The sequence below is a fragment of the Macaca nemestrina genome, chromosome 8, assembly GCF_043159975.1.
Source record: "Macaca nemestrina isolate mMacNem1 chromosome 8, mMacNem.hap1, whole genome shotgun sequence".
In the NCBI taxonomy this organism is placed as follows: Eukaryota; Metazoa; Chordata; class Mammalia; order Primates; family Cercopithecidae; genus Macaca; species Macaca nemestrina.
Genome location: NC_092132.1, coordinates 21904459 through 22048637, shown reverse-complemented (window position 1 = coordinate 22048637; position 144179 = coordinate 21904459). Strand labels below are relative to the sequence as shown.

Genomic DNA, 144179 nt, shown 5'->3' with positions numbered 1-144179 from the left:
CAAAGGTATCCTTGGAATTCTTATTATAAAGTCATAAGTTTGGAGGAAACAAGGATCTTAGTGCAACTGCCCCATTTTTATGGAAGAAGAATCCCAGGCCCAGAGTAATTAATTCATAAAGGCATTGTGGATAGGGTAAAACCACAGGTTTTGCAGTCATCTTTGTCAATTAGTAGTTAGGTGCCTGGAAAAGCTATTCAATTCAACCTCAATTTTCTCACGTATAAAACCAAGATTCTTCAATTCAACAAATTCTATTCAACAACTATTTGTTGTATGTCAACCATGTGAAAGGTACTGTGTTAGGCAGTAATGATGCAATGGTGACCAAGACAGGCAGTCTCTGGTTTTTCAGGTACTAGCAGTGAAGCAAGGAAAGCAAGCAGTAAACAATTACTTAGAATAACTATGATTAGTGCAGTAAGACAGGAAGTATCGGGAACTATATGAGCACACTGCAGGAGGCTTCCAGAAAAGAAGCAGAGAAGGCTTCCCTGGGGGAAACAGAAATAGTAGTATCCACATCAGAGGAAGTAAAAATGCTTCCTTCACTTACTTTGACACAAAGTAGGTGCCTAATTGTTGCTATTTTCAGTCCCTGAAAAATTATTTCCGGAAAAAAAAGAAACACCATTTATTTAATATTATAAGTTCTCTCACTTTTTTTTTAAGCAACTTAATCAGCTGAAAATGCACAAAAATTGGATGAAAAAGTAGGAGTAAAAATACAGAATAAGAATTTCTAGGATGTTGTTCCTATTCATCTCCCTTTATCATTAAAGTGCAATGGGACTGGGACAGGAAAATTGCTGTATAGAAATCACTATTAGCTGAAGGCATCACATCCTCTATTTGAAGGTCAACTAAAAACAGGGCTCAAAATCAATTTGGGGAAGCTTGCACTATTTACCTATAAAAAGAGGTTAGAGGTCAGTTGCACAACTCAGTAGCTAGGTGACTCTGCAATTAAAACACAATTAAAATTAAGTCTGCCAATAAAAAAAGTATGCTGTAAATGCATCCAGCACTGTGAATGTAATTACTTTACAAAACTGCTTTCAGTTAACTTTTCAGTAGGGGAAGTGTTTTTAGAAAATTGATCAAATTAATTAATTGCTATACTGCCATTAAAATTGATAATCTTAAGAGTAATTAAGGAATATGGAAAAATTACCCATTTACTGTTAAATTTTTTAAAACTCAGAAAATTTGCATATTAATTATAATAACTGTGAGGAAATATGTATGCATGTGAACAAAGATGAGACGAGAATATGTAAAAAATGAAAATTTCACTTTTTTGTGATTATGGGTGACATTTTTATGTGTGATATTCACAAGTTTTCTTTTTCTTTTGTGTTTTTTTCCTTTTTGTGGAGAACAGAGTCCCATTATGTTGCCCAGGCTGGTCTTGAACTCTTGGGCTCAAGTAATCCTCCCACCTCTGCCTCCCTGTGTTGGGATTACAGGCATGAGCTACCCTGCCTAGCCTACAAATTTTCTTTAATATTGTTATCACATTGCTTTATTATAAAGTACCACAAACAATACTTTCAAGACCCTAAAATTGCAAATAGACTAAAATATTTCTATGGCCAATGTATGACCAATATTTCTATGGTCAAGCTGGAAACAAAGTTTCTTTTCTATTATTAAGGCAAAAAACATGGCTACATAAAGGATTTTCCAGTGCTGGCTTCCACAGCACAAATACTAAAATTGGAACCATGCAGAGAAGATTAGCATGGCCCTTGGGCAAGGATGACATGCAAATTTGTTTAAAAAAAAAAAAAAAAGAAAAGGAAGGGAGGGAGGGAGGAAGAGAGGAAAGAAGGCAGGAAGAAAGAAAGGAAGAAAGAAAGACAAGAAAGAGAAGGAAGAGAAGGGAAGGACAGGGGAGGGGAGGGGAGAGGAGGGGAGGGGAGGGGAAGAGAGGGGAAGGGAGGGGAAGAGAGGGGAAGGGAGGGGAAGAGAGGGGAAGGGAGGGGAGGAAGGAAGGAAGGAAATAACAACAACAAAAAAGGATTTTCCAGGGAAGCAGGAATCCCTCAGTATGTAGCATTCATTCATATAGTTTTTGGAGCTCTGAGAAGTCAGACTGGCTCTAAGAGCCCTCAAGACCACCCAAACACAATCTCCAGGGTGTAGATCTAGACTAGCCAGTTACCATATATCTATCTGTATACTGGATCTTCTCCTGAGGGTAGGATACCCTTCAATCAACTTATGATTCTGAACTCATCAAAACAATTGATTTTTACAATTTTACAATTAATATTTCTCTACAGAAAAGCATTTTAGTAAAGCAAAATGTGTTTCATCACAATCTAAAAAGTTTAAGAGTTCTTTTTTTTTTTTTTTTTTTTTTTTTTTTGAGACGGAGTCTCGCTCTGTCGCCCAGGCTGGAGTGCAGTGGCCGGATCTCAGCTCACTGCAAGCTCTGCCTCCCGGGTTTACGCCATTCTCCTGCCTCAGCCTCCCGAGTAGCTGGGACTACAGGCGCCCGCCACCTCGCCCGGCTAGTTTTTTGTATTTTTTTTAGTAGAGATGGGGTTTCACCGGGTTAGCCAGGATGGTCTCGATCTCCTGACCTTGTGATCCGCCCATCTCGGCCTCCCAAAGTGCTGGGATTACAGGCTTGAGCCACCGCGCCCGGCCAAGAGTTCTTATCCAAGTTCTTCTTTTAGATCAGAAAGAATATCTATTTAGCTATCCACTATATTCCCAGGGCCCAACAAAATACTTACTAGGACCCCAATAATGTTTGCTAAAAAATATCTTTAGGCCGGGCGTGGTGGCTCACATCTGTAATCCCAGCACTTGGGGAGGCTGAAGTGGGCAGATCAATTGAGGTCAGGAGTTCGAGACCAACTTGGTCAACATGGTGAAACCCCGTCTCTACTAAAAAAAAAATACAAAAATTAGCAGAGTGTGGTGACGGGTGCCTGTAATCCCAGCTACTTGGGAGGCTGAGGCAGGAGAATCACTTGAACCCAGGAGGCAGAGGTTGCAGTGAGCCGAGATAGCTCCACTGCACTCCAGTCTGGGTGACAGAGCGAGACTCCATCTCAAAAAAAAAAAAAAAATTAAATATAGCTATACTATGTATTATTACATACATTTTACTTCATTAAACACTCATTTATAGAAGAGCTATAAAAACAATTGTGCTTGATTTACCATAGATTACTTTGGATGGTAAAATTCTTAATAAAAATTACCTTAGTCAAGAATATTAAAACATCCTTGAATCTAAAACATTCTATTAAAGTATAGCAATGAACATTCAATAAACATTTACTAACATCTAAAATGTTATTGTAATACATCAGTTTTATATATGAATTGAGTATATTTAAATTTGTGGATTACTTAAGAGTAAAACAAGGAAGAGCAAACATTCAAAGAATGATTTTGGCAGTGAAATTCAGGAGAAAAGGGTATAGTTACTATAAAGACAGCAAATGCAAATTTGTACTTAGAATCATTACTTCTCTGTTTTATGAGAAAACTATACTTTAATAGTGTTCTACTACATTTTTTAAAAAATTAAAAAGTCCTCGATGTAATACACTAAGAAGTTAGTGGACTGTTTCAAATTCTATGCTTACTACTACTAAAAAAAGTCTAAAATATTTTATCATTAAGCAGAGCCACAACTGCACTGAATTTGCAAGCTTCTGGTTTTTCTGGCTGTCTTGGACTTCAAATTAAATGATTAACAGATAACAATATGTTGGCCTAGTTAGCCACAAAAGCATGTTATTTGGTAAGATTTTATGCGAATAAAAACGAACTTTTTTTTTTTTTCTTGAGACGGAGTCTCACTCTGTTGCCCAGGCTGGAGTGCAGTGTTGCGATCTTGGCTCACTGCAACCTCTGCCTCCCAGGTTCAAGCAATTCTCTGCCTCAGCCTCCCAAGTAGTTGGGATTACAGGTGCCTGCCACCACGCCTGGCTAATTTTTGTATTTTTTTAGTAGAGATGGGGTTTCACCATCTTGGCCAGGCTGGTCTTGAACTCCTGACATCGTAATCCGCCTGCCTTGGCCTCCCAAAGTGCTGGAATTGCAGGCGTGAGCCACTGTGCCTGGCCACTAACTTTGTTTTTTATACCAATTCTGGGTCAAATAAGAGCATTTAGAGCTGGGCGAGGTGGCTCACGCATGTAATCCCAGCACTTTGGGAGGCCGAGGCGGGTGGATCACCTGAGGTCAGGAGTTCGAGTCCAGCCTGGCCAACATGGTGAAACCCCGTCTCTACTAAAAATACAAAAATTAGCTGGCATCGTGGCATGCACTTGTAATCCCAGCTACTCGGGAGGTTGAGGCAGGAGAATCACTTGAACCTGGGAGAAGAAGGTTGCAGTGAGCCGAGATCATGCCATTGTACTCCATCCTGGGCGACAAGAGCAAAACTGTCTCAAAAAAAAAAAAAAAAAAGAGCATTTAGAAGATACCATAGTTTTTAGGGATCATGTTAATTTTGATGTAGCATCAAAACTAAAACTGTTCTTAGGTAGCAAAAACATGCACATGGAGAATCCCTCGGAATCTGCATTTGTATATATACCGAGAATGTTTAGGATTCTGTATTCTATTTAGTGTCACTTCTCTCTCTCTGAATCAAGAGTTCTGTTTAGCCAGTTGAAAATACTTTAACACGTTTGTATTAAACTAAAAGTTACAATTACACAAAAATCACGGAATGCCTAAACAGTACGAACAAAGAATGAGGTCAGATTAAAACAAAAGGTACCCACTGTGTTAAAAAAAAATAAAGGTTACTTTTACACAATTAAGGTATTTTCAAAGTTAAAATGTAAAAATAAAAATAAAATGTTAAAATATTTAGAAACATCAAGTTCTTAAAAAATTAAATTAGGAATTTGACAACACAAATTTATATCCACAGCAGATGTTCTTAACGATTGCTGGTAACCTAGAATCACTACCTGAGAGATAAATCTCAAGAAAACTGCCAAAAAATAGTTTCAAGACAACAGAAAATCAAGTATTAAAGTGAATATACAAACAGGAATAAAAATAGTAAAAGTGAAAGCATCTAAGAAATTGTGGTCAAAGATAACCAAATGTCAGAGGATACCTTTGCTAATGCTAATTAAGGCTGAAAGGTAAGAAACCCTATCCTGTCTACCTGTTTTTTTTCCATCTGAAAAAGCAGACCTTAATGACACTAAAGATTAAAAGAAGAATCCAAACTGGACAGATTTTTTCTGGCAAGCTCCAACCACAGATTGGAGGAGTGAAATCTCTTTTTGAAAGGTCTCTCCCGAGGACACTAACATCCTAGTTTTCTCCGCACAGCTGGCAGGTAGGTAGGTAGGTACGTAATACATTGAAAGTGATATATAAACTAGCAGTATCATGAAGTATCTTATCTTGTGAAGAGTTTGTGAACGTGATCAAAAAGTAATTTTCTGCCGAAAACAATTTTTCCCTACTTCTCTCAAGAAGGTGTGTTAAGTCTTTTACAGACAGTCTAACACAAGAATGCTATTCTCAGTTCCAAGTGAGATTATCTCTGAAGACTGAAAAACCATTCATCTGGTCATTATCTTCTCTATTTATAAAGGTAAGGTAACTGTTACCCACTTCACTGAGGATATAATAATTTGATTTTTCAAAATACTTTGAAAGATAATAGTAATCAGTATTGGCAGTATCAACTTAAAAGAACTCTGTTATCAATTTTTTAAAAATGAAAACTACCACATTAATGTTTATCAAATCTTTCCTAGTATTTTCTGGAATCATCTAAAATAACAATTGGATAAATGCTTCTTATAAAAGCCAATTAATTAATCAGATAAAATATAAAAGCAATTATGTACAAATATATTCAAATATATATATACATTTTTAACGTCACACAGGTAATGTGCCAGTGTCATAACAAGGTTTGAGAAAGGCACATTTCACACGTGAGCATGAAACCCAACCATCACACTTATGAACTACAAAAAGATCAATATTCAAATATTTAGGTTTTGGTATGGTTAATATAAGTAAGAGTATTTAATATTCTGACTCTTATAATTAACTATTATCAGTAGCGTATGTTTTGAAAATATAGTTTCAGGATTTGTTCTTGAACATCCTGAAGCATTTTTCTGGATATAGGTAAAAGAATAGCAAAATTTCTAGATCAATTTCCCCACACCAAAGGTACATTTTGTCTTGTTTACCTCTGTTATCACAGCACTTGGTATAGTGCCTGACACAGCAGATTTCATCAAATACTAAGTTTAAAATCAATTATAAATATACCATATAAGCTTTATTATGAAGTGTGATGCTGTCTCTTTTGAAATTAAAGCAGTCCTATAGTTATAGCTCTTAAAATTTGAAAGTATATTAAAAAAAAGTGTTAACATATGTCTGCTGCTTTTTAAGGAAAGCTTTTAAAAACTTCAGCCAAATATAGTATCATGGAATCTAAAGTGAGTACATTCAGTATCTGAGTTTTACCATACCAAAACAATGAAACACATACTTGCCACAGCTTCCTTAGCATTCTGTTCTTGAAATGGAAGGGTATCCCTTCTAGTTAGATGTTTAGCTCAGGCCATCATCACCAACAGGTCCAAAGCAGCTGTCTGTCTTCTCCTACAAAAAATTCACATTTTATTATTCTAGATATAATTTAGCCTTAGGAAATTTCTACAATTTATGGCTTAGTTTTTAATAAATAAATGTAATTTTGGAAAAAAAAAAGTTTATTCCCTCATCAAAACTTTAAAAGAACCATTTAAATACCAATCCTAATATTGGCAGGAAACACAAAAACTACACATTAAAAAATTCTATTTGTATTATACAGAACAACCAAATAACTACTACACCATTTTCAATAAAATTTCAAAATGTGAATATATGCCGTCTGTAAAGTGAAAATTGAGATGTAGAAATTGGGAGTTCTTTAAAATGAGTATATAGGCCAGCGCAGTGGCTCATGCCTGTAATCCCAGCACTTTGGGAGGCCAAGGCGGGCAGATCACCTGAGGTTGGGAGTTCGAGACCAGCTTGACCAACAAGGAGAAACCCTGTCTCTACTAAAAATACAAAATTGGGCAGGCATGGTGGCGCATGCCTGTAATCCCAGCTACTCAGGAGGCTGAGGCAGGAGAATCGCTTGAACTGGGGAGGCAGAGGTTGCAGTGAGCCGAGATCGCACCATTGCACCCCAGTCTGGGCAACAAGAGCGAAACTCTGACTCAAAATAAATAAATAAGTATACAAAGGTTATGAAGACAATTTAGTTAAACTAAGAAATGGAAGTAGTTGTATATGTTTATGTGTTTGTACATAAACCTAGTGACATTTGTATCCTAATTTATTACGTTAATCAGAATGGAGAGGATTATTAATGCTGACAACACAAGCCAAAACAAGTTAAACAAACTAGTAGTACTTGATCTGTAAACATGGGATTATCTAACAGAATGACTGGTGTTTAGCCATGTCGTTTTTGCCTGAAAGCTACTACCAAATGGCTTTACAATCAGTGCACTGTGAAGCATTAATACCATGCAATCAAATAAATAGAAAATAATTGTCTGAAAATTCAATTACTGTCCAAATATGTTGTAGTATATAACCTAGAGCAGTTAAACCAATCAGAAAAGTTTAATAAAGCTACAACTGCTTCTCTTACTAGAACAGTCATAAATAACACTTTTGAAGGGTTAAAGCATTTTGGTTGTATTCTTTTTTTTTTTTTTTTTTTTGAGACAGAGTCTCGCTGTGTCGCCAGGCTGGAGTGCAGTGGCGTAATCTCGGCTCACTGCAACCTCTGACTCCCTGGTTCAAGCGATTCTCCTGCCTCAGCCTCCCGAGTAGCTGGGATTACAGGCATGCACCACCACGCCCAACTAATTTTTGTATTTTTAGTAGAGACAGGGTTTCACCATGTTGGCCAGGCTGGTCTCAAACTCCTGAGCTCAAGTGATCTACCCGCCTTGGCCTCCCAAAGGGCTAGGATTACAGGCGTGATCCCTAACTGGCCTTTTGTTGTATTCTTTAAGCACTATTCTCTGTAAACTATAATGAATAAATATTAAGGAAGATTATTTTCCCAATTAACCTTATTTTTTTATTCCTGCTACTATTACAGGTTTATGAAGAAACTTCTCACATCAAGAAATAATGTAAATACACCAGTCCTCTAGTAAAATACCTCTAGATTAAGTTAAAACTTAGGCTGAATAAGTACACTATTTTTATGAAAAGCAAAAGAGCATTTTCCTGGTAGGCCCAGTGAAGCATCTTGTTATCTCTGTAGCCTGGGACTCTACAATTTCATTTCCTGGTATCTCCTTGTTCTGCCACTCGTTAGCCATCAATCTACAGGATGTGGACTAGAAGAGAAGATAGGAAACAGCTGCCAAAGAGGGAAGGTTATTTTCCAAAATGAATTATTAATACTGTAGGAAACTGGTAACCTATTTCAATCCATTCTTAAAATCACACAGTAATTGTAAGATATTTTACCGAATGAGTCTCTTAAGAAGAGCTGCCAAGACATGTAAAGACACAAGGATACCAGAGGAGCAAAAATGAGCTCATCAGTGCTTTTGAATGAAAATCCTAGTTGCCTGATGTTAAGTTCCTGATACTGGGATTACTTCAGAACATTTCTATCTAATTCAAAGTATTTTTCTTAATTTAGTATGAGTGAATTCCAAAAATTAAAGAGCTCATCTCAGCTATATACATTATATAATAAAACAGAACAAGCTGTTCTGGTAGTAGATGGATTACAAAAAAAGACCAAGAGCCTGAAAAATTTGGAACAGACTGGGTTCAAATCCAGCACTGCCACTTACTAGCTGTGTGACTTTAGACAAATGGCTTAGCCTATTTGTGCCTCAGCCCTGTCATCTACAAATGGGGCTAGTAATATTAATAGGATACTACTTACTTAATAGGGTGGTTGTGAGGATTGAAATAGGTAACACATGTAAAGTTTCTGGAATACTTCTTGGTACTTAGAACACAATGAATGTTAGCAAAGAAATCTTTGTTTAAAATTTGCTAACTGTTGACAAGTGATAAAATACTTTAAGAATCTGGGTAACAACCAACCAGCAAAATGTATTTGCCATTTCGTACCTTTGAGCATATTAAATCATGCTGGAACAAGTTGGCTTCAATAGGCAGGTATTAATCAATCAAATTTAACCTCTCCCCCACAAACATTTTCTGACCTTAGCTTCAAAATGAATCATTACTGTATGACATATTTAAGGGGTATTTCATAGAACTAGCAAACATCTGATGTAAGTAATTTTATCATAGTAACGAGCAGAAATTGTTTTCATGATCCTCCCCACTCCCAAGTACAGCCCATGTCTAGCAAAGTTTTAACAAACTTCTTTTTAAGAATATTGGATTGTAAAAGAGAATAAACTTAGGATAGAAGAAAAACATAATTATGAGTTAAGTGCTTAGAAATATCAGAACCTCCTATCTTCTTTCATTTCTCACTAAAAAACAAAAAAGGAAAAGAAAGACTTTTAAGAAGGGGAAAAAGGATTAGAAATCTTGAGAAATAGGAAATCGCCAAAATTTAATGAAAGAGTTACTTTATTTACAATAATATATGATATGGCTATGACTTCAATATTTTAATTTTGTTAAGATAAATTCTGATTTTTTTTTAAATCTAAAACTAAGAACTGAAAATTAAAATCTTGCATTAAAAATTATTTATTTAGCGAATGCAGTGGCTCACGCCTGTACTCCCAGTATTTTGGGAGGCCAAGGCGGAGGACTGCTTGAGGCCAGGAGTTTGAGACCAGCTGGGGCAACACAGCAAGACGTTATCTCTACCAAAAAAAAATTAAAAATTAGCCGGGTGTGGGTGACACATGACTGTAGTCCTAGCTACTCGAGAGGCTGAGGAGAGAGGATTGCTTGAGCATAGGAGATTGAGGGTGCAGTGAGCCATGATTATGCCACTGCATTCCAGCCTGGGCCACAGAATGAGACCCTGTCTCAAAAAAAAAAAAAGTATTCAGTTGGCTCCCTTGACTAAACATCATTCTTAAACTGCTCATGTATACTTATTTTCCAAAGTATGTCATCATATTTGTTTAGACCAAAGGTATACAGTCTTACCTCTTAAATTGGAAACCAATTGTATAAAATGCCAAGATTAAGTATCTTTTAAGATCAAAACGTGGCAACTACCTAAAAATTTACATATTACTATTTACTTTAAGAATATCCTGTATAAAATGCAGATCTCCAGAATGTAAACTCAATGTATATTCTGATTAATAATCTAAGTCAGCAACTTCAGTCATGCAAATCTGGTTATTCATGACTACAAATATATCAGAGCAACAAGGATACAATAAAATTTATCAGTAGTAGTATAGAAACATTGACTCTTATTCTAAAGACAGTAGCAGTTTCAAAAACAGAAATATAACTTACTTTTGAAAATACGTATGATTATTTAAAAGGATTTTAAGTTCAAAAAATTTAGTCTTAACAGTAAATGTGCTTATCACAACATAAATAAATACTTACAATGGTTTAAAAAATGTGTATTACTGGCTAGCACCATAAACAGTACAACAGATGATTCTAAAAATCTCTCTGAATAATTGCATTGACTATGATATTAGATTAAAAACTAGATGCTGAACTTTCAACACTGTTAATTTAAGTAAAGTCTTTTGGGCCCAAATCCACAATGCTGCAACACAAATAAAAGGGTTATTTCCCAAGCAACATTTGTGATCATTTTAATAATTTTAAAAGCATTTTCATTTAAATATTAAGTTATAATTTACAGCAAACTAAGTCTCAAATATCACATTTTATGCTTAATTAGCATAAGAAATATAATACATCATAATGTAACCTTTCCACCTTAATATAAAATAATACAAAAGGGAGAAAAATCTTCAAAATTAACCACCTCTCCTATGCTATTAATTTCGCTAATAACTGTAAAACTTTGTCCCCATTTATTAAAAAAAAAAGAACTTACGATTATCATTAAAGGTGAAATAATTGCTACATCATGCATGAACTACCTCCCAAATCCAGTGAAATAATAAGCTTAGCTATAAAGGAAAGAAATGTACTAATGAGTGTTCACTAGCACAGACACATTTATGTTTTCGGCTTTAGCATATTTTCAAACCATCTGGCATTAATGCCTCTCTGGTTCACCCAGCCTAATCTGTTCAGAATTGAATATAACTAGAGCTACATGCACACTGAGGAAACCAAAGAACAGCACACATGCATACAATGTTCCAAATGTGAAGTTCTAAACTAGTTTATACTTGAACTCTATCTTTAAAACATTTCCACTGAAGACGTTAAAGTTCTTTTGAAATTACAAGAATGGTTCAAGAAATCTCTATGAATCATCACTATCATCAGTTACCCAAGTATTACTCTTTCTCATTTTAATCCTGATTGTTAAATAAGGAATCTGAAGAGGTACTTCAACAAAAAAGATTCATTGGTAACTGAAATGCTATCATTTTGTATCGAAAAGCTCCACGATTATACATTTTACTTTGTATAAAATTAGTCTGCTTAGCCCTCAAATGCTTTGGGAAAGGAGAGAAAAACTAAAAGGAAAAAAATATTCATGAAAGCCCTTTTTCTTTTATGTCCTGTTCCCGCATTATTGTCAATGGCAGCACTCACATTTCTTTTGCTTAAAAATCAGGAGTCAGAATTGCTACTTTAGAAATTAAAATAATCGATGGGTATACTAGGGTCAATTTCCCTGTTAAAACCAACTCCTGCTCACCTTCACTCCCAACAAAAAAACGAATGACTTTTTCAGAATAATTTTTCATACACAAAGATAATTAATGTAGCACCATACAACACAAATTAAAGCTTTCAGACAAAGACTGAGAAACAATGACCAATACCAACAAATCTAAAGTGCTCTTATATATGTATACACACAACACACACCCCAAACCAAATATTAACTGTTCCTGGGGGAAAACTGCTTCTTCCTCCCTAACCGTGAACCGCTGTATATTTTCCAATTTTGTTATTTTCCTTTTTCTGCTATCACATTAACCTCCAAAAGAATTGCTTAAGTTACATGGAATCCCAGCCTAATCACATCACAACTTCTCTCTCAGCCTTTTCTTACGTTTTTCTCTCAAAGATTATCTCTTCGCATTTTTTTTTTTTTTTCTAATAGCTGGGTTGAGTTGACAGAAAGGGCTGTGGAATTCCTGCTGTCCGATGTCTTCCCTGTATTTCTCTTTTCTCATCCCTAGTCCCTGTTCTAATTCCCCTGCCTGCTGTTTCTCATTGACGCCTTCCCAGCTGCTGGATCCTTCACTAACCTAAGCTAAGGATATCAAATTGGAATTTTTTCCTTCTCAGGGGCTATGCTCTTTCCTCACAGTTACCCACGGAGGAGAGAGGACAGGAAAGGTACTAAAACAAAGAATTGCCAAGTCCCTTTACCTCCAACTTTGGTGTAAATATATAAGGAAAGGGCATCTGCCAGGGCTCTTCTTTCCTGCCCTTAGACTTTGTTCCTCTCAAACCTCTCCTTCCCAGCCTTTTATTCCCCTTGAGGAATTAGCAGATTGTTCACTGTGGGCCCTAAGGCTTGGAGGATTCCCATGGGTCAGCCCCCACACCCCCCCGCCCCTACCATCCTCTTTAATTAACTTCTCCCTAAATCCCAGGGCTTCCTCACAATCGTAATATGGTTCTTAAGGACTCAACTCCCAGTCTTCCCCAAAGTTGGGACATGGCCTGGCCCCGAAACGGGTGCGCACAGCCTTCCTTGAACTGGAGGTAAGGACTTCTCCCGAAGGGTTTGCTCGGGCTCCAACCTCAGTCGGTGCGCTCAGCTCCAGCAAGAGAATCTCTCCTTACCCTCAGGGAGACTGAGTCCCCACGAAGTAGCCACACGCCCCCGGAGGACGGCGCTCCCGACCTCTCTAGGACTCCCAACATCACTGGGGTGCTCCCACCGGCGGCGCCCTCCGCTGGGAATACGCAGTCTTCACTCCCCTCAACAATCCTAAGTTGCTCAGTCCTCACCAAGGCAGGGGGCTGAGATTTTCCCTCCAGAGAGCCCCCCGCCCCCAAGCTCTTTCGGTGGCAGAGACACCCAAAAAGAGCGAGGGAGGCTGTGGGTCTATCTGTCCCTCTGCGGCGACTGCCCAGCCGCGAGACAGGCCCAGTCCGTCCCCTTGGACGCCCCGCGCCGGGTCCACCACGCCACCGGCCGCCGCGAGCGGGCTCAGCCCCAGGGGTCTCTGCTGTGAGGTCACCCTCCTCCCGCCGGGCCCCGCGCCACTCGCCTTTCCCGTGCCGGCCGCGGACTCTGCGCTCCGGTTCCCACCCGCAGCCCAGAGTCTCCAGGCCCGCTGGTCGCGGGGCCGGCTCACACCACTACCTGCAGGGGCCGCCGCGCCTCTCAGCGCCACGCCGCCGCCATCTTGCATTTCAAACCGGCTGCACTTTTCAGGGAGTCAACTCTGACCTGTGAACCCTAAACCCGGAACCGCTCGGCGGGCCCGCAAAGGGGCCTCAGTAGCTCGGTGGCCCCGCAGAGCGTGGGGACGCAGGGTGGGGGTGCGAGGAGAGGCGCGCGCCCCAGCGGCCGTCGGGGGCGGAGGGGGAGGGGAGAGAGCCGGTCAAGGAGAGGCCCTCCCGCGCGCGCGTCCTCCGCGCGCCCCCACCCCGTACGGCGCCGGGCTCTCCACGCCCAGACCCTGCTACTCCACTGCGGTCCGACCCCAGCCCCTAGTCCGGGGATTGGCGCACCGCGGGAGGTAGGGAGCCGCCCCGCCCCCCTGTCAACAGAAGCCCCGCCCCAGGCGGCGGAAGCTCCGCCCCCTGTCAGGAGAAGCCCCGCCTTCCCAGGGCTCGAAATGGCCCCGCCCTTTGCCGGCGACCGCTCCGCCCACTGTCGACGGAAGCCTAGTCTTCTCTCGGGTCAGCACAGAAGGCAGACCCGCCTTCCTTGCGCTCTGCCTTCCTAATGTCACTGCTGGATCGTGAGAGGTAAGCATGCTGGCTTCTACTGAAACGCCCCTTGTCATCACACGCCTATCCCCAGGGGAGACACGACCCAGGCCCCGCCCCTTTGGGCGGAAGCCCCGCCCCTCCGAGACCGCCGCGAGTCCGGCTGGGAACCCCTTGCCCTGACAGATGTCGCCGCGCCCCTTGTCAGCGGTAGCTCCACCTCTCCTCGCTCCTCCGCAGGCCGCAGCTCCACCCGCTGACACCGAAAGTTCAGTTCAGCCGCACTTGGAACCGCCGAGTAAGGCGCAGCCGCCCTCTGTCCCTCAGCCGCCCTCCTCCCCTCGAACAGCCACTCTCTCTTCCCGAGACTTCTTTCCGAGTCGAGGGCTTCACATCTCGACGGCTTCCAGGGAACCAGCCCTGCAGCGGGGTCAGCGAGTGCCCGGGCTTTCGGGAACACCGCCCGGCGTCGCCGACCCTCTCCACTCACTTTCCCTTTCCCCAGCACCGCCGTCAGAACGAGGAGGAACAGAACCAAAGCGGAGAGCGGCAACTCACCCTCCAGCCGCTCCACACGCCGGGTCCTGGACGCTCGAGCGCTCCTGGGCCCCTTGACGTTCACTCCCCACCGCCATCCCAGTCGCGGACCCTTTGTGCAGAGCTCCGCTGAGCCACATTAATCCTAAAAGCACAGCAGAGCTCCGCTGAGCCACATTAATCCTAAAAGATGCAGTTGTTTCAAGTGGAAATATGATTTTTTTTTTTTTTTGAGACGGAGTCTCGCGCTGTCGCTCAGGCTGGAGTGCGATGGCGCGATCTCGGCTCACTGCAACCTCCGCCTCCCGGGTTCAAGCGTTTCTTCTGCCTCAGCCTCCCAAGTAGCTGGGATTACAGGCGCCCATCACCTGACGCTGGGCTAATTTTTGTATTTTTAGTAGAGACGGTTTCACCATGTTAGCCAGGCTGGTCTCGAACTCCTAACCTCAAGTGATCCGCTAGCCTCGGCCTCCCAGAGTGTTGGGATTATAGGAGTGAGACACCGCGCCTGCCCGTGGAATCTGTTGAAATCAGTGTTCTACAATGTTCTTTTTATTTATAGGTTTCATCTTAGAATCCTAAAACTTGTGTAGGATGAGGCTTAATCTTATAAGCAAAGGTATTCAACCCTGCCACATTCCACACCCTGTATTTACAACAAAAAATACAACACTGCTTTACTCCTCTGGAATTAAATTCCTAATGCATACTATCTCTACAAATAATTTCGAGAAACCAATGTAATGTTCTAATAAAGGTGAAAAAATAGAAAGTAGTTTATAATAAAATATGTACTAATATCAAGAAAAAATTTAAAATTTAACAGAGTTTTCACAATGCGAATACTCTGCCACCAATACAATGCAAAACAAAAACTTCCCCCCGCAAAACTTCAGTACGCCCCCAAGGGGCAGTACTGCCCTCACTGGGAACCTCTTTAGACCAAGGAAGGGTCTGGAAATGCTTCAAATAGAGAAATTCATTCTTTTGTCTACACATTTAATGACAAGTTTTCTTTTGTTTGTTTGTTTGTTTGAGACGGAGTCTTGCTCTGTCTCCCAGGCTGGAGTGCAATGGCGCGATTTTGGCTCACTGCAACCTCTGCGTCCCAGGTTCAAGCCATTCTTCTGCCTCAGCCTCTTGAGTAGCTGGGATTACAGGCACGCGCCACCACGCCCGGCTAATTTTTGTATTTTTAGTACAAACGGGGTTTCACCATGTTGGTCAGGCTGGTCTCGAACTCCTGACCTCATGATCTGCCCTTAGCCTCCCAAAGTGCTGGGATTACAGGCGTGAGCCACTGCACCCGGCCAATGACTAGTTTTTGTGTGTGCCAGTGTATGCCAGGCACTGTGGGAGATGTACGGCTGAGTTAGGCAACATTCCTGTCTTCCAGGAATGTACAGCCTAGTGGCCAAGCAAAAACAGTAGCATAAAGATGTCTCAAGTGAAAGGTACGAAGAGACCCCTTTAGGGACGTGGAGCCGTTGACTGCAACTTCACGTTTTACCCCCACTTCCTCCCTTGCTTGCTTCTTCCTCCTCCTCTTCTTTAGCACTAGTTTATAGAGTCACTCCTCCTCCCTATAAGCTGTCTCCCTGGTTCACTGCCCAATGCCAGCAGCCCAGAATTCTCCCAGTTTTGGGTCATGCCCACAGGGCAATTCTGTCCAAGAAAACACAGTGCTGAGAACAATATCCTTAGCTGAATTGCTGCCAATTACTTGGTATCCTTCTACAAAGCAAGACTGTTATCATCACCACTCAAAAAAAAAAAAAAAAAAACTGGTTGCAGACTTAAGCAATATGAATATATGTTTAGCATAGCAGATTGTGCCAGCCCACATAAATCTGCTTAGAGATCAGCCTCGCAGAGGAACTTGTTTTTATTAAAATAAATTCATTTATAAAAATTGTAAATATGATGGATTTTAACAGCTGCGTGGCTCCAGAAGTTTTTTTTTTTTTTTTTAAACCATGGATTGGCACAATTAGAATAGTCTAGATTTTTTTATGCATATGTTTTGCAGTTTGTCATACTCAAACTGGTATGGCAAAACTTCAGTACTCTTAGAGATAGAAGTTGTTCAGCAGGTTTTAAAAAGCACAGCACTTTTGCTATTCAGAGCCTCTTCCACCTTTGGAACAGTGAAAAAAAATATTGGTAGGAAATGAAGAGCTTTGGATAAAAAGTTCTAAGCTCTGGTGTCATCTGAAGAGGAATCGGCTTCCAACAGCACTTTTTGTAGTAGCTCCCTTCTGTTATTATTTTTCCTTTTTCTACTTTTTGTGAAAAAGTCTTTTTTAAAAACATGATACCATGAAATAGAACAGTCAAAAAAGACATCAAACTAAGACACTTTAAACTTTTGACTATAGTTAGGCGGACTTAAGAATTTAGCCCTAGTGAAGTGCTCCCACTGTTTTCTCTAATGGCTACATTAGAAGGTGAACAAAACTGTTCCTACTAAAACCAATTCAGGCTGAACAAACTTTCTAAGTCAGTTTGGGGGTCAAGCCATTTCCTGTTTCTCTTAGTGCTTGCTCTGTGAAAATAATAATATTACTGGTAATAACAACAGTAAAAACAAGTCAGTATTCTTGGTACTTGTAAAATTCCTTCCCTCCACTCTTTCCCTCTACTTCTAGCATAGGACCATATATAGGACTACAGGACTATAGATGCAAAACAAGGAAAACAGAGAGGAAAACTGATTTTCCAGTATTCATTCAAAGAGTAACACATTGATACACTTTATATTTTAATCATAGTGTCATCTGGGTTTATTCATTCATTGGTGTGTAACTCTATATCCACCAAAACTTAGTGTCTTGGCCAGGAAGGGTGCCTCATGCCTGTAATCCCGGCACTTTGGGAGGCTGAGGCAGGTGGATCACAAGGTCAGGAGATCGAGACCATCCTGGCCAACATGGTGAAACCCTGTCTCTACTAAAAATACAAAAATTAGCTGAGCATGGTGGCGTGCGCCTGTAGTCCCAGCTACTCAGAAGGCTGAGGCAGGAGAATCACTGGAACCCGGGAGGCAGAGATTGCAGTGAGCCAAGAAGATTGCACCACTGCACTCCAGCCCGGGTGACAGAGCGAGACTCCATCTCAAAACAAACAAACAATCAAAAAAACCTTGGTGGCTATATCAGCATGACTTCTAAGGAAAAAGTGGCAGTATATATTTTTTAACCTAAAAACTTAGCATACGAATAACCCTAGGGAACACCCCACCAGAAAACAACACTAGAGTGAGAAAATGCAATAATTCACTGTGTTTCAGTCTTTGCAGAGAAGTCTAAGTAGCAGCCCTTAAATTTTAAGGTTCATGAAAATTATGGAGAACTTTCTTTAAAAATAGATTCTCAGACCCCACTCCTGGGAGAGTCTAATTCAGTGGGTCTGGGATGAGGTCATGAATCTACATTTGACATGCAGCTGCAGACTTTGAGAAATACTTGTCTAAACAAATGCTTATAATTAAGGAAAAAATTCTTGTAGAAATAACTAAGGGTTACAAACTACAAAAACTCTGAGAAGAGGTACCGTTCCTAAAATTGTCAGTTACATGGACATCAACACTGGGAAGGAAATGCCTTCAGTCATTAAGAACTTTCGGACCCATTGCAGACTTTCCATATTCTAGGAAAGGTCATTAAACTCAGAGCACTTTGGATATGTTATCCCATTATATCCTCCTGGTATCTCTGTGAGATAGTGAGTATTGTTTGCAGTTAACATATGAGGAAGCTAAAGTTTGGAGACATTAAGCTACCCAGGATAAGTAAGCTGGATTTTGAATCCATCCTGACCAGTCCTAAATCCTAATAAAGATGTTACAGACACTGCTTCTAAGAAAGAAGGCATTGCATTAGCCAAGCTACAGTGTGCACTGGATTTGAGACCTTTCACTGTCATTGAAGTCAGATGGTCACTGTCAAATCCCAGATTCTCTGCCACTTGCTAACTGTATCAGGAAGTACAAACCCACCAAAATTTAGTGGCTTAAAAAATGAAGCAATTATTTACCTCAGAGGTTTGTGGGTCAGCTGGGTGAGTCTGCTCATCTAGATGGTTCTGAACTGGAGCAGGTTTGGCCGATCTCAGCTGGACTTGCTCAGGCATCTGTGGTCAGCAGGTGGGCTGTCTGGGGGCTGCCTGGTCTAGGACAGCTGCATTCGTATGTCCAGGGGCTGGCTTATGCAGGACGGCTGCAGCCACACCTTCAGTGGATGGCTGGCTGTTGATCACAGCGGGAACTGGGCCACGTGTCTCATCTTCCAGTAGAATAGCCTGGACTCATTCATAAGCAACCACAGGGCTCCAAGAAAGCCAGAAGCAGCCTTTAAGGTCTCTTGAAGCCTAGGCTCAGAGCTGACATAACTGTCGTTTCTGCCACATTTTGCTGACCAAGGCCAATCACAGAGCAAGCCCTGATTCCACCTCCTTTTTTTTTTAGAGAGAGAGAGACAGGGTCTTGCTGTCGCCCAGGCTGAAGTGCAGTGGCACAATCACAGCTCACTGCAGCCTTGAACTCCTGGGCTCTAGGCATCCTACCGCCTCAGTCTCCCGAGTAGCTAGGACTACAGGCGTGCACTGCCATTTTCGGCTTGATCCCACCTCTTGAAAGCAGCTGCAAAGTCACATCGCAAAGGATGAGGTTACAGGAACGGCAAACAATGGTGGCCATTTCTGTCATTGAGTTACCACACTATGTGACTGAGGGCAGGTTTCTTAACCTGTCTATGTTTTCACTCATCTGTAAAATGAAGATAACATTACAATTGTTGTGTCCTAGCTCAAAGGGTTAATAGTTCATGAAAAGCGCCTGGCTTACCTTAACTGCCCAGAAAATATCAGCCTGATGATGCTCTCTATGGTCTTTCCAGCCTGAAAGTCTTATGAATCTGCATGGAAGAGAGACCAGACTGATGTATGTGGCTCCTCAGGGAAGGACGTTGGCCCTGATTTTCTCACTCTTGATTTCATACTGTTCCAGTCAACACAGTTCTGGTTGTGAGGTACAGAAACTCTCGTAAGCTAGCTCAATCCAGGAACGAAAGCTACTCTTTGACCCTGCAGATCTACTCCATCCTCTCCTCTCTTGTCTCCCTTTTAAACAGATTTTTTTTTTTTTTTTTTTTTTTTGAGACAGAGTTTCGCTCCTGTTGCCCAGGCTGGAGTGCAATGGCGCAATCTCGGCTCACCGAAACCTCTGCCTCCCAGGTTCAAGTGATTCTCCTGCTTCAGCCTCCTGAGTAGCTGGGATTACAGGCATTGGCCAGCACGCCCTGCTAATTTTGTATTTTTAGTAGAGCTGGGGTTTCTCCATGTTGGTCAGGCTGGTCTCGAACTCCCGATCTCGTGTGATCTGCACGCCTCAGCCTCCCAAAGTGCTGGGATTACAGGCGTGAGCCGCCGCACCTGGCCTCTTGACTCCTTTTAAGTCTCCTCGAGAACATGGCCTGGCCAAGTAGCCTCAGCCAAGGAGTCCAGTATGACTGTTGAGCTCTGTTCATTAGAGCTAATGCACCAATTCCCAAATCTAAAGAGAGAACCTGATTGGTCCAGCACGTTTCTTCTTAAAAGGTCAGCTTAGTGCAATCTGCCGGGTTAGGAGGGGAAGCCAGTCTTGTGGGGAAAGAGCAGCTTTACTTGGGCAGCAGAGGCTGTAAGCAAGGACAGTTCCTTCAGAAGATGGCTGTGAGCCAGCAAAGACAGTGCTTTACATCTCCTGGACATATGTCGCCTTCTCTACAATTTGAATTTACCTTTCCATCAAATAGTGAAAGGACTCAACTTCAAGGACCTTATAAAATCCGTCTCCTCTCTCTACATTTCTTGATAAAGTGGATGCATGGGGCTATTTCTCCCACGCACTCACCAAATAACTACCTCGTGCTTTAGCTCTAACATAGACATATTATGCTAGGACTGCATATTATAGTCTGTCATTTTCATGCCTTAGCTCTAACATAGGCATATTATACTAGGACTGCTGTCAAAAAAAGTGCCACAGACTGGGTGGCTTAAACAACAGAAATTAATTTTTCTCGCAGTTCTGGAAACTAAGTATCTGAAATCAAGGTGTTGGCAGAGTTGGTTCCTTTTCTTTCCTTTTTTTTTTTTTTTTTCTTTTTTTAGTTTTTGTAGACACAGAGGTCTCACTCCCTTGCCCAGGTTGGTCTCCAACTCCTGGCCTCAAGGAATCCTCCCGCTTGGCCTCCCAAAATTCTGGGAATACATGCGTGAGCCACTGTGCCTAGCCAGGGCTGGGGTTTCTTCTGAGGGCTATCAGGGAAGGATCTTTTCCATGCCTATCTTACTGACTTGCAGATGGCCATCTTCTCCCTGCGTCTCCACATCATCTTCCCTCTGTATATGTTGGTGTCCAAATTTGCTCTTCTTATAAGGACACCAGTACATAGGATTAGGATCTACCCTCCTGACCTCATTTTAAATGACCTCTGCAAAGACCCTATGTCCAACCTCGGTCACGTTCTAAGGCACTGGGGGTTAGGGCTTTACCCTATGAATTCTGAGGGAGTCACAATTCAGCCCGCAGCAGGAGGAAAACAGTCATCACTATAAACTACAAAATGCAAGTAGTATCTCAGCCTGTTCTTTCCTGGGCTTATCCACAGTTCTGCATTTCGGAATGTCTTTCAGTCCCTAAGAATATTCAGTAACTACTTAACTGACTCTCTGTGGTCTGTAATTTTTTAAAGTTCCAAGTCTATGAAAAGGGTGGTCATACTGGATACTTTTTGAAAGCTTTTTATATTGTGGCGAGTTTATCTTATGTTTAATCAAATAGCATTTTGTTTACACATTGCCAAAGGCCATGGTTTAGCAGCTAACAATAGAATCACCTGGTGTTTTCTAAAAACATCTATTTTTTATTGGTCTATTCAAAGAAAGAAAAAAAATCTATGCCCCAGCTCTACCTCCGAAGATTCTGATTTATTCAGTTTATGGTGAGCTACAGGCACTGTTCTGTTTTTAAAAAGCTTCCCAAATGATTCCAAAATGCAGTCAGTTTTGAGAACCACTGGCCTCAGGCAAGGGGGAAAGGAGGTAACCAACTCTTAAGAAGAACCTCTACCTGCCAGGTTCTGAGGTCAGTACTTTTCTATATAACCTAATGTAATTTTCAGAGCAATCCTATGAGTATTAATACTACATCCCCCATTTTGTAGATAAGAAAATTGGGGCATAAGATTTATTTGCTCAAGTTCCACAAGTTGTGGAGGCAGAAGTTCAAATAACGGGTTGCAGGACCGTGGTAGGGCTGGAGATTTTTCCATCAGAAGGTCGACAGCCATCATGTGAACACATTATCTCTATTTCTCCGAACAGACTAGGCTATGCTGCTGTTACAAACCCCCAATACCCAGTCTTTTTTTTTTTTTTTTTTTTTTTGAGTCGGAGTCTAGCTCTGTCGCCCAGGCTGGAGTGCAGTGGCCAGATCTCAGCTCACTGCAAGCTCCGCCTCCCGGGTTTACGCCATTCTCCTGGCTCAGCCTCCCGAGTAGCTGGGACTACAGGCGCCTGCCACCTCGCCCGGCTAGTTTTTTGTATTTTTTAGTAGAGACGGGGTTTCACCGTGTTAACCAGGATGGTCTCGATCTGCTGACCTTGTGATCCGCCCGTCTCGGCCTCCCAAAGTGCTAGGATTACAGGCTTGAGCCACCGCGCCCGGCCCCCAATACCCAGTCTTAACATAACTTTTCAGCCATCGAGGCTTCTTTGGGCCCTCAGTGATTCTCTAGGGCAATTCGCCTCTAAGTGGTGACTCAGGGACCCAGGCTGCTTCCTCTTTTTGGCCATATACAAGGGATGTGGCTAGGTACAGGAAATGTGGTAGAGTAAATAGGTATTTTGGTGAGCAGTAAATGTTTCTTCCATGTTACCTTACCAAAAGGCATCTTTTTTGGAGAACCTGTTCCAGAAGATTGAAATGCACGTTTGACTCCACAGGCCCTCCTTTTCCACCACACCGTAAAGCTTACGGTCCATCCTTCTGTGCCTTGGATTATTAAAAAAGTCAAGGCAGGTCGGGCATGGTGGCAGACACCTGAAATTCCAGCACTTTGGGAGGCCGAAGCAGGCAGATCACCTGAGGTCAGGAGTTCGAGACCAGCCTGGCCATCATGGCAAAACCCCATCTCTACAAAAAATACAAAAATTAGCTGGGCGTGGTGACGTCAAGGCTGCAGTGAGCAGTGATCATGCCATTGCACTCAAGCCTGGGTGACAGACCAAGACCCTGTCTCAAAAAAAAAAAAAAAAAAAATTGTAATATGTTTTAGCTACTGTGATCTCATTTTAGTTATGAATGTTAAAAATTGAAAATATAGACCTAGGTGTTACTACATATGCTTTTGGGATATTTACAAAAATTTTTTTAAATATAGACTGATTAGCTTGGACTTCTCACTAAGTTAATTTCTCAATTTGTAGTCTACTCACACATTTATTTCCCTCCTGTTTCATAGCTTATGCATCCAGCTATGAAACTGCAAGTATGCAATTTACAGCCAACAAGATAATATATTGCTGTGCTTATGTTACACATATACCCAAATGTTAAACACCTTTCTGATCATACAGATAGATTTGCAGACTTTTAACAACTTACTTGAAAAATACTCGCCCAAAGCCATAATAATTTTTTAGATTTTATATTTAAATTTTATTATTTATACTTTTTATATTTAAATTTATTTTATATTTTAAAATTTTTCAGTTTACAAACACAAGGATTTTTTTTTCTGATCTTTTTCGGCCCACCTTTAAGATATTTCAGGTTTTATAACAAAAAAAGAATTTTTGCTTAAAAGTAGTTTTTAAATTTTTATGAAACATTTGTATGAACAAAGGAATATCTTCACTATAGAAACATTAAAAAATAGAGATGAGAATCCACCTATGTTTCTCCCTTCCTAGCCACTATTAGCATTTTAGTGTATTTCCAAACTGGCTATTTTTAGATGAAAGAAAATGTGTAGTTGTCTCTGACTATTCTCCTGCAAGGTTATTTGTTCTAAGAATATTTTTTAAATGTCTTTTTGGATAGACATTTTCATTTAGCTAGTATTTTAGTGATTATATTTCATGCAACAGCTGTGAGGTGAAGGTTCAGAAGAAACCAGGGAATTCGTTTGGTTGATGGTAATTTACATTTTCTCCCTAGTGGGATGGGAAAAAAGACTTAAGAAAAATTTAAGGAAGAAACAGAAAAGAGACATATGTAGTGGTCCTAAATATAAAACATGTAAACTCAATGAAAAAAAAATTACAGAACATAAAATTGGAGGTAACTTATTTTTATTCCTAAATAATTAAAGCAAAAGCTTGTGTCTTTTTTTAAGATCCTGATTTTCCTAAATATTCACCACAGTAAATAGCTATAATTAGGATTCATCACACGTAATCAGTTTCCAAATTATTTCATGAATACATTATCTCTTGCATTCAGCCCCCCTTTTTTCCTCACAAGTCAATCTTCAAGCCAGTTGAAGTTTCACAATGGTCCTTTAAATCAATACTTGTAGCTCACAATGTCTGTATGTCCCGGGTACTCATGTCTGGCTCCCTTTGATCTATTAAATGTTTTAGTTCCATATCTTTTGGGCATTTAAATCATTTTGATTCAGCATGTGCTCTGAAGGTAGAAGTATTTCAGGAGCCCTCTCGCTGCATGTTAAGTGCTGTTCTCTGACTCCCAGCCAGAGCTTGGATGTTGGCAGGGTTGATGGCTCAAATGTAGTGATTTCATTTCCAACCTTTGCACACTAAAAGTACATAGCCTAAACACAAAACCTCCAGATTTTTCCTCTTAGAAGCACAACTTAACATTGCCACGAATAAAACAATCTTTAAAATGGGAAGAAATTTGAAAATAAAATTGCAATGCTGTCTCAATAAAATACTGGGGATATTAATGCTGGTTTGTGAGGTCTGGTAGCTGAGAAACCTTTAAAAAGTTGTTGTTGGAGTATTTCATTTTTTTCTACTTTTATTTTTTAAAGAGAGTGGGTGTCTTAGGTGGGGCTGCCCCTAAAACAGACCCTGAGTAAGAGATATGAGGGTAAGTGGTTCATTTGGGAGATGAAGCCAAGAAGAATGAGTAGGGGAGTGGGGATATAAGAAAGGGAAGGGAAGGAAGCTAGCAACAGTACAGTTTCAAGCAGGTTGCTGCTGTGGGACCTAGTGCTCAACTCTAGTGGAGAACCTAGAGATAAGGTATAGAACACACCTCAGAGGTATCCCACCAAAGGGCCAAGGGAACAGGGGTATTATTCACCAACTCCCATCTATGTCTAGCCAGAAACTATTCACAGGGGTGTTAACTATTTGTCACTTCCAGACCACCTCCAGCGTGAGTCATGAGAAAACCCTCAGGTGGAGGGTTACAAACATTCGCAGGAAATTGCCATTGGCACGTACTGGAATGCTGAGTGCCAAAGCCATACAGTGTTTGTTCAAGGAAGGTGGTTAAGAACATGGGTTTCGAGTCACAGAGACCTCATTTAAGTCCTGCTTCTGCCACTTATGTGTGATAGTGAGTAAATGACTTAATTGGTCTCAGCGTCTGTTTCTTTATTTGTAAAATAAAAACAATACTAGAACCTACCTACTAGGCCTTTTATGGCATTGTAAGTATAAATGAGATACTGTCTATAATCCGCGCACAAGGTGAGTGTTCACCATATGTGTCAAATAATTGGCTCAAATGGACATGAGAGAGTAAGTCAGCAAATTTTGTCTGCTAAACTTTTGTGGCAGACAACTCCCGGGTTGCCTGCGAGGGTCACACTTTCTTATAATGTGGGTTTCCCCTAATAATGTCTAAATTATGTGATACCGGTCTCTGGAAGGAACTAGGGTGGACATCAGGACCAATCCAATTCTTTGGAGCCGAGAGGGTACTCTGAAGTCTAGAACAGAGAATCACTGAGTCTTAGTGGCTTTGTCTTTGTCGAGTCACATTAATGACAACTATTTTAGGAACTTCAGCCAAGGGCTTGGAGCAGGACTAGTTCCCTCTCATTGACGTTTGGTTGTTCTAAACATCCATGAGGTAATTTACATCCTTTCAAAAATGTGCCTTTTTGCTGAAGTTAGAAAGAGGATTTCTGTTACTTACAACCAAAGAATCTTAACCAATAGAACCCGTCTGTTTTTTTATTTGTGTTATTTTTCAGAGCTATATTTTAGGCTGAAGCGTAGTAGGGCAATCATGACTCACTGAAGTCTCAAACTCCTGGGCTCAAGTGATCCTCCTACCTCAGCCTCCCGAGTAGCTGGGACTATAGGCATGTGCCACTACACCTGGCGAATTATTATCATTGTTATTATTATCATTATTATTATTTTTGTAGAGATGGGTCTTGCTATGTTGCCCAAGCTGGTCTCAAAATCATGGCCCCAAGCGATCCTACCGCCTCAGCCTCCCAAAGAGCTAGGATTACAGGCATGAGCCACTGTGTCCAGCAAAAACCCATCTGTTTTTATTTTATTTTATCTATTTATTTGAGACAGAGTCTCACCCTGTCGCCCAGGCTGGAGTGCAGTGGTGCGATCTCGGCTCACCGAAACTTCCACCTCCCAAGTTCGAACTCCTGAGTAGCTGGAATTACAGGCATGTCCCACCATGTCTAGCTAATTTTTGTATTTTTAGTGGAGATGGGGTTTCATCACGTTGGCCAGGCTGGTCTTGAACTCCTGACCTCAGGTGATCGGCCTGCTTCAGCCTCCCAACATGCTGGGATTACAGGTGTGAGTCACTGCACCTGGCCCCATCTGTTTTTAACCTAATTAATTAACTGCTGAATGCTCTCTTATCAGTATTTATATATAAATATAATATTTCTTGGTATTTTATACTTGTTCCCAGAGCTAGTAGAAAACAAAACAAAACTCCCACAAGCTTTCAGTCCTTTCTGCAGTTATTTTGCTGACGGACTATGCAAAGCTTACAATATACAGTCATAACTAAATGGATTTCAATCTCATGAAGGTACCCAATATGTAAACAATTAACTGTGAGAAAATCAAACTGAAAATTTATTCTTTCATGGCCTTGGAATGAGATAAATCTAACAGAAGCAGCTTCTAAAAATATAATCAAGATGATCTTGTATCTTTTTAAAAATAAGCCATTATGAGCAAGATCCTTCTCTTCTTTTCTAAAGTATGGGCTTCCCTTCACTGTAGCCATATGTGCCTCCATTTCTTGTTAAACTCATATCTTTCTATTCTACTTTCTTGATCCTCTTCTTATCTATTTATCCAGCAATTAAGTCAACTGATACTTATTTAGTGCCAACTGTGAACTGATTGTGGTAGGTGCTAGATCTATAATCATAAAACAAAAGAAAACAAAACATCAGCCGGGCACGGTGGCTCAAGCCTGTAATCCCAGCACTTTGGGAGGCTGAGACGGGTGGATCACAAGGTCAGGAGATCGAGACCATCCTGGCTAACACGGTGAAACCCCGTCTCTACTAAAAAATACAAAAAACTAGCCGGGTGAGGTGGCGGGCGCCTGTGGTCCCAGCTACTCCGGAGGCTGAGGCAGGAGAATGGCGTAAACCCGGGAGGCGGAGCTTGCAGTGAGCTGAGATCCGGCCACTGCACTCCAGCCTGGGCGACAGAGCCAGACTCAGTCTCAAAAAAAAAAAAAAGAAAACAAAAAAAAAGAAAACAAAACATCATTCCTAACCTTAAAGAGCCTATGATCTCTTAGTGAAACCAATATTAAATAAATAAGCATTAAAAAATACCGGGCACAGTGGCTCACGCCTGTAATCCCAGCACGTTGGGAGGCTGAGGCAGGTGGATCACCTGAGGTCAGGAGTTCGAGACCAGCCTGGCCAACATGTAAAACGCTGTCTCTACTAAAAATACAAAAATTAGCCAGGCGTGGTGGCAGGCACCTGTAATCCCCGCTACTTGGGAGGCTGAGGCAGAAGAATCACTTGAACCCAGGAGGCAGAGGTTGTAGTGAGCCGAGAGCATGCCATTGCACTCCAGCCTGGGAGACAAGAGCGAGACTTCGTCTCAAAAAAAAAAAAAAAAAAAACCCTAGTCAAGGTATGTGTCACTGCATAGGCATGGGCACAGTCCTCCCCTACACCAGTGACCGATATCACCAGCTGTTGAAACTCAGTGGTGAGACCATGAGTCCAGCCTCATGCCCTGGCTTTTGTAGAAAAAGGAGCACTAGTTGTTGTGAATTATTTAAGAGGGAGTTGGTAAAGGCTCCTTAGTTGCTGATAAGGTTGTTGAAGAAATAATAAACAAAGGTGGAAAAGTGGTGGCCAACTATGATTCAGTGAAAACAGGAGAGAAGATTGTAAAGACAGCACTGGATGCTTTTAGAATAGATGTTGTGGTCAACAATGCTGGAATTCTGAGGGACCATTCTTTTGCTAGGATAAGTGATGAGGACTGGGATATCGTCCACAGAATTCGATTGCGGGGCTTATTCCAGGTGACCCTGGGAAGTGTGGGATCATATGAAGAAGCAGAAATATGGAAGGATCATTATCACTTCATCAGCTTCAGGAATATATGGCAGCTTTGGCCAGGCAAATTATAGTGCTGCAAAGTTGGGTCTTCTGGTCCTTGCAAATTCTATTGCAGTTGAAGGCAGGAAAAGCAACATTCACTGTAAAACTATTTCTGCTAATGCTGAATCAGGGTGGACTCAAATATGCCTGAAGGTTTTGTGGAAGCCCTAAAGCTGGATTATGTAGCATCGCTTTAGCTTTGCCGTGAGAGTTGTGAGGAGAATGGGGGTTTGTTTGAGGTTGGAGCAGGATGGATTAGAAAATTATTCTGGGACCGGACCCTTGTAGTGGTTGTAAGACAAAATCAGCCAGTGACTCCTGAAGCAGTGAAGGCTAACTGGAAGAAGACGTGTGACTTCGAGAATGCCAGCAAGCCTCAGGGTATCCAAAAATCAACTGGCAGTGTAATTGTAGTTCTAAGTAAAATAGATTCAGAAGGAGGAGTTTCAACAAATCATATCCGTCATGCAACATCTACAGGAACATCAGGATTTGCTGGAGCTATTGGCCATACACTCCCTCCATTTTCTTCTGCTTATACAGAACTGGAAGCTATTATGTATGCCCTTGGAGTGGAAGCATCAGTCAAGGATCCAAAAGATTTTAAATTTGTTCATGGAGGAAGCTCTGAGTTCTTCTGTTTGCCTGCCTTTGGAGTTATCATAAATCAGAAATCTATAATGGGTGGAGAATTAGCAGAAGTTCCTGGGCTTTCAAGGAACTTTGCAAAGGTTCTTTATGGGGAGCAATACATGCAGTTATATAAACCACTTCCTAGAGCAGGAAAATGAAAATGTGAAACAGTTGTTGCTGATGTCCTAGATAAAGGATCTGGTGTAGTAATTCTTATGGATGTCTATTCTTATTCTGAGAAGGAATTTATGTACTATAATCAGTTCTCTTTCTCATTGGCTCTGGAGGCTTTGGTGGAAATTGGACCTGAAAGTCAAGGTAACTGTAGCCATACCTGATAGACCACCTGACGCTGTACTTACAGATACCACCACTCTCAATCCAGCTGCTTTGTACTGCCTCAGCAGAGACTGGAATCTGTCACACGCTGATCCTAACTTTGCTAGCCTAGCACGTTTTGACATGTGTACATGGATTATGTACATTTAGATTTTTTGCCAGGCATGTTTTATAATGTGTCAAAGATTCAAGATGATTAAGACTTGTTTTGCAAAACCAGTATATCCAGGGCAAACTCGACAAACTGAGATGTGGAAGGAAGGAAACAGAATTCACTTTCAAACCAAGGTCCAAGGAACTAGAGACATGTCATTTCAAATGCATATGTGAATCTTATGCCAACATCTGATATTTCAGCTAAGACACCCTCTGAAGGTGAGGAACTTCAGAATACTCTTGTATTTGAGGAAAAAGTTCACGACCTTAAGGATGTTGGGTGTGAGATGGCAAAGAAAGTAAATGCTGTATTTGAGTGACGTATTAATAAAGGTGGAAATATTGCCGCTAAGTGACCTGAAAAGTGGTTCTGGAAAAGTGTATCAAGAACCTGGAAAAGGTTTTGCTGATGCAATCATCATACTTTCAGATGGAGATTTCATGGAGGTAGTTCTAGGCAAGCTTGAACCTCAGAAGGCATCTGTTACTGGCATACTGAAGGCCAGAGGGAACATTGTGCTGAGCCAGAAACTTCAGATGATTCTTAAAGACTATACCAGGTTCTGACTGGGTGCAGGTGGCTCATGCCTGTAATCCCAGCACTTTGGGAGGTCGAGGTAGGTGGATCACGAGGTCAGGAGTTTGAGACCAGCCTGACCAACATGGTGAAACCCTGTCTCCACTAAAAATACAAAAATTAGCTGGACGTGGGGGCAGATGCCTGTAATCCCAGCTACTCAGGAGGCTGAGGCAGGAGAATTGCTTGAACCCGAGAGGTGGAGGTTGCGGTGAGCCGAGATTGCACCACTGCACTCCACTCTGGGTGACAGAGTGAGACTCAGTCTCAAAAAAAGAAAAAAAAAAAAAAAGACTACACCAAGTTCTGAAGGACACACTATATTATTAATAAAAATAGAATAATTAAATACTCTCTTCACCCAAATATGCTTGATTCTTCTGCAGAAGTGATCAGAACTAAGATGCAGAGGAAGTTACTTACCATTTTCAGATGTCGATAACTTTTCAGATTTTTTTTTTTTTTTGAGACAGAGTTTCGCTCTTGTTGCCTAGGCTAGAGTGCGATGGCACAATCTCGGCTCACCACAACCTCCACCTCCTGGGTTCAAGCGATTCTCCTGCCTCAGCCTCCTGAGTAGCAGGGATTATAGGCATGCACCACCACACCCAGCTAATTTTCGTATTTTTAGTAGAGATGTGGTTTCTCCATGTTGATCAGGCTGGTCTTGAACTCCCAACCTCAGGTGATCCACCTGCCTTGGCCTTCCAAAGTGTTGGGATTACAGGCGTGAGCCACTGCGCCCAGCCCAGATTTTTATTTTCTACTATTTTTTAATGTATCATTATTTTTGCAAGGAACTATATATAAGCTAGCATATAGTTATCCTTCTGTTCTTAGATCTGCATCTTCATAATAAAAAATTTTCACTCTTTTAGATTCTTTAGAATTTGTGATAGCATTTATGAAAGTTAAAAGGAAAATTAAATGAATAAAGGCCACTTTGATACCTTTAAAAAATAAAAAATACCTAGTTAGAAATCATGAAATATGTAATGCAGGAATATTGTACATTAAATGAGAGGTTAAAATACGAAGTCTTGTTTAGATTCCAGAGGTAAGAAAAACTTCTCTAAGACAGTGACTTCTATGCTGATAAATGAAGGATAAGGAATAGAGGTTAGATAGGTATAGGAAAAGGAAAGAGCATTCTAGACAAAAGGAACAGCGTATCAAAGAGCCCAGAGGTAAGAAAAATAACTAAAAAGGCCAAGTGTAGGCCGGGCGCGGTGGCTCACGCCTGTAATCCCAGCACTTTGGGAGGCCGAGGTGGGTGGATCACCTGAGGTCAGGAGTTCGAGACCAGCCTGGCTAACATGGTGAAACCCCGTTTCTATTAAAAATACAAAAAAATTAGTTGGGCATGGTGGCAGGCACCTGTAATCCTAGCTACTCCGGAGGCTGAGGCAGGAGAATTGCTTGAACCTGAGAGGCGGAGGTTGCAGTGAGCTGAGATTGTGCCATTGCACTCCAGCTTGGGCAACAAGAGTGAAACTCCATCTCCAAAACAAACAAACAAACAAAAAAAACAAAAAGAAGGAAGAGGGAAGCTGTTTCTGGTTTCAGCATTTAGATGGATGGTAGTGGAATTTATTGATACAAGGCACTTTGGAGGAGCAGCAAGTTTCAGGGGAAGATCAGGATACATGGGCTTGTAGTTCAGAAAAATGATATGACCTAGAGATAGAAATTCGGGAGCAGTTGTATACAGATGGTATTTAAAGCCTTGCGAGTAGAAAACACCACCTTGGAAAACAGTGTTGACTGGTAAGAGAACAGAACCCCACACCAAATCTGCAGAACAACATGAAGCTAAAGGTAGAGGAGGATGCCATCAAAAAGGCAGAAAGGCTGGGCGCGGTGGCTTACGCCTGTAATCCCAGCACTTTGAGAGGCTGAGGCGGGCAGATTCCCTGAGGCCAGGAGTTCAAGACCAGCCTGGTCAACATGGTGAAACCCCGTCTCTACTAAAAATACAAAAATTAGCCGGGTGTGGTGGCAGGCACCTGTAATCCCAGCTATTCGAGAGGCTGAGGCAGGAGAATTGCTTGAATCTGGGAGGCGGAGGTTGCAGTGAGCCAAGATCGTGCCACTGCACTCCAGCCTGGGTCACAGAGGGAGACTCCACCTCAATCAAAAAAAAAAAAAAAAAAAAAAAAAAAGACAAAATGTTTAAGAACAAAAGAACAGCCATAGAATCTGGAGGAAAAATCACATGAGTGTAGAGTAGGCATAAGAAAGCAGGCAGAAGAAAAAATTTGTTTCAAGAAAGCTGTATGCTGTATTTTGTGGAATGATGCTAAATTTTGTGGAATGATGCTAAGTGGCAGAATATTAAAAAAGACTTAAAAAGTGCACATTGATCCGGCCACATGGCTGTCACTGATCCCCTTAGACTAATTTGAAGAAGTGTTTTTGCAACTTGCTATGCCCTATTCCAATCATGCTCTTCTCCCTGACCAAAAATGTTAAAAAGCAAAAACGATTCTCCTACATTTTGCTTTGAAATTTGTAGCACTCCTACTCCAAGGTGAGAAATTCTCCTTCATATAAAATCAATTCAAAACCTCTTTCATTTCCTTCCTGACCTTATTCTCACATGAAAACCTCCCCATCTTCTGAGGACGATCCACTTCAAGGGGAGGAACTTAAAATGCCTGTTCTTTCTTTCCATCATTACTTCCAGGCATTCATGACTCCACCAGTTTTCTGTGGAGTGAAACGTTGGTTCTAGCATTTGCCTCTAACATTAATTCAATTATTTAACAAGTATTTATCGTGTACTTTTATCACTGGATATACAAAGACACAGTATTTATTCTCAAGGAGCTTATAGATTCGTAGAATAAACTGAGATAGTGGTATGATATAGATATAAACAAGTATTTTACTGAGAGGAATTACTTATGGACCATAAACATGTATAAAATCATTGATGATTGGGCCAGTGGAAATGAAGGCCACAGTAAGATGCCATTTTACACCATTTAATAGATAAATGTTACAAAGTTTGACATTGTCAAATTTTGGAGGAGGAGACATGCATTCACAAAGTCTCTTGTACACTACAAGTGGAGTGGAAGTTCTGTGGCCGTTTTGAAAACCGTTTGACATCACCTCCTAACGGTGGACATTCACATGCCTTATGACTCTAGGTATATACAGCAGTGTTGGCTACTTTCTGTTTGTCCCTCCAGGTCTGCTTTCTGCCCTTCTTCATCCTGTTTTCCACTAAGGTGTCTGACTTGTATGGATTGCATCAACGGGATCCCATACACCATTGCTTCTGGTTGGGTTAGCTGCTGGGGAGCAACAGCAGGAAAAGAGTGAGAGTGAGGTTAGGGCATTTATTCCAGTTCCCTCTGTGAGGTTGCTGTGGGGTGCCCATATCCCTCATCTGATGGTTACTGCTTCCCTCAAGGTAGCAGAATCTACATGACTCTTTCTCTTTCCAGGTTGCAGTAACTATTCCCCGCCCTTGTTCCTTTGGGCTTAGGGGTAGTAACTAGCACCATGCACCTACACATTTGTAAATAAATGCTCTTCACAGGTACTACTGCATGCTAAGACACTGACTGATACAGTAATTGACACCAGACCTAGGTTAAAACAAAACAAAAAACAGAAACTTCTCAAAATAGAATTCTGGAACTGGGTTAGTCATATATTCAAACGCTTGTGCTCTGTTGTGAATGGAAAATGATATAGCTGTTATGAAAAACAGTATGGCAGTTCTTCAAAAAATTAAAAATAGCATTATTATTTGATCCATCAATTTCACTTCTAGGTATATACTCAAAAGAATTGAAAGCAGGGCCGGACACAGTGCATCACGCCTGTTAGTCCAGCACTTTGGGAGGTTCAGGAGGGTGGATTGCTTGAGTCCAGGAGTTCCAGATCAGCCTGGGCAACATGACAAAACACCATCTCTACAGAAAAATACAAAATTAGGTGTGGTAGCATGCACCTGTGGTCTCACCTCCTCTGGAGGCTGAGGTGGGAGGATCACCTGAGCCTGGGGAGGTCAAAGTTGCAGTGAGCCATAGTCACACCACTGTACTTCAGCCTGGGTGATGGAGTAAGACCCTGTCTCAAAAATTAATAATAATAAATAAAGTAAAATAAAATAAATTGAAAGCAGGATATTTTATTTTTTTATTTTTCAGATGGTGTCTTGCTCTGTCACCCAGGCTGGAGTGCAGTGGCGTGATTTCGGCTCACCGCAACCTTCGCCTCCTGGGTTCAGGAAATTCTCCCTGCCTCAGCCTCCTGAGTAGCTGAGATTACAGGTATGCGCCACCATGCCTGGCTAATTTTTGTATTTTTTAGTAGAGACGAGGGTTCACTATGTCGGCCATGCTGGTCTCAAACTTCTGAACTCAAATGATCTGCCCGCCTTGCCCTCCCAAAGTGCTGGGATTACAGGCATGAGCCACTATGCCTGGCCTGGAAGCAGGACCTTTTTTTTTTTTTTTTTTTTTTTGAGATGGAGTCTTGCTCTGTGACCCAGGCTGGAGTTCAGTGGTGCAATCTCAGCTCACTGCAACCTCCGCTTCCTGGGTTCAAGCAATTCTCCTCCCTCAGCCTCCAAAGTAGCTGAGACTACAGGCGTGCACCACCACACCCGGCTGATTTTTTTGTATTTTATTTTTAGTAGAGACAGGGCTTCACTAGGTTGGCCAGGTTGGTCTTGAACTCCTGACCTCAGGTGATCCAACCGCCTCAGCCTCCCAAAGTGCTGGGATTACAGGCGTGAGCCACTGTGCCCAGCCCTTCCAGGGTTTTCATAGTTTTAGATTTTACATTTAAGTCAGAAAGACAATTTTCTTATGTCAAACTTGTATCTTACAACCTTGTTAAACTCAACTATTAGTACTAGAGGCTTTTCTTTTTTTCTTTTTTGTAGATTCTATTTTCTACACAGATGATCATGCTATATGTGAATGAAGACAGGTTTACTTTTCCTTTCCAATCTGTATGTCTTTTATTTCTGTTTTTTAATTATGGTAAAATACACATAACATAAAATTTGCCATCTTAGCCATTTTTAAGTGTTCAGTTCAGTAATGTTAAGTATATTCACAGAGTTGTGCAACCAATCTCCAGAACTTTGGCATCTTGCAAAACTGAAACTCTGTATCATTAAACAACTCCCCAGCTCCCAGCCCCTGGCAACCACCATTCTACTTTCTGTCTCTATGACTTTGACTACTCTAGATACCTCCTATAGGTGAAATCATATAGGATTTGTCTTTTTGTGATTGGTGCATTTAACTTAGCAAAATGGCCTCAAGGTTCATCCCTATTGTAGCATATGTCAGAATTTCCTTATTTTTAATGCTGAATAATATTCCTTTGTATGTATATACCGTATTTTGCTTATTCATTCATCCATGGATGGACACCTGGGTTGCTTCCACATTTTAGCTATTGTGAATAATGCTGCTACGAACATGGGTGTACAAATATCTCTTCAAGATCCTGCTTTCGGCCAGGCGCAGTGGCTAGTGGAAGACAACCTAGATAGTACCATTCTGGACATTGGAATGGGCAAAGATTTCATAACGAAAACTTCAAAAGCAATTGCAACAAAAGCAAAAATTGACAAATGGGATCTAAGGAAAAAGAGCTTCTGCACGGCAAAAGAAACTATCAAAAGAGTAAACAGACAGCCTACAGAATGGAAGAAAATATTTGCAAACTATGCCTCTGACAAGGGTCTAATATCCAGCATCTATAAGGAACTTGAACAAATTTACAAGCAAAAACCCAACAACCCCATTAAAAAGTGGGCAAAGGACATGAACAGACACTTTTCAAAAGAAGACATACATGTGGCCAACAAGTGTATGAAAAAAAGTTCAATATCACTGATCATTAGAGAAATACAAATCAAAACCACAATGAGCTACCATCTCACACCAGTGAAAATGGCAATTATTAAAGAGAGTAAAAAAATAACAGATGCTGGCAAGGTTGTAGAGGAAAGGGAATGCTTCTACATTATTGGTGGGAGTTTAAATTAGTTCAGCCACTGTGGAAAGCAGGTAGCGATTCTTCGAAGAACTAAAAATGGAACTACCATTTGACTCAGCAATCCCGTTACTGGGTATATGCCCAAAGGAATATAAATCATTCTATCATAAAGATACATGTATGCAAATATTCATTGTAGCACTATTCACAATAGCAAAAACATGGAGTCAACTTAAATACCCATCAACAACAGACTGGGTAAAGAAAATGTTGTATGTATACACCATGGAATACTATGCAGCCATAAACAAGAATGAGATCATGTCTTTTGTGGGAACATGGATGGAGCTGGAGGTCATTGTCCTTAGCAAACTAACACAGAAACAGAAAACCAAATATCACATGTTTTCACTTCCAAGTGGGAGCTAAATAATGAGAACTCATGGACACAAAGAGGGTGACAGTAGACACTGGGGTCTACTTGAGGGTGGAGGTTGGGAGAAAGGAATGTATTTTTTCTAATCCTTTAAGATCAGAAAATGACTGTATTTTTTCTGATCTCAGTACCTAGTATTGAGTAGTAGGCTTAGTACCTGGGTGATGAAGTAATCTGTACAACAAACCTTCATGACACACGTTTACATATATAAAAAACCTGCACATGTAACCCTGAACATAAAATAAGTTTTAAGAAACGGAAAAAAAAATTGTCTTTCTACGTATTAGCAACAAACTATTGGAAATTAAAATTACAGTGCAGGGGCCGGGTGCAGTGGCTCATGCCTGTAACCCCAGCACTTTTGGAGGCCGAGGCGGGTGGATCACGAGGTTGGGAGTTTAAGACCAGCCTGACCAACATGGTGAAACTCCATCTCTACTAAAAATACAAAAATTAGCCGGGCGTGGTGGCACGTGCCTGTAATCCAAGCTACTCAGGAGGCTGAGACAGGAGAATCTGTTGAACCTGGGAGACAGAGGTTGCAGTCAGCTGGGATGGCACCACTGCACTCCAACCTGGGTGACAGAGCGAGACTTCGTCTCAAAAAATATAATAATAATAAAATAAAATTACAATACAGTAGCACTTACAATAGGATTCAAAAATATAAAATACTTAGGAATAAATCTGACAAAAAATGTGCAAAATCTACATGAGGAAAACTATAAAACATTGCTGAGAGAAATCAAAGAAGATCTATGTAAATGGAAAGATGTACTGTATTTATGGATTGGAAGATTCAAACTTGTTAAAATGTCAATTTTCCCCTAAATTCAATCTAGAGTCAATACAATTTGAGTTAAAATTTTAGTAGGCCTTTTTTTGTGGGGGCGGGGGAAGAAATTGACAAGTTGATTCTGTAATTCACGCAGAAATTTAAAAGGCCTAGAGTAGCCAAAACAACTTTGAAAACGAAGAACACAGAGGGAGAATTAAAACTATCTGATTTTAAGACTTATTATAAAGCTATAGCAATCAAGAGTATGGAGTATAGTAGAATAGAGTAGAGTATGGAGTATAGTAATCAAGTAGATCAATGGAACAGAATAGAGCCCAGATATGAAACCATACATATAGAGACAACTAATTTTTGACAAAGGCACAATGGCAATTCAGTGGGAAAAGGATAGTTCTTCTTTGCATATGAATTATTATTATTTTTTTGAGACAGAGTCACGCTCTATCACACAGGCTGGAATGCAGTGGTGCAATCTCAGCTCACTGCAACCTCTGCCTCCCGAGTTCAAGCGATGCTCTTGCCTCAGCCTCCCAAGTAGCTGGGATTACAGGTGTGTGCCACCACGCCCAACAAATTTTTTGTATTTTTAGTAGAGACAGGGTTTTGCCATGTTGGCCAGCCTGGTCTCGAACTTCTGGCCTTAGGTGATCTGCCCACCTCGGCCTCCCAAAATGCTGCATATGGATATTCTTCAAAACATACTTCATACTGTAAACAAAAATTAACTCAAAATGGATCACAGCTCTAAATGTAAAACTTTAAATTATAAAACTTCTGGAAGAAAAAAAAACAACTTCTGGAAGAAAATACAGGAGAAAATTGTTGGGATATTGAGGGAAATATTTATTAGATAAAATGTCAAAACTATAATTTATAAAAGAAAAAAGTGATATATTTAAACTTTATCAAAATTTAAAATTTCTGCTTTTGAAATACTTATTAAGAGTTTGCGAAGTCAAGCCACAGAGTGGGAGAAAATATTTGCAAAGCATATAAAGGACTTGTATCTAGAGTGTATAAAGAACTCTTTTTTTTAAAACTAATCAGATGAATTTAAGGTTTATCAAAACTCTTAGGAATTATGAACATGATTCTTTTATTTATTTATTTATTTATTTATTTATTTATTTATTTATTTGAGACAGAGTCTTGCTCTGTCGCCCAGGCTGGAGTACAGTGGCAACATCTCAGTTCACTGCAACCTCTGCCTCCCAGGTTCAAGCGATTCTCCTGCCTCAGTCTCCTGAGTAGCTGAGATTACAAGCATGTGCCACCACGTATGGCTAATTTTTTAATTTTTAGTAGAGATGGGGTTTCACCATGTTAGCCAGGCTAGTCGTGAACTCCTGACCTCCAGTGATCTGCCCACCTCGGCTTCCCAAAGTGCTGGGATTACAAGCATGAGCCACTGTGCACGGCATCAAATTTAAGATGGGCAAAAGATTTGGACATGTCACCAAAGAAGATATATGGATGGCAAATAAGCATGTGAAAAGATGCTCGATATCATTAATCAGTAGGGAAACGCAAATTAAAATCATGAGATACTACTAAATACCTAGAAGAATGACTAAAAAAACCAAAAAATATCTGACCATTCCAAGTATTGGCCGGGATATGGAGGAAATAGAATTATTGTGGGAATGTAAAATGGCACCATTTTGGAAAACAGTTTACCAGTTTCTTAAAAGTTAAACATATACCTACTATCTAGCCGCCTCTAAGACTTGTACATAAATGTTTGTAGCAACTTGATTTGTAATTTTATCAATTGTGTACTTAAATAAATGCAGTTTATTATATGCCAGTTATATAATTATTATGTCAATTATATATATATTAAAACATACTTCATACCATGTACAAAATACCATATACCATATATATACATATATCAGTTAATGAAGAACTTATATATATGTTATTGTATATATGTATACAAGACATATACATATACACACATGCACACATACATATATGTATATTAATGAAGAAAAAACGTGTTGATCTGATTCACAGATGGATCTATACAGTATGCAGGCACCAACCCCAAAAGTGGATGACTACTGTTCTACAAATCCCACTTAGAGGTAACCTTGAAAGACAACGGTTAAGGGAAATTATCCCATCAGGCAAGAACTTTGAGTAGTATATCTGGTAATCCACATCATGTAAAAGGAGAAAGAGCCTGAGGTATTGATCTACACTGGGCTATGAGAAGTGGATAATGAGTTGGCTGACAGGTCAAGGACTTGAAGGGAATGAAATTGGAAAATTGGTGACGTGAAGTTTTTGGGAAAACTAAATAGGTATGGAGAGTATGTGAATTATTAAATGTCTATCAAAGAGTATTCAAACCAGAAAGCCTCTCATTGATCAGTTGACAAGAGGACCTCATCCTGTAGATGTTAGTTTCTTTCCCAGTCATCCCAGTGCTCACTCGAAGGTTTTTACAAAGTGATTACGGCAGTAGGAATGAAGGCTATGCAACTGCTCAACAAAATGGTCTTGTCCTCATCAAGGCTGACCCACCTATGTCTGCTGAGTAGTACCAAAACAGCTAAGAGCAAGATCAATACTGAGGCCCCAATCCAGCACTATTACCCAGGGAGAATAGCTGGCTACCTAGTGGGAAGTGGAAGAGGAAGCACTTTGTTCTCACAGCAATGGAAACACCAGAAAATAAAGTATCAGAACATATCTGAATATTGATTTGTGATTCTTTACCATAGTGTTTCCACCAGTACCACCATCCGTGAACATATAGATTGCCTTAACCATCTTTGGGGTATTCCATACAACTTCATCTCTGATCAGATGTTTTTATGGCAAACAATGTAGGCAATAAGCTTACCTCCCAGAACTCATTTGTCTTACCATGTATCATACCACCTAGAAGCAGCTGGCTTAATAAAATAGTGAACTGGCCTGTGAAGACTGTTATGGCATCGGGGGGAGACAACATTGAATTTGGGGTGGTGTCCTACAGGATAGAGCATATATTGTTTTTTTCCACTTATTTTTTACTGTGGTAAAATACAAATAATGAAAAACTTGTGGTCTTAGCTACATTTAAGTGTACAGCTCAGTGGTATTAAATACATTCATAATGTTGTGCAAACATCACCATCATCCATCTGCATAACTCTCTTCATCTTGTAAAACTAAAACTCTACACTCATTAAATAACAACTCTTCATTCTCCCCTTTCTCTAGCTCTTGGCCACCACCATTCTACTTTCTGTCTCTATGACTTTTGACTGCTCTAGATACCCTCCTATAAGTGAAATCATATAGGATTTGTCTTTTTGTGACTGGCTCATTTAACTTAGCAAAATGGCCCCAAAGTTCATCCATATTGTAGCATATGTCAGGATTTCCTTCTTTTTAATATTCATATATATATACACACACACACACCACATTTTGCTGATCCGTTCATCTATGGATGAACACCTGGGTTGCTTCTACATTTTAGATATTGTGACTAATGCTGCTGTGAACGTAGATATACAAACATCTCTTCAAGGTCCTGCTTTCAATTCTTTTCAATATATACCTAGAAGTGGAATTGCTGAATCATATGAGGAACCGCCATACTGTTTTTCAGTGACTGTACCATTTTACAATTCCACCAACAGTGCACAAGATTTCCAATTTCTCCATACCTGCACCAACACTTGTAATTTTCTGGGCTTTTTTTTTTTTTTTTTTTTTGAGATGGAGTTTCTCTCACCCAGACTGGAGTGAAGTAGTGCAATCTCAGCCCACTGCAACCTCTACCCACCGAGTTCAAGCGATTCTCCTGCCTCAGCCTCCTGAGTAGCTGGGATTATAGGCGCCCACCACCATGCCTGGCTAATTTTTGTATTTTTAGTAGAGACGAGGTTTTGCCACATTGGCCAGGCTGGTCTCAAATTCCTGACCTCAGGTGATCCACCTACCTTGGCCTCCCAAAGTGCCAGGATTACAGGCGTGAGCCACCATGCCTGGCCAATTTTCTGGTTTTAATGTTAGTCTTCCTCCTGGGTGTGAGATGGTATCTCATAGTTTTGATTTCTCTAATGATCAGTGATATTGTACATCTTTTCATGTGCTTGACCATTTGCATATCTTCTTTGGAGAAATGTCTATTCAAGTCCTTTGCCCAATTTTGAATTGAGTTTGTTGTTGTTAAGTTTTAGAAGTTTTCTTTATGTTCTGGATAGTAATTCCAGGTATATGATTTGCAAATATTTTCCCCCATTCAGTGGGTTGTCTTTCTTCTCTGTTGGTAGTGTCTTTTGATGCACAAAATTTAAAAAAATTTCATGAAGTCTAATTTTTCTATTTTTTAAAATTATCTGTGCTTTGGTGTCATATCCAAGAAGTCATTGCCAATTCCAGTGTCATGGAAATTTTGCCATATATTTTCTTCTAAGAGTTTCATAGTTTTAGGTCTTACATTTAGGTCATTGATCCATTTTAAGTTAATTTTTGTATATGGTGCTAGGTAAGGGTCCAACTTCATTCTTTTGCATGTGGATATCCAGTTTTCCCAGCACCATTTGTTGAAAAGATTGTCCTTTCTCCATTGAATGGTCTTGGCACCCTTATCAAAAATCTCTTGACCATATAAGTGAGGGTGATTTCTGGGCTCGCTGTTTGATTCCATTTGTCCTTATGTCTGTCTTTATGCCAGTACCACACTGTTTTGGTTACTGTAGCTTTGCAGTAAGTTTTGAAATCAGGAAGTGTGAATCCTCCTGCTTTGTTCTTCTTTTTCAATATGGTTTTGGCTATTCAAAGTGTTGTGAGATTCCATTTGAAATTTAGAATTGGGTTTTCCTATCTTTCCAAAAAATTCCCCAAAAGTCACTGGGGTTTTAATGGGGATTGCATTGAATTTGTAGATCACTTTGGGTTATGTTAACCTCATCAACAATATTAAGTCTGCTAATCCATGAACATGGGATGTGTTTCAATTTATATATGTCTTCACTAATTGCTTTCACCAATGGTTTGTAGTTTTCATCGTACAAGTCTTTCACCTCCTTGGTTCAGTTAATTATCAAATATTTTATTCTTTTTGTTGCTATTGTAAATGGAATTGTTCTTGCAATTTCCTTTTCAGATTGATCATTGTGTTTAGAAATGCAGCTGATTTTGTGTGTGGACTTTGTAACCTGCTACTTTGCTGAATTCACTTACTAGCTCTTAACAGTTTTTTCTTTGGCATGTGTATGTGTGTGTAATCTTTTTTTTTTTCTACTTATAAGGTTTATCTGCAAACAGATAGTTTTACTTCTTCCTTTCCAACATAAATGCTTTTTGTTTTTTTCCTAAGAGCTCTGACTAGAACCTCCAGTACTACATTGAATAGAAGTTGCAAAAGTGCACTTCCTTGTCTTCTCCCTGATCTTTGAGGAAAAGCTTTCAGTCTTTCACCATTGGGTATGATATTTGCTGTGGGTTTTTCATATATAGCTTTATGTTGAGGTAGTTTCCTTCTATTCAAGTTTGTTGAGTGTTTTTATAATAAAAGTGTGCTGAATTTTGTCAAATGCTTTTTTTCTGAATCAACTGAGATGATCGTGTGTTTTTTCCCCTTCATTCTGCTAATTTAGCATATACATTGATCAATTTTTGTATGTTGAATCATCCTTGCATTCCAGGAATACATCTTACTTGGTCATGGTGTACAATCCTTTTTTTTTTTAATTGATACGGAGTCTCACTCTGTCGCCCAGACTGGAGTGCAGTGGCATGATCTTGGCTTACTGCAACCTCCACCTCCCGAGTTCAAACGAATCTCCTGCCTCAGCCTCCCAAGTAGCTGAGATTATAGGAGTAAGCCACCACACCCAGCTAATTTTCTGTATTTTTAGTGGAGATGGGGTTTCACCATGTTGGTCAGGCTGGTCTCAAACTCCTGACCACAAGTGATCCACCCACCTTGGCCTCCCAAAGTGCTGGGATTATGGGAGTGAGCCACACGCCTGGCCTACAATCCTTTTAATATGCTGCTGAATTCAGTTTGCTAATATTTCGTGGAGGATTTTTACATCAGTGTTTGTAAAGGATACTAAAGAAAACTACAATTATTTGTCAGTAGTTTCCTTGTACTGTCTTTGGATTTGGTATCAAGACAATTCTGGCTACAGAATGAGTTAGAAAGTGTTCCTTCTTTAAAAATTTTTTTTAGAAAATTTGAGGATTGGTATAGTTCTTTAAATGTTTGCTAGAATTCACTGGTGAAGCCATCATGTCCAGGGTTTTTCTTTGTCAGGAAATTTTTGATTACAAATTCAATCTCTTTGTTATTGATCTATTCAGATTTTTTATTTCTCTATGATTTAGTGTTGGTAGGTTTTGTGTTTCTATAAATGTGTCCTTTTCATCTAAGGTATCCAACTTGTTGGCATATAATTGCTCACAGTACTATTATAATCCTTTATATTTCTGTAACATCAGTAATAATGTCCCCATTTTCATTCCTGATTTTATTTCATTTATTTATGTATTTATGTATTTATTTATTTTTGAGATGGAATTTCATTCTGTCTCCTGGGCTGGAGTGCAGCGGTCCAATCTCACCTCAATGTAACCTCCACCTCCCCGGTTCAAGCAATTCTCCTACCTCAGCCTCCTGAGTAGTTGGGATTACAGGTACCCACCACCACACCTGGCTAATTTTTGTATTTTTAGTAGAGACAGGGTTTCACCATGTTGGTCAGGCTGGGCTCAAACTCCTGACCTCAAGTGATCCACCTGTCTTGGCCTCCCAAAGTGGTATTACTACCATGAGCTACCATGCCTGGCCTGATTTCTGACTTTAGTAATCTGTCTTCTCTCATCTTTTCCTAGTCCATCCAGCTAAAACTTTGTTGATTGAATTGTTTCAAAGAACCGATGTTTAGTTTCATTAATTTTCTCTGTTGTTTTTCTATTCCTTATGTTGTTTTTCTCTGCTCTAATCTTTAATATTTCTTTCTTTTTGTTAGCTTTTGGTTGTTTGCTCTTTTTCTTCTAGTTCTTTAAGTTGTAAAGCTAGTTTATTGATGTGAGATCTTTCTTGTTTTACAATAGAAATTGTTTATAGTCATAAAGTACCCCCTTAGCACTGCTTCACTGTGTCACATAAGCTTTGATATGTTGTTTGCATCTTCACTTGTCTCTATTTTCTAATTCCCCTTATGATGTTTTCTCTGATCCATTGGTTAAGAGTGTGTTGTTTAATTTCACAAGTTGTGAATTTTCCAGTTTTACTTCTATTAGTAATTTCTAATTTCATCCTAATGTGATCGGAGAAGATACTTCGTATCTTTTTACATGTATTCAGACTTAAATTGTGAAATATGGCGTATCCTGGAAGATGGCCCGTGTTGCACTTGAGAAGAATGTGTATGCTGTTGTTGGGTAGAACATTCTGTATATGACTCTTATATTAGTTGGTTTCTATTTATTTGCTTATCTTCTGTGTGGTTGTTGTATCCATTATTGAGAGTGGGATATTAAAGTCTCCAAATGTCATTGTAGAATCATCTATTTTCTTTCTTCAATTCTGTCAATTTTTGCTTGATATATTCTGATGGACTGTCATTATGTGTGTGTAATGGTTATGTTTCTATCTTCCTGCTGTATTGAACCTTTATTAATAAAAGTCATTTTTTTTTGTCTATAAACTTTTCTTGTGCCTTAAAGAGTCTTTTGAATAATTTACACATTTAAGATCTTCCTGTTCACCTGCTTTCCATCAGCATAGATAACCAAAAGTTAGGTATAGTTTTCATTAAAGAGAAAAATTAAGTGAGAGACTAACAGACAAAAGGAGAGGACAGACAAAAGCAGGGTTGGAGGAGAATGGATGTTCATTTATTGAATGCATTCTGTGAGTTTATTTCTCGTAAACTTTTTAAAACTAAAATCTAGTTTGTCTTATAGTCACCCTGCTTTTCTTTTGGTTACCATTTGCATGAAACATTTTTTGCTACCCTTTTACTTTCAACCTATTTGTGTCTGGACCTAAAGTGAGTCTCCTGTAGACAGCATATAGTTGAATCATGAGTTTTTATCCATTTTGTCAATCTCTATATTTTGACTGGAGAGTTTAACTCATTTACATTTAAAGTCATTATAAATTACTTTATACTGTCATTTTGCTTTATCCCTGTTGTATGCCTTATCATCTTTTACCTTTATTTTCTTGCATTACTGTTTTTCTTTGTGTTTAGTTGATTTTGCTGCAAAATGTTTACATTCCTTTCCTATTTCTTTTTGTGCCTATTCTATAGTGATTTTCTTTGTGTTTACCATGGTATTACCAAGTTTATAATGCTCAAATTGGAATTCATACCACCTTAATTTCAGTAATATACCAAAACCCTCTTTTACAGCTCCATCCCCAATCCTTTAAGTTGTTAATGTCACAAAACTACATCCATATAAATCGTTTCTCCAAAAACATAAACAAATAATTCTTTTAAATGAATTACTTTCCTTTTTTTTTTTTTTTTTTCCCAACCTGGGATGTGGAGGTTGCAGTGAACTAAGATTGCACCACTGCACTTTGAGACTGGGTGATTGGGTGATGCAGTGAGACTCTGTCTCAAAAAAAAAAAAAAAATTAAGTGGAGTTACAAACCAAAGTTATAGCAACACTACTGTTAGTACTAATAATTATTCTGTGCTAGTGCTGCTTAACAAACCACCCAAAACACAATGGCTTAAACAGCAAATATGTGTTTTCCTCTTTTTTTTTTTTTTTTGAGATGGAGTCTCGCACTGTCACCCAGGCTGAAGTGCAGTGGCGTGATATTGGCTCACTGCAACCTCCACCTCCCGGGTTCAAGCAATTCTCCTTCCTCAGCCTCCCAAGTAGCTAGGATTACAGGCATGCACCACCATGCCCAGCTAATTTTGTATTTTTAGTAGAGATAGGGTTTCTCCATGTTGGTCAGGCTGGTCTCGAACTCCAGACCTCAGGTGATTCACCTGCTTTGGCCTCCCAAAGTGCTGGGATTACAGGCATGAGCCATGGTGCTGAGCCCAGTACTAATTGTTTTTAAATATATATTAGTCTCTCAAATAATGTAGATAACAAAAAGTGCAGTTACAAGCCATTACTGTAATAATACTACTAGCTTTTATATTCACCTATGTATTTACCATTATTCAGATATTTATTTCTTCATACAAGTTCAAGTTACTGTCTAGTATTTTTTTGACATTTCACTCTACAGGAGTCCCTTGACAGTTCTTGCAAGGCAAGTCTAGTGGTAACATACTCCTTCAACTTCTGTTTATCTTAAAATGTCTTAATTTCTCCCTCATTTTTGTAGGACAGCTTTTGCCAGATATAAGATCTATGGTTGACGGTTTTTCATTTGATTTTTGTTTTTTAGCATTTTAGCTAACTGCCTTTGATATTCCAATGTTTCTGATGAGAAATTTGTTGATAATCCCACGAGGTATCCTTCATACGTGATGAGTTGCCTCTCTCTTGCTGCTTTCAAGATTCTTTTGCCTTTCAAAAGTTTGATTATGTGTCTTGGTGTGGATCTCCTTCAGATAATCTTACTTGGAGACTGAATTTCTTGGATGTTTATATTCATGTCTTTCATCAAATTTGGGAAGTTTTCAGCCATTATTTCTCCAAATATCTCTGCTGCTTTCTTTCTTCCCCTTATGGAACTCCCACAGTGTGTATGTTAGTCTACTTTATTGTGTTCCACAGGTTCTTTAAGCTCCGTTCATTTTTTTCAATTGTTTTTTTTTTTCTGTTCCTCGGACTCCGTACTTCCCAGTATCCTATCTTCAAATTTGCTGACTGTTCTTCTGCAGGTTTCTGTTCAACTGTGCCTTTAAATCTCTTTACTAAATTTGTCATTTTAGTTATTACACTTTTCAGCTCCAGAATTTCTTTCTGATTTCTTTGTAGAGTCTGTCTTTTTATTAATAATAGTAAAAGCAATAAAATAAATAACAGTTTTCTTTCTCCACATTTTCCTTTAGTTCTTTGAGCTCTTTAAGACAGTTTTTTTTCTTCATATTACATGTCTCTTAGTATAAGACAGTTTTTAAAAGAGTCTTCGCCTGGTTTATCTGCCATCAGGTCTTTTTCAGAAAGTTTTTGTTGATTATTCTTTTTTACTTTAAATGGACCATACTTTCCTGTTTCTTTGTAAGCCTTGTGATTTTTTTTGTTGTTGGAAACTGAACATTTAAATATATTACTGTATTAACTCTGGAAATCAGATTCTTCCCTTTCCCCAGGGCTTGCTGTTTTTGTTATTGTTATTGTTTTGTTTTTTTAATTTTTTTTTTTTTTTTTTTTTTGAGACGGAGTCTCACTCTGTCGCCCAGGCTGGAGTGCAGTGGCCGGATCTCAGCTCACTGCAAGCTCCGCTTCCCGGGTTCACGCCATTCTCCTGCCTCAGCCTCCCGAGTAGCTGGGACTACAGGCGCCCGCCGCCTCGCCCGGCTAGTTTTTTGTATTTTTTAGTAGAGACGGGGTTTCACCGGGTTAGCCAGGATGGTCTCGATCTCCTGACCTCGTGATCCACCCGTCTCGGCCTCCCAAAGTGCTGGGATTACAGGCTTGAGCCACCGCGCCCGGCCTGTTTTTTTAATTTTTGTCTCTGTGCCAAGAATCAGTCTGAGCTGTAAACTTCAGATCTTTTCAGCTTTTCTGAGCCTCTCTTTGGGCATGCAGTCACTTTCTAATTTTCCCTGCGTATGCAGTTGTTGAGGCTTTTCTCTTCACTTTTTTTAAGACAGGGTCTGTGTTACCCAGGTTGGAGTGCAGTGGCACAATCATGTCTTACTGCAGTCTCAAACTCCCGGGCTCAAGTGATCCTCCCTCCTTGGTCTCTCAAGGATCTGGGATTACAGGCATGAGCCACCACATCTGACAATATATATAGTTGTTTTTGAATGGTCTAGTCTTAATGTCTGGCTCCCAAAAGGGAAAAAGGGTGCCAGCCTTTTAAATCCCCCAAGAGCCACAAGAAAAAGACTTGCAACATTGGAGGGAAGTGAAACAAAGGCCGTCCACCTTCATCTGCACCTGTGTAATCAGGAGCAGCAATCAGAGCACAGATCCCTGATATTTGGAGGACAGGGTCCTTTCTCCCCACTCTGACTCCAACAAATTGTGTGTAAGCTGTGAAGTCAGAGCACTTGTTTTCCTGGTTCCCTCTGTGATGTAATGTTGCCTGGGGCTGACTCGACACTGTAACTGCAGATCACTGCTTTTCTCAAGGTGGCAGACTACATGCAACTTCCTTTGGGTTTCAACAGCCACTCCTCATCCATTACAGCCTAGGAAAGGTAACTAGGGCCAAGTTACTACTTGACATTCCCCTACACCAATAGTCTTTCCTTATTTTATCTTCAGTATGGTGTTTCCTAATGCCTAAGTGGATCTCTAGCACAACACGTACAACAGACAGAAGGTGCAAGAATGTCCTTAAAACAGTTTACAATAATCAAAACCTGGAAAAACTCTAAACGCCCCATGGTAAAGTGGATTGATAAACTGTGGTTTCCTCACAAAATGGATTATATAGCAGTCGAATGATGTACAATATGCAATCCTATAAAAAATTTTAGCAATAACATGTGAAAAAAGGAAGCTCCAGAAGATATCATACATGCAGTAGCATAATACCACTATGGTAAAAATCTGATACTTAAAACGTGATTTGTAGGAACACACATAGGCAATTAAATACATACAATACAAAGCAAAGAATGATGAGTGATTGAGGATTACAATTACAGTGGTGGTAACGGATTAATGTGTCCAATAGGTGATCTGGTTAGTTCCTTTTGACAAACAGGTTTTATGGGCATTTATTATTTAAAAAAATAAACTTTCAAAAGGTGGGGCATGCATGAATCGATGATGAGTGTGTCATGATGCATGCCAATTAATTCTGTATACTTGAAATTAAATTTAAAACTGGAGGGGACTTATACAGGAAGCTATGCGAAATTAGAAGAAGGTCCTAACTTAGCCTGGGGAATTAAGATCTTTCTGGACCATCTCTGATGCCTAAAGTAGTCAAGTGAAAGGAGAGTTGAGGGTGGGTAAGAAAAATTATTGCTGACAGAGGATATAGCCTGAACAAAAGCCCTGAGAAAAGGCATTTTCTTTTATTACTTTTTTAAAAAAATTATACTTTAAGTTCTGGGATACATGTGCAAGAAAAGGCATTGTTTATAAAATGGCAATTTTGTGTTGGTATAAGGTTGTATGTATTAGTTTTCTGTAAATGTTATAACAAGTTATCACAATCTTGGTGGTTTAAAAAAATTCTTTCCGTTCTGGAGGCAGAAATCTGAAATCAGTATCATTAGGCCAAAATCGAGGGATTGACAGGGCTGCACAACTCTGGAGCATCTAGGAAAGAATGTTGTGTGCTCCTTCAGCTTCTGGTGGCTAGTTGCTGACATTACCTTGGCTTGTGGCTGCAGGACACCAATCTCCGACTCTGGTTTCACAGCCTTCTCCCTTCTGTGTAAAATCTCCCTCTGCTCTTTTATAAGGATACATGTGATTGATCTGGGGCCCACAGAGATAATCCAGGATAATCTCCCATTTCAAGATCTCAAAATCTAAAAGAAACCCTTCCTTCTTTTTTGTTTTGCCATATAATGTAATGCTCAGTTTTCAGGGATTAGGACAAAGATATCTTTGGGAGTGGGGGAGGGGGTAATTTCTCAGCGTACTACAAAGGTTATGTGCAAAATATGGACTGTAAAAACACTCTTCTGAGCTGGGTGCAGTGGCTCACGCCTGTAATCCCAGGACTTTAAGAGACCGAGGTGGGTGGATCACCTGAGGTCAGGAGTTTGAGACCAGCCTGGCCAACATGGTTAAACCCTATCTCTACTAAAAATACAAAAATTAGCCAGGTGTGGTGGCACACACCTGTAATCCCAGCTACTCGAGAAGCTGAGGCAGGAAAATAGCTTGAACAGGGAGGTGAAGGTTGCAGTGAGCCGAGATTGTGCCACTGCACTTCAGCCTGGGCGACAGAGCAAGACTCCGTCTCAAAAAACTATTCTCTTCTGCCTCGACAGCATCCCTACACTACCTGAAAATCCAGATATTTCCAACTGTAATCAACTAATAGCTGAAACTGGCAACTTTTCTCTTTTAATGTCATTGCCGAGGACCATCTACATATATATAGAAAATACCAATAGAGTGCCAATGGTTTTAATTTTGATGAAGTCCAATTGATCATTTTTTATTTTTTTATGGATTGTGATTTTAGTATATCTAAGAACTTTCTGCTTAAGATCATGATATGTCACTTCAAATATGAAGCTATAGAAAAAAGAAAAATTGGCTGGGTGCGGTGGCTCATGCCTGTAATCCCAGCACTCTGGGGAGGCTGAGGTGATCACCTAAGGTCAGGAGTTCGAGACCAGCCTGACCAACATGGAGAAATCCTGTCTCTACTAAAAATACAAAAAAATTAGCTGGGCGTGGTGGCACATGTCTGTATTCCCAGCTTACATGTGGGAGGCTGAGGCAGGAGACTCACTTGAACCTGGGAGACGGAGGTTGCAGTGAGCTGAGATCGCACCATTGCACTCCAGACTGGGCAACAAGAGCAAAACTCTGTCTCAGAAAAAAAAAAAAAGAAAAGAAAAAAGAAAGATCATGATTTTCTCTTACCTTCTCTTCTAAAAGTTTTATAGTTTTAGCTTTTATAGACAGGTCTCTGATCCATTTTGAGTTAATGTTTTATGCAGTGTGAGGTAAGGATCTAATTTCACTTTTTTTTTTTTTCCCCGCATGTGAGTATCCAATTAATCCAGCACCATTTGCTAAAAAATAACTATTCTTTCCCAACTGCCTTGGCAACTCTCTTGAAAATAAGTGAAAGAACTCTCATAACTCAATAATAAGGAAACAATTAAAAAATGGTTAAAATATTCAAAAGGCCATTTCAATAAAGATGATATACAAATGGCTAATAAATACATGAAAAATGTTCTCAACATCATTAATCATTAGAGCAATGCAGTTAACAACCACAAAGAGTACCACTTTGTACCCACCTGCATGGTTATTAAAAGCAGACAAGGCCAGGCCTGGTGGCTCATGCCTTGTAACCCCAGCACTTTGGGAGGCTGAGGCAGGAGGATCACTTGAGGCAAGGAGCTCGAGACCAGCCTGACCAACATGGTGAAACCCTGTCTCTAGTAAAAATACACAAATTAGCTGGGCATGGTGGTGAGTGCCTGTGGTACCAGCTACTCAGGAGGCTGAGGCAGGAGAAATGCTTGAACCCAGGAGGCGGAGGCTGCAATGAGCTAAGATTGCGCCACTGCACTCCAGCCTGGGTGTTAGAGCAAGACTCTGTCTCACAACAACAACAACAACAACAACAACAACAACAAAAGGTAAACAACAAAAACAGGACAGATGATAACAAAGGTGGTAAGAATGTGGACAAGCTGGAACCCTCATACAGTGCCAATGGAAATGTAAAATGGAACAGCCTCTTTGGAGAGCAGTTTAAGATAATCATAAATTTACCATATAATTCTGCAATTCTAGTCCCAGGTACCTATCCATGAGAAATGAAAACATGAGTCACACATGCATGTAAAGTTCACAGCAGTACTATTCGTATTAGCCAAAATGTGAGGCAATCCAAATGTCCATCAACTGTGGATGAATAGGCAAAAGGGCATATCCATACAATGAAATACTGTTCCACAATACAACATAACAAATTACTGATACATGCTACAACACTGATGAATTTCAAAAACATTATGTTAAGTGAAAGAATCCAGATGTAAAAGACTGTAATTTCATTTACATGAAATGTCCAGAAAATGCAAATCTATAGAGACAGAAAGTAGGTTAGGGAATGCCTGGGGTTGGGGGTAGGAGGACTGATGGCAAATGGGCACGAGGAAGAGACTGGAAATCTCTCTTTTGGGGAGACAGAAATGTTCTAAAACTGATTCATGCTGATAGTTGTACAACTCTGTAAATTTACTAACAATCATTAAATTGTACTGTTAAGATCAGTGAATTTTACGATATATAAATTATACCTCAATAAAGCTGTTAACAATAAAGAAATACATATAAGAATTGGAGACAGTATGTTTTATGCTTAAGGGTCTCTGAAGACCTTGCTCAGGATCTGCTGCTTATAGGAAATGAGTTGAAAAAAACACGTATTTATTTTATATGCTTTTACTGGTTAAGAATTACATTCCACTATCAGTAACAGAGATCCACTCAAGAATCCCTAAAATTATCATGAACACACAGAGATACTTCTTAACTGTATATATGTATATATATGTGTCTGTGTGTATAGGAAGCTCAGAAGGCAGAAAGTACTCTCATCCTTGCCCTTCCAGAGAGCTTTCCTAGAAACTGTGCAACTTCCCTATCTCATTGGCTAGAATTTAGTCACGTGGCCATATTTTGCTGCAATGCATGAAACGTAATTTTCCAAATGGGACTTCATTACAAATAATGGAAGAATGGGTATTAGGAGGCACGCTGGCAATCTTTTCCTCAATGTCAGGGAGCAATCTCTTAATTACATTACTTTGAACAACAAAATACTCTTGTGTATAAGGTGGGGAGTAGTAGGGAGAAGACACGAGTCTAAAATAAGCTCAATTAACTCTACAATGCATACATTTTAGGGATCACTGATAGAACTGGCCTAAAAATAAATGGCAGAGTGTAACTCCTCACTCCTTAAGAGTGGGCTGTCCATTGTGTGACTTCTTTTCAGAGTACAGTTCACAAGAGAGAAGTATAGTTCAGAAAAGATTAATTTTTCCATGGAGAAACCTGAGAAATACTACTTCACTTGGTGATCAAAGTCAACCAATAGGCAAAAATCACATCACTAGTATGCAACCTTGATATGACCACTTTGCCTCTGTGATCTTCCTTCCCCAAACCCATAATCCTGGTCTGGTCATGAGAAAAACATTAGACTATTCCAAAACAGGTATCTTCCAAAATATTTGCCTGGTATCCTAAATATTGGTAATGTCATCAAAAACATCCACATCCATTGGGTTGTCTTTTTGTTGTTGAGTTTTAGGAGTTATTTATATTATTTATTGAAGCATAAAATTTTAAAATTTTGATGAAGTCCAGTTTGTCTAATTGCCAAACTCAAGGTCATGAAAATATCCTTGTGTTCTTCTAAGAATTTTACTTTTAGCTATTCAACTTAGGTCTTTAATCCATTTTTTTTCTTTTTAAATCAACTTTTAAGTTCCAGGGTAAATGTGCAAGATGTGCAGGTTTGTTACACAGGTAAATGTGTCCCATGGTGGTTTGCTGCACAGATCAACCCATTACCTAGGTATTAGGCCCAGCACGCATTAGCTATTCTCAGGTAGGGATCTAACTTCATTCTTTTACATGTGGATATCCAGTTGTCCCAGCACCATCTGTTGAAGAAATGGTTCTTTCCTATTGAATAGATGTGGACACTCCTGTTGAAAATCAAATGACCATAGATATAATGGTTTATTTCTGGACTTTCTATTCCATTGACCTATATGTCTAACCTTACGCCTGTATTACACTGCTTTGATATATATAGCTTTGTAGTAAGTTTCAAAGTCAGGAGGAAGTGAGTTCTCTCCTTTTTCAAGATTTTTTGGGCTATTCAGGGTACCCTGTAATACCATATAATTTTTAGGATTTACTTTCCTATTTTTCAAAAAAAGGCCATTGGGATTTTGATAGAAACTGCATTGAATCTGTAGACTGCTTTGGGGATTACTGCCATCTTACCAGTATTGTCTTCCAGACCATGAATACAGACTGTCTTTCTGTTTATTTAGGTCTTATTTAATTTCTTTTGGCAACAGTCTGTAATTATCAGTATGTAAGTTCTTACATATCCTTGGTTAAATTTATTCCTAGGTGTTTACTGTTTTAGATATTGTAAATAAAATTGCTTTCATAATTTCCCTTTTGGACTGTTCATTGCTAGTATATAGAAATACAACTGATTTTAGTATGTTTTCTATCTTGTAACTCTGCTGATTTTTTTTTTTTTAAAGACAGAGTCTCACTCTGCCGCCCAGGTTGAAGTACAGTAATGCAATCTTGGCTCACTGCAGCTTTGACCTCCTGGGCTCAAGCTCTGACCTGCTGCCTCAGCCTCCCAGGGAATAGCTGGGACTACAAGTATATGTCACCATGCCCAGCTAATGATTGCATTTTTTTTGTAGAGACAGGGTTTCACCATGTTGTCCAGGCTGGCCTTGAACTCCTGAGCTCAAGTGATCCATCCATGTTGGCCTCCCAAAGTTCTGGGATTACAGGCATGCGCCACCACACCCAACCTGCTGAATTCTTTTATTACCTCTAACAGATTTTTTGTGGATTCTTTAGGATTTCCTACATAATACAAAAATTAGCCGGGCGTGGTGGTATGTGCCTGTGGTCCCAACTACTCAAGAGGCTGAGGTGGGAGAATTGTTTGAACCTGGAAGGAAGAGGTTGCACTGAGCCGAGATCATGCCACTGCACTCCAGCCTAGGCGACAGAGTGAGACTCTGTCTCAAAAAAGGATTTCCTACATATAAAATCATGTCATTTGTAAATAAAGAGAGTTTCACTTTTCCCTTTCTATTCTGAGTTCCTTTTGTTTTTCTTGCCTAAACTGCACTTTTGAGCAACAAATGAGAGATAACATTCAACACGGCAATTTCAGCATGGTTTTCAAACTCTAGATAGGAATGTAGCCATAACACTTCTAAAATCTGTAGAAGACATTTCAGGAAGCACTTTAGTCTTTGTACCTAAAATACATGCACCATATAAACATTCCAATGTCAACAGCACTTTAAATTTGCACAGCAATACATGAAAGAACAGACTTTACACTTCTTGTGCTCTGAATTATCTTTGGTATGTTTTAAAATACTTAAGAAATAGAAACAAATTTTAGAGACAGTTTTTACCTTTAGAATTTATTACATAAGCTATACACACAAAATGAAATCCTAGTTATAAAAGATGCATCTAGAAGAATAATTTATAATAAACCAACAAAAATGAGAATGTGTATCTCCAGAAATATAGACATATTTAAATGTCCTCAGTGACTGGCACTGCTTTATGCATTACATAAGACAGTATCTACTAATTAAGGTATCGAATTTACTGGGTTTTAGAAGGCTTTAAAAACAATATCCAGATAAATCAACAACAAAAATACAGCTCAACTTTGAACTGCATTAAAATCCAGAGTCTCTCATTTTAGATGACCATTCCTTATTCCTCTCAAAAGGTTTCCAACAGAAGCTATTTTACAAACTAATTATTAGAATGTCTTCTCCCCACTCTCCCCAAAAGCAAGTATGCATGGAAGTGCATGCGTTTAACCTTAAGAAATGTATTTTTGGTATCATTAATATAAAATTATAATATTTATATTTATAAAATTGCATATAAAAAGTATCAATAGAATATAACCTAAACACAATTTTAGAAAGATATCAACAGCTTGCAAATATAAAAACTTTGTGCTATTAAAAGGTGTTTAACAAGGTAGTTATTAATACATTTGTTGTGTATATAATTACAAAAGTAAACCAAGAAATATTTAAAATCTTTATTAACCCAAATTAGAATTATAAAAATGTTTGTCTCAAAAACAATAACTGTGATACTCAAGTACAGAATTGTGGTGCAGCCAGAAGTTGTTCAAGAGCCCTCCCGCAAATCATGACTTGCACTCTGGCTTTTAAGTGAAGACAAGGGAATCTCAAGGCAGATGGCAGGAGGGCATTAAAGAAAACAAAGACGACAAAAAAGATGGGAAGGACACAATGGTTAAGTAAGTTTCTTGTCTGATACAATAAACTATTTTTAGGAAGGATAAAATTAAAAGTGCTTAATACCAACAAAATTTAACGCTGCTAATTACTCTTAAGTGCCATAAAACATTAGTTAACAAAATAACTTTATTAAGAGTTGGCCAAACTTCAACTATTATTACTATTACTACAGGATCTTGTTCTAGCCAAGTTCCAATATTTATCAGTTATCTTACACATGACATTTATCTTAATATGTACATAAATAGGAAAGTTTAAATACTTTTATTTTACTATTTTAATCTTTTCCTTAAAGATGCAGGGTTTCATACTACATCAATTAGGTGGACATGACAAAAATGACTTAAATAGGAACTGAATATAAAGAATACTCAATACCATGACATCATCATCTGGAACAACTGAAGTTTTCTACCTCTTGCTCCATTTTCTAGATAAAGGGGAGGAAGAGCAAACAGTAAGTTTCAATATGGAATAAGCTAAAGAAACATTTCATTACTGTTTTTTTTCAGTAAACAACCTTAAGAATATTAATATTCATGTATATATTTGATAGTGAAAATAAACATTCAGTTCAATATTTAAGACTGCCACATAAACTGATTTTACCTATAGGACTTCATTATTTAAATAACTTTGAAATGAGTCTGGGGTGCATTCATCTTATGTTAAATTCAAATAGTATTAATCAAGGTACTGATGTAGTTAAAGAGTTTAGTATTTTACACTTTGTAGGTATTAACATTATATATATTATACTACATAGTATACTTTAGTAGGTATACTAAATACTATATATATACTAATGGGTATCATTTTTATATTCTGTAGTTACCAATAATATGCATAGGTAAGTAATATCTTTTTTTTTTTTTAATTTAGCACTCTATCTGGTGAAATGATCTGTTATTAAAAATAATAAGGCCAGGCATGGTGGCTCCTGCCTGTTAATGCCAGCACTTTGGGAGGCTGAGGCGGGAGGACTGCTTGAAGCTAGGAATTTGGGACCATCCTAGGCAACATAGCAAAATCTCTATCTTTATAAGAAATTTAAAAATTAGCCCAGTGTGGTAGCGCTTGCCTATAATCTCAGCTACTTGGAAAGCTGAGGCAGGATTGCCTGAGCTCAGGAGTTCCAGGTTATAGTGAGCTATGTTCTTGCCACTGCACTCCAGCCTGGGTGACAGAGAAAGATCCTGTCTCAAAAATAAATAATGCTATAATTAACACTCTAATACCTACCATAAAGGAAGATTAAGTACATAAGTCTTTTTTTTAAAAGACAGAGTCTTACTCTGTTGTCCAGGCTGGAGTGCAGTGGCTTGATCTTGGCTCACTGCAACCTCTGCCTCCCAGGTTCAAGTGATTCTCATGCCTCAGCCACCCAAGTAGCTAGGACTATAGGTGCACGCCACCACATCTGGCTAATTTTTGTTGTTTTAGTAGACGGGGTTTCACCATGTTGGCCAGGCTAGTCTTGAACTCTTGGGCTCAAGCAATCCACTCGCCTTGGCTTCCCAAAGTGCTGGGATTACAGGCATGAGCCACTGTGCCTGGCTGACAAGTCTTAAAAGAAGCTATTATTTTTCATTAATACACACACACAAAAAGGGTATTCATAATTTATGTTCCACTATTTATTAAAGACACAAACTATTGGCTGGGTGTAGTGGCTGATGTTTGTAATTCCAGTACTTTGGGAGGCTGAGGCGGGTGGATGGCTTGAGCTCAGGAGCTCAAGATCAGAGTGGGCTACACAGCAAAACCTCATCTCTACAAAAAACACAAAAATTAGCTGGGCATGATGGCAGGCACCTGTGGTCCCAGCTACTTAGGAGGCTGAGGCAGGAGGATCGCGTGAACCCGGGAGGTGGAGGTTGCAGTGAGTTGAGATCACACCACTGCACTCCAGCCTGGGAGACAGAGACCCTATCTCCAAATAAATAAACAAATACACAAACTAAGTCCTAGATTGGAAAAATACTAAACTCACTTGCATTTAGAAATAATTCATAATCCACATATTAAAAATGATCTTTATGGAATGGGACATCAATTTTGGAAACAGAAAGATGATCTTTAAGTTCTTACAATCAGTTTCTTATGCAGATTAAATAAAGCGTCAACAATCCTACATAAGTGATATATTAATGTGACCATAAGAGCATTTGTAAAAAGTTTCCACTCAAGAGTTTACCTGAATAAGTGATGTTTTATCATAGTCCTTGCGATGCTGATAAATACATTGGCTGATTACTGCATACAAATTTTCCAACTGAAATATGTTGTAGTTTCGACTTTTTTTAACAACAGTCTTCAAAAGATTCTAAAAGAAAATATGAGTGTCAATATGTGTGAGAGAGAAACTTCCTCAGACAAGATATTTAATTTAGAAGGTTTGGGGAATTATTAAAAGCCTGACAGAGGGCAGACCAAGTCATCTGATGACACAGGGCAGCCTCTGGCAGTGGCTCTGACATTTAAATGTACTTAAGTCTATCTATAATCCTGGCCTTGACCTTGAGTAACTCCTATTCTAAAAACTAGAGCTGAGGGGATTGCCAATTCTAAGTCTAGCCATAAGCATCTACAAATTAAAAACTAACCTCAATTTAGATTAACAGGAGAAAAGCAAAGCTTTTTTGCAGGAGATTTTATGATAGTATAAGTACATTTTAACTAATTTTATTATGTGAAACTAAAAAAGATACTACATAAATGGTGAACTACCTCACCACTTCAGGGTTCTTATATAAAAAGGATTTTCCATCTGCTAAGTGTTTTTTTCTCATGACTAAAATGGTGGACTTACTGGATTTCTGTAATTCTTCAAGTCTGGTCCTACCAGAATATGCTGCCATTACCTCATAATTAACAAAAACACACCATTATAGTTAAGTAACAACTAACTAAAATGGCTACAGGTAATGGTCATAAAAACAATGTATGGGACCAATAATTTAGATCAGCATGTTAAAAACTGCAATTTAATACATGAAATAGTCACCTCCAACTACATATTTTATGCAAATTATTCTATACCAAGTATATCTTCTGATAAAAGGCCATTATTTATTGCATGCCTAATGGATATACTGTACTATTACATAGTCTATTTTGATGGGTTATATTATCAGAAAAAGTAAAAATTGAAATAGTCTCAGTAATGAATTGACTCTGAATGACATACATGTATACTGAGCAGAACAAAGCTGTAAAATTTATAACAATTAAGTAGAATAATAATTGCTACTCTTAACCCCAAACAACATAACATAGTGAACTTACACACAAGTTCCTGTTTCAGCACTAGGAATACCATTTTATTGTCATGAGATTTATATGGACTTTCAGTTCCACACATACTTTTTAATAGAGTTTTTCAGAAAGACTGCAGTTTTTTTAGAGAAACTACTCCAGGAATATTGCTGCTTCCTTCTCTAAGAAGTGTAGACATTGAGTTCTTATTAGCTCTGCTACATTCAAGAGAAAGGCTTTCCTAAGTTCATTAGTACTAACAGGTTCACTTTGTACTTAAACAGGGCAGATTTCCCTCTAAAATGCCAAAACTCTTATCTGTATTACAAATAATGTATCTTTGATAAATGTATAATGTTCTCAGACTTGAAATGTGGCCAAAATAAAACAGGTAAATTGGAATTGAGATGCAGAATGTTTTTACTTTTGAAGGAAAAGGGCAAGAAATCAATCTTATTTCAAATATGTTAAGGCAACTGTAACACATCCAAGTTGTTGGTTGAGGAGATAAGACTGTTGTTTAGGTGTGTCAAGGTGTGGAGATCCAGATGTAGGATCACCATTACAGAGGTGATGGCTATTCCAAAAGTAAAGAGTAACAGAGCAAATGATCAGAAAAACCCTGAGACGCTTACAAAAGTAGTTGAAGGCAAGGATGATTTAAGGACACAATAGTTAAGGAAGAAGAGTTATCTATAGTGTCAACTGTTACAGATATGGCAAGAAGAGTTCAGTTTAACAAAGGCAAGTATTATTAGCTATTAGGAGGTCATTTTATTACAGTGCTTAGGTTGAAAATTGAATTTAGGGGAATAGGCAGGGGAAAAGAATGAGCAACAGGTAACATGGCAGCTATAAGAATCACTTAGCTATTTTATTTTCCCTTTGATTCCTACCACGGATCCTTGGATATAATTCTTAATTTTGGGCCAGGCATGGTGGCTCATGCCTATAATCCTAGCACTTTGGGAGGCTGAGGTGGGAGGATTACTTGAGCTCAGGAGTTCAAGACCAAACTGGGCAACATAGTGAGACTTTGTCTATTTTTTTTTTTTTAAGAAATAAAAATCTATTTTATATTTAAAAATAATAGTAATAATTCTTTTCTTTTTTAGATAGAGTTTTGCTCTTGTCACCCAGGCTGGAGTGCAGTGGCACGATCTTGGCTCACTGCAACCTCCGCTTCCGGTTTCAAGTGATTCTCCTGCCTCAGCCTCCCCAGTAGCTGGGAATACAGGTGCCCACCACCACACTCAACTAATTTTTAATTTTATTTTATCTATTATTTATTTGCTCATTTTGAGACAGAGTCTCACTCTGTCACCCAGGCTGGAGTGCAGTGGTGCAATCTCGGCTCACTGCAAGCTCCACCTCCTGGGTTCACGCCATTCTCCTGCCTCAGCCTCCTGAGTAGCTGGGACTACAGGCGCCTGCCACCATGCCCAGCTAATTTTGTTTTTGTACTTTTAGTAGAGATGGGGTTTCACTGTGTTAGCCAGGATAGTCTCAATCTCCTGACCTTGTGATCTGCCCGCCTCAGCCTCCCAAAGTGCTGGGATTGCAGGCATGAGTCACTGCACCCAGCCTAATTTTTTATTTTTAGTAAAAACAGGGTTTCGCACTGTTGGCCAGGCTGGTCTCGAACTCCTGACCTCAGGTGATCTGCCCACCTTGGCCTCCCAAAATGCTGGGGTTACAGGTGTGAGCCACTGTGCCTGACCTATTCTTAATTTGGAACAGGGGAAGGAGAAGAACAGTAAAGGGAAGTTTGGAGGAAAAAACGTTTTACTTTTTCATGTAAATCCCATGTAGCCAGAATGCTACTAGTCACAAGCCAGTGTTTGGGGATTACTAATCTGCAGAGTAAAAGCATTATGATTTCAATTTACATACTTTTAATCGCTCATGATCCACAACAAGTGAGGGTGTCGGTTGAGAAAGAATTGCCAAAGCCTTTTCAACACTGATGAGCTGCTGCTGTTCTACCTGGGAACGTCTAGCTCGAGTCATTCGCAGAACACACATTTCTAGAATGAAAAATCAAATAATTATTATTTGGTCCATAGATATGATGCCTAAAATAATAGTAATAGGCAGATTAAACAGGGCATGTTTACTAAGGACATAAACAGCAATTCTGGCTTATTAACTCATTCTGTTGTAAGATTGAGATACCGCCACTCATACACTCAAAAATTAAGGACAGTTTGAGACATATGTTTCATACTGAGTATTTCAAGGGGATTCTCAACAGGTTAGAATGTCTTCTACTTGGGCACAAGACACACAGAACTGAAAAGCTAGAAGGAACCTCAATAATCTAGAACAGGGGTTGTAAAATGCCATCCATGGTCAAAATCTGGCCTATCACTGTAAATTTTTATTAGAACACAGCCTGCCTGTAATTCCAGCACTTTGGGAGGCTGAGGCAGGTGAATCCCTTGAGTCCAGGAGTTCAAGACCAGCCTGGGCAACATGGAAAAACCCCGTCTCTTTAAAAAAATAAAAAAAATTAGCTGCGCATGGTGGTACATGCCTATAGTCCCAGCTGCTTGGGCGGCTGAAGTTGGAGGATTGTTTGAGCCCAGGAGGCAGAAGTTGCAGTGAACAGAGATCATGCCACTGAAATCCAGCCTGGATGACAGAGGAAGACTCTGTCTCAAAACAAACAAACAAACCCAGCCACATCAATTTTATCTACTGTCAATGTAGTTTTCCCAGCAGGGTTGAGTAGTTGTCACAGAGACCAAGATTGTATGGGCCCCTGTGTAGGCTAAAGTATTTAACTATCTGGTATTTGGTTCTTTAAATAAGAAGTCTGCTGATCTATGACTTAGAACAATACACTCAACGATAAATGAGAAAAATAAGGCCAGAAGAGGGGAAGAGACTTTTCTTTCTTTTTTTTTGTTTTTGAGATGCAGTCTTTTTGTCACCCAGGTTGGAGTGCAGTGGCATGATCTCGGCTCACTGCAACCTCTGCCTCCGCCTCCTGGGTTCAAGCAATTCTCCTGCCTCAGCCTCCGGTGCAGCTGGAACTACAGGCGTGTACTACCACACCCAGCTAATTTTTGTATTTTTAGTAGAGACGGGGTTTCACCACATTGGCCAGGCTAGTCTCGAACTCCTGACCTCGTGATCCACCCACCTCAGCCTCCCAAAGGGCTAGGATTACAGGCGTGAGCTACCATGCCCGGCTGTGAAAAGACTTTTCTAAGGATATACATCTAATTGTTGTGAAAGCCAGGATAAGAACCCAGATTTCTTGATATCTAAGCAAGTACCTGTACCGCTAAATAGTATTCTTGTTAAAAAGAAAACGATACAAGAAAAATAAAACAAATCTGATTCAAACCAAAACATATTATACAGCCAGAAGATTAACATTTAAAATATTCACACTAGAAAGTATAGCCTAGACTACTATTGCTAATTACTCAAATACACTTAGAACTCATGTCAAAGAAGCCCTTGCAAAAGGCTTGCATTCAGTGTATCAGCCACTGGAAAAAAAAAAAAAAAATCCATTAACTTAGTCAATGCTTATTTTTGACCAAAATAAATTTCTGGCCCCATTATCCACAATTTTGCTTTGTATGATTAAATAATGTTTGGCTTTTCTAAAATCCAAACAAACCTACTGTCAAGGGTTCCAGAAGATTCAAATGAGGACAATTCTAAATAGAAAATTTGCGGAGCAGGGTCCGTGGAATAAATATAAAAAATCTTGAACTTAACCTACAATAAGGGACAGAAAAATGATCAGGGTGGGTAAGAGTTGTTCATGCCACTCAGCAAGAATCATAGCAGACTCTTATTTTGCTTAAAAATGAAAGGGTATCATATGCTTTAGTTTGTTACATTTAATCTTCAAAATATCTCATTACCAAGCAACTGTCTATCTGCCCCAGTTTTGCAGATGAGCAAACAGACTAACAAGTTAAGTATCTTGCCAAAGGTCACAAGCTACTAAGTAGTGAATTGGAGGCTCAAATCTAGGTCTGTTTGATGCCACAGCTTGTAACTATCCTTACTAGCTCAATAGTAAACATACTGCTATTGTTTTCTAATTAACATCTGCGCTCTGAAAGGCAAGCAAAAAGCAATAAACTAGGATGCAATTTGTTGTTTAGAAACTTTGAAATATCTTTTAAAATTAGTAAATTATTTTAATTGAAAAAGACGTACCTTTTCCTTCATTTTCATCAGAAATATGTATTATCTGAGAGCTAGAAGCATCTCCATTGCAAGCAGTCTTCTCTCTCCTTAATTCTGTACATGCTGTAGTCTTCCTAGAGTCTTCAAGCTCATTCTCGATATTACAAGTATTTGAATTATTTCTCAATTCCAGTTTGCTTTCAGAGGCATTTTGCTGCTTTTCGTTTTCTTCCACTGAAGACTCTCCTGTGTTTCCGGTCTCATTATGATCTACACTTGTGTCTTGAGTTTCCTCTGTGTCACTCTCAATTTTGTGATCCATGGCATTCTGGCTATCATCCTTTGCCTGTGAAATCTTCCTTCGCTTTTTTATGGTGCCTAAGTACCATTTTGACTTTTTGCGAATTTTCCTCTTCAACTGAGCTTCAAGAAATTTAAAGAAAAATGATGAAAGAACATTCAACCATTTTCTAAAATTTGAAGAGTGAAAAACCCTGATATATGAAAGGATAGTGAGAAACCACAGTAGTTTTGTATGGTTAAAATACAGAAACAAGAATAGAGCATACTGTGAGAAGGTGGAGGAAGTGGGTAAGGCCCAGATCATAAAATGGTAAAAATTATTTTATCTTGAATACTTTTAATCTTGAATAATTTTAAGGAGGGTACTGACATGATCTGTCTGATGAATATTTTGCAAACATTACTTTGGCAGCAGTATGAGAAATGGACTGGAAGAAGGGCCAAACTTAAAATAGGCTATACTTATTGAGTGAGCATTTATCATATACTAGAAACTATCTTACTACATTGCCTAGACTGGAGTGCAATGGCTATACACAAGCACAGTCATGGCGCACTACAACCCCAAACTCCTGGGTTCAAGTGATCCTCCTACCTCAGTCACCTGAGTAGCTACAACTACAGGCGTATCCCACTGCATCAAGCATATACTAGGAATTCTTCTAAGTCCCTTATGTATGCTTACTCATTAAAATTTCACTTTAACCCAGCCAGGCATGGCGGCTCACGCCTGTAATCCCAGCACTTTGGGAGGCTGAGGCGGGCGGCTCACGAGGTCAGGAGATCGAGACCATCCTGGCTAACACGGTGAAACCCCATCGCTACTAAAAATACAAAAAAATTTGCTGGGCATGGTAGCGGACGCCTGTAGTCCCAGCTACTCGCAGGAGAATGGTGTGAACCCAGGAAGCAGAGCTTGCAGCGAGTCGAGATCATGTCACTGCACTCCAGCCTGGGCAACAGAGCGAGACTCCGTCTCAAAAACAAAAACAAAAATTTCACTTTAACCCAATGAAGTTTGCTACCATTATCATCGTCAGTTTACAGATGAAGAAACTAAGGTACAGAGAGGTTAAATATTCTGTCTAGACTAGATGCAATATAACCACACAGCAGGCAATATAACCACACAGCAGAAGTCCTGGAAAGAAGTGGTAAAACTTTTAGGTAGTAGAAATGACAAAGGACAATTAAAGATTATCTTTCTCCCCAGTGGTTTTTTTCTTTTATTTCTTTCTTTCTTCTTTTGAGACAGGGTCTTGCTCTGTCACCCAGGCTGGAGTGCTGTGGCATAATCAATAGTTCACTGCAGCCTTGAACTCCTGGGCTTAAGCAATCATTCTGCCTCAGTCTCCCAAGAAGGTAGGGCTACAAATGTGTGCCACCATGCCTGGCTAGTGTTTTGTTTGGTTTTATAGAGATGGGGTCTTGCTCTGTTGCCCAGGCTGGTCTTAAACTCCTGGCCTCAAGCAATCCTACCACCTTGGCCTCCCAAAGTGCTGGGATTGCAGACACAAGCCACAGTGCCTGGCCTCTGTCCAGTGATTTTCTTAATGGTGTCTGGGAGCTTGTCTGCTGCCTCTTGGTTGTCAGAAGCTGCTTCTCTTGTTATCTTGATTTCTCTTTTTTTTTTTTTTTTTTTTTGAGATGGAGTCTCACTCTGTCCCCCAGGCTGGAGTGCTGTGGTGCAATCTCGGCTCACTGCAAGCTCCAGCTCTGGGGTTCACGCCCTTCTTCTGCCTCAGCCTCCCAAGTAGCTGTACTATAGGTGCCCACCACCATGCCTGGCTAATTTTTTGTATTTTTAGTAGTGATGGGGTTTCACCGTGTTAGCCAGGATGGTCTCGATCACCTGACCTCGTGATCCGCCCACCTTGGCCTCCCAAACTGCTGGGATTACAGGCGTAAGCCACCGCGCCTGGCCCTATCTTGATATTTTTAAAGCCAAACCTTTCTAAAATTATCAAACTATCTTTTGCTGGCATTAAATTCCTTCTACTTTGTCATATAATGACTTCATTTTTTCTAGAATTGTATTAGAATCTAGAATTGTATTAGAATACATTTTTCTAGAAATGTATTAGTATGCCTTTCTTATAGCAATCTTGCATCCGGATAAAAGCTGCATTTTCAATATCAGACAAAAGGTATTTCACAAAAAGTACAAAGTTTTTGCATCTGCTAGTGTAGCTGCAACAACAGCTTCACAAATTTCCTTCTTTTCTTTCTTTATTTTTTGAGACAGTCTTGCTCTATTGCCCAGGCTGGAAGGCAGTGGCATGATCTCAGCTCACTGCAACCTCTGCCCCGCCGGGTTCAAGCAATTCTCTTGCCTTAGTCCCCTGAGGAGCTGAGATTCCAGGAGGAGCTGGGATTACAACAGGTGTGCACGACCATGCCCAGCTAGTTGTTGTATTTTTAGTAGAGACGGGGTTTCACCATGTTGGTCAGGCTGGTCTTGAGCTCCTGACCTCAGGCGATCTGCCCACCTTGACCTCCCAAAGTGCTGGGATTACACGTGTGAGCCACTGCGCCCAGTATTCTTTTCTTTCTTTTGAGACAAGGGTCTCGCTTCGTTAGCCAGGCTGCAGTGCAGTGATGCAATCTGGCTCACTGCAAACTCCACCTCCTGGGTTCAAGTGATTCTTATGCCTTAGCCTCCCCAGTGGCTGGGATTACAGGCACTCTCTACCACACCTGGCTAATTTTTTAAATTTGTAGTAGAGACGGGGTTTCACCATGTTGACCAGGCTTGTCTCAAATTCTTGACCTCAAGTGATCCACCCGCCTCAGCCTCCCAAAGTGCTGGGTTTACAGGCGTGAGCCACCACGCCTGGCTCTTTATTATTATTATTGTTTTCAATGGTCCTTACACTGGATTCATTTGTCTTGAAAGGGCAGGATACTACAGCTGCAGACCTCAATCTATGGCACGTATCAAGCAATTCAACTTTATCTTAGAAGGTTATGACTTTCTCTGCTTCTTGGGAGCACTTCCAGCATTACTAGTGGCACCTCCTATGTGTCCTGTGGTGTTATTCAAGGTTTTTTGTACTATGCTAAACACAATAAAAAATAAAAAATACTTGAGAACTGCAAATCACTTTCTACTGCAATAAGCAATTTACTGGAGAGGTCAATTGCTCACTGCATCACACATCATTTTAAGCAGATATTCACGAAACTTGAGCTCACCACAACAGCAACAGGAGGTGGCTCCGAAATTATGGTAGTACAGTTATGTACTACAGTTAATTTTATGCAGTTGTGATTTATTTATTTCTTGTTTTTTTGAGATGGAGTCTCGCTCTGTTGCTCAGGCAGGAGTGCAGTGGCGCGATCTCGGCTCACTGCAAGCTCCACCTCCCAGGTTCACGCCATTCTCCTGCCTCAGCCTCCCAAGTAGCTGGGACTACAGGCGCCCGCCACCATGCCCGGCTAATTTTTTGGATTTTTAGTAGAGATGGGGTTTCACTGTGTTAGCCAGGATGGTCTTGATCTCCTGACCTCGAGATCTGCCTGCCTTGGCCTCCCAAAGTGCTGGGATTACAGGCGTGAGCCACTGCCCCCGACCTAGTTGTCATTTAATACTGAATCTTTATATTTGTTTACATTTCTCTTGACCGCAAATGGTGCTATGTACGATCTGTGTTTGTGTGTTAAGTTTTGATAAATCTTAACTTTTTAAAATAGACTTGTGTATATTTTATAGTGGTAAGTGATAAAATAGACTACTGTCTATACATATTGTATGCATCTGTGACATACCTAATTTTTTCACTATTTCTAGGCTATGCAATTCAATCTGCAAGTTTTTTCAAACTGTTGCAAAGTCCAAAAAAATTTCCAAGATATTTATTGAAAAAAATCCACACATATGTGGACCTGTGCACCTCAAACTCGTTATTATTCAAGGGTCAATTGTACTCAGAACATAAACATCAAATGAATATCCATCCACAAACAGAAGAAACTCACATAATCGGCACCCAGATTGAGAAACAGAATATATACTAACATTCCAAATCACCCTTATTCTAATTCTAGTCATAATATCCTAAAAGGTAAACAATATCCTGATTTATAACAGCATGGATTAGTTTTGCCCATTTTTGACTTCATACATAAAAATTTTAAATATATATTTTAAAATTTATGTCACATGTGAATATATCTAGGATTCACTCAACATTGGGAGGTTCATCTATGCTGTTGTATGTAGTTGACGTTTAAGGATTCTCATTGTATAATAATTCATATCTTTCCATTCTACTGGTAATGGGCATTTGAGCTACTCCCAGTGTTGAACCATGACTTTTAATGGCAAAACTGCAACCACTTTTGTACCAATCTAATATTATGAATATTGCTTCTTTGAATATTCTTGTACATGTTTTTTGGTGGATACAAAATATGTAATCCTATTGGGTAATCTATCAAACGATTGTTTTAAGGGAGCCAATTTCCATGTCATTAATTTCCACACATATATATTCTTGCTTAAAGTTGATTTGACTGTCAGCATTCTGGTACTGAAGGCCTCTTGCTAATTTTCTTCTCTTCTCTTTCCTTTCCTAGCTACCTCCTCCCATTTCTTCAAAAGAAGGGTTTACTCTTTCTCTATCTCAAATCAATTACCCGAGGATGGACAAACTTGCAATAGAAGGTTCTAACCCCAGCAAACACCGCTAACCCTAACCTTAACACGCACACAGAGATCTAAAAAGGTAGTGAGGAATGGCCGGACGCGGTGGCTCACGCCTGTAATCCAAGCACTTTGGGAGGCTGAGGCAGGCAGATCATGAGATCAGGAGATCGAGACCATCCTGGCTAACACGGTGAAAACCCATCTAAAAAAAAAAAATTAGCCAGGCTTAGTGGCAGGCACCTATAGTCGCAGCTACTTGGGAGGCTGACGCAGGAGAATGGCATGAACCTGGGACGCAGCAGTTGCAGTGAGCCGAGATTGCGCCACCGCACTCCAGCCTGAGTGACAGAGCGAGACTCTGTCTCAAAAAAAAAAAAAAAAAAAAAAGTAGTGAGGAATTACAATGCCAAAATCTGGGAAAACAAATGGATAACAGAGGCTAAGAAGCTGAGCAGAGTCTGACAATGGGGCTTAAAGAACAAAAATTGGAATTAAAAGTCTGCCAAGGAGGGCAGGCCTCAGAAAACCCTACAGGCTTTGAATTGGTAATCTCTGGAGTTACCTCTTAAGAATAACGGGGGAGTAGGAAATAGACCAGAATTTACAGACATCAGTTTCAAATCCAGTCAGTCCACAATTAGATGGTGGCTTTTGGGTTGCAAGTGGTACATTATAAACTTGGATTTATTTCAAGAATGCAAAGTTGTCTTAATAGTAAGAAAATCAATGTAATTCATTGCTTTAACACAAATAAAGGAAAATAAAGGAGAAAGTGAATGGCATTAGTAAAGAATAAAGTTATAATTTCATAAACAAAAACTACTTGAGTACTTACCAGGAGTGCTGCAAGCCATGGGAGTACTTGGTGTCTTTAGCTTTTCATTCTGCTCTGGGTCTGATCTTTTGTCACCAGCAAGAGTGGAATTTTGCTTTGGCATCACATGGTAGTAAGACGGGGCATATTTGGAGGAGCTACAACCTTATAAACAGATATGTGGGATGTCAAAAGGATTTCCAGATTTCAAAATTACATGAAGGATTAACTAAAAGTACAAAATACATCTGAAGCATCCTTTTCAGATGCTTCTGAAATTCATATATTCTGAAATTCATTCATAATATTAAGTTGGTACAAATCAACCAAATCACTTTCCTACCTCTTTTCTTTCTAGATTCCTGAATTTCTTCACAGAGCTGCTCAAAGTCTTCATCAAGTTCTTCTTTAATTATGGCATAGGCAGTATCTCTTAAAGCACAGGCTCTATGCCTAATAAGACGATCTATGAAGTGAATAAAAATTATAATTTTTAATTTCCCCCTTTCAATAATATAACAAAAATAAACTCAGCATATTGGTCTAAGATAGTAGTAGCTCTTACAATTCCTTTTTGTCCTATTCTGTTTCTGGTGCTAATCTAATGTTCTGGACATCTGATTCAATACGGCAGACTAAACCCAAACAATTTTACTCTGTCCTGTTTAGATCCCTTTGAAATATCGGGGGAAAAAAAAAATCAATAGCAAGAAATCAAACAATAACAAAAATTAAAAGAGAAGGCTATCAGTGTCATCAGTGAACAAGGAATGTGAAAGAATTTTGCAAGAGGTATATAGAGGTTGTTATTGTATTGACAAAGAAACTAGACAAAGACAATGAAAAAACAACCCTCCACAGGAAACACTGGGAAAATCCTAAGCTCAGAGTATGAATACTACAAACTGGAATATGATCTGAGGCAGAAGACGGAATAAGTGAATGCAGGATTGCTTGAGCCACATCAATACTCCTCAAAGGACAAGAGTCTGCAAAATTCACTCCCAGGTTATACAGTATATTACACGCAGAATGTTGAAGTGGGCTTTCTAAAATGGCATTTGGGCCTGAAGAAGTCAGGGCAAGGTCTAAGTAGTGATTCCTGAACCCAGCAGCATCAGTGTCACAGGGAAACTCATTGGAAATGCAAATTCTCAGGGTCCACACCTACAGAATCAGAAACCCTACAGATGGGGTCCAGTGATCTGTATTTTATGAAGTCCTTTAGGAGACTGTGATGTCCACTAACATTTGACACCACTAGCCTGAAGTAATTTTAGACTGCCACAATAGACAGAAAGGGAGCAGCAGCAGCAGCATGACTGCAATGCAACAGTGAAAGCCCTCTGCCTCCAGGGTACCTCGTTCCTTCTTCCTACATACAATGGAGTGTTCTCATCTTGTTAGTCTGTTTCCCACTGGTTAACTCCAGAACTCTGAACTACAGGGATATGCCTAGGGAAGGTGAGCTAGAGGACTGGGAGGGAAAGAATAGTAAGCTTTTCAATTGTTGAAAACATTTTCAGTAGTTTCCTATACTAATCAATCTATCTAACAAGAACCACCAATTTAAAAACAGAAAACCAATGTACTGGAGGGGAAATTAATAGAGAAAACAACTATTTTTAAAATGTATTTTTTTATCCACTGGTGAGAGTTAAAGAACTCTGCATCCGTAAGAACAGGAAGCGATCAAAAAATTAAATAAGCACCCAAGAAAGAACATTTCTTGGAAATGGACAAGCTGCAGAACAAACACATCATTAAAAATCCTTTATACATTTTCTTTTTAAAAATTTGTAAAAATTTATGGGGTGCAAGTGTAATTCTGTTACAGGCACAGACTACACATGAAGTCAGGGCTTTGGGGGTATCCACCACCCAAATAACATACATTGCACCCACTAAATTTTATATTAATAGAGGGGATAGGTGAGAGCAGAAGGGGTATATGCATAGAAAAAGTTCTGGAAAGATATCCTCAAACAGTGTCTGCCTTTGGAGAAAGGAAATGGAGGACTGGATTTTTAAAAATATTACTATTAGTAAGTCCTATATTATATTGCTTTTGTAATGAAAAGTATAATGGTCTTAACTAATAGAATATTTTAAAAACCATTTCATTACAGAGTGCCTACTTTTCCACTTTGAGGAAAAGCACTGATATACAAAATATACAAGCCATTTTGTGTCTCGTTAAAGGATCTATCATGTAATTGTTAATAAACAGGGATTTGGGAATGAAAGAAACCTGCATTCAAATTCTCACTCTGCCCCTTCCTGGAAGTGTGACCTTGAGCAATGTTTTTCACCTTTCTACACTTCATTTTTACCATTTGTAAAATGGGGATAAGGTTGTTGTAAGGATTAAATAGTATTTTGATTATGTTTATAATATAGCACCTGACATAAAAATCAACCCTAAGTATTAACTGCCCCCCAACTCCACCCCCTGAAAAAAAATTCACTAATGCTCACCTCCAGGATCTCTATCTGGATTGTATTCTAAGGCATTACTACAGATTAGATCAATATCTCTCAAATAGTCTTTCACAGTCAGATACTTGTGTAGATCAATTTTACTGATTACAGATGAAAGGTCCATTGGTTGCTTTATTACAGTGACATAATCAGGAACCTAAAATTCAAGCAAATGATCAAATCACAAAATTAACTCTAAACATAACATGTGACTCAAGTTTCTCTGCTAGGCAATACAGGAGATAGAGAATAAATACGTAAGAGGTTACGATAATATATTTAACATAAAACCTTTGACTTGATCTAAGGCTGTTATTGTTTTGTATTTGTTTCCTATCCTTGGGCAGCTGTATTCTCCAGTAACAGCCTATATTCTTTCCTCATCCAATTGCCACCCATCCTTCAGGGCAACTTAAGACCTGGCTCTCCAGGTCTCTTCCAACTGTGCAGGTCATAATAATATCATGCCTGTTATCCCCAGCACTTTGGGAGGCTGAGACAGGAAGATTGCTTGAGGCCAAGAGTTTGAGACTAGGCTGGGCAACATAGCAAGACCCTATCTCGACAAGGTTGCAGTGAAAGATGATTGTGTCACTGCACTCCAGCCTGGGCAACAGAGTGAGGCCCCAACCCTTACTACAAAAACAAAACAAAACAAAACGAAAAACCAAAAAACAAAAACAAAAACAAAAAAACAAAACAAAAAAAAAAACCCCACACAACAAAAAAAGGGCCGGGAATGGTGGCTCATGCCTGTCATCCCAGCACTTTCAGAAGCCGAGGCAGGTGGATCACCTGAGGTCAGGAGTTTGAGACCAGCCTCGCCAACATGGAGAAACCCTGTCTCTACTAAAAATACAAAAATTAGCTGGGCGTGGTGGCACATGCCTGTAGTCCCAGCTACTTGGGAGGCTGAGGCAGGAGAATTGCTTGAACCTGGTAGGTGGAGGCTGCAATGAGCCGATATCGCGCCATTGCACTCTGGCCTGGGCAACAGGAGCAAAACTGTGTCTCAAAAAAATAACAAACAAAATAAGACATTCTCAATTACTTCTGGAATGTTTAGGTTGGGGAGACAAAGTTAATTGTCTGCAGGAAAGGAAAATGTGTTACCCTGCTCTTAAAGTCTCCATGTGCTTAGGACGCTAATCCGGTACATGTTTCCAAATAGATAAAACTAGTTCAGAGTGTAGGCAGAACCACATAAACTCTTCAAATATCCTTTGATTGTGAAGCATTATAGCCTAGAATACACTTGATCCAAAGATTAAATTAATACCTCATCAGGGTCAACAGGCTTAGTAAACACTCGGAATCGTTTGTCAATAGCAAGCCTATGCGTAACATTTCTTAAGAAAATCCTCAGTTCTCTAAATGTATCTTCTTCTTGTTCTTCTAGTCGTTTCACTTCTTCTGCTGTCAGCGATCTTGGCTCAGGTGGTGGTGCTACTGGGAGTACCTCCAAAGCCTGCAAAACTTCACATGAATGGAAGAGTTTAGTTATTGCTCCTCCATAACACTGAGGGTTAACAAGTGATTTAGTGAAAACAGAGTCAGGACTGGAAGGATTATCTTCCTTACATATGCAAGGAATCCAAAGATTTGGAATATAAAAGTACTACCATAATCTCTAACCCTACATCCCCTCTAGAAATCATTAGCAACTTATAATTTGGAATGCTAATTCCTACAAGTCATTACCTCTGTTCCATTTTAAGATAATTTAAGAGGCGGCCAGGCACAGTGGCTCACACCTGTAATCCCATCACTTTGGGAGCCCGAGGTGGGAGGATCATGAGGTCAGGAGATCGAGACCATCCTGGCTGACATGGTGAAACCCCGTCTCTATTAAAAATACAAAAAATTAGCCGGGCATCGCGGCATGTGCCTGTAGTCCCAGCTACTCAGGAGGTTGAGGCCGGAGAATGGCATGAACCCGGGGGGCAGAGCTTGTAGTGAGCCAAGATCGTGCCACTACACTCCAGCCTGGGTGACAGAGAGGGACTCCGTCTCAAAAACAAACAAACAAACAAACAAACAAACAAACAAACACCCAGATAATTTAAGAGGTTATTAAACTTTGAAATTGCATTATTTCCAGGACAAAAATATTCTAACTATAAAAAAGCCTTCTTTACTAGTTTTGAACTAATGAAAATGTATAATATGTTTCAAATATAACAAAAGGTTATTTTGTTTAAATAGATATCCAATGAGTACTCAGGATTAAAAAAAGGATTATTAGAGTCCCGCCACAATGAGCTGACAAACTACTAAGGGAGTAAGAGGCATAATTATATAATCGTAATGCCATATTAGTATATTTTAAAAGTATGACAGGTCATAAAGGCAGAAGTAATTCATTTTGCCCATATAAGTTAGGAAAGGCTTCATAATAAAGAATAAATGAGGTATACTAAAAGGACAAGTATTTAGCCAGGTATGGTGGCATGAGCCTGTAGTCCTAGCTACTTGGGAGGCTGAGGTGGGAGAATGCTTGAGCCCAGGAGGTTGAGGCTGCAGTGAGCCTCGATCATGCCACTTCACTCCAGTGGGTGACACAGACCCTGTCTCAAAAAATAAAAATAAAAGAATAAGTAGTTCTTTAGACAGAGATGAGGGATAGAGATAGAAGCTTTACTAACAAGAGAGCAAGAATTAATAAAATAGTGAAAAGGTAAAATTATGTTACATATGGTTTAAAGATAGTGTTTTATATGAAAAAATGTGGCAGTGGAGGGCTGAGCAGAACACAAGTGCTCAAAATGAGCTTAGAAAGATAGATTGGGGGGGCCGGGTGTGGTGGCTCACACCTGTAATCCCAGTACTTTGGAAGGCTGAGGCGGGTGGATCACGAGGTCAGGAGATCGGGACCACGGTGAAACCCTGTCTCTACTAAAAATACAAAAATTAAGCCAGGCATGGTGGTGGGTGCCTGTAGTCCCAGGTACTCAGGAGGCTGAGGCAGGAGAATGGAGTGAACTCAGGAGGCGGAGCTTGCAGTGAGCCGAGATGGCGCCACTGCACTCCAGCCTGGGCAACAGAGCAAGACTCCATCTCAAAAAAAAAAAAAAAAGAAAGACTGGGGCTATACTATGAAATACCTTGTGTACCTTAAGAACTTCAGTCTATTTTAATGGGAAGCATAGAGAGTTTTAAGCAGCAGATGCATTAACCTCATGACTGAGGTTTTGAGCTTGTGTTATCAGACATATGTCAATGCCATTAACTATTTCATTCCCATTTTCTCAAAATTATTAAATATTAACTTTGATATAGAAACTAACCTGCTTTCTTTTTTGATATAGGAGGCTTAGCAGCTTGTTTTAGAATTAAATCTTCAAAAAATTTTGTCCGTTCTTCTTTACCCGGTAACTGGACATTAAAAATCTCTCCATAATCACGGATAAACAATTCTTGCACCTTAAAAAAGAAAACAAATGCAATATATATCATATATACAGATGATCCCCAACTTACAATGGTTCAATTTACAATTTTTAGACTTTTCAACAGCATGAAAGTGGTATGTATTCAGTATGTCCCTCCACTTACAATTGGGTTATGTCCAAAAAACCCATCATATGTCAAGGAGCATCTGTACAGTATATACACAGATATATGCAGTATATATACACACATGCATATGAAATGCATGTGTTGGCTGGGTACGGTGGCTCAAGCCTGTAATCCCAGCACTTTGGGAGGCCGAGACGGGTGGATCACGAGGTCAGGAGATCGAGACCATCTTGGCTAACACGGTGAAACCCTGTCTCTACTAAAAAATACAAAAAACTAGCCGGGCGAGGTGGCGGGCGCCTGTAGTCCTAGCTACTCGGGAGGATGAGGCAAGAATATGGCGTAAACCCGGGAGGTGGAGCTTGCAGTGAGCTGAGATCCGGCCACTGCACTCCAGCCTGGGCGACAGAGCAAGACTCCGTCTCAAAAAAAAAAAAAAAAAAAAAAGACATGCATGTGTCAGTCATTTAATACAATAGCAGGTTATTATACACATATTTTTAATGACAAGCTAAATTGTATATTTTTTAAACAAGTCTTTAAAGAATGTTAGATTTATGTATAAACCAGGTTTACAAGAGATTAAGGAACTAAAAATTATGAGAACTCAAGAATCCAAACTACAATTAATAAAGGAACTAACTTGATATTTTACTTTTTTCATTTTCTTTTTTTTTTTTTTAAGAGACAAGGTCTCGCTCTGTCACTCAGGCTGATTGCAGTGGTACAATTGTAGCTCACTGCAACCTCAAACTGGGCTCAAGCAGTCCTCTTGTCACAGCCTCCTGAGTAGCTGACACTATAAGCACGCACGGCCACACTCAGCTAATTTTTAAACTTTTTGTAGAGATAGGGTCTCCTTGTGTTGCCCAGGCTGATCCCAAATTCCTAGGCATAAGTGATCCTCCTGCCCTGGCCTCCCAAAGTGCTAGGATTACACGCATATGCCACTGTGCCTGGCCCTGATACTTAAAAGGTCTGCTGAGATCAATTAATTAATTTTCCCAACCCCAAATGAGATGAGATATAAGAAAGAGCAGTTGTTCAAAAAGAAAAAGCAAGCAAACAAACAAAAACCAAAATATAAAGGCCAGAAGTTAAGTGTGGGCTACAAGAGAGATATTGGAAACTCAGTGGACTGCTGGTAAGAATGTAAAATAGTATAGCTGCTGTGGAAAACAATTTGGTGGTTTCTCAAAGTTTAATCACAGAATTAGTATACAATGTGGCAATTCCCCTTCCAGGTATACCAAAGAAAACTGAAAACAAAAACTCAAACGAGTATTTGTACTCCAGTAATCACAGCAGCTTTATTCAGAAACGTCAGGAGGTGAAGATGACCCAAATGTCTGTCACCAGATGAATGGATACAAAATGTGGTATATACATACAATGGAAAAGTATTCACCCTAAAAAGGAATAAAATTTGGACACAAGATACAACATGGATGAGCCGTGAAAACATTACACTAAACAAGATACAAAAGACAAATACATATTCAAATTATGAGGTACCTAGAATAAATAATTCACAGAGACAAATTATAACAGAAGTTACCAAGGGCTGTGGGGAGACAGAAATGGGCAATTACCGTTAATAGGTACAGAGTTTCTGCTTGGGATAACAAGAAAGATCTGGATAGTGGTGATGGTTGCCCAACATTGTAAATGTATTTAATGCGACTATACTACATGCTTAAAAAAATTGTTAAAATGATAAGTCCTTTTTTTTTTTTTTTTTTGAGACAGGGTCTCACTCTGTCACCTAGGCTGGAGTGCAGTGGTGCAATCTCGACTCACTGCAGACTCCACCTCCCAGATTCAAGCGGTTCTCCCACTTCAGCCTCCCGATTAGCTGCGACTATAGGCGCACACCACCACGCACATCTAATTTTTGTATTTTTTGGTTGAGATTGGGTTTCACCAGGTTGGCCAGGCTGGTCTTGAACTCCTGATCTCAAGTGATCGGCCCACCTCGGGCTCCCAGTTTTGTCATGTATATTTTACATGTGTAAGCTAAAAAGTAGACTAGAAGATACTAGAAGCTGGGAAAGGTGAGGAAAAGAAGGAAATAGGGAAAGATTTGTTAAAGGATACAAAATTACAGTCAGGAGGAGTAAGTTCTTTTTTTTTTTTTTTGGAGACAGAGTCTTGCTCTGTCACCCAGGCTGGAGTGCAGTGGCGCAATCTTGGCGGCTCACTGCAGCCTCTGCCTCCTGGGTTCAAGCAATTCTCCTGCCTCAGCCTCCTGAGTAGCTGGGATTACAGATGCTTGCCATCATGCCTGGCAATTTTTTTTTTTTGTATTTTTAGTAGAGACAGGGTTTCACTATGTTGGCCAGGTTGGTCTCAAATTCCTGACCTCAGGTGATCCGCCTGCTTTGATCTCCGAAAGTGCTGGGATTACAAGTGTGAGCACTGTAAGATGACTATAGTTAACAAGATTACATAGTTCTAGGATGGGTGTGGTGGCTCATGCCTGTAATCTCAAGACTTTGGGAGGCCGAGTCAGGCGGATCTGAGGTCGGGAGTTCAAGATCAGCCTGAGCAACATGGAGAAACCCCTTCTCTACTAAAAATATAAAAATAAACCAAGCATGGTGATGTGTGCCTGTAATTCCAGCTACTCAGGAGGCTGAGGCAGGAGAATCACTCGAACCTGGGAGGTGGAAGTTGCAGTGGGCTGAGATCATGCCGCTGCACTACAGCCTGGGTGACAGAGCGAGACTCTGTCTCAAAAAATAAAATAAAAATTATTCCAGTCAGGGGTTTATAAGCATAGTTTTGTAGACATCACATGTTCAAAAATATCTATTTGTTCTCTCATGCAAATGCTAACTTGGTTGGACAGAAAATTATAGGTCAAAATTATTTTACTTCAGAACACTGAAAATATTGCTCTACTATCTCCTTAGCGGTCATTGTTGCCAATGAGAAAATAGAAGCAATTTGACTTTCCTTCCTTTCTAGTATGCTTTTTCTTTTGGAACATTTTTGGATTTTTCTCTGTACCTTTGGCATTATTTGTGATGTTATTTCTCATACTTGGAACACATGGGGCTTTTAAATCTTAAGAAGACTCATAGTATTCTTTAACTGTACAAAATGTTCTACTGTGTGAATATTTTCTCCCTAAACTTCTTGTTTTTAATCTCCCATAAATCCCATGAGACCTTAATCTATCTCCTCCATTTGTTTTAATTTTTTCCTCATACTTTTCAAGTCTTTGTACTTTTGTATCACATACTTAAGAATTACTGGTCTTACGATCTTCCACTTTGCTAATTTGCCCTTCATCTGGGTCTGCTCCCTTCTCAGCCTATAAAAAATTTTATTTCCTTTTTACACGGGTTGTTTCATTTATAATGTCTCCAATCGGTTCTTTGTCACAGTTTGTGTTGGTGATACATGGATATTATTCATGAGGTTGTCCTTCCTCAAATGTTTATTTATAACTACGTGTTTGCCTTTTAAATCTGTTTGCCCATAGGTGCTATTTCTGTTTATTCTAGCTTCTCCCTCCAGTGACTATGAAAGCTAGTCTATAATGGAAGCAGAAATGTGCCTACAATTTGTCTTGTGGGCACAGGGGCTCCCCATTTCTCCTGATATCAGCAGCCATATATAAACCTGTTAAATTAGTCCTGGGGCACAACCACACTGCCCTAGCTGAGGACAAACAACCCTGCTGACTGCTGCTTGGTATAGGGACTAGAAGTGAAGAAAGTCAATTACCCCAGGGTTGTCCAAAGGCTGTTTTTGTTTTGTTTTGTTGTGAGACAGGGTCTTGCTCTGTCACCCAGGCTGGAGTGCAGTGGCATGATCTTGGCTCACTGCAACTTCTGCCTCCCGGGTTCAAGCGATTCTCATACCTCAGCTTCCCAAGTAGCTGGGACTACAGGTGTGCGCCACTATGCCTGGCTAATTTTCATATTTTTAGTAGACATGGGGTTTCTCCATGTTAGCCAGGCTGGTCTCAAACTCCTGACCTCAAGTGATCTGCCCGCCTCGGCCTCCCAAAGTGCTGGGATTAGAGGTGTGAGCCACCACGCCCGGCTCAAAGGTTCTTTCAACTCCTTCATAGAACCGATCCTCAGCTAGAAATCACTCTTGCCTTTCAAAGTAGTTCTTTCATGCATATGCTGTTAATTGTGGTCATCTTCATCAATGTAATCCTCACTACTTTGCGTTTCATGGATTCATGAAAACTCCAAATCCACTAACAGCATTCTTTCTCATCTTTCCATACTGGCCTGAGTGGGTCCACTTGTGCTCATGCATATAGACAGTCGTTTTCTGACTGCAGTTTTGAGATGGACAAATTTTAATGTGGCTAATAATGGACTACACAGTATTTCTCATATAGTATAGTCTAATGTTATATCAATGGTATCACTAAATCACTGAAAACTTGCTTATTTGCATGCTTATGGACTATTCATTTTCTAAAAATAGGCAATTCCTAGTCCCAGGCCCATTCTCCCCTACTTATAGAATGTGGTATTAAAATATTTTACCCAATTTGCAATTATAGACTTAGAAAACATTATCCTAACAAAAAAAGTAAGAGAAGCTATCTTTTAAGAAAATAATTTTGGTATAGAATTTCCACATTCTCAATAAAGTTTCCCCAGATTAAACTGATTACTTTTTTCAACCTCCCCACATCCATACAAAGTTCACCTAGTCTGTCTGTCTTGTTACCCAGAGCATAAAGCCATTATCTTTATTTCAAATCTCAAGATGATTAATAGCTTCAGTTGATAGAAGAAACAGCCAGTAATACTATGGCTAACAATCTTTCTTTCCACTGTGTTAATCAGAACACTGCTAGAGTACTTCATTCATTCTGGCTCTGGACTTCCAAAAGAACTAGAAAAAAAGAAAGACATTCAGGAGAGTGACTAGAATTTTGAAGAAACTACAACCTGGTGTGCTGTGTAACAAAGTCTACTACTATTACCACAATCTGTATTCTTGTTCTTTGGGCACACAGCTAGGTCAGATTTCCTAGCCGTGCTTGCAATGAAGTATGGCTATGTGACTGAGCTTTAGCCAGTGGAATATGAAAGGAAGTGATTTACATCACTTCTAAGTCAGGCGCAAGCAAGAGCCTGTCCTTTCAGTTGACTGGACTGAAAGCGACCTGGAAGGCTACATGATGAAAATAAGAAAACAGGCCAGGCAAGGTGGCTCATGCCTGTAATCCCAGCACTTTGGGAGGACAAGGCAAGTGGATCACCTGAAGTCAGGAGTTCAAGATCAGCCTGGCCAACATGGTGAAACCCCATCTCTACTACAAATACAAAATTAGCTGGGCATGGTGGCGGACACCTGTAATCCCAGCTACTTGGGAGGCTGAGGCAGGAGAATTGCTTAAACCCAGGAGGCTGAGGCTGCAGTGAGCCAAGATAGTGCCCCTGCACTGTCAGTCTAGGCAACAGAGTGCGACTCCATCTCCAAAAATAAACAAACAAGTAAATAAAATTAAATATCTTTCAGCCTGAGTGTTTGAATGACTGCACAGCAGAAGACAAACTTGCCAATGTAATCAACCTGCCTAGTATTGTTAAAGTGAGTAAGAAATAAACTTCTACTTTATTAATAGCCCTAATGAATATACCATATCCTGTTTAATGTGAAAAAGGCCTGGGTTAGCAAGACAGAAAAGAGTATTCAAATATACAAAGACTTGTCATGATGAAGATGTATTAGTCAAGTTCTATATGCAATCTGGGAAATGAATGGAGATTAAGAAGTGGAAGATTTGTGCTCGCTTCAGCAGTACATATACTAAAATTAGAACAATACAGAAGGTTAGCATGACCCCTTTATGGTTTAAAAAAAAAGAAAAAGAAATGAAAGCCTCCCTCAATAAGCTGGATTTTTAGGAGTCAGAGGTAACAAAAAGAACTGTGTAGAAAGTGTTTCAACATAGGTGAGATATCCACATAAAGACGATACAGTATGAAACTAGATAATTAAGTAAACTGGAAACCTTTAAGGACCTCCCCCACTCAAAGAGTTTATAATATATACTTAATATTCATTTCCTAGCTTATTTAACTTGCAGGTTTTGTAATCAATTATTATTATACAGAGTCACTGGGGACATAATCTGGTCCCTTGATAACCTTGGCTTCCTTTCCTCCTACATTGCCCTTCTTGCTATTTTTCCAAGCTGCCAGACACAGATCTGCCTCAGAGCCTCTGCATTTGCTTTTTCCTCCGCTAGGACCTTTTGTCCCTCAGCTATTCCAATAGTTCACAACCTTACCTTTTCCACGTCTTTCCTCAAATATCATCATCTTTTTTTCTTTTTTTGAGATGGAGTTTTGCTTTGTCGCCCCGGCTGGAGTGCAATGGTGGGATCTTGGTTCACTGCAAACTTCACCTCCTGGGTTCAAGCAATTCTCCCACCTCAGCCTCCCGAGTAGCTGGGATTACGGACACACATTACCATGTCCCGCTAATATTTTGTAGAGACAGGGTTTCACCATGTTGGCCAGGCTGGGCTTGAATTCCTGATCTCAGGTGATCCGCCCACCTTGGCCTCCCAAAGTGCTAGGACTGCAGGCGTGAACCACCACACCCGGCCAAATATCAACTTCTTGCTGAGGCCTTATCTAGCCTATTTAACACTGCAACCTACCCATACTCTTTTGGTACTCCTTAGCTAAATCTTTCTCCACAACAATAGTTAGTATTATAATTTTTTTTTTTTTTGAGACGGAGTCTTGCTCTGTCGCCCAGGCTGGAGTGCAGTGGCCGGATCTCAGCTCACTGCAAGCTCCGCCTCCAGGTTTACGCCATTCTCCTGCCTCAGCCTCCCAAGTAGCTGGGACTACAGGCGCCCGCCACCTCGCCTGGCTAGTTTTTTGTATTTTTTTTTTAGTAGAGACGGGGTTTCACCGTGTTAGCCAGGATGGTCTCGATCTCCTGACCTCGTGATCCACCCGTCTCGGCCTCCCAAAGTGCTGGGATTACAGGCTTGAGCCACTGCTCCCGGCTATAAATTTTTTAAAACTTCTCTCCCCCACTCAACTAAAATGTTAGCCCTATATGTGTAAGGATATACATTTTTGTCTATCTTAGTCACTGTTATATCTCCAGTGCCTGGAACCATGCTTGGGAGAAAATAAGCACTCAATAAATATTTCTTTAATAAGTATTTGAGCTTATCTTCCTACTAGTGTACTAAAAAGTGTAAACCAATTTTGTCAAAGGTGTGGAAAAAAACATTTAACTAATTCATTAAAATACACAGAAGCCTACAATATGCTTGTTATGTGCTCTATGGATACAAAGGTAACAAAAAATAGTCCCTAATTTCAGGTACTTTACTTTCTGATGGGGAAACAAAGTCAAGCAAATTAATATTTAATGGCAGGAGGCAATATAAATAAAGTAGGAAAAGGGAAAAGAGTATGATGGGTAGAAGAGCTATTGCTATTATTGAGAAATTCTGATCACAGAAGGCCTCCCTGAGATGATATCTGAGCAGAGATTTGAGAAAAATAAAAAATGATGCCAGGCAAATACGTAAGAGTATTCCAGTCAGAAGCAGCATGGCCTTTTGTTCACTATTGGCAGTTGTCTAAATGGGCACAAACTTGAATGAGTAATTTAGTATTGTTAAAACTTGTAAATGTAAAATACTCAGCTACAGCTATTCCACTTCTAGGAATCAATGCTAGAAAAATCCACATACTAGTGTTCATACAAACTAAAATACAAGGATGCTCACTATAACAGTTCAGTAGAAAAAAATCTGGAAAACAACCAAAAAAACCTATCAACAGGGCTTTGGATAAATAAATTATACTACATCAAAAGTGGAAAAGCCATGCAGCTCTTAAAGAGACTTTAGCACTAACAAATACATGAGACACATTTATTGAATAAAGCAAATTGCAGAATAGTACGTATCATATAATCCCATTTTTTAAAAACTGTTTTTTTTTTTTTTTTTGAGACAGAGTCTCACTCTGTCGCCCAGGCTGGAGTGCAGTGGCTCACTCGGCTCACTGCAAGCTCTGCCTCCCGGGTTCACGCCATTCTCCTGCCTCAGCCTCTGGAGTAGCTGGGACTACAGGCGCCCACCACCACGCCCGGCTAATTTTTTTGTATTTTTAGTAAAGACAGGGTTTCACCGTGTTAGCCAGGATGGTCTCGATCTCCTGACCTCATGATCCACCTGCCTCAGCATCCCAAAGTGCTGGGATTACAGGTGTGAGCCACCGCGCCCGACATATTATCCTATTTTTTAAGAGAAAAAATTTATGTATCCTTAATATATACATACACATATACATACACCATCTTACCCGATGAGCACATATACCAAATAGTTAACAATGGTATCTTTAGCAAAACTTATCCTTTTATTCACTTCTATAGCATTTGAATTTTTTCAGTAAGTTATGATTATTTTGGTACAAACAACTCTCTTCTTAAAAGTATAATGACTCTCCCCCACATAAATTACCTCTTCTGGCAAAGCAGAATGGGGTTTGTCAGAAGTTGCAAGTAGTAAAACTGGAGCAAATGAAGGAATATTCTGTAATAATGTGGTAAATGTGGCTTTAAGTGTTGGTCCAACTATTTCCCACCACAAGTGGATATGAGGAACATACACTATACTTGGTGCTGTTCTCTTAGCTTCGCGAATCACCTAGTAGAGTGAGAACAAAACAAATTCAGTTAGAGTCAACATGTTAATAATGCTAGTTCTATTAGTCTGAAACAATGTTTAACCTCCCAGAAATAACATATAAAGTCCTCAAGTTTTTAAAATGCTCCTCCAAAATCCCACAACCTTATTTTTAAATGTTGTTTAAAAGTTTCATTTTTTTTAAAAGATAATTTCTTCAAGCAACTAGAAAATAGTTGGAGAAATCTAGATTTTTCTGTCGTAATCAAAAGTAAACAAAACTACAAATATAACATATTTTTATATTTTAAAAATGTTAATATAGCCAGGCGCGGTGGCTCATGCCTATAATCCACGCACTTTGGGAGGCCGAGGAGGGTGGACTGCCTGCCTGAGCCCAGGAGTTCGAGACCATCCTGGGCAACATGGTGAAACCCCATCTCTATTAAAATACATACAAATAAATAAATAAAATAAAATAAAAATAAATTTGCTGGATGTGGCGGCATGCGCCTGTAGTCCCAGCTACTCAGGAGGCTAAGGCGGGAGAATTGCTTGAATCCTGGAGGCGGAGGTTTCAGGGAGCTGAGATTGTGCCACTGCACTCCAGCCTGGTGACAGAGAGAGACTCCGTCTCAAAAAAACCAAAACCAAAAACAAACAAAAGTTAATATACAAATACCAAAAACACAAAAAGCAGAATATCTGAGTACTTACTAAGGAGCAGTCACCATTTTAAGCACTCATTTAATTCTCACAACAGCCATATGAGGTAAGTATTATTATCTCCATTTTCCAAATGGGGAAAATGAGAGAGATCTAACAACTTTACTAAGGTCACAAAGATATTAAGGGTGAATGTGGGATTTAAAGTTATTCTCTTTAATGATTAAGCAATCATGCATAATTCTGTTTTGTAAACCTGAAGTTACAAATCAGAAAGACAAAAAAAACACAATGCAAAAAAATGAGGCAATTTTAGCTTTTATCTCCAAAAGGCTGTTTTGTCTTATAGTTGAGCACCAACAAATTACCTGGGCACATGTTTCTTCAGGGGATGTAGCACTAACTCCAAAAAGAACAGGAATGTCTAATGTATATACAGTAAATTTTTCCAAAGCATGAATGACAGCTGGTGCCAAGTGAGAACCTTGCCCAAATCCTGGTTCTCCTACTATCATTATTCTTGGTCGAAAAGACATAGGTTGGTAACAAGCATTTCTGAAAGAGAAATCATTAATAAGCTATATTTTAGAAAAAACAGTTTAAAATTTCCCCCTAAATTGTCAATTATAAACTTTCATAAGTAAAATGTCTTGCCAATAAGGCCAACCAATCATAACATGGTTCACATAGTTTCTGGAAACAACTGATACCCAAAGCTTTTTAGGAATATTTTTATAGACTGTAATTTCTACTATTGTGACAACTATAACAACAAAAAATTTCTGGTAGTTTAATTTAAATAAAAAGCAGATTGGTTAGCATTTTTTACTTTTTCAACCACATCTCATTTATTTTTAGAAAATTTACACACGCAAAACATTGATTTGCAAGAAAAATATACCTATTCAAATGAAGAAAATTAAAATTGTCTTTTGCCTTATGAGAAGATTTCTGAGAAAGTCCATTGTCATAAACTGATGGAACATCATCATCACTGTAAGCCAAGTCACTTTCTAGCAGAGGACAAGAAATATCTATAAAACCAAAAAATTGCACATTAGTAACTTCTGGATTGCAAAGCAAATCTTTAATGCTTCAGTTACCAAGTTAGCATACTTCAATTAATTTTTTTCAAAGAATCAAAAGTATTTCTGTAGATATGAATTAATAAGTAAATGTAAAAATGCACCCCAAACTTACAGCAAATTAAGTTAAGGGCAATCCATGGGTAAATTTCCTTCAAATATCCCAGGTAAAGCCTTACCAAATTTTTCTCAAGAGATTCTTTTACAAATAAATATTTCTGGTATGTATGAAACATTTCACTTTACTGATTATAAAAACTAACTTTAAATGGTCAATCAAGTTTTATACCTGAGTCTAATGTTTTATTTGTTCTGAATTCTGCATGTGGAAATACTCTCTGCAGGGCTTCTAAGATCTTGTCAACAGTGCTTTGCAGGAGTGGTTTCACAATGGTGGACAGTGCCTGCCCAGGTGATGTCACAGCTCTTTGGGACGCTGGTATCATCTTTTGCATAGCTACCTCGAAATCCTTAGCTGAGATATTAATTGAAGAGAGATCCAACTGTAGTTTCTCACTAGTGGTATAGATCTGTGGGTAGCGTCGTCGTAGAGCACATAAAGCAGCTTCAGCACATATTGATTTAATATCTGCTCCACAGTATCCTATCCAAAGCAACCAGGGGAAGAAAAGAACCAGCCGACCAAACAAAGAAACACAAAACTCTATTAGCATGACCATGGTTAAAAGAAAATTAAAAATCAGCCTCGCAATATAGTTAGCAAATACTTAAAAGTAGTAAAACCAAAATCTCTTTTACCCAGTAAACTTATCAGGTAGTAATAGCCAACAACAATCAATCAACTTTTACGAGTGCAATACACAAGCACTAAGTATAGCACAGAGGTCAAAAGCAAGAGCTTTAAAATCACACAGACTAGATTCAAATTCCAGTTTGTAATTTACTAGCTGTTTGACCTTAGAAAATTCACATAATGCTCTCCAGCCATTTCTTTATCTGTAGAGATACTGCTACCTACATCATAGGAATGATGTGAAAATTACATGAAATAATATTTATAGAATGCTTAAAAGGATGACTAAAACATGGTCAGTAAAGAATAGCTATTATATTATTATGATATAATAATATATTGTATTTTATACAATTATATTATTATCTACTCTCCCCCTTATGGCCAATTTGTCAAATATCTCTATTTAATACCAAGACTTCGTGAGAAGAAAATGCCACAAATAAGAGATAAGAAACAAATATAACCTTGTATTTCTTTATTAGTTTGGTGCAAAAGAAATTGTGGTTTTTGCCATTACTTTTATAGGCAAGAACCACAATTACTTTGGCACCAAACTAATACAACTTGTTTCATATTTCAAATAAATGTAGTATTTATTTTAATTGCTTAAAACAATGTTTACCAACACAGTTTTCTGCTAGCTCTTCTAAAAATGTGTCCAGTGGTTTGGGATTCCAATCCCTGGTGTGAATCTTTAGAATCTCTTTTCGAGCCTATGAATAAAAACAATTTAATTTTTTACAACTATAATAATAAATGCTATTCAGATTAATTTCAATTAAAAATACTTTTGATTACCTAAAATTTTAAAGTGATCAGTACTTAATATTGGCCGGGTGCAGTGGCTCACACCTGTAACTCTGGGAGGTCGAGGCAGATGGATCACTTGAGGTCAGAAGTTCAAGACCAGTCTGGCCAACATGGTGAAAACTACTCTCTGCTAAAAATACAAAGATTAGCTGGGCGTGGTAGCATGTGCCTGTAATCCCAGCTACTCGGGAGTCTGAGGCATGAGAACTGCTTGAATCCTGGGGGCGGAAGTTGCAGTGAGTTGAGATTGTACCACTGCACCCCAGCCTGGGTGACAGCAAGACTTCATCTCAAACAAACAAACAAACAAAAAACTCAATATAAGCAAAATATGAAAGTGAAAATAAGAAAAAGGATGTACTTTTTAGAGTTTAATGGACTTGTCTCATTATTAAACATATTTGCATTTATAGCACTAAAGTTATACTGGTCATAAATATAAGTAAGAGAAAATAAGTAACTACTAAAGTAGCTATTCATTCTGGTGCACGTTAAGAGCTGTTTTTAAGAGTACAGACAGCTCTTCATATATTTTCCTCTTTGGTTCCCAGAAGATTAAGTAGACTTAAAAAAACTTGGTAGGATTATATGATATTCATGAAAAAGCCAAGGCTAACAAACTGGCTAAGTTAATTACTCATTAAGCCACATGTTCTGAAGCAACACTTAGAACATCCAAAGGCTACACTCAAATTGAAAGAATTTTAAGAGTAATTTTGGGAAGGCATTATTATATTTAAAGAAAAGAATAAAAATTTGTCCGCATTTGAGTTGTTCACTAACAGCTATCACTAGACAAGACCAGGATACAAAACTCAAGAATCTCCAAATTTTTACTACACCAAGACTTATGATTAATAAACAGCAATATATTTTGTCAAAATTTGAGTGACATTAAATTCTTACCTCTTTATCAGGTAGGCTAAAAAGGAATTCTCTGTCAAAGCGACCAGGCCTTCGTAAAGCAGGGTCTATAGAATCTAGTCTGTTGGTAGCACCAATGACCACAATTTCCCCTCTGCTGTCCAATCCATCCATAAGAGCTAGCAGGGTGGAAACAATAGAACTAAATTTTAAAAATAAGAGAGAAGAGATTAATACTATGAACACAGTCTATATCATTCAGTAATATTTCTTCTTTTGGTAAGATTTAATGTATTACACGTGAATAAATTTTCTCAGGGCACCTCACTATTTCCAATGGATTAAAAAAATCTATAAAATAACATACCAAATGGCACATAGAAATTGAAATCAATGGAAAACAGATGGTCGTTAGACCCCCACAAATGAATCCTAGAAGATATTTCATAAAGCATAATTTCACAAAGGAACTTACGAGTTCCCAAACAATATACAACATCAAAAAGAAAAAAAAGGCAAGGCATGGTGGCTCACGCCTGTAACCCCAGAACTTGGGGGCTGAGGTGGGAAGAGTGCTTGAGGCCAGGAGTTTGAGACCAGCCTGGGCAACATAGGGAAACCCCGTCTCTATTAAAAAAATAAAAATAAAAAAAATAAAGCCAGCATGGTGACATGACCTGGGCCTATAGTCCTACTACTGGGGAAGCTGAGGTTGTACGTAGTGAGCCAAGATTGTACCACTGCACTCCAGCCTGGGCGACAGACAGAGCAAGACCTTGTCTCAAAAAAATAAAAAAGAAAAGAAAAGGAAAAAAAGTGCTGGTAGCACCAGGTAGGACACACAGTATCTAAAAATAATAAAATTTCCATTGTATATACATGATCAAAGAACACCAAAATAAAATAGAATATTCATAAAGCATAACAGAATTTTCATTACATTTTAAACTTTTTATTATAAAGACAGAATAGTAAAATGATCTCCAAATTTCCATCACGAAGCTTCAACAATTATCAGTATGCCTTTTTTGTCTTCACCTGACCACTTTTAAAAAGAAAAATAAAACCTCAGACACACAGTTCAATTCATAAATATTTCATGTAAGTACTTCATGTATGTATTTCTAAGAGATAAGGACTTACAACAAACCCAACAATGTCATCATCCTAAGTGACTAATTCCTTAATATCTAATACCTAATTTTTCCTGATTGTCTCAAAATACCTGTTTACATTTGATTTAATCAAAATGTAACCACACACTACACTTGTCACTCAATTCCTTGACAGTTCCTACTGTGCCTCTTACATTTTTTTCCTTCCACGCCATTTATTTGTTGAAGAAACTGGGTCATTTGGCTTGTAGAATTTCCTTCGTCCATTCCGGACTGGGCTGACTGCTTCCTGATAGGGTCATTTAAGTTGTCCCTCTATCTTTCATATTTCCTGGAAAGTGGTAGCTAGATCTAGAAGCTTTTTTTTTTTTTTTGAGATGGGAGTCTCGCTCTGTCACCCAGGCTGGAGTGCGGTGGCGCGATCTCAGCTCAGTGCAAGCTCCGCCTCCTGGGTTCACGCCATTCTCCTGCCTCAGCTTCCTGAGTAGCTGGGACTACAGGCGCCCGCCACCACACCTGGATAATTTTTTTGTATTTTTTTTTTTTAGTAGAGACGAGGTTTCACCGTGTTAGCCAGGATGGTCTCAATCTTCTGACTTTGTGATCCGCCTGCCTAGGCCTCCCGAAGTGCTGGGATTACAGGTGTGAGCCACCGTGCCTGGCCTAGATCTAGAAGCTTAATGGATGCTGGCTAAACCATTTGGGATGACGTATCATTAATTAAAATTAATGACATGTCATTATTTTTAATAATGACATGTCATTAATTTGGATATTCCAAATTAATTAAGCAATTACACGTCATTCATGAAACCATTTAAAAAGAAGTTCTAAAAAACTGAGATAAATTGGGACTAAAAACAATTTAGATTCAGGTTGGGATAGTAGCACTAGTAAAAGTGATAAAAGTGCTCCCTTGGATAAGCAACTAATCATCGGGGTTGAGGGTTCAATTTACCCCTCTTTAAAATGAGGAGATTGGTCTAGTATTAGAATCCTAAACTAGTAGTAATGTCCTAAGTTAGATTTTGTTTAGCGCAGGCAATGTCTTAAAAGCATCCAAATTAGCTGGCAAAATTTAAGATACTTAATTTGAACATAAAATCTGAGGGAACAAAATCGATTTTTCAAGCCTGGGTAAGCTTCTGCACATCAGTAACAGGTCAGACATAAAAGCAACTGGATATGCTCCTGTGATAGGACATTCAGTCACATTCCCCACCATAGCCCTACTCTTACTACTGGCTTAACATCACTGACCTGCCGACATTTGTTTCTATCATGAGTTAAATCTTCTGTAACCAAGACTTTTCAACCATGCTTTACAATGCACTGACACTCGGAGCAGGTTTATTTTTTTTGAGAGGGAGTCTCACTCTGTCACCCAGGCTGGAGTGCAGTGGTGTAATCTCAGCTCACTACAACCTCCACCTCCCGTGTTCAAGTGATTCTCCTAATTCTCCTGCCTCAGCCTTCCAAGGAGCTGGGATTATAGGTGTGCACCACCACACCTGGCTAATTTTTTTTTTTTTCCAGTAGAGACAGGGTTTCACCATGTTCGCCAGGCTGGTCTCAAACTCTTGACCTCAAGTGATCCGCCTACCTTGGCCTCCCAAAGTGCCAGGATTACAGGTATGAGCCACTGCGCCTGTCCACATTTTTTATTTTTGTACTATATAATAGGGTTCTACTACCAAAGAAAGGAACTATTAGCTTACACAGTTTCTTTTACCATTTAACATTCTATCTCTCACACATAATACCACTCAGGAAATAGGATGAAATGTTGAAGTGCCATCAAGCAAGTTTTACCTATGAATCTGATCTTGCCTGCTTGACCGTACTGGAGCCAGACCATCGATTTCATCAAAAAAAATAATTGATGGGCGCATCTGATAGGCCTAGAAAGTAGATTGAGTGGTCATTTGTTAGCATAAACAGCCTCAAACACGTAGACTTAATATAAACCATTTTAATCAATTTTCATTCAAACATGCTTACCAGAATTTATAAAGCTGAATATACACTATTTCAATCAGCTTTTCTTCAAACTTGCTTACCAGAATTTATTTATAATTTTTCTTTTTTTAATAGATGGAGTCTCACATTGTCACCCAGGCTGGAGTGCAGTGGCGTGATCTTGGCTCACTGCAACCTTTGCCTCCTGGGTTCAAGTGATTCTCTTGCCTCAGCCTCAATTTATTTATAATTTATAACTATTTATAATTTATAAATTTAAATGTAAGTTCCAATAACTGGGTTTTAAGAATTCAAACTAAATTATAATGACATATGGTTTAATTTTCAATTGCATTTTCGACTAGAAGTCTTCAAAAGACATACTCCACTGGTTATATACCTTAGATTTCATATAGCTATCATTCCTGGACACACAAAAATATCTACTGAAGACTACCTATGGAAACAAGACAAAGAATAGAAGACAGTGACATAGTCTTCCTCCATGACAGGATGGGAAAACATTATTTAGCAAGATGCCACAGTTTTTATCCATTTCCATAAACATAAAATTAAAAAAGAACCTCAGGAGAGTTCCAAAAAGAGATTTAAAAGCATTTGCAGCAATACGCCTCAGGAGATCAGAATGTATTATCTCACAATGTACTGTCAATACAATCCGGGATATGAAAATGAAAGCCGCCCCAGGGCAGAACTAGTCTCCAATTCCCATACTGAGCCATAATTCACTACTACTATCTCGAAATATGAGATTACCACTCTCTTCCTAGGCATGAGACCTAAGACTCCAAAGAACTAAGATCCAATTATTTCTTTCCCTTCTTACTATAAAACTGTTCACTGTAGGTCAGTGTCATCTCGACATATAAAAGAAAATAATCTAGAAAGATTACATATTTAGTCTAATTCTTTTGGGTTTATTTAGAACACTGATTAAATGTAAGAGTTATCTAATCCTCACACACATCTGCCTAGATTACAGAACTATCCAGATATATAAAATTTTAATATCGTACCTGATCAAACAGCAATCGTAGCTGTCTTTCAGATTCTCCTACCCATTTACTTAGACAATCAGCACCTTTCCTCATGAAAAATGCTACTCTTTTATCCCCTTGACTGCACTCATTGGCAAGTGCTCTGGCAACCAGAGTCTTTCCAGTTCCAGGTGGCCCATAAAACAAACAACCTCTGTAAAACAATACGTTAACATTTTAGTATTACATTTAAAAAGCAGACTTTTAAAACAAAAATTAGAAACCAATTTCATGATTAATTAGAAAATTAAATGTGTAAGACAACTGAATTATTGTACAGTTTCATGCCACAAAGCACAACTTAAAACCTGAGAGTTAATACTGCTACTGTAAAATTAATATTGAAACTGTAAATAAAACTCTATTTGAAACATTTTAACAATTCATTCATCATGTTCATCATATTATCTCACCTTGCATATGGAATCACATATCACAATCATGTAATTCAATTTGTATGGGGGAAAACTTAGGTTGCAAGGAAGAAATGTGAAAGAAAATTCAAGAAATTTCTTTTTAATTTACTAAATTACTTTAACTAGGCACGTCCAACACTTCCTGTAAGAAGTAAATGTTATTTAATATTAATAACTTTCCACGTTATTTTTAGAGATGGGGGTCTCACTGTCAGCTAGGCTGGAGTGCAGTGGCATAATCATAGCTCACTGCAACCTCAAACTCCTAAGCTAAAGCAATCTTCCTGTTTTAGTGTCCCAAGTCACTGGAATCACAGGTGTGAGCCGCCATGCCTGGTACTTTCTAATTTTTTTTTTTTTTTTTGGAGACAGAGTCTTGCTGCATTGCCCAGGCTGGAGTGCAGTGGTTCCATCTCGGCTCACTGCAACCTCCGCATCCCGGGTTCAAGCAATTCTCCTGCCTCAGTCTCCCAAATAGGCGGGACAACAGGTGCCCGCTACCATGCCCAGCTAATTTTTTGGGTATTTTTAGTAAAGATGAGGTTTCACCATGTTGGCCAGGCTGGTCTTGAACTCCCGAACTCATAATCCACCCACCTCGGCCTCCCAAAGTGCTGGGATTACAGGCGTAAGCCACTGTGCCTGGCCACTTTCTAATTTTTTAAATTACAAAATTTAATTTAAAACCTACCAATGTTTACCTGTGATTGACATATGGTACATTACTTATTTATTTATTTACTTATTTTTTTGGAGATGGTGTCTCGCTCTGTCACCCAGGCTGGAGTGTGGTGGCGCAATCTCAGCTCACTGCAACTTCCGCCTCCCATGTTCAAGCAGTTCTGCCTCAGCCTCCCAAGTAGCTGGGACTACAGGTGCACGGCGCCAGGCCTGGCTAATTTTTTGTATTTTAGTAGAGACGGGGTTTCACCACGTTGCCCAGGCTGGCCTCAAACTCCTGAGCTCAGGCAATCCACCCGCCTTGGCCTCCCAAAGTGCTAGGATAAAGGCATGAGTCACCGTGCCCGGCCCGGTATATTACTTTTATGATGGGGGAAGTTTATTAACTTTTAAAAGTTTATTTAAATTATTGCTTCTATAAAGGTGATTCAGAGAGAAAAGTTGTATAATGAAAAGGGAAAAGGGAACTATCGCTTAAAAATGGGTTAATAAGGTATAAGAACTATAAGACGCAAGAGTAGCACAGATTTTCAGCTAAAATTAAAAATATAATTAAATTACCTTGGGGGTTGAATTTTAAATTTTTCAAAGACTTCTGGATAAAGTAATGGAAACACCACCATCTCTTTTAGAGCTGCTATATGACTAGACAGGCCACCAACACTATCAAATCGTACCTGGTAATGGAAGCGAACATTTACATTCTTAGATTTGGAGTCCAGATTAAAATGTCACCCCACACCTTAACTATACCTAACCCATATACAATGAATTAATAATACCTTAATTGTGACCTTAAGATTAACAAAAAACGTCTTTAAAGGTTAGAGTTTTGACTGAAAAGAAAAATCATCAGTTCCTTTTTTTAACTTTAAAACAAAGCACATTATAGATCAAGCATATGTTTCAAAACAGAATACTCACTGAAGAATCTAGTTGCATTGGATCAACATCGGCAAGGCTTGCTCCAATTTTCATTCGATCTTTATACATGCCTTTTAATTCATCTTTTCGGAAATTTAGTGGGAGGCACCTATTTAAAACCACACAAACCCATCAACTCACCCTCCTTCCCAAATTCCATGTTTGAATATAAACATTTAAGTTAAAAAAAAAAATCTAAATTTTAACTGGAGCAATCTTAAGATATGTATTTTAATTTCCTAATTTTCTGTAATAGGTCCAGAACTTAAGTGTTAGAAATATTTATATCTGAAGCTTTATTATGAAATTAAAGATACATGATGAAATAAAAATATCAAGATGCCACAGGCACTGTAAAGTGATTCATGGTGGTGAAATCAGATAGTACCAACCTACATTTTAATGGAGGTGTCTAACATAGACAGGGTATTTACCATTTGCCAGACACTGTTTTAGTTTTACGTGCTTTACATGGATTAAGTCAATAAATCCTCACAACAGTCTTATGAGAAAGGTATTATTATTTTTCCCATTTTAAAACAAAACCAAGACATAGAAAGATTAACTGATTTGTCCAAGATCACCCAACTAGTAAATGGCAGGGCCAGGAATCAAACACAAGTGGTCTGTCTCCAGACCTATAACAACTCTGCTATAATACCTCTCAGAAAAAATATTCACAGTCTACCAGCATTTGGATCCAACATCAATCCTCTCAAGCAAGTTCCCTAACTACTTCCTTTTTTGTTGTATTGTTTTGTCTTTTGCGTTTTTTCTGAGACGGAGTCTCACTCTGTCACCCAGGCTGCAGTGCAATGGCGTGATCTCGGCTCACTGCAATCTCTGCCTCCTGGGTTCAAGCAATTCTCCTGCCTCAGCCTCCTGAGGAGCTGGGATTACAGGTGCGCACCACCAACACCCGGCTAATTTTTGTATTTTTAGTAGAGATGGGGTTTCACCATGTTGGACAGGCTGGAAGTTCCCTAACTACTTTCAAAACTATTCAAAAATAGTTATGGCCAGGTGTGGTGGCTCACGCCTGTAATCCCAGCCAAGTCACTTGAGGTCAGGAGTTCGAGACCAGCCTCACTTCTACTCTACTCTGAGTGACAGAGTGAGAACCTATCTCTATTTAAAAAAAAAATCCAAGCACCTAAGCACTGCATTTTCATTTACTCAACCACATCTGTAAAATGTAAATAATCCTTGCTCTATCTCCCTTAAACAATTATTGGGAAAATCAAATAAGTTGGTTAGTATATGTGAACTTATACGACAAGGAGTTATGAAATGAGTAAAGCCTTCCATTTTCCTTAAGAGTTCCTCAGAACTTATCATTATTCTAAGAAAAAAAAAAATACATGAAATGAAAAAGAAAAGGTTATTTCCTTAAGTCACTGTTTGACCAGAACCACTGTGGGCCATATATAATGATTTGGCAAGCAGGCCAGGCATGGTGGCTCACAGCTTAATTTCAAAGCTTTGGGAGGCTGAGGCAGGTGGATAACTTGAGGCCAGTAGTTCGAGACCAGCCTGGCCAACATGGTGAAACCCCATCTCTACTAAAACTACAAAAATGAGCCGGGTGTGGTGATGCACACCTGTAGTCCCAGCTACTCAGGAGGCTGAGGCAGGAGAGTCGTGTGAACCCGGGAGGTGGTGGTTGCAGTGAGCCAAGATCGTGCCACTGTACTTCAGCCTGGGCAACAGAACCAGGCCTTGTCTCAAAAAAAAAATTTTGGGCCGGGCGCGGTGGCTCAAGCCTGTAATCCCAGCACTTTGGGAGGCTGAGACGGGCGGATCACGAGGTCAGGAGATTGAGACCATCCTGGCTAACACAGTGAAACCCCGTCTCTACTAAAAATACAAAAAAAAAACTAGCCGGGCGTGGTGGCGGGTGCCTGTAGTCCCAGCTACTCGGGAGGCTGAGGCCGGAGAATGGCGTAAACCCGGGAGGCGGAGCCTGCAGTGAGCTGAGATCCGGCCACTGCACTCCAGCCTGGGCGGCAGAGCGAGACTCCGTCTCAAAAAAAAAAAAAAAAAATTTTTGGCAAGAAATCAGTCATATGTTCTAACCTGTTATTCTGTTTCAATTGTAGGTAATTCTAAGAAGACAGTATTCTAGTTTATACATTAACCTGTTGTGCAACTTTTTAATCAGCCAGTCTATACTTATATCCAAATTATTGTTTTCTTATCAATTTTTTAAAAATGTATCTGTTGGTTTAAAAAGGTATTGATATGGCACTTACCTATTGATAGCCCTATTACGACTCCTTTTCCTCCGCCTCTCAAAGTGCTGTTCATCCTCAGAGGAAGAAGATGAAGTCGAGTCACTACTGTGGATTGCATGCCTTCGCCTAAAGTAAAAAAGAAAATTGAAATCATGATAATGGAGGGCAGGAAAAAGAAAAGGCATAAGAAAAGCATCAGAAATATCTAATGCTCCAAAAAGGTTTATCATAAAATTATTTTATCTGCTGACCCACTGACATAAACTTTGTTGGCGGAATCTTTCAAAGCGAATAAAAGACAAACAACTGAGAGGAAAGGAAAAAAGACTGAGGGCTGTGGCAGAGCTGAATATCAAATGTTCATGAAGACAGAAGGCAGGGTGACTTCTTAGTCTTGACACAAACCAGTTATTCTTGAAGTGAAAGGTGGGATAAAGAGGGTATTAGAATATTTTGGGCTGGGCATGTTGGCTCACACCTGTAATCCCAACACTTTTGGAGACCGAGTAGGAAGGATCACTTGACAGGAGTTCGAGAACAATGCAGTGGGACTTCGTCTCAACTAAAAATCATTTGAGCAACTTGGCAAGATTTGGTCTCTACTAAAAATCAAAAAGCTTAGACAGGTATGGTTGTGCACATCTGTTGTCCCAGATAGTCAGGAGGCTGAGGTGGGAGATTTGCTTGAGCCTGGGAGGACGAGGCTGTAGTGCATGATTGGACCACTGCACTGCAGCCTGCTGGGTGATAAAGTAAGCCCCTGCCTCTATTAAAAAAAAAAAAAAAAAGTATTTGGGACTGTAATTTGAAACTATTTTCAATATTACACTATATATAATATTCACATTTGGGAGGAAATCACCTACTTTAAAATGTCAAATAACTTTTTTGAGACGAAGTCTTACTCTGTAGCCCAGGCTGGAGTGCAGTGGCGTGATCTCAGCTCACTGCAACCTCTGCCTCCTGGGTCCCAGTTGAGCAATTCTCCTGCCTCAGCCTCCCAAGCAGCTGGGACCACAGGCACGCGCCACCATGCCCAGCTAACTTTTGTATTTTATTTATTTATTTATTTTTGGTAGAGATGGGGTTTCACCATGTTGGCCAGGCTAGTCTTGAACTCCTGACCCTCTGATCCGCCCACCTCAGCCTCCCAAAGTGTTGGGATTACAGGTGTGAGCCATCATGCCCGGCCTAAAATATCAAACAATTTTAAAAGAAGGACATGAGATTTTATGTAAACAAAAGGGTATCAAGAAAGACTTTTTAAATGCTAGGAAACAGTGAAGAATAAGATGGCCTTTTATCAACAGTATACCATCCACTGTAAATTCACAACTGTCACTTAACAGCCATGTAAATGCGGATGAGTTACTCAACCCCGTAAGTTTTCTCACAAAAAAGAAATACATACTATCAAATACTTAGGCAGGATGGTAATACTAAATAAGAAGCTGGGTATTACAAATATACAAGAAAATTTTTAATCACTTCTACCTTTGAATGGTTGCAAAAGACTCACAGAAAAAACAAAGAGTCTGGCTAGGAAGAACTTTAATTAACTTGCTCAGGGTCTAGAACTTTGCTGAGTCAGAGTGCAATGATGGTAAGTAGTTATTTCCAAAAATATAAAAGGTTCACAATCTATTATCTGCATAATGTAGTTCCAGAAACGTATATCCAAAACACTCTGAAGTTATCCCATTATTCCCTTGCAGCAAATCATAACCTGACATAGTACAAGGCAATTTTTAGTTTATATTTTGTCCCACTTACTATGATTATTCATATGTTTTACTACAGAATTATTAATATATTTGACTACACAGTGCTGGCTTGGAGACCCTAGAGATGTTAATGTTGCCATACTACATAGGTTGTGTGTTATCTGTAAATCCAGCCAAAAAGTCTGAATTCTGAAACACAAATGGTTTTCCAAGGGTTTTGGATAAGGGGTTGTGGAAACACAGAAATAAATGAGAAAATAATCTTTCATCCATCCATCTACCCAAATACACCCAAGACCATCTTTGTGATCAGCCTGAAACTAAAATTATTATATCCAGTACAAGTCTGCAATTTTATATGAAAAACTAACTTATTCATTATTACCATGAATATTAGACTTTAATGTATTCACATAATTTTATGTGTAGTCACAGAATTCAGACTAACCTCCCAATTAATAAAAAAGACTAACATTAACTGACTGCTTTCTGTACCGTGTGCTTGATGTAGTATTAATCTTAATTAAAATTGTGGAAAAGTGGATTATTAGTAGGCTCAATTTACAGTTAGGGCCAGTGTGGCTTCCAGGTTAAATAATTTACTCAAAATATCAGAATTAGTCATTGATGTTGTCAGAATTCAAACTTATATGTTTATTCAAAATATCTGCATTCTATACATTACTATACTGATGATTTCCAGTTTTTTATTTCACAATCAACAAAGTTAAAAGCAAACAATAACACAACCTGTGGACCAACGTGAAATTTCTGACATTTGATTTGCAAAATGGAGATTATTTTTAAACATCAAAGTACAAATACATGCAGCACTTAATGTATGGCAGACACTATTTTAAATGCTTTACATGTATTAACTCATCTAATTCTCACAATACTGAGAGAGGTTCAACTATCCTCACTTTACAGATAAAAAAAACTGAAACAGGCCAGGCGCAGTGGCTCACACCTGTAATCCCAGCACTTTGGGAGGCCGAGGCGGGTGGATCACCTGAGGTTGGGAGGGAGTTCAAGACCGGCCTGACCAACATGGAGAAACCCCGTCTCTACTAAAAATACAAACAATTAGCCAGGCATGGTGGCGCATGCCTGTAATCCCAGCTACTCGAGAGGCTGAGGCAGGAGAATCGCTTGAACCCGGGAGGCGGAGGTTGCAGTGAGCTGAGATCGCGCCAATGCACTCCAGCCTGGGCAAAAAGAGCGAAACTCCGTCTCAAAAAAAAAAAAAACAAAAAAAAAAAACCAACCAACCAAACCAACAACAACAACAACAAAAAACTGAAACAGAGTTAAGTAACTTGCCAAAGGCCACTAATAACTAGTAGAGCTGAGCTCCAAGCCTAGACAGTCCTAGCCATGGGTCCAGGTTCTTAGCAATTAATTACTCCATACTGTAGAAAGGTCATTACTTCAGTTTGAAAACACTGTAAACGCTATTCCAACAAGGTAGAGAAAGAGGGAATCCTCCCCAAATCATTCTATGAAGCCAGTATCACCCTAATACCAAAATTAGGAAAGGACATAACCAAAAAAGAAAACTACAGAGCAACATCCCTGTGAACATAGATGCTAAAATCCTTAACAAAATACTAGCTAATCGAATCCAACAACATATCGAAAAGATAATCTACTATGATCAAGGGGGTTTCATACTAGGGATGCAGGGATGATTTAACATACTCAAGTCAATAAATGTGATACACCACTTAAACAGAATTAAAAACAAAAATCACATGATCTCAATAGATGCAGAAAAAGCATTCAACAAAATCCAGCATCCCTTTATGATTAAAGCTCTCTGCAAAGTCGGCATACAAAGAACATACTTCGATGTAATAAAAGCCATGTATGACAAATCCACAGGAAACATAATACCGAATGGGGAAAGGTTAAAAGCATTCCCTCTGAGAACTAGAACTAGACAAGGATGCCCACTCTCACCACTTCTATTCAACACAGTACTGGAAGTCCTAGCCACAGCAATCAGACAACAGAAAAAAATAAAAGGGCATCCAAGTCAGTAAAAAGTTAGTCAAACTGTCTGTTTGCTGATTATATGACTGTATACCTAGAAAACCCTAAAGACTCCTGCAAAAAACTCCTAGAACTGACAAAAGAATCCAGCAGAGTTTCAGGATACAAAATTAATGTACACAAATCAGTAGTAGCTCTACTATATACCAACAGCGGCCAAGCTAAGAGTGAAATAAGAACTCAACCCTTTTTACAATAGCTGAAAATAAAACAAAATACTTAGGAATATACCTAACCAAAGAGGCAAAAGACCTCTACAAGGAAAACTACAAAACACTGCTGAAAGAAATAACAGATGACACAAACAAATGGAAGCACATCCCATGCTCATGGATGGGTAGTATCAATATTGTGAAAACAACCACACTGCCAAAAGCAACAAATTCAACATAACTCCCATCAAAATACCAGCTATCATTCTTCACAGAACTAGAAAAAACAATCCTAAAATTCATATGGAAGCAAAAAAGAGTCCGCATAGCCAAAGCAAGTCTAAGCAAAAAGAACAAATCTGGAAGCTTTACATTACCTGATTTCAAACTACGCTATAAGGCCATAATCACCAAAACAGCACAGTACTAGTATAAAAATAGGCACATAGACAAATGGAACAGAATAGAGAACTCAGAAATAAAATCAAATACTTACAGTCAACTGATCTTCAACAAAGCAAACAGAAACATAAAGTGGGGAAAGGACACCCTATTCATCAGATGGTGCTGGGATAATTGGCAAGCCACATGTAGGAGAATGAAACTGGTTCCTCATCTCTCACCTTACACAAAAATCAACTCAAGATGGATCGAGGACTTAAATCTAAGACCTGAAACTATATAAAAATTCTAGAAGATAACATCAGGAAAACCCTTCTAGATATTGGCTTAGGCAAGGGTTTCATGACCAAGAACCCAAAAGCAAAAACAATTAAAGCAAAGATAAACCAGTGGGACGTAATTAAACTAAAGAGCTTTTGAACAGCAAAAGGAAGAATCAGCAGAGTAAAATGGCAACACACAGTATGGGAGAAAATCTTCATAATCTATACATCTCGCAAAAGACTAATATCTAGAATCTACAACAAACTCAAACAAATTAGCAAGAAAAAAACAATCCCATCAAAAAGTGGGCTATGGACATGAACAGAAAATTCTTTTTTTTTTTTTTTTTTTTTTTTGAGACAGAGTCTCGCTGTGTCGCCCAGGCTGGAGTACAGTGGCCGGATCTCAGCTCACCGCAAGCCCCACCTCCCGGGTTTACGCCATTCTCCTGCCTCAGCCTCCCGAGTAGCTGGGACTACAGGCGCCCGCCACCTCGCCCGGCTAGTTTTTTGTATTTTTTAGTAGAGACGGGGTTTCACCATGTTAGCCAGGATGGTCTCGATCTCCTGACCTCGTGATCCGCCCGTCTCGGCCTCCCAAAGTGCTGGGATTACAGGCTTGAGCCACCGTGCCCGGCCGAACAGAAAATTCTTAAAAGAAGATACATAAATGGCCAACAACCGTATGAAAAAATGCTCAGCATCACTAATGATCAGGGAAATGCAAATCAAAACCACAATGCAATACCACCTTACCCCTGCAAATATGGCTATAATCAAAAAATCAAAAAATAATAGATGTTGGTGTGTATACAGTGACCACTTCTACATGGCTGGTGGGAAAGTAAACTAGTACAACCACTATGGAAAACAGTGTGGAGATTCCTTAAAGAATTAAAAGTAGAACTACCATTTGATCAAGCAATCCCACTACTGGGTATCTACCCAGAGGAAAAGAAGTCATTATTCGAAAAAGATACTTCCACATGCATGTTTATAGCAGCACAACTCGCAATTGCAAAAATGTGGAACCAACCCAAATCCCCATCAATCAACAAGTGGATAAAGAAGTTGTGGTATATATACACAATAGAATACTACTCGGCCATAAAAAGGAATGAATTAATGGCATTCGCAGCTACTTGGAAGGGATTGGAGACTATTACTCTAAGTGAAGTAACTCAGGAATGGAAAATCAAACATCATATGTTCCATGTGTTCTCACTAATAAGTGGGAGCTAAGCTATGAAGATGCAAAGGCATAAGAATAACACAATGAACTGTGGGGACTCAGGGGGAAAGAGTGGGAAGGGAGTGAGGGATAAAAGACAACAAATTGGATTCAATGTATACTGCTTGGGTGATGGGTACACCAAAATCTCACAAATCACCACTGAAGAACTTACTCATGTAACCAAATACGACCTGCTCCCCAAAAACCTACGGAAACAAAAAATTTAAAAAAAAGGAGAAGGGGCTGAGGCAAGTCAGTATAACCCATTTTGAAAGGAAAATGTTTCCTAAATCTGAAAAACAAAAACCAAAAATAAAATAAATAAAAAATAAAAAATGTTTTAAACACACATATCTGCCCACATGTGCTCATCCCCCAATCTCCATTTTATTACACCCACAGACACTGGACCAGCACTTTGAATCTAACCAAGAACTTCAACTTCTTGCCAGTTCTAATTCTTTGACAAAAGATGAAGAATATACTGAAATACTAGTGATGCAATTGTGCTATTATGTTACCTTATTCAAAGGTAACATTACCTTTAAAAATAATTAGCCAGGCATGATGGCATAGGCCCATAATCCCAGCTACTCGGGAGGCTGCGGCAGGAGAATCACTTGAAAACAGGAGACAGCAGTTGCAGTGAGCCGAGATTGCGCCACTGCACTCCAGCCTGGAAACAGGCGAGACTCCGTCTCAAAAAAACAAAAAAGTCAGAAAAAAAAAAAAAACAAAACCCCAAATAATTAGAGGAGAAAAAAAAATCTGTAACAAGGAGCTACTCAACGATGTGAGGCTTTTTCCACAGGGTAAGACTAGACACTGTGAACCAAATATGGAAACTCATGAACATCAAAGGGATAAAAACAACAACAAAAAAACCCACATACATTGTAGGTGGTAACTGTAGAGTTAGTCAACCAACAAGTATGTTACTTCCAGAAACATACGTTCATTAAAGATGGGAGAAGAGGCCAGGCGCGGTAGCTAACGCCTGCAATCCTAGCACTTGGGAGGCCCAGGTGGGTGGATCACCTGAGGTCAGGAATTTGAGACCAGTCTGGCCAACATGGTGAAACCCTGTCTCTACTAAAAATACAAAAAAATTAGCCGGGTGTGGTGGCAGGCGCCTGTAGTCCCAGCTACTAGGGAGGCTGAGGCAGGAGAATTGCTTGAACCCAGGGGGCGGAGGTTGCAGTGAGCCAAGATCGCACCACTGCACTCCAGCCTGGGCGAGAGAGCGAGATTTCCTCTTAAAAAAATAAAAGACAAATAAAATCCCAAAGTAGCTGCTACTCTTAGTACTGCTGGATCAAACAGAGATCCACCCCTTGAGTCAGGTAACCATAACAGTGCCTCGGTCCTGTGCCTGGTGGTGGTGGGGATTCTAGGGAACACTGTACCTTCCTTTCCTTTTCTGAAGATCATTACATTTCACCACCAAAATAGAGGTCTTTATATTCTAAGGGGCCTGTGAGAATACTGATGTGCAGCCTCCTTTCAAGTGCAATTAATCTTCAGAAGCCCTGAGACTGAGTTTGTCTTCCTGATCCTCCAGCCTTTTGGACCCTGGTCATGTGAAATAGGATGATGAAATAAGAAATCTAGATGTACACTTGTGATTCTTACAATGAATTACAATGAAATGAAAAGACCTAGGGACACAAAGAGCATTTCTTATTTTTCCTAAAAGAAATGAACCTTCAGCACTTATAAAGGTGCTGCCTTTCATGACCAAAACATGATCAGAAGGTCTGTTTCTAGGAGAAAACTTCCAAGAACTGTTCAAATAATTGAAATATCCTAAGGCTTCGGTCTTACTTCTGAGAAAATTATAATATTAAGGGAAAAAAGTACCATTTCCCATACAAATAAAATTTTTTTCCTGGTTTCTTAGTCTTCTCTCTCACTGATGAACTACCAACATGCTACTATTATCATGATTATTCCAATGTATTGATGAGGAAGTATCAAGAATTATCTCTTTGACCTGGTGTGGTGGCTCACACCTGTAATCCCAGTACTTTGGGAAGCTGAGGCAGGTGGATCACTTGAGGTCAAGAGTTTGAGACCAGCCTGGCCAACATGGTGAAACCGCGTCTCTGCTAAAAATACAAAAATTAGCTGGGCGTAGTGGCAGGTACCTGTAGTCCCAGCTACTCGGGAGGCTGAGGCAGGAAAATCGCTTGAACCCAGGAGGCAGAGGTTGCAGTAAGCCAAGATCGCGCCACTGCACTCCAGCCTGGGAAACAGAGCAAGATTCCACCCCGCCCCACCTCCCCCAAAATAAGTAAGTAAAATAAAAATAGAAGATTTATCTCTTTGGACTTAAATTTGACCAACAAGCAACAACTGTTGGGATGTAGAAGGAAAAGAAATCCACAAATATTGAACAGTCAAAGAAAATAAATGTTTCCTACAACAGAAGAGGAACAAATTACAAAATAGATCCAGAAAAAGATAACCAGAGTCATGAAAGGTCTAGAGGCCATGTAGTTTAGAACATCTGATATGGTAGGAAAATGCCTCTGTGATAGTATGCAAAGAAAAGACTAAACCTATATTCTAACTTAATGTGAAGATTAAATGAAACAATCCCTGTAAAATGCTTAACACAGAGACAGGACTACAGTAAACCCTGAGTCTATGGTTGCTCTATTATTAAAGTGTGGAAAAATGGAATAAACTACCTTACTAACGTAGTTACTAACACTTCCTATTAGTGGAAGCAAAAGCGAAAACTAGTCAGTGGTACTGGGGATTAGACTACTAAAGGCATAGAAACTAAGCTCTCCCAAATACACAATTCTAGAATTTTATCCTAACACACCCAATCCTGAAAGTCTAGAGTCCAGCTCTAACATAACCACAATTATGTTGTCATAAATCAATCACTATTTCAGAACCAAACCTGTTCATTCGTTTACAGTAAGGACTTCTTGGTCCTGCAGAAGATAATCGGTATCTTGGTCTTGCAGGAGAAGCTGGGCCACTATAAAATATGTTGGGCTTTCTCTGGTGACGAGGTTCTAAAAAAAAGAAAATATTTTGCTGTTCATATTTGAAGTCATTTATGTTCAGAGGGTTGCAGCTGATAATATGTATAGCACAGACACCAACCAACCAAAAACACACACTGGCCATAAACAACCATTGTGACTGTAGAGATGTGTAACAGGTGATTATCAGCCTTGCATGTTCATGCTCACAAGTACTGTGGTAAAATAGTAACATAAATCAAAAGAAGTCCTATCTCTATACAAGCTGACAAATTAAGTAGAAAGCTGTGCAATTTAAAATAAAGACAGATATAAAATTCAAAAATAGCCCAATTACTTGCTTTTGTCAAGGCTAACATTTAACTTTCTTCAGAGAAATTATTTGTTACAAACTTAGGATAGGTAAGACAACAGTAATGAGTATTCAACAAAATGAAAATATGAAAAATACCAAAAAGACAAGAATAACAGAGGAGAAACAGCAAATATAAAGCTAATATAATCACATCTCCTGGAAAGAGTATGTACAGCACTTACTTTCCAGTGGCGCCTGGTAGTAAACAGTAGCTTTTCTCTGTCTAAGATAATATCGTTTCTGATTATCTTCTCCATCTTCTTCATCTTCATCATCTTCATCATCATCATCTTCATCATCTTCATCTTCACCATCATCTTCATGTTCCTGGTCTTCACCCTCTTCAGATGATTCTACGATTAAGAAATACTTACTTCCAGAAGGACACTCAGCAAAATGTTAACAATTTTTAACATAGGTGAGTTGGGAAAGATCCACCCTTTTAAAGCTTATCTACTCCTAGATTGTTCATGGGAAGAACTTATAATTCTTTTCCAATACTAAAAACTGTACAAAAACGAGAGGAAGGAAAAAAGGAAGCAGAGAAAGAAGTTTGAAGACTACTGTTAAGCAAGTACCAAACTAAAATTTATAGTCTTTCTATGAATTTCATTAATATAGGTGACTAAACTTAAGCGTCCAAGTTAATGTAACTTTTTGACAAGTTTTCCAATTTCCTCATTAAGCTTTTGCTTTCTAAACCTAAGTTTGACATTTCACCCAGCCCATCTGGCTGTCATGGAGTTACATGCTGGATAACTCAATCTACTTATGATTATGGTAAAACATGCTCACCAAACATTTAAAATGCATTTCAGAAAACTGATTTTCACTCAAGTTCTAATAGATTATGGTAATAAGTTCTAAATGGAATAGCAAAACATAATTTTCATCACCTTTAAACTAAAAAAGAGATATACAGCGTGTTGTCCATAGCAGATGTATTACACGAGCAAACCAATATTATTTGCTTTAGATTGCTCATTTCAGTTACTTTCCCAAACAAAACATACTATCCTTTTAAGCTCTCCCCTGTCCCCACTTTTAAGTTACCAATCCTCTGATCTCTCACAAACTACCATAAATGTCACACTTTCTAAATAAAAAGGCTATTTTCTACTAAATAAAAAGTTCTTAAATTCAATCCCAGAAGACAGAACAAGAGAAGAGACTAACCCACACTGCCTTCTTGATTATCAGTTGTTTCTTCATCAGTTCTTTGAATATCTTTCTGTTTTCCTCTTGTGTACATATTAAGATTGCTCTAAAATGTTTAAATAAAAGCCATTAACATTTGGAATCTATTTATTAAAAAAATTAAGTTGGATCCTCCAATCTTGTTCAAAATGAAGAGATTTACAGCCATAAACTCTTAAATTTCTAGCAGTAACTGTTGACTGATCAAATAAATGCTGGAAAAAGTGATGTTTAAGCAAAAATGGATTAGGTACTATTAAAAAAAAATTTAACTGGATATTATTAAATCATTCCCTTAATAGAAGAATATATTTACTTCTTCTGTTTCATTAAACACTCCCAAGTCTTCAAGTTCTCTCATTCGCTGTCTACGCATCTTCTTCATGTCATCCATTTTTTGAAGTACAGCTTCAGCAGTGCTTTAAAAACAAGATACAAATATAAGTGAAAATTGTAAAAGAGTAGCAGAATTGAAAAACCTTTATTTTCTTCCACTGCAATCTTTTGGCACTAAGGTTTTAAATATTTTTATAAAAAGCATTGATTTACTTGTATAAAAATATTTTTAGGCCGGGCGCGGTGGCTCAAGCCTGTAATCCCAGCACTTTGGGAGGCCGAGACGGGCGGATCACGAGGTCAGAAGATCGAGACCATCCTGGCTAACACCGTGAAACCCCGTCTCTACTAAAAATACAAAAAAAACTAGCCGGGCGAGGTGGCGGGCGCCTGTAGTCCCAGCTACTCCGGAGGCTGAGGCAGGAGAATGGCCTAAACCCGGGAGGCGGAGCTTGCAGTGAGCTGAGATCCGGCCACTGCACTCCAGCCCGGGCTACAGAGCAAGACTCCGTCTCAAAAAAAAAAAAAAAAAAAAAAAAAAAAAAAAATTTAAATTTCTTTCCAAGAATAGAGACATATACAGAATTGTCAAAAAGACCTCAAATAATCATTCTCAGGCTGGACGCAGTGGCTCACACCTGTAATCCCAACACTTTGGGAGGCCAAGGCGGGCGGATCAGGAGGTCAGGAGATCGAGACCATACTGGCTAACACAGTGAAACCCTGTCTCTACTAAAAATACAAAAAAAAAAAAAAATAGCAGGCGTGGTGGCGGGCGCCTGTAGTCCCAGCTACTCGGTAGGCTGAGGCAGGAGAATGGCTTGAACCCGGGAGGCAGAGCTTGTAGTGAGTCGAGATCATGCCACTGCACTCCAGCCTGGGCAACAGAGCTAGACTCCGTCTCAAAAACAAACAAACAAACAAAAAACCACAAATAATCATTCTCCTCTATGCTTCACGTAGTAGAATGCATTAAATGTTTGGGCTGGTTGAAATCCATGATTCTTCCCGAACAAAAAGTCTCTGACAGATAAATCATTTTGACCTAAGGAATTTTTACTTACTTAGTTATAAGTTTGTCAAACAGCATGGACTGGTTTACACCACTATAACGACTTCTAATCCTACAACTTCGACGTACTTCAACATCACCATTATCTTCATGTAAGTGTTCTGAACTTTGAACGATGTTTCTAGTCCTCAATGACCGAGTAACTGGAATCACTTTGTTTTCACAAATGCATACATAAAAATAAATAGAAACATTTGAAGTAATAGTATTTATAAAACAATTCTAAAATGAACAATTGAAAAGCTATACTTTCATGTAACAAAATTACAATATCTTAAACTTAGCTTTCTTAAAAACATTAGAAGACAAAAATAAAGTTAAAACAGTCACCTACCATAAGATTGAGCCCATCTACTCCCAGGAGAAGAGGAAAGATATGTAATACAAAGACTCGTACACGAATGTTCAAAGCAGCTTTGTGATAGCCCCAAACCAGAAACAACTCAAGTACTTCAAAAGATGAAGAGATAAATTGTGGTATATCCATACAATAGAATATCCATATAATGAAATACTACTCAGCAACAAAAAAGCGACCACACGGATTCTCAAAGTAATTACGGTGAGTGCAAGAAGCCAAACAAAGAATACTGGATGATTCCATTTATGTAAAACTCTAGATAATATAAACTAAGCTATAATAATGGAGAACAGATTCCAAAATGAATGGTCACAGCTATGTTCCAATGAAATTACTTGCTCAGGAATCTGGCGGGGGGTAGTGTCAGAGGGAGGAAAGAAGCTAGAAGAGCCAGGAGGAATTATAAAAGGGCCTGGGGAAGTTTTTGGGGGTAGTAACTACCTTCACTATCATATTGTGGTGATGGCTTCATGGCATATACTTACGTTAAAACTTAACAAATTATACACTTTAAATATGTAAAATTTATTGTATGTACCTCAAGAAACCGGTAAACAGAATATTAATTACATATTTTAAGATCTGAAATGCCTTTAACAGTACTTACCTTCTCTGCGCTCTTCTTTTTTTTTATCAGCCTGCTGTCTGGCCAACTGCCTATATTTTAAAAAATGAGATGAATTCAAAACAGTTGACATAACTTTATTTTTATTTATTTATTTAGATGGGATTTCACTCCATCGTCCAACAGGAGTGCAGTGGCACAATCATGACTTACTACAGCCCCAAACTGCTGGGCTCAAGCAATCCTCCCACCTCAGCCTCTCCAGTAGTAGAACTACAGGCATGCCTCACTACACCCAGCTAACTTTTAACATTTTTTGTAGAGATAGAGAGGTCTCGCTTTTTTGTCCAGGTTGGTCTTGAACTCCTCGCCTCAAGCAATTCTCCCACCCTAGCCTCCCAAAGTGCTAGGATTATAGGCATGAGCCACCATACCTGGCTATAACTGACATAACTGTATTTCTTATATTCCATAACACTACAAACAAGACAAAAAGTTAAATCAGCCTGGAGAACAAATACTAAGACACCTAAAAACTTAAAATATACTGAAAAAAATAGGCCAGGCAAGGTAGTTCACGCCTGTAATCTCAGCACTTTAGGAGGCCGAGGTGGGTGAATCACCTGAGGTCAGGAGCTCCAGACCAGCCTAACCAACATAGTGAAAACCTGTCTGTACTAAAAATACAAAAATTCGTTGGGCGTGGTGGCTGGTGCCTGTAATCTCAGCTACTCAGGAGGCTGAGGCAGGAGAATCGCTTGAACCCAGGAGGTGGAGGTTGCAGTGAGCCAAGATCGCGCCATTGCACTCTGGTCTGGGCGATGGAACGAGATCCTGTTTCAAAAAAAAAAAAAGCTTGACAATCTGTATGCTTATATAAGTTATGGTTAAATACAGTTAAACAAAGCCTAAGATCTCTGATTTGAAGTTCAATGATATATGTAATAACTCTTAGCTAAACAGAATATATCAAAAGCGTGTTGAAATATGAAATGAAATCCTTAAGTATTTAAGTAGAGCTGAACTAAACATTGAACTAAACCGAGCAAAATCAAGACCTGTTTTATGACACAAGGGTATAATGGTCCCATATCCTTGAGAAATTTATTACTATAAACACAACTAATGCCTCTTAGTGATATGTTAATTGTCTTTTAAAAAAACCTGCTGGCTACAATCTTTATATGCATGATTTTCACTCACATGTAGAAATAGTCCCATTTGTAAATGATCTATTCCATCTACAAACTGGCAAACACAATCTGTGAATTGGAAACATCTTCCAAGCTCTATAAAAAAGTATCCCCCTCATCTTTTTTTTTGAGACGGAGTCTCGCTCTGTCATCCAGGCTGGAGTGCAGTGGCGTGATCTCGGCTCACTGCAAGCTCCACCTCCCGGGTTCACACCATTCTCCTGCCTCAGCCTCCCTGAGTAGCTGCGACTACAGGCGCCCGCCACCATGCCCGGCTAATTTTTTTTTGTATTTTTAGTAGAGCAGGGGTTTCACTGTGTTAGCAAAGATGGTCTCGATCTCTTGACCTCGTGATGCACCTGCCTCGGCCTCTCAAAGTGCTGGAATAACAGGCGTGAGCCACCGCACCCGGCTGCTTAGTAGAGTTTTAGAAAAAAGATGAGGGGGCCGGGCACGGTGGCTCACGCCTGTAATCCCAGCACTTTGGGAGGCCAAGACGGGCGGATCATGAGGTCAGGAGATTGAGACCATCCTGGCCAACATGGTGAAACCCCGTCTCTACTAAAAATACAAAAAAATTAGCCGGGCATGGTGCTGGGCGCCTGTAGTCCCAGCTACTGGGAAGGCTGAGGCAGGAGAATGGCGTGAACCTGCAAGGCAGAGCTTGCAGTGAGCTGAGATCGCGCCACTGCACTCCAGCCTGGGCGACAGAGTGAGACCCTGCCACGAAAAAAAAAAAAAGAAAAAACAAAAAACATCTAAGCAAAACAGTATGTGCCATTAATTTGTTTTTAGTGACTCAATTTTCCATACTTAGGCTGCATCTGTTAATCAACCTATGTATCAAGCCATTTGCAAGTGAGCTGGTTTGTATGTGGAATTTCAAATACAACTTAAAGTAAAATCAAACCATCTTTCCCAGATGAGTTAACTTATATATTCTCGTTAACAAAGTAAGTCTTCACTAATTCCTCATCTCTCTTGGAAGACAGGTAAGAATTAAGAAGAAAATAAAAACTTCTGGCTGGGCACAATGGCTCATGCCTGTTATCCCAGCACTTTGGGAGGCTGAGGTGGGTGGATCACTTGAGATCAGGAGTTCAAGACCAGCCTGGCCAACATGGTGAAACCCCATTGCTACAAAACAAAACAAAACAAAACAAAACAAAAACAAGGCAGCCAGGTACCTGTAGTCCCACCTACTCAAGAGGCTGAGGCAGGAGAATCATTTGAACCTGGGAGGCAGCGGCTGCAGTGAGCCAAGATTGCATCACTACATTCCAGCCTGGGCAACAGAGCACGGGGTCCATCTCAAAAAACAAACAAACTTTTGAGTAGGTAAAGGCTTATAGTTTCTTCAAAGGCTCACAGACTTTTCTCATAAAGGAGCTCCGCCCTTTATAGAGGGAGGTCTATATATTTTATAAACCAGGCCCCTTTCAGACACTAGAAATAGAATGACTAAAGCACTATTTTTCTGAACCACCCACCCCCACTGCCTTCTTTTTGCCTGCAGGAGGAAAGCGACCTTCCAAGGGTTGGTAAACTTCTCTTTCAATTGCTACGCAGTAAATATTTTAAGCTTGTGAGCCATACAGTCTCCTCTGTCACAGTTACCTAACATTACAGGGTGAAAGGAGCCACACACAAAATGAATGGGCATGGCAGTGTTCCAAGGAAACTATTTACAAAAAAATGCAGCTGGACTTTGTCAACCTCTGCAAATCTGATGAAAGCTACGGTATACACAAGTTTAAACATTACTTCAGAGGTTTTGTGTACCCTCTGTGAAGACTATACATAATCACTGTACCCTGGTTAAGAGCCCCAGGATCAAGTAAGTATGTAGATCCTGCCCTCATGACACAGTTACTCATATCTTTCTGTCTTTCTCTAAGAATCTTGATCCTCTGGTCTTTGAGCCTCAAGTAGATTGAAAACAAAGAGTAAAAAAAAGAATGAAAAGGAAGGAAATAAAGAGATTTCTATAGTTGGGCATGCTGACAACAGTGAAAAAGAAACAGGGAAAGTATATGAAAAAGGACTCAAAAATACTGTAGGCTCTTTTATATAAGCCTTATGCAAACAGATACTGATGTTACCATTACGCAAAATAATCATCACTATTTGTAATAATGACCTAAATGTAGGGAGAGGATTCTTGTACAGGAACTCTGTACCGTGGACGTGGTGGCATGTCCCAGCTACTCGGGAGGCTGGGGCAGGAGAATTGCTTGGACCCGGGAGGCGGAGGTTGCAGTGAGCTGAGATCATGCCATTGCACTCCAGCCTGGGCGACAAGAGCAAAACTCTGCCTAAAAAAAAAAAAAAAAGCCGGGCATGGTGGCACATGACTGTAATCCCAGCTACTCAGGAGGCTGAGTTAGGAAAATTGCTTAAACCTGGGAGGCAGAGGTTGCAGTGAGCCAAGACTCCACTCCAGTCTGGTTGACAGAGCGAGACTCCATCTCAAAAAACAAAATACACACACACACATACCATGGAATTGTACACTTTAGAATTGTGAATTGTATGGTGTATAAATTATATCTCAATAAAGCTGTTATTAAGAAATTAATATGGCCAGGCACAGTGGCTAGTGCCTGTAATGCCAGCACTTTGGGAGGCTGAGGCAGGGCGGCTTGCATGAGCCCAAAAAAGTTCAAGACAAGCCTGGGTAACATGGTGAGACTCCATCTCTACAAAAAATTTAAAAATGAGGCAGGGTGTGGTGGCTCATGCCTGTAATCCCAGCACTTTGGGAGGCCAAGGCAGGCAGATCACTTGAGGTCAGGAGTTCTACACCAGCCTGGCCAACATGGTGAACTCCTATCTCTCCTAAAAATACAAAAATTAGCTGGGTGTGGTAGGGCATGCCTGTAATCTCAGCTACTCACAGGCTGAGGCAGGAGAATCACTTGAAGCCAGGGGGCTGAGGTCGCAGTGAGCCAAGATTGTGCCACTGCACTCTAGCCTGGACAAAGAGTGAGACTGTGTCTCAAAAAAAAAAAAAAAAAGAGCCAGGTGTGGTGGTGCAAACTTGTAGTCCCAGCTACTTGGGAGGCTGAGGTGGGAGGACCACTGGATCACTTGAGCCTGGGGGGGTTGAGACTACGATGAGCCATGATCGTGCCACTACACTCCAGCCTGGGTGACAGAGCAAGGTAATAGTCTCATAAAGAAAAAAATAATTAATAAAAAGGATAGAAATTCTATATTTTAGAAGTAATCTAATTAAAAATACCAAGTCATTCTTCTTTAAATCCAGATAGAAAGCATTTATTTTATTATACGCCCTTAAAACCTTTCTAACATAAAGCCAAGTACAATGTTTTATAAACTTGAATAATGTACAGATCCTTTCAAAGGTAAAAACAGGACTTCCAACATTAATTTTTTTGTATGACTATGTAAACCAAACTAAATAGAAGTTCATCTATAAGTTTTAGACAAATAAAACTATAAAACCATTAAACAATTAATGTAATAAGGGGTTTTGCTAAAACGAAATAACCATTTGGTGTATGAATGTGGTATTGACTGCTATCAGTTTCTCTCGAGTTTGGCATGTTGTGTATCATATTTACTATATACTGCTGGTACCATGATGAGGCAACTCATCCACTTCTCTTTATTGAAAGTGTGCCAAACATTTATTTAAATAGTATGTCATGCTATCACATCACATTGCCTTTCATACAGAAGCAGATGCATTATTTATGAATTCAGGTCTAATTCTGTTCTTATCTCATTAATCTAAGATAACTAAAGTAGTACTACTTGGTGCCAATTCAACTGTAAACACAAATGTATGGCCTCAGATTTTATGGCAATTCTCTATAAGGTAACAATTTAGGGGGCCTAAAATGTTTATTTTTTTCTTCAGATCGTGAAAAACAATTTTAAGTTCTCAGAGACAGTTAATGGACCACTACCTTACTCCAGAAGAATAAACCCTAAGACTTCAAATTTCAGAAATATCGGGCTAGTTTATATTGTACTTCATCGTTGTACATTTCCCCCCATTTTGACATCTCCGAAATTGGAATGTGTCTTATTGATGGCAACTGTGTTTTTTTTTTAGTGTCCCATAAACATTGTCGTATGTTTTAACTGCTGATTTCATAAAATACAGTATAAAACACTCCCTAAACAATGGATGAAATAAGATGCAAATTAAAAAATATATATTAAAAGAATGATGAAATAGCTGAGAAAAAAATTAAAAACTCAAAAGGGCATAACCTTATCTAGAAAATATGGCATACAAAATAAAAGAATCAAAATTCCAGGCCGGCATGGTGGCTCATGCCTATAATCCCAGCACTTTGGGAGGCTGAGGTGGGTGGATCACCTGAGGTCAGGAGTTCGAGACCAGCCTGGCAAACATGGCGAAACTCCATCTCTACTAAAAATACAAAAATTAGCTGGGCATGGTGGTGTGTGCCTGTAATCCCAGTTACTAGGTGGGCTGAGGCAGGAGGATCGCTTGAACCTGGGAGGCGGAGGTTGCAGTAAGCTGAGATCATGCCACTGCATTCCAGCATGGGCAACAGAGCGAGACTCTGTCTCAAAAAAAAAGAAAAAAAAAAAAAATCAAAATTCCATTTAAGAGCAGGAGGATTTCAGTCTTCTAGGTCATTACAAATTGTTTATTTATAAGTAATCTAAGAATGATTCTTTCTTTGTTTTTGGAAACAGGGCCTCACTCTCAGTGGTGTGATTACAGCTCACTGCAGCCTTGAACTCCCCAGCTCAAGTGATCCTCCTGCCTCAGCCTGCACAGTAGCTGGGACTACAGGTGTGTGCCACCATGCCCAGATAATTGTTTTATTTTTTGTAGAGATAGGGTCTCGTTATGCTGCCCAGGCTGGTATCAAACTCCCCGACTGAAGTGATCCTTCTGCCTTGGCCTCCCAAAGTGCTAGGATTACAGGCGTGAGCCATGGTGCCCAGCCAAAACAATTATTTCATCAAACAAATTTTACTCTAATTAGGGCTTTTTGCCCTGAACCAAAGATATTCCAGTTCCATGAATTTAGCCAAACTACCTGATCCACTAAAATTGATTTCTTGAGTTTAAAATGGGTTTCATGCCACCTCATTAGACTAAAAACAAAACCAAAAAACCGTATGTACAGACTGCTTTAGAAATTACACCAACACATAGAAATTCATAAATGACTCAGAATTGATAAAAAAAACTTTATAGCAAGCAATCAGAAACAGAACTACGATTATGAATGAAGGCTTTGTATAGACTATTAAGTGAGGCCATAAATCACGACCTAAGTTATAGTCACAAAAGGTCTCTTTAGATACTCAAATACCTGAGAACTGATCCTACATCAGCCAACCTTGTTAGCTGTACTCATACGTATCACAGGTATCATCTTCAAATAATAAAAGCATGAATAGGTACATATTAAATTTTTTTTTTTTTTTTGAGATGGAGTCTCGCTTTGTTGCCCAGGCTAAAGTACAGTCGCACGATCTCAGCTCACTGCAACTTCTGCCTCCTGGGTTCAAGCAATTCTTCTGCCTCAGCCTCCCGAGTAGCTGGGACCTCAGGTGCATGCCACCATGCCCAGGTAATTTTTTTTTTTTTTTTTTTTTTTTAGTAGAGATGGTGTTTCATCATATTGGCCCGGCTGGTCTCAAACTCCTGACCTCGTGATTCGTCTGCCTCGGTCTCCCAAAGTGCTGGGATTACAGGTGTGAATCACTGTGCCTGGCCACGTATTTTTTTTTTTTTTTGAGACTGAGTTTCGCTCTTGTTTCCCAGGCTGAAATGCTCCCGAGTTCAAGTGATTCTCCCGCCTCAGCCTCTCGAGTAGCTGGGATTACAGGCATGCGCCACCAGCTAATTTTGTATTTTTAGGAGTGATGGGGTTTCTCCATGTTGGTCAGGCTGGTCTCGAACTCCTGACCTCAGGTGATTCACCTGCCTCGGCCTCCCAAAGTGCTGGGATTACAGGCGTGAGCCACCGGCACCCAGTCACATATTAATTTTTTATTTAGTAATACTCACTTGTGATCATTTATTTTCAAATAAACTACATGTTATGGCCCTGGAACCTTGATGACCAGTCAAAAATACAGTTCAAAAATTAAATGCAAATCCTAAATTACTGCTTTAAAACTATTTTGAATTAGTGTTCAACCATTTTGTATTACCTTGTAAAATGCCTGCCATTACCAAGTTGCTCCGTTATTTCCACATTCTTCTCAAAACTAGAATCTGAAGAATTCTGTGCATCTTTTCTCAAAGCTCTTAAAGCACGTGTCCGGTGGTAGGTTCCAACTTCCTTAACTGATGACCCATCCTTTAAGAAAAATTAAGAAAGCCATCTAAGTTTTTCTTTACAAAACTCCCAATTTAAATTCCTCCAAAGAGTATTCTCTGATTACAAGTTAGTAACAACTGCTTTTTGTGCAGAATCATTTTGTATCTCCCCAAGAAACTACAAGTTAGTATCTAGAATAACTATTTCATGATAAACAAGTATCAGCAATGTCTATGAAGCAGCTAATAAAATTTACTGGTTTATAGTTCATAACAAGTAGTTCATAACCACTTTATAAAAAGTAGTCTTGACAGTAAAGTTTTCCACCACTGATAAAAAGTTGTAATAGTTTATTATAGTAGGTACTCATTTATTTTAAGGCTATGGAAGTTAGAAAGACCTAAGAAAGATACATACTCACCAAAATACTGCCACCTAACCACCAGCAGCAATCTCAAAATAACTGGTCCATCAGAATTATAATTTTGGCTTGAACAATGAAAAAGAGTTATTACTATATATTTTGCCCAGTTTAACCCAGATAATGCAACAGCTGAATTAAAAAACTGTTTAGGGGCTGGGCACGGTGGCTCATGCCTGTAATCCCAGCATTTTGGGAGACCTAGGCAGGTGGATTGCTTTGAGCTCACAAGTAACAGAACAACATGGGCAACGTAGCAAAACCCCATCTCTACTAAAATTGCAAAAAAATTAGCCAGGCATGGTGGTGCACACCTGTGGTCCCAGTTACTTGGCAGACTGAAGTGGGAGGATGATTTGAGCCTGGGAGGTGGAGGCTGCAGTGACCCGTGATCGAGCCATTGCACTCCAGCCTGGGCAACAACCCTGCCTCAAAACAAAACAAAACAAAACGAAACAAAACAAAACTGTTTAAGTATGTTAATCTGTTGTAAAAACCATACAGCTCTATGTAACTTCATTTTAGTACAATAAATAGACTAGAAACTAATGGGCTGCTTTATGATCTAGAGATTCTGTCATAAAGTATTGCAAAGCTCATACACCGCTCTGAAATCACATAGAGTATTTTCACATTGTAAGTCAAAGGTATCTAAAATACAAACAACAAACAAAACAAACAAAAAAAGATAGGGCCAGGCGTGGTTGCTCATGCCTGTAATCCCAGCACTTTGGGAGGTCGAGGTGGGCGGATCACTTGAGGTCAGGATAAGAGACTAGCCTGGCCATGGCCAACATTGTGAAACCAAGTCTCTACTAAAATACAAAAATGAGCTGGGCATGGTGGCGTGTGCATGTAGTCCCAGCTACTTGGGAGGCTAAGGCAGGAGAATTGCTTGAACCCAGGAGACGGAGGTTGCAGTAAGTAGAGATTGTGCCACTGCACTCCAGCCTGGGCGACAGAGCAAGACTCTGTCATAAACAAACAAACAAATCAAAGACAGAAGTCAAAGTCAAAGGTCCTAACAACTCTATAATTCTATGCCCTACTACTCTGAAAACTGATCAGTTTAGAAAAACAGGCAATGCTTTAGGAAAAAAACACCAAACATTTGAGTCCCTGGATCACATCCCAGACTGGCTTTACTCTATTGTTGAATGTTGTTTTATCTGGGCATTTATTTTTGATTTGAGCAAAATATTTGGTTGGTTCACAATAAAAAGGATATTTATGCCACAATAATCTGTGTAAAAATTAGATAGGTACTTCAAAAATAGTAAATGATGTGTATGATTTGTCACCATCTTTATCAGTGTACCTATATTTGAGGATGTTTGAAAAACGAATACTTACACCTTGGGTGGTGTATTATTTTTAAGACAAATATTTACATCTTAGATCAGTGTAGTGTAATGTACGACTTTTTTTTTTTCCATTTTCCAAGGAAAACTTCCAAGGAATATTTCCAATTTCCTAGGAATATTTAAAGGGAATCTACTTCCAAATTATCAACTTTCATGTCCTTTTTCTTAAAACTGATCAGCCTGAAAAGGCACAAGGCATCCCATTCATTTGCCTTTCTCCATTTTAAAAAAGAAAGTTCTAAAACCACAATGAGATACCAGCTCACACCAGTTAGAATGGTGATCATTAAGTCAGGAAACAACAGATACTGGAGAGGATGTGGAGAAATAGGCACACTTTTATACTGTTGGTGGGAGTATAAATTAGTTCAACCATTGTGGAAGACAGTGTGGCGATTTCTCAAGGATCTAAAACCAAAAATAGCATTTGACCCAGCAATCCCATTACTGGGTATATACCCAAAGGATTATAAATCATTCTACTATAAAAACACATGCACTCACATGTTTACTGCAGCACTATTCACAATAACAAAGACTTGGAACCAACCCAAGTGCACATCAATGATAGACTGGATAAAGACAATGTGGTACATATATACCATGGAAATGCTATGCCGCTATAAAAAGGATGAGTTCATGTCCTTTACAGGACATGGATGAAGCTGGAAGTCATTATTCTCATCAAACTAACACAGGAACAGAAAACCAAACACTGCATGTTCTCACTCGTAAGTGGGAGTTGAACAATGAGAACACATGGACACAGGGAGGGGAACACCACACACTGGGGCCTTTTGGGGACTGGGGGGCATGAGGAAGGACAGCATTAGGAGAAATACCTAATGTAAATGATGGGTTGATGGGTGCAGCAAACCACCATGGCACATATATACCTATGTAACAGAACTGCACGTTCTGCACATGTATCCCAGAACTTAAATTTAACTTATAATTTTAAAAATAAATAAAATTAAATCTAAATAAATAAATAAAAAAAGAAAGTTCTATCTCTCACCCATTCTGAATGTCACTATTGTAGACACTTCAAGGTATTAACAACTTTCACAAAGCCAAAGAAAAACACTGGTGTAGGTGTTAAGAAATTGAATGAATAGTCTGGGCGTGGTGGCTCATTCCTGTAATCCCAGCACTTTGGGAGGTTGAGGCGGGCGGATCACCAGGTCAAGAGATAGAGACCATTTTGGCTAACATGGTGAAACCCCATCTGCACAAAAAATACAAAAATTAGCTGGGTGTGGCAGCGCGCGCCTGTAGTCCCAGCTACTTGGGAGGCTGAGGCAGGAGAATTGCTCGAACCTGGGAGGCAGAGGTTGCAGTGAGCTGAGATCACGCCACTGCACTGCAGCCTCGTGATAGAGCGAGACTCCATCTCAAAAAAAAGAAAAAAAAAATTGAATGACTAAAGAAAGGCAACAAATACCTTCCCTTATTAGGTGGTTTTCAATTCTCTGCTTTCAATAAAATTGAAAGGAGACCTAATAAAGCTAAAAGAACATTAAAAATCATTTTTGGCAAGTGATTTTTGATGCATAACAAAAACAAAACTGAGTGGCACTGCTAAGCATAACTCCTTTCATTACTGTCTACTTACTTATATGAACAATACTTACATTTATAAAAACAATGGAACTGATACACAAAAACACAGTCTTGATTTTTTGCTTGTTTGTTTTGCTTTAGAAGCTTTTAATGCTTAGACTGAAAAAGATCACAGGGTAGGTTTTTCATAGTCATTGATCCATCTCTGACAAGGCAAGAATTTTCCCTTCACCCTGGTCACAGGTAGAAGTCCAGACTCTCTCCTAGCAATGTCTTCAGAATGGAGGGGCTACCTTTGCAGTGCAGTGTCTCCCCATCCCAGAGGCAAGAAAGCAAGAAGAGTATGTAATGAGCACCCAATTGCCAGGCCCATGCCAGGCATTTTCAAGAGAGCACTGTCTTTAGCAATAACTACGATACATCCACAGATATATGAACTAATTGGGTGGGTAAGGGAACTTCAACCATGTGAGAGCTAATAAAATCTTACTTTTCTTGCTCACAAAATTGGAATGATACAGAGATTAGTGAAATAATTTTTAAAATCTTACTTTCTATGTTTTATCATTTCAAATCCAAGTAGATAATATGTTCTTGTTGTTTTGATTGACAGAGCATTAATTCTAACAACTCCACCCACAAACGTTTTATTTCTTGGCACTCAGAAGCCCTCTAAGGCTCAGAAATTTTTCTTAAACTGATTTCATGTCCTATTCAAGTGTCGTCTACAACCTGCATAACCAGTACTTTGTACGATTTGTTTATACTTTAATTGCATATAAAAGTTTTTAAAGAAATACGTAGTATTTTTATTTAGGTACCTCCAAACTTGAATTCACCTGTGTAAAACATTTTTAAAGGATACAATTCTCTTTTGAGTACCATTACAGCTACGCAGAGGTTTTCACTGGTTCTATTTTTTTACTGTTATTGATAAGCATGCTAATACTGACTGTCTTACATATAGTTGGCATTTCAAATAAACGGCTTGTATGGAAAAAAATTTCACATCAACATAAAATGCAGCGGGTTAAGTGGACTGAAAATGCAAATTAAAGGAGAGAAAAAAAGAATCAAGGTAAACTTTGTCTGCTAAGAGTTTGCTCATGTTCTTATTTTTAAATGTTCCACAACATATCAACTAACTGGTTTTTAGAATGCAGTGGATACACGTAAAGTCTGACATAATAGTTTTATTCTTTTTAATGTCAACATCAAAAGATGACAGAAATTACATCCTTTGAAATAAATAAAAGAGGGGGAAGTTGAGATGATAACTTAAAACTGTATGAGAGAATAAAGAACTAAAAACCAATTTAGGAACTCTTAGGAGAAAACAGCATTGGATTTGGCAATGATTTCTTAGATGACACCAAAAGCACAGACAACAAAACAAAAGTATGTTAAGTTAGACCTCATCAAAATGAGCACCCTTTATGCACAAAGAACACTATCAATGGAGTGAAAAGGCAACTTACAGAATAGGAAAAAAATTTGCAAATCATATGCTGATAAGGTATATAGGGTTTTATATATATATACACACACACATATATATATATATCTCCAGAATATTTAAAGAACTCCTTTGCAAAACAAGCAAACAATTAAAAAATAAGCAAAAGATGTGACTAGAGATTTCTCCAAAGATAAACAAATAGCCAATAAACACATGAAAAGATGCTCAACATCACTAGTCATTAGAGAAACGCAAATCAAAACCACATTGAGATAACACTTCATATACATTAGGATGGCTATTCACACACACACCAAAAAAGGAGAAAATAACAATTGCTGGTGAGGATGCAGAGAAACTGCAATCCTTGTGTGTTGCTGGTGATAATGTAAAATAGTAAGGCAATTCCTCAAAAAGTTAAACACAGAATTTCTGTATGATTCAGCAATTCCACTTTTGGGCATATAGCCAAAGAAGCAAATGCAGGGACTTGCACAAATATTTGTACACTCATGTTCATAGCAGCATTATTCACAATTCCCAAAAGGGGAAGCAACCCAAGTGTCCATTGACAGATGAACAGACCAACGAAACGTGGTCCATACAATGGAATATCATTCCTTTTTTTAAAAAAAGGAAATTTTAACACATGCTACAATATGGATGAACTCTGAAGATACACCAAGTGAAATAAGCAAGTCATAAAAGACAAGGCTGGGTGCGGTGGCTCACACCTGTAATCCCAGCACTTTGGGAGGCCAAGGCGGGCGGATCACGAGGTCAGGAGATCGAGACCATCCTTGCTGACACAGTGAAACCCCGTCTCTACTAAAAACACAAAAATTTAGCCGGGCGCGGTGGTGGGCGCCTCCCAGCTACGTGGGAGGCTGAGGCAGGAGAATGGCGTGAACCCAAGAGGCGGAGGTTGCAGTGAGCATAGATTGCACCACTGCACTCCAGCCTGGGCAACAGAGCGAGACTCCATATCAAAAAAAAAAAAAAAAAGACAAATATGATTACTCTAGGAATATGAGATTCACAGAACAGTCACATTCAGAGACAGAAAGTAGAATAGTGGTTGTCAGGGACTAGAAGGAGACAGGAACTGGGAGTACAGAGTTTCAGTACTCTGAATGGGTACAGAGTTTCAGTTCTGGAAGATGAAAAAGTTCTGGAGCTGGATGGTGCTGACGGTTGCAGAACAATGTGAATGTACTTAACGAACTATATACTTAAAAATGGTTAAAATGGTCAATTTTATGTTATGTATATTTTGGTACATTAAAAAAGAAAATAAATGCTACCACATTCCTGAGGATAAAAAAAGATTTTGTTTCCTTACAAAACAAGAAAAGGGGTGGGTGGGGATAATACTAGGAAAAAACATTTCCTAAGAAACTTGGAAGACAATCTTGTAAGTGATATAAGAGAATCTTTGATTTGCATAGTGAATGCCTTGTCATTCTCTCCAAATAAGCACTAGGCAGCAAGAAAGACTCAACAATGTGGGGAAAAAAAATGTTTTGGGGGAGTCCCCTATATAGAGTATACACTAAAAAAATTTTAACTGTATCTTTCAAAAACAGTTCTAACAAAAGCAATATAAAAATAAAAGCAATACATGCCCATTATAACTGGAAAAATGAAAATGTCACCCTTAATTTCAGCCATCCACAGACAACCTCTTTTAATCTCTTGGTGCAAAAACCAATTTTTTTTCTATGCAAACATATTTACATGATTTAAAACCTGAGATAATACTATATATGTTTTATAAGTTTTTTCTGGCAATATCAACATTTTTTCATGTCATTAAATATTACTCTAAAAATTTAATGAATAGTATTTCAGCCATTACATGAATCTATTTAACAAATTGCTGAATGTATTATATTTAGGTTGCCTGCAGTTTTTTCTGATGTTATAAACATCTCTACATGAATTATCTTGCATATGTCTTATTTCCTAAGGAAGACTAGCATAGGTATTAAATTGAAGTCATCTAATCTCCAAGAGGTAAGTTCAACACTGTTAACAGTAATTAACACTGGATGACAGAGATGGGGACTTTCACTTTCTATTTTTCACATTTTCACATGCACTACCAGAAAAAAATTCCTAAAAAGTAAAAAACAGAGAAGACAAACTTAATCTGAAATTTTAACCTAGAGATGTAGTATTCTCATCTATTCTTTGGCTAAAATCTACTTAAATATTGAAAGCACTGATAGTTCTTTAAAAGTGAAGTTTTAAGAGAGGAAATGTTAGTATTTTGTTAAATTTTAAGTCTCTCATGACCTTGCAGAATCAGTAAATTAGCATAGAGAAAAAGCAGCAAGAGAACGACAAAAAAGAAGTTTTCATAAAGTAGACACAGTTGCAAAATAAAAATATTCCACGTTATTTTTCACAGAAGACCAAGCTTATTCAAGCTTTAAATTCATTTTTTTAAAAGTATGTTTGGGGGTGGAGGGGGTCAGTTGTCTGAGTCAATTCAAATATCAACAAATGAGGTTTAAATAGGATGTACTCAACACAAATTTAGGGCTCCTTGAAAACTTAAACAGCAGTATATTCTAATACTCAATGATATACATGTTATAACACTATACTTGTGATATCCTTTCTTAGCTTTGTCTTTAAACATGAGTTTACATCACCTCACCACCTACTCTGTAAACTCCAATTTAGTTTCTGCCTCTACAGCTCTTTCAGTACATTCACAACTATCTCCCAATAGCCAAATCCAATAGGCTTTTCTCAACCTCACTGACTTCTACAGAATTGATCACTTCTTTATTTATTTTCAGAGATACAGTCTTGCTCCGTCACCCAGGTTGGAGTACAGTGGCACAATCATGGCTTACTGCAGCCTCAACTTCCTGAGCTCAAGAGATCCTCTTGCCTCCGCCTCCCCAGTAGCAGCTGAGGCTACAGGCATGTGCCACCACGCCTGGCTAATGATTACGTATTTTATTATTTTGAGACGAGTCTTGCTCTGTCGCCCAGGCTGGGGTGCAGTGAGTGCAGCGGCACGATCTCAGCTCACTGCAATCTCTGCCTCCTGGGTTCAAGTGATTCTCTCCCTCAGCCTCCTGAGTAGCTGGGACTACAGGCAGGCGCCACCACACCCAGCTAGTTTTTGTAGAGACAGGGTTTCGCCACATTACCCAGGGTGGTCTTGAACTCCTGGGTTCAAGTTATCCACCTGCCTTGGCCTCCTAAACTGCTGGGATTACAGGTGTGAGCCACTGTGCTCAGCCAATTTTTATTTTTTTTATTTTAGAGATGGGGGAGGGGGTCTCACTATGTTGCTCAGGCTGGTCTCGAACTTCTGGCTTCAGGTGATCCTCCCACCTTGGCCTCCCAAAGTGCTGGGATTAGAAATGAGAGCCACTGTGCCTGGCCTCTACTTTCTTAACATGCTTCGATCCCTTGGTTTACATAATACTCTTGGTTCCATGATTCAACTTCTCACCTTTAAAATATAGGCACTGCTTCAGACCTCCTTAATTCTTTTCGTGCTTTGCTGTTTTCTTTTTCTTTTTTGTTGAGATGGAGTCTCGTCCTGTCACCCAGGCTGAAGTGCAGTGGAACCATCTTGGCTCACTGCAAGCTCCGCCTCCCGGGTTCATGCCATTCTCCTGCCTCAGCCTCCCAAACAGCTGGGATTACAGGCGCCCGCCACCACAATAGCTGGGATTACACCACGCCCGGCCTGTGCTTTGCTGTTTTCTGTTCATCCTCAAAGATAACCAGTCCCAACCTCTTAGCAATTCTGGCATAAAACTCCCAATGGTCGGCTGGGCATGGTGGCTCATGCCTGTAATCCCAGCACTTTGGGAGGCCGAGGCAGGCGGATCATGAGGTCAGGAGATCAAGACCATCCTGGCTAACACGGTGAAAACTCAGTCTCTACTAAAAATACAAAAAATTAGCCGGGCGTGGTGGCAGGCGTCTGTAGTCCCAGCTACTCAGGAGGCTGAGGCGGGAGAATGGCATGAACCTGGGAGACGGAGCTTGCAGTGAGCCGAGACTGTATTACTGCAGTCCAGCCTGGGCAACACAGCTAGACTCCATCACCAAAAAAAAAAAAACCTCCCAATGGTCTACTGCTCACTTCTTTAGCTGGAAACAACACTGTCTTCCCTCCCTGTGTTCGACTCTCAGAGATCCTGCGCTGTGTTTCTTGACATTTTTCTCCATTCCTACTAATATCACCTTAATTTAAACTCTAGTTTTCTCTGTTTTGGTATATGTGGTAACAATGCATTAATTAAGAACCCAAACTCTAGAGATAGAGTGCCTAGGATTTGATTCTTGGCACATCACTTAGAGATGTGTAATCTTGTGCAAGTTACATAAGGTGTCTTAGTATCCATATACTAAGGATATCAATATACTAAGTATCCTTAGTATCTAGTCTCCATATACTAAGGATCTAGTAATCTAGAATACTTAGTATATGGATACTAGATACTAAGAATCTTGTAATGAGGATAACAATAGTTCATAAACAGGAGAAATATATGTGTCTATCAAGTATTATGCCTGGCACATAGCAACTGCTATGTAAGTGGTAGCTATTATCATTATAATCTTTTTTTTTTTTAAGACAGAGTCTCGCTCTCTTGCCCAGGCTGGAGTGCAATGGTGCAACCTCGGCTCACTGTAACCTCCGCCTCCAGGGTTCAAGCAATTCTCCTGCCTCATCCTCCCACGTAGCTTGGCTTACAGGTGTGCAACGCCATGCCCGGCTAATTTTTGTATTTTTAGTAGAGACGGGATTTCACCATGTTGGCCAGGCTGGTCTCGAACTCCTGATCTCAGGTGATCTGCTCACCTTGGCCTCCCAAACAAAGTGCTAGGATTACAAGCATGACCCACCCGCCCAGCCTACCATTACAATCTTTTAACTGGTCTTCCTTAACTCTAGATTTTTTAACTATAATTCATCCTAAACACTGTCTCATCAGATCCCTCTTCTGGCTCTTCACTGTCTCCCAAACAAAGCTATAACTTCTAAACCTAAAATCAAGGGCCCTGTCTTGCTTATGACTGAATACAGAACTGACATGTCACCCAACTCCAGGGAGCACCACTCACTGCCACACCCAAAAGCTCCCTATCTATGCTTTGTGATACTTCATTAAGCTGTATACTTTTCATTTTTCTGTATTGTGTTATGCTTTAAGTTTTTAAAATCTCCTATATGTTACAAATATTCATGTTGAGTTTTGAGTATCTTTCCAAACTTTAAAATAAACATACAATGTTTAAAATAGTACCTTCTACATACTGAAGAATGTTTTATTTTACCTAACACATGGAAAAATAAAAATGTAGGTAAACAACCCAAAAGTAGGCCAGGCGCAGGGGCTCATGCCTGTAATCCCAGCACTTTGGGAGGCCGAGGCAGGTGGACCACCTGAGGTCAGGAGTTTGATACCAGCCTGGCCAACATGGCGAAACCCTGTCTCTACTAAAAATACAAAAATTAGCTGGGTGTGGCGGCAGGCGCCTGTAATTGGGAGGCGCTTACAGCTACTCTGGAGGCTGAGGCAGAAGAATTGCCTGAATCCACGAGGCAGAGGTTACAGTGAGCCGAGATTGCGCCATTGCATTCCAGCCTGGGTGACAAAAGCAAAACACAGTCTCAAAAGGGAAAAAAAAAGAAATACCAAAAGTAATGTACGATCATCATCGATTAACAAAAATCACCCTACTATATATCCTTAAGTGACTCTTCAACATGAGAAACAACCCTAAATTTACAGAAACCAAAAAACCTTAGACCTTAGAAAACAAAGAAAGTACAGAAATAGACAATGGCTAATCTGATTCTGGAAGAAAAAGAAACTACAGAAAAGATATCCAAAGTCATAAAGTTGGTAGGATGAAAATAAAAGTTTTAAAAAAACAACAAAAAACAAACTTAGAACACCACCACCACAATATTCAGGGAACCTATATAAGTCAGGAAAAAACAAAAACACAAATCCATAAGCCCAGCTGAATGACATTATACTCAAAATGTAAAAACAGAATGTAGTTAATAAATAGGTGACTATAGGTAACTTCAGAACTTGAAAATAATGTCAGCCTGATCAGAGGTAATGAAAGGAGAAGTTCTGAAAAGAAAGGTCAGCCTGAGATTAGGAAAAATTCAAGTTAATGAATTAACATGAATAAATGTAACCAACCATAAAAGTAACCTAGTCTAAGAAATGCTCTGTCAATAAATATATGGCTGAGGAAACTAAGAAATATCCAAATATAATCAGGGTGATCAGGGAATGAAGTCTCTGAAATGCATGGTTGATATAAACAGCAAGGTGAAATCCAACCAAATGTATTGAATGTAAAGTCCCCAAATCAGAAAATATTCCAATTACAGAGACATGTTTCATTTTTGGTACTGATGGGCTTGTCAGTATGAATATATTACCCCTAAAGACCATTGATTTATTTTAATCAAATCCCATGCTAAGTAACACTGAAATTATAATTTGGTGTACACAGACACCTTGACGTATAAAAGGAAGGAGTACTTTGTCTCAAAAATGTATAATGCCTGCTGGGAACTGTGGTGGGGGTTGGGGGGAATCCTTTCTACCCTACAACATCCAGCTGAGTGCATTCTAATTGCTCAACCACCATATACCACAAATATGGGATTTATGGCAAATAATCTCTGTATATTGCTGTTAGGTCTCCTCTGCTAGACTTCCGTCTCTTTAGAGTAACAACAATCAACAACAAATATTTAATATACACTTACTTCCTCCTAGGTTCTGTTCTAGGTGCTGGGATAACACTGCCAAACAAAAAGTCAAAATCCAAGTCCCCGTGCAGTTACATTCTGATTCGGGAAGAGAGAAAAATACTTAAAAATACAAAAGTATAGATTATGTTGGAAGGTGATAAGTGTTAGGAGAATATAAAGCAGAATAAAGAGGCATGTCAGGTGAGTGGTTTGTAATTTTAAATATGGTGCTTACGGTAAGCATCATTGCAAAGGTGAAATTTTAGCAAAGACTTGAGGTAGACAGACTCCTAAATTTGAATCATAGTCACACAGCTTACTATAAGGTGAATTTGGGCAAGTTATTTAAGTCTCTGTGCATCGGTTTTCTCATATAAAAAAAAAATCTTATCTACCATGTAAGGTTATAAGGACTGAGTTATTTATTTGTACAATTTCTGGACCACATTAAAGTACAACTCCTGAGGTTTTGTTTTTTGGTTTAAAATAACGTAAAAAAAAAAAAAAAAAAAGTTAAAAGAATTGGTCATGCAGATATCCAAGGGAAGAGTACTTCCAGGAGAGGTATACCAAATGGAAAGGCCCTGGTATTTAAGGAGTAGCTATGCCTGTGTGGCTGGAAAAGAGTGGGTTTTGTAAAGGGGTAGAAAAAGATGTCATTATAAAGGAGGCAGGGATGCTTAGGGCTGCTCCCAAACTTACAGACTTTCACTTAAATAGGGAGTCTCAAGAAGGTTTTGAGTGATCAACTGTTTTGACTTTTAATTTAAAAGATTCACGGCATTTGCTGGGCGCAGTGGCTCACGCCTGTAATCCCAGCACTTTGGGAGGCCAAGGTGGGCGGATCATTAGGTCAGGAGATTGAGACCACCTTGGCCAACATGGTCAAACCCCATCTCTACTAAAAATACACTAAATTAGCCGGGTGTGTTGGCGGGCCCCTGTAGTCCCAGCTACTCAGGAGGCCGAAGCAGGAGAATGGCGTGAACCTGGGAGGTGGAGCTTACAGTGAGCCGAGATCGAGCCACTGCACTCCAGCCTGGGAGACACAGTGAGACTCTGTCTCAAAAAAAAAAAAAAAAAATTAAAAAGATTCACTGCATTACGAACTGACTATTGGTGGGGCATGGTGGTTCATGTCTTTAATCCCAGCAATTTGGGAAGCTGAAACTGAAGGATTGCTTGAGTCCAGGAGTTCGAGCAACATAGTGAGACTCCATCGCTACAAAAAAACTTAAAAATGAGCTGGGTGTGGTGTCGTGCACCTGTAGTTCCAGCTACTTAGGAGGCTGAGGTGGGAGGATCACTTGATCCCGGGAGGTTGAGGCTGCAGTGAGCCGTGATGGTGCCACTGCACTCTAACCTGGGTGACACAGCAAGACTCTGTCTCAAAAATAAGTAAATAAATACATAAAGAGAACTGATTGTTGAGGGAAGGCGAGGGCATAATATATACATCAAACAGTAGAAAACAGGAAGGAGGCCAATCAAGAATTACAATAATCCAGGAGAGATAGCCAGGTGTGGTGGCTCACACCTGTAATCCCAGCACTTCAGGAGGTCGAGGTGGGCTGATCACCTAAGACCGGGAGTTTGAGATCAGACTGACGCGGTGAAATACTAGCTCTACTAAAAACACAAAAATTAGCTGGGCGTGGTGGTGTGTGCCTGTAATCCCAGCTACTTGGGAGGCTGAGGCAGGAGAATCACTTGAACCCGGGAGGCGGAAATTCCAGCAAGCTGAGATCATGCCACTGCACTCCAGCCTGGGTGACAGAGCAAGATTCTGTCTCAAAATAATAATAATAAATAAGTAAATAATCCAGGAAAGAGATTATGGCTTGAACCAGCATGGCAACACTGGAGGACATATAAAGTGGTCAGACTTGGAATATATTTTGAAAGTAGAGCCAACAGAATTTGCTAATGCACTGGATGTGAGGAGTCAACAATGACCTAAGGTTTTTTTTCCCGAGGAACTGAAAAAAAACAGAGTGGCCATTAACTAAAACTGACGATGGTCTTAATAACTGACAACGACTGAGTCCTAATTATATGCTAACTGTTCAATTAATCTCCTTACATGCTTGATCACATTTAATCCTCACTACCAATGTGGTGGGTATCACCCCAATTAACAAGTGTAGAAACCTGCTGATTACTGGTAAACCTGAGAAGCAGAAACTGAAATTCATAATTAACAGTTTTCTTTTTCTTTTTTTTTTTTTTGAGACGGAGTCTCGCTCTGTCCCCCAGGCTGGAGTGCAGTGGCGCGATCTCGGCTCACTGCAACCTCCTCCTCCTAGGTTCACCCCATTCTCCTGCCTCAGCCTCCCAAGCAGCTGGTACTACAGGGGCCTGCCACCACGCCCGGCTAATTTCTGTATTTTTAGTAGAGACGGGGTTTCACCGTGTTAGCCAGGATGGTCTCAATCTCCTGACCTTGTGATCTGCCCACCTCGGTTTCACTGTGTTAGCCAGGATGGTCTCAATCTCCTGACCTCGTGATCCGCCCGCCTCGGTGTCCCAAAGTGCTGGGATTACAGGCATGAGCCACCGCACCCGGACAACAGTTTTCTTAAGACGCTGTATATCTGGCCAGGCAGGGTGGCTCACATCTGTAATCCCAGCATTTTGGGAGGCTGAGGCGAGTGGATTACCTGAGGTCAGGAGTTCGAGACCAGCCTGGCCAACAGAAACCCTGTCTCTACTAACAATATAAAAATTAGCCCGGCGTGGAGGCATAAGTCTGTAATCCCAGCTACTTGGGAGGCTGAGGCAGGAGAACTGCTTGAACCCGGGAGGTGGAGGTTGCAGTGAGCTGAGATCGCACTAGTGAACTTCAGCCTGGATGAGAGAGCGAGACTCTATCTCCAAGAAAAAAAAAAAAAAAGTCTATGTATTTCACCAGTATTCAATACATCAGTATGTATCATCATGTTCATATGATCTAGTGTTATCCCGGACATAAATAATCAATCAGTATTGAAATAGCTTTTCTGAACACAGGTTAATAAGTCCAGTAACCAACTTCAGTGCAGAAGTGTTTGGCCTCTCCAGGTCTCTGCCAATTCCTGGCACATGATTGAGAAACAAATCCTGAGTCAGGAAATTACTTGTCTTTTCAATTCAGAATCACAATTTCAGAGATTGAAGGGACTAAAGTTTTTAACCCACTCCCCTCAGCAGAGTAGCAACCAGAATGGGATGCCCAGAGAAGATACCGGCAACTAATTTTATATAGTTATCTATATACAAGATCTTAATAGGAGACTTAATCCAAGACCCTGAAATCGTCTGCTGAACTGAAGAGGATTACATTGTCACTTCCACCAGACACTTCCCCTGAGCCTCTCATTCTCACTCCCAAGTTCCCAACCCTCTCTCAGGTCCTATTTTTCCTACTCCATGCCTACCCTCACTCACTTCAACACCTTGAATCCAACTATATTACTTGCTGCTTTAACTAAATTTACTAGCGAGCTTCCTCGACTTCAACCTTCTGTGAATGCTGAAACCCTTCCACCTAGGCCTCTTTTAGCAGCTGGGGTGGGGAGGTGGATGGGAGGAGAGTAACTCTGCTCAGCTTTAACTCTGCCCTGCAAAAACCTTCACTGTACTTCAGACCTAGAAGCAGCACTTCTTTCAAGAGGACCCTCCTCCCTTCCAAACTTCCCCTATAGACACTGTTTGTAACTGCAGCATGACGGAAGAGAAAGGGAACGATTTGGGAGGCAGGCAATCTGAGTTCCAATTTTAGATCTACCCCTTACTGTTTACCTTTTTGAGTCCGTTTCTTCATCTGTCAAAGAGATATCACAACTATGCATTCTCAAAGGGTTATGATGAGGCTTGGAAGGGGGGGTACAGGAAATGTTGGTCCTCATCCCTCCACATTATGCAACCGGGTATTATTCACTGCGATCTTATTACGGAACCCCTCTGGATCGTTAATGGAGGTCAGAGAGCCTGAATTACAACCTGTCCGTCCCTGTGCTCCCTCCCACCCCCCAACGTTTATGGCGCAGACAGAAAGCAGTCAGAGGATGCGTGTTGCCTCCAGGTTGACGCGAACCTAGGGCAGGAGCCTGGGCGATCGATCGGCCAGGGAGGGGGATCTTGGGGGCGGCCGAACAGCTGCCGCTTGGCCCCAGACTGCACTCCGCTGTGGCAGGCTTCGATTTCCTCTTGCGTAAAAGTAGGTGGTGACCAAATGCTTAGTCCTCTCCCGGCCAGCCTCAGCTCTGCGACCCGACCCGCACCTCCGATCCCCAGAGCTTCCATTTTACTCGTCCTCGACCACACTTCGTCCCCGACAACTGTCACCTAGACCGGCGCCGCCCACCCCCAGGCCCCTCCGGGCGCGGGGCTGCGGACAGTCCCCACGGGAACCGCCCAGGGAGCCTGCCTCAGGCCGGTACTCACGCCCGCTTTGGCTGTGGTCGCCACGGGCTGCTTCTGCGCCGCGCCAGCCGAGCGGAGCCGCCTCCGGCCGATCTGCTCCAGACTGAGGAACTCATTGGACAGGTCCAAGGAGTCCGTGGCCGAGGCGGCGGAGTGGTTGTGCAGTTCCAAGCTGCTGCGGAGAACCACCATCTTCTCTCCCTAATGGCCTCGGTGTGCGCGACTGCAGAGGGCTCCAGCTCCAGGCGGCCGCAGCTCTGGCTCTTCCGCGCTCCGAATTCTGGCGCCACAAGCTCCGCGCCAGCGGCCGCAGCGCGCGCGCCCAGGATCCCTCCGCCGCCTGTCCCGCCCACGCCGCCGCCATAGAACAGCAGGCTCGAAACTCTCCTCCCATTTGTAGAGCGAAGGAGGCCGGGCCAACGTGGAGAGGAACACAGGCCGACAGTATAGAGGATGTGAGCAGACAGTCGGCGGACAACGCTGACTTCTTTTTCTTCACATAGTTCCGGCTCGCTGAGCCCGGCGGAAGGAGACGACGGGAGCGGTGCACAGCCCGTTTGGAATTTTGGCGCGTGGACGGCGGCGGGGGAAGGGAGGCCTCCGCGCGCTCTGATTGGCTGGCGGGGCCCGGCGTCTCCTCCCCACCCCTGTTGACACCTGCTTGCTGCTTCCCGCCATCCAGGATTCAAAAGCAAAATGCCCACTCCTTGAATGGAGGGAACTAAAGCACTTGGCCTTTGACAGGTTTTGACTTTGAGACTTAAGAGTTTTTTTTTTTTTTTTTTTTTAATTGAGGGCTTAACGAAAACAAGTTAACTACCAAAAAGAAAGAAAACACAAGGAGCTAAAAGCAACTCAGCAGAGTGCCATCGTTTAGTTAAGGACGCGGGTTCTGCATGCACTCATCTTTGCCATTGAACATCCCACGTAGAAGATCTCGAACAAATTATTCACCTCTCCAGGTTCTAATTTCCTCACAGGAGAATTGCTTGAAGCCGGGAGGCACAGGTTGCAGCCAGCCGAGATCGTGGCACTGCACTCCAGCCTGGACAACAGAGCAAGACTCTGTCTCAAAAAAAAAAAAAAAAAAGACCCCCCCCCCCAAAAAAAAACAAGAAACTGTCTCAAAAAAGAGAGCAGGACTCCCAGTTAAATGTGAAGTTCTGATATACAACAAATACTTTTTAGATGTATTTCGGAATGTATATATACTCGGAAAGTAACTCCGATTATAATACCTAAGGCCCTAAAATACTATTGTTATACCTTGGAGCCATGCTTGCACATAGTAAGTGCTCAATAAGCGTTTGCTATTATCACAGAATACAGAAGATGGCTCCTCTAAGATGGCAGTTACTTGAAATAGATAACACGCTGAATGATCAGAATGTCCGAGGGATCCTAGTGAAATACATGAAAGCTGTTTATTGATTTGGATAACTGCAGTTCATTAAATATTTGTTAAATACATATTGAGACTCTATTATGTGCCAGGCATTATTCTAAGCAGTGGGGATGCAGCAGTGAATAAAAAACACAAAAATGACCTAATGGAACTTAAACTCTAGTGGAAGGAGAAAGACAATAAACTAAATGTAAGTTTTTTGTTTTTTTTTTTTGAGACGGAGTCTCACTCTGTCGCCCAGGCGGGAGTTCAGTGGCCAGATCTCAGCTCACTGCAAGCTCCGCCTCCCGGGTTTACGCCATTCTCCTGCCTCAGCCTCCCGAGTAGCCGGGGCTACAGGCGCCCGCCACCTCGCCCGGCTAGTTTTTTTGTACTTTTTAGTAGAGACGGGGTTTCACCGTGTTCGCCAGGATGGTCTCGATCTCCTGACCTCGTGATCCACCCATCTCGGCCTCCCAAAGTGCTAGGATTACAGGCGCAAGCCTCCGTCCCCAGGAAGACAGATTATTATTCTGTCACTCAAGCTGGAGTGCAGTGTTGCAGCCACGGTTCACTGCAGCCTTGACCTCCAGGGCTCAAGCAATCCTCCCACCTCAGCCTCCCTAGTAGCTGGGACCACAGGTATGTGCCATCACACCTGGCTAATTTGTTTTTAGAGACAGGGTCTCACCCTGTTGCCTAGGCTGGTCTCAAACTCCTGGTCTCAAGCAATCCTCCCACCATGGCCTCCGAAAGCCTGGGATTACAGGTGTGAGCCACTATGCCCAAACAAAATTTTTCTGATTTTTCTTGCACGAATATGTTTCACTTTTACAATAGAAAAAGCTTTAAAATAATTGTTTAACCAACATAAGTGAAAAAGGAAGGAACAATATTTAAAGTAGCACAGTTTAAAAAATTAAAAAGTAGCAGAGTTTACCATTACTTGGTTTTAAAATACTATATACGGCTGGGCATGGTGGCTCACGCCTGTAATCCCAGCACCTTGGGAGGCTGAGGCGGGCAGATCACAAGGTCAAGAGATTGAGACCATCTTGGTCAACATGGTGAAACCCCATCTCTACTAAAAATACAAAAAATTAGCTGGGCGTGGTGGCGCACACCTGTAGCCCAAGTTACTTGGGAGGCTGAGGCAGGAGGATTGCTTGAACCTGGGAGGCAGAGGTTGCAGTGAGCCGAGATGGTGCCACTGCACTCCAGCCTGGCGACAGAGCGAGACTCTGTCAAAAAACAACAACAACAACAACAACAACAACAACAAAAACCACAAGACTATATACTGTATATACCATCTCATTTGATTTGTTTATTCAGGAAATTCTAATTGAGCCCCCATCTTATTCTAAGCATAGTTAGAGGTGCAAGGAGTAAAGCAGTGAACAACACAAACAGAAACCCTAGGTTCACGGAGCTTACATTCTAAGAGGTACTCAGTGGATAAACAAGTAAATAAACAAGGTAACTTCATTATAGCAAGTGGTACAAAGAAAATGAAACAGGGTCACGTGACAGAGAGTGGTTGAAGGGAAAGAAACATACAGTGGACTTGAAAGGTCAATCTGAGGCCAGGCAGGGTGGCTCACGCCTGTAATCCCAGCACTTTGGAAGGCCGAGGTGGGTATCACCTGAGATTGGGATTTCTAGACCAGCCTGGCCAACCTGGAGAAACCCTGTCTCTACCAAAAATACAAAATTAGCCAGGCGTGGTGGCGGGCGCCTGTAATCCCAGCTGCTCAGGAGGCTGAGGCATAAGAATCTCTCGAACCCGGGAGGCAGAGGTTGTGGTGAGCTGAGATTACGTCACTGCACTCCAGCTTGGGCAACAAGAACGAAACTCCATCTCAAAAAGAAGGAAGGAAGGGGGGAGGGAAGGAGGGAAGGAGGGAAGGGGAGGGAGGGAGGGAGGGAGGGAAGGAAGGAAGGAAGGAAGGAAGGAAGGAAGGAAGGAAGGAAGGAAGGAAGGCAGGCAGGCAGGCAGGCAGGAAGGAAGGAAGGGTGGGTCTGAGGTCAGGCATGTGTCACAACTGTAATCCCAGCACTTTGGGAGGGCGAGGCAGGCAGATTGCTTGAGGTCACGAGTTCAAGACTAGCCTGGCCAACATGGCAAAACCTTGTCTCTACTACAAATACAAAAATTAGCCAGGCTTGGTGGCACATGCTTGTAATCCCAGTTACTATGGAGGCTGAGGCAGGAGAACTGCTTGAACCAGCGAGGCAGAGGTTGCAGTGAGCCAAGATTATGGCACTGCACTCCAGCCCTTGCGACGGAGCGGGACTCCGCCTCAAAAATACATAAATAAAAAAGAAAGGTCAGTCTGAGGAGGCGACATTTTAGATGACACATAAAACATGAGAAGGAATCAGCCCTTCAAAAAATTGGCAGAGTTTTCCAGGAATGAGAAGAACAAGTGCAAAGGCCCTGAGGTAGGAAGTCCAAAATAATTGAAAATGCTTCTAGAACTTCAAAGATAGAATTCCCCAGGGAGCTTATTAAACACACTACACAAAGCCAGGTGTGGTGGTGTGGGCCTGTAGTACCAGCTACTTGGGAGGCTGAAGTGGGAGGATCGCTTGAGCCCGGCAGTTCCAAACCAGTCGGGGGAACATAGTGAGACCCAGTCTCAAAAAATAAAAATAGTCCACCCCTGGCCCGCGCCAGCAGGCTGGCGGCCTTATGTTGGGTCATGGGGTCTCCGGCAGCATGGCGGACTACCTGATGAGCGGCGGCACCGGCTATGTCCCCAAGGATGGGCTCACCGCACAGCAGCTCTTCACCAGGGCCCATGGCCTCACCTAGGAGTTCCTGATTCTCCCAGGATTCAGACTTGATAGCTGATGAGGCAGACCTGACCTCAACCCTCACCCGGAAGATCACGCTGAAGACACCGCTGACCTCTTCCCCCATGGACACTGTGACAGAGGACAACATGGCCATCGCCATGGCTCTGATGGGAGGTATTGGTTTCATTCACCACAACTGCACCCCAGAGTTCCAGGCCAACGAGGTGCGGAAGGTCAAGTTTGAACAGGGCTTCATCACGGACCCCGTGGTGCTGAGACCCTCGCACACTGTGGGTGATGTGCTGGAGGCCAAGATGCGGCATGGCTTCTCCAGCATCCCCATCACTGAGACAGGCACCATGGGCAGCAAGCTGGTGGGCATTGTCACCTCCCGAGACATTGACTTTCTTGCTGAGAAGGACCACACCACCCTCCTCAGTGAGGTGATGATGCCAAGGATCAAGCTGGTGGTGGCTCCAGCAGGAGTGACATTGAAAGAGGCAAATGAGATTCTGCAGCATAGCAAGAAAGGGAAGCTGCCTATCGTCAATGATCATGATGAGCTGGTGGCCATCATTGCCTGCACTGACCTGAAGAGGAACCGAGACTACCCTGTGGCCTCCCAGGATTCCCATTGGCAGCTGCTGTGCGGGGCAGCTGTGGGCACCTGTGAGGATGACAAATACCGCCTGGACCTGCTCACCCAGGCGGGCATCAACGTCATAGTCTTGGACTCGTCCCAAGGGAACTCGGTGTTATCAGATTGCCATGGTGCATTACATCAAACAGAAGTACCCCCATCTCCAGGTGATTGGGGGGAACGTGGTGACAGCAGCCCAGGCCAAGAACCTGACTGACGCTGGTGTGGACAGGCTGCGCGTGGGCATGGGCCACGGCTCCCTCTGCATCACCCAGGAAGTGATGGCCTAAGGTTGGCCCCAGGGCACTATTGTGTACAAGGTGGCTGAGCCCAGCGCTTTGGTGTGCTCATCATAGCCGATGGTGGCATCCTGACCACAGGGCACATCAAGGTGCTGGTCCTTGGTGCCTCCACAGTGATGATGGGCTAACTGCTGGCTGCCACCTTGGAGGCCCCCTGTGAGTACTTCTTCTCAGACGGGGTGTGGCTCAAGAAATACTGAGGCACAGGCTCCCTGGATGCCATGGAGAAGAGCAGCAGCAGCCAGAAACGATACTTCAGCAAGGGGGATAAGGTGAAGATCACACAGGGTGTCTTGGGCTCCACCAGGACAAAGGGTCCATTCAGAAGTTCGTGCCCTACCTCATAGCGGGTATGCAGCATGGCTGCCATGATATCAGGGCCCGCAACCTGTCTGTCCTTCAGTCCATGATGTACTCAGGAGAGCTCAAGTTTGAGAAGCGGACCATGTCGGCCCAGATCGAGGGTGGCGTCCACGGCCTGCACTCTTAGGAGAAGCGCTGTACTGAGGACAGCGGTGGAGGCCCAGGTGGTGGAGGGGGCAACCCCCAGTGTCCACCTTTGGGCACAGCCTCCCTCCATCACTGAGTGGTCCACAGATTTGCACTATGGGTTCCCCAGCTCCTTTCCAGGGAGAGAGTGGGGGAAGTTCTGAGGGGTCTGTGGCCCCTCACTGGGCATCCCCTGCAGAGTCAGGACTGCTCCCTGGGCCAGGCTGCTCTGGGAGCCCCCCAGAGCCCAGCCAGCCGGGCTCTCAGGCCCTGCGCCTGCCTCAGGTCTTGCTCCAGCCTGGTCTCCACCCCAGGGGCAGGCAGCCCCTACTGGCTTCTCCTGTAGGGCACCTCCCTGCCCCCAGTCCCCCAGAAAATGGTGCTCTCCTGGCCCTGCCTCTGGCCCACTGCTCCCTCAGTCATGTGGCACTTCTGAGCTCCTGACCTAGGCCAAGGGGAGGTCTCTGTCCCCTTCCTCGACCCTGGGCTACCCTTGGGTCCTGCTCCTCAGGTCACTTCCCTGTCTCTGGCCCCGGGTAGAAGGCTGCCCTGGTCATAGCCGCCTGCCCCTCATTCCTGACTCACCACCGTCCCCAGGTGTACCATTCCTGCCCTCTCCTCAGCTGCAGTTGAAGGCTTTAACTTTGCACGCTTTGGGATCACAGTTGCGTCATTGTGTATTAAATAATCAGAATAAATCAAGCAGGTCTCAATGCCAAGAATAATAATAATAATAATCAAAATCAACATATTACACACAGCTTCAGGTGCCTTCTCTAAAGAGCCTGATTCCATGGGTCTGCGATAAGGCCCGGAAACTTGCTTTCAGGAAGTCTCCGGTGATTCTTATCCACAGAGTGATTTGTGTCATGCTGTTCTGGAATATGGTGAGGAAAGAGTTGATTGCTAGAGAAGTAGCAATACAAGGGTATGCATAGGCCAGATGGCGTGCTTCAAGAGCACAGTAGAGAGGGGTGGTGTTGTTTTGAGAAAGGATCTCACTCTGTCACCCAGGCTGGAGTGTAGTGGCAGGATTTTGGCTCACTGCAACCTCCACCTCCCAGGCTCTAGAGATTCTCCCACCTCAGCCTCCAAGTAGCTGGGAGTAGCTGGGACTACAGGGGCACACCTCTGCTCCCAGCTAATTTTTTGTATTTTTCGTGGAGACGCGGTTTTGCCATGTTGCCCAGGCTGGTCTCGAACTCCTGAGCTCAGGTGATCTGCCCACTTAGGCCTCCCAAAGTGGTGGGATTACAGGCGTGAGCCACTGCGCCCAGCCAGGAGGGTTTTCTTTTTTTTTAAGCATTTGATTTACTTCAGAGACAGGGTCTCCCTGCGTTGCCCAGGCTGCAGTGCAGTGGCTATTCACAGGCGCAATCACAGCTTGCTACAACCTCGAACTCCTGGATTCAACCGATCCTCCCACCTCAGCCTCCTGAGTAGCTGGGACTACAGGCAAGCGCCACCACGCCAGGATGGGAGTGTGGTTTTGATCTATTTGCAAAGAGCAACTGTGAAAGGACAGCAAAGGCAAGAAGTCACATGATTCGCTCTTTGGTGCGAATGATTGGAAGCAGCAAGAACAGATGTAGAATGAAAAACTAGAAGGTTACTGCACTGTCCTGGTGAGAGAAGATGGTGGCCTGGACTAGTAGCAGCGAGCAGAAGCGAAATGGACACAGATGGGGGGGATCTATTTCAGATCACAGCCTACAGAAGATCCTGCCTGCCTTCAGCAGAATGACTTTGTCTAGGTGTGCTGTTGACATAAAGTGACCTTGTGAGGCCATCCACAGGAAGCCACACCAGCAGGAGGCTATTTTAGCTGGTCAGAGCTGAGCAGACTAAAAAGGCAACACGCTTTACAGTGATTATTTTAGACACCCGCTACAATCAGAGGTAACTCTCTTCCCTGGGCTAGACCAATTAGGAGTTATTAACTTTTCTACTTATATTGTATTTATTTTTCAAGATGTAGTATATTCATATGGTTATGTTTTAAGTTACAAAGGAGCATATGGATTAAAAGTCTCCTTCATACGCCCGTTTGCTAGCCATCTTGTCACCCTTCCCATTAACAACCAAAGTTATTCATTTCTTGGGTATCCTTCCAGAGATCATCTATACCAGGCATGTTCATTTCCTGAGGCTGCCGCAACAACTTACCAAAAACTTGGTGGCTTAAAACAACAGAAATTTGTTCTCTGATGGTTCAGGAGGCCAGAAATCCAAAACCAAGGTGTTGGCCATGTTGCTTCCTTCTGGGGGCTCTGCGTATGAAACTATTCCATGCCTGTCTCCCAGCTGCTGGTGTCTGTTGACAACTTTTGGAGTTTCTTGGCTTGTAGGAGTGTAAGTCCACACTCTGCTTTCACCATCATATGTTCTTCTTTCCTGTCTTTTTGTGCTTGTACTCAAATCTCTCCCCACTTTCTTTCTTTTTTTTTTTTTTTTGAAATGGAGTCTCACTTTGTCGCCCAGGCTGGGGTGCAATGGCGTGATCTCAGCTCACTGCAACCTCAGCTTCCTGGGTTCAAGCGATTCTCCTGCCTCAGCCTCCAGAGTAGCTGGGATTACAGGCACCTGCCACCACGCCCGGCTAATTTTTGTATTTTTAGTAGAGACGGGGTTTCACCATCTTGGCCAGGCTGGTCTTGAACTCCTGACCTTATGATCCACCTGCCTTGGCCTCCCAAAGTGTTGGAATTACAGGCATGAGCCACCGCACTCAGCCCCCCCTTTCTCTTATAAGGACATCAGTCATTAAACTATTTAGATCACACCCTAAATCCAGGATGATCTCATTTTGAGATCTTAGTTATATCTGCAAAGATCCTGTTTCCAAATCAGATCACATTGACAGATAAGAGGGGGGTTAGGACTTGAATATATCTTTTTGGAGCCACTATTTAACCTACTACTCTAGGGACTGGCAAACTTTTTCTGTAAATAGCCAGAGAGTAAATATTCTAGGTTTTGTGGATGGTATGATATTTGTAGCAATTACTCAATCCCATAGTAGTGAAAAAGTGGCCACATACAATATAGACACAAATGGGCATGATTGTGTTTCAATAACACTTTATTTACAAAAACTGGTCTCAGGATGTATCTGGCCCAAAGAGGTCATAGTTTTCTTTTTCTTTCTTTCTTTCTTTCTTTTTTTTTTTTTTGAGACACAGTTTCTCTCTTGTTGCCCAGGCTGGAGTGCAATGGTGCGACCTCAGCTCACTGCAACCTCCGCCTCCCAGGCTTCTGCCTCAGCCTCCCGAGTAGCTGGGATTACAGGCAAGCATCATCACGCCTGGCTTATTTTTTTTTTTTTTTCTTTGTATTTTTATAGAGACAGAGTTTCACCATATTGGCCAAACTAGTCTCCAACTCCTGAGCTCAGATGATCTGCCCACCTCGGCCTCCCAAAGTGTGGGATTACAGACATGAACCACCACATCCGGCTAGTTTTCTAACCTCTGATTTATACTATATAAGTAAGTATGAGAGCATGTGTTTGCATGGGTATTCATTTCCACCTTGTTTACACAAATGTAGCATACTGTACACTCTGTTCTGTACTGTGCTGCTTTATCTAAGTCTTAGTGATCTTTCCCTGTGAGTACATAAAGAACTTCCTCCTTTTGTGGACACACCGTATTTTATTTAAGCAGACCTTTCTTGCCGAACATTTGTTTCTGTTCTCTTGCTATTGCATAACTGCTATGAATAAATAGGTTCAAATATCACTTCTACATTGTATCTGTAGAATAAATTTCTAGAACTGCAATGGCTAGGTCAAAAACTATGTACAACAACTAGATGCAATAATATGAATAAATCTTGCAAACAGAATATTAAGCAAAAGGAGCCTGATTTTTAAAATGTATAATTCCTTTCATATTAAGCAGAAACACAGATAAAACTAACTTTTGCTGTTAGAAGTCAGAATATTGATTATTCTTGGGGTTGTCAAACATGAAGGCAGGCGGGGCTCAGTGGCTCATGCCTGTAATCCCAGCACTTTGGAAGGCTGAGGCGGGTGGATCACTTGACGCCAGGAGTTCGAGACCAGCCTGGTCAACATAGTGAAACTGTTTCTACTAAAAATACAAAAATTAGGCCGGGCGCGGTGGCTCAAGCCTGTAATCCCAGCACTTTGGGAGGCCGAGATGGGCGGATCACGAGGTCAGGAGATCGAGACCATCCTGGCTAACACGGTGAAACCCCGTCTCTACTAAAAAATTCAAAAAATTAGCTGGGCGAGGTTGCGGGCGCCTGTAGTCCCAGCTACTCGGGAGGCTGAGGCAGGAGAATGGCGGGAACCCAGGAGGCGGAGCTTGCAGTGAGCTGAGATCTGGCCACTGCACTCCAGCCTACGGGACAGAGCAAAACTCCATCTCAAAAAAAAAAAAAAAAAAAAAAAAAATTAGTTGGGTGTGGTGGCACACGCCTATAATCCCAGCTACCTGGGAGCCTGAAGCAAGAGAATTGCTTGAAACTGGGAGGCAGAGGTTGCAGTGAGCTGAGAAGATTGCCACCACGGCACTCCAGCCTGGGGGACAGAGCGAGACTCTGTCTCAAAGAAAAAAAAAAGAAAAAAAAAGTTAAAAAAACAAACAAACAAAAAAAACAACTAAGCAAACCAATCAAAATTCCAGAACACTAACAGATGGTCAGCCAAAAGCTTTTCTCTATCCCTTTATTCTCTCTTTATAATATTAAACATTAAGGAATTACCACACTGGGGCCAGGTGTGGTGGCTTTAGCCCTCCCAACATTTTGGGAGGCCAAGGTAGGAGGATCCTTTGAGGTCAGAGGTTCAAGACCAGCCTGGGCAACATGGCAAAGCCCCATCTCTACGCAAAATACAAAAATTAGCTGGGTGTGGTGGTGCACGCCAGTACTCTCGGCTGCTTGGGAGACTGAGTCAGGAGGATCACTTGAGCCTGGGAGGTGGAGGCTGCAGTGAGCCAAGATCTTGCCACTGCACTTTAGCCTGGGTGATAGAGTGAGACCCTGTCTCAAAAATAAAAAATAAAAAATAAAATTACCACACTGGCTTCAGCTTTTGGTTGGATTAGAGAGTTGAACTGTGCCCTCATAAAGGATATAAACCTCCCCTTGTGAATGTGATCTGATTTGGAAATAGGATCTTTGCAGATGTAATTAAAATCTCAACATGAGATTATTCTGGTTTATGGTCAACCCTAAATCCAGTGACTAGTGTTCTTATAAGGGAAAGGATAGAGAGATTGGTGCATGCAGACACAGAGAAGGCAGTGATGTGAAGACAGGCAGAGATTGCAGTGATGCGTTTATAAGCCAAGAAATGCCAATGTTTGCCAGCAACCACCAGAAGCCAGGAGAGAAGCATGGAACAGATTCTTCCTCCAAATCTCCAGAAAGAATCAACTTGGCTAACGCTTTGATTTCAGACTTCTGGACTCTTGAACTGTGAGAGAATACATTCCTGGTTTTTAAAGGTTACCAAGTTTGTGGTAATGTGTTACATATAGCAGCCCTGGGAAATGTATATAGTACAGTTGGTCTGGGATTGGTCTTCTGTTGGTGACCAATTTTATCTTTCCTAATCTTAACTATTCTAGTTAGGAGTGACTTGATTTAGGGGGGAAAAGAAAAGGCAGTAGAGGCTGGGTGTGGTGGCTCACACCTGCAATCCCAGCACTTTGGGAGGCTGAGGCAGGTGGATCATCTGAGGTCAGGAGTTCAAGACCAGCTGGGCCAACATGGTAAAACCCCATCTCTACTAAAAATACAAGAATTAGCTGGGTGTGGTGGTGGGCGCCTGTAGTCCCAGCACTTTGGGAGGCCGAGGCAGGTGAATCACTTGAGATTCAGGAGGTACTCACTTGAGCTACTCAGGAGGCTGAGGCAGGAGAATTGCTTGAACCCAGGAGGCAGAGGTTGCAGTGAGCCGAGATTGCGCCACTGCACTCCAGCCTGGGCAATGGAGTGAGACTCCATCTCAAAAACAAAAACAAAAACAAAAACAAAAACGGAGGTTCTTGTTGGCAACCCCTGACTGCTTCAAAAAGACTCAAGTTTTCTTACTTCACGTGCCACAGAAAAGAGGC

At 40.3% G+C, this 144179-nt stretch overlaps 1 protein-coding gene, 1 long non-coding RNA gene, 2 other non-coding genes and 2 pseudogenes across 6 annotated transcripts; 4 read left to right on the top strand and 2 right to left on the bottom strand.

Moving 5' to 3' along the window:
- Positions 1-1689: 1689 nt before the first annotated feature.
- On the top strand, positions 1690-1796 carry LOC112424414 (U6 spliceosomal RNA). The gene has a single exon (XR_003015160.2). It is a non-coding gene; the product is annotated as a U6 spliceosomal RNA (small nuclear RNA).
- A 4088-nt stretch (positions 1797-5884) lies between these two features.
- On the bottom strand, positions 5885-5987 carry LOC112424429 (small nucleolar RNA U13). Its single transcript, XR_003015173.1, has one exon. It is a non-coding gene; the product is annotated as a small nucleolar RNA U13 (small nucleolar RNA).
- A 21289-nt stretch (positions 5988-27276) lies between these two features.
- On the top strand, positions 27277-29879 carry LOC105468492 (peroxisomal multifunctional enzyme type 2 pseudogene; annotated as a pseudogene).
- Positions 29880-33026: 3147 nt separating this feature from the next.
- On the bottom strand, positions 33027-132792 carry LOC105468568 (ATPase family AAA domain containing 2). 3 transcript variants are annotated; one of them, XM_071067855.1, is made up of 29 exons: positions 132495-132792; positions 116387-116535; positions 109059-109108; positions 108083-108248; positions 106999-107101; positions 106662-106749; positions 105668-105838; positions 105043-105160; positions 96317-96424; positions 94065-94173; positions 93702-93817; positions 92023-92197; positions 90839-90927; positions 87954-88113; positions 86860-86950; positions 85770-86084; positions 85297-85429; positions 84764-84950; positions 83565-83750; positions 74845-74980; positions 72837-73033; positions 71555-71714; positions 69420-69542; positions 69098-69241; positions 63342-63734; positions 61047-61180; positions 58093-58221; positions 56274-56325; positions 33027-33134 (listed from the first exon to the last, which is right to left on the bottom strand). In XM_071067855.1, the coding sequence occupies exons 1-28, from the start codon at positions 132663-132665 to the stop codon at positions 56284-56286; spliced, it is 4143 nt and encodes a 1380-aa protein (XP_070923956.1). In that variant the 5' UTR covers positions 132666-132792; the 3' UTR covers positions 33027-33134; positions 56274-56283. The 3 variants fall into 3 exon arrangements, with proteins under 3 accessions (XP_070923956.1, XP_070923955.1, XP_070923954.1); XM_071067854.1 differs by lacking the exon at positions 33027-33134 and adding an exon at positions 51656-53534; XM_071067853.1 differs by lacking the exon at positions 33027-33134 and having other exon boundaries at positions 55010-56325; positions 132495-132791.
- LOC139355757 (uncharacterized) lies at positions 56229-69550 on the top strand. Its single transcript, XR_011606769.1, has 3 exons — positions 56229-56352; positions 68193-68341; positions 69435-69550. It is a non-coding gene; the product is annotated as an uncharacterized lncRNA (long non-coding RNA).
- A 3509-nt stretch (positions 132793-136301) lies between the features above and the next one.
- On the top strand, positions 136302-138093 carry LOC105468491 (inosine-5'-monophosphate dehydrogenase 1 pseudogene; annotated as a pseudogene).
- Positions 138094-144179: the final 6086 nt, after the last annotated feature.

Excerpts from the sequence above, each read along its gene's own strand:
- LOC105468568 (XM_071067855.1), bottom strand. The coding sequence starts at position 132,665 with ATGGTGGTTCTCCGCAGCAGCTTGGAACTGCACAACCACTCCGCCGCC. Across the intron at positions 108,249-109,058 it reads AAAAGAAGAGCGCAGAGAAG|ACAAAGTGATTCCAGTTACT; the intron begins GTAAGTACTGTT and ends GCATTTGTGAAA. Across the intron at positions 83,751-84,763 it reads CTGAAGAAACATGTGCCCAG|GTGATTCGCGAAGCTAAGAG; the intron begins GTAATTTGTTGG and ends TCACTCTACTAG.